Source organism: Vipera berus, assembly GCF_964194415.1.
Source record: "Vipera berus genome assembly, chromosome: 1".
Lineage (NCBI taxonomy): Eukaryota > Metazoa > Chordata > Lepidosauria > Squamata > Viperidae > Vipera > Vipera berus.
This window is the reverse complement of record NC_138202.1, coordinates 65,661,165-65,805,343: the sequence shown is the minus strand read 5'-3', so window position 1 is coordinate 65,805,343 and position 144,179 is coordinate 65,661,165. Positions and strand designations below refer to the sequence as shown.

General features: G+C 36.8%; 3 protein-coding genes across 6 annotated transcripts; 2 read left to right on the top strand and 1 right to left on the bottom strand.

The window, feature by feature from the left end:
• Positions 1-1,392: 1,392 nt before the first annotated feature.
• EIF2AK4 (eukaryotic translation initiation factor 2 alpha kinase 4) lies at positions 1,393-45,793 on the bottom strand. Of its 4 annotated transcripts, XM_081334869.1 has the most exons (39): positions 45,567-45,793; positions 43,245-43,360; positions 41,821-41,923; positions 39,266-39,439; positions 38,693-38,773; positions 37,306-37,454; positions 36,242-36,357; positions 35,318-35,475; positions 33,915-34,450; positions 31,757-31,866; positions 31,051-31,208; positions 29,854-30,278; positions 27,866-27,935; positions 27,441-27,524; positions 26,311-26,433; positions 24,510-24,614; positions 24,121-24,178; positions 23,049-23,128; positions 22,067-22,168; positions 21,269-21,319; positions 19,689-19,925; positions 18,442-18,517; positions 17,779-17,900; positions 17,369-17,418; positions 16,120-16,288; positions 15,128-15,244; positions 10,216-10,281; positions 8,615-8,785; positions 7,994-8,128; positions 7,803-7,910; positions 7,249-7,377; positions 5,729-5,815; positions 5,152-5,264; positions 4,525-4,583; positions 4,072-4,169; positions 3,254-3,322; positions 2,502-2,546; positions 2,120-2,232; positions 1,393-1,725 (listed from the first exon to the last, which is right to left on the bottom strand). In XM_081334869.1, the coding sequence occupies exons 1-39, from the start codon at positions 45,726-45,728 to the stop codon at positions 1,668-1,670; spliced, it is 4,983 nt and encodes a 1,660-aa protein (XP_081190995.1). In that variant the 5' UTR covers positions 45,729-45,793; the 3' UTR covers positions 1,393-1,667. The 4 variants fall into 4 exon arrangements, 3 of the variants coding, with proteins under 3 accessions (XP_081190995.1, XP_081190996.1, XP_081190997.1); XM_081334870.1 differs by lacking the exon at positions 1,393-1,725 and having other exon boundaries at positions 2,126-2,281; XR_014027366.1 differs by lacking the exons at positions 1,393-1,725; positions 2,120-2,232; positions 2,502-2,546; ... (2 more) ...; positions 4,525-4,583; positions 5,152-5,264 and having other exon boundaries at positions 7,771-7,910.
• Positions 45,794-49,914: 4,121 nt separating this feature from the next.
• GPR176 (G protein-coupled receptor 176) lies at positions 49,915-71,587 on the top strand (the record flags this gene model as incomplete). The annotated part of the gene is made up of 3 exons (XM_081313876.1): positions 49,915-50,134; positions 68,426-68,678; positions 70,483-71,587. 3 exons carry the CDS (start codon positions 49,915-49,917, stop codon positions 71,585-71,587), a joined length of 1,578 nt encoding a protein of 525 aa, XP_081170002.1.
• Positions 71,588-87,782: 16,195 nt separating this feature from the next.
• On the top strand, positions 87,783-137,525 carry FSIP1 (fibrous sheath interacting protein 1; the record flags this gene model as incomplete). Its single annotated transcript, XM_081334944.1, has 12 exons — positions 87,783-87,908; positions 88,170-88,329; positions 90,628-90,723; positions 92,564-92,742; positions 93,403-93,496; positions 94,097-94,192; positions 94,978-95,090; positions 96,950-97,057; positions 102,197-102,361; positions 106,126-106,257; positions 133,306-133,807; positions 137,491-137,525. 12 exons carry the CDS (start codon positions 87,783-87,785, stop codon positions 137,523-137,525), a joined length of 1,806 nt encoding a protein of 601 aa, XP_081191070.1.
• Positions 137,526-144,179: the final 6,654 nt, after the last annotated feature.

Here is a 144,179-nt window from a genome sequence, read left to right as displayed (position 1 = left end):
CTCCAGTGAGTCCTTCCTTCTCATTAGGATATGCATCATACAATCTCATATTTGCAGTGGATAGCTGAATTCATGCTGCATCAATTACACACATGGGTATATGTATATTCAGTCACAAACCACCACCCTACAAGTATTTATTCCTTAGGATTAAAGTTATTAAGCAAACTATAAAGAGGTGAGGTGAGAACTCATTCGATAATATTTCTGCAATCTGGATTTGAAGCAGGAAAGGTGTTTTGGAGAGAGTATGGGTGTGCTTGCTGGCCCTGCTGATGTCATTTTCCAGGGCTGTCATTGGAATTGTGTGGTCCAGGGAAGCCAGCTGTGAGTCCTGGAAAAGGAAGTGTCTTCTTAAAGAAGGCTGCAGGTGTATGTCCATTCCCCTCCAAAACATCTTGCACTTCAGCTATGCTGTACATTCTTGCCCTAGAGCAGTGGTGACGAACCTGTGGCACGCGTGCCAGAGGTGGCACTCAGAGCCCTCTCTGTTGGCAGGTGCACCACCGTCGCCAGCAGCAAGTCCATCAAGCTGCTACTGCTGCCTGGAGCAGGAGGCCTGCCCAGCACAAAGGAGGCAAAGCGGCTGACTAGCAAGCTCGAGTACAGGTGGTAGAGCAGAGGTCACCAACCATTGTCGATTGGTGGACTGGAAGAAAATGGAGGGGGAAGCATTTTACATGCGTGCATGAGCGCATGGGGCCATGAGCACGCACGCGCTGAAAATGGCGCAGGGGCAGGGCTAGGGCCTGCGTGATACTCGCCCTGCCCTGTTCTTGCATGGTGCAGCGCCTTGTATCTGCACCCCATGGCGGCATGGTGGCCATTTTTACGCCTTGCAGCACGGTGGCCCATTTTTGCACCCCCGGTTTTTGCGTGCTAGAGGCGGCACTCAGAGGCGCCTCCCAGAGGGCACCACAATGCTGATGCGGCCCTGGCACTTTGCGATAAATAAGTGGGTTTCGGGTTGCCGTTTGGGCACTCGGTCTCTAAAAGGTTCACCATCACTGCCCTAGAGACTTGAATTAGTCCATGCAAATTATTCACACTTGGATCTGAGGGTCTTCTCAGAAGGGGCAAAAGCAAAATTCTTTACAATAACATGTTAGAGAAGAAAAATAGATGTGAAAAAAACCAAATTTGCAAAAGTACAATAATCACCTCCCTTCTAAGAAAAACGGGGTCCTAGAGAAGGTCTTAGCTGATTCCACTGAAAAATACACCCAAGTGTCTCAGCCTCTTCCCTATAAATTCCTTTCGGTTCACAAAAGTGGGATGACTGGAGATCATTGCTTTTCTGCTTAGCCTTCCTTCCCAATTTCAAAAGATGTGGAAGGAGATTCATGGGATGAGCCATGAAAATTGCAGTTACTTGACTTTTTCATACCCAAATGCCACAATCTGCCAATTTTATTTTAAGCAAAAACAAGTACATCCTAAAGTACTAGAAGATTACTTTATTTTGAAAAGGATACTGTACAATATATTTTGAAAATATTTACACCTTTCGATGGCACATGAGCTCAACATAATACTTAAAGGCAGCGATTGTTCGAGGAACGCTTGAGGAATCGGCAAGAACAAAGTGCAAGTTTCCTTTACATGAATATAACTGGAAGCGCATATTTTGTCCCATTCATTATCCTCATGTTAATCCTGACTTATAACTAAAACAGGATTTTGTAGTAGTCATCTCTGTAACTGTAGAGAACAAGGACAGGCACTCTGCAAGAAATAAACAGAAAATTGAGAAAACATAGTCAATTTTGGTAAAAGATGTTATTGTATTTCAAATTTGTGTTAGGCTTCCTCATCAGGAGACCAAATAAATTTGTCCAACAGCTATTGGACAAATTTAATGTTGTTCCACAAGATCTTATATCCCAGTTGAAATCATAGGGCTTTATGGTTCAGGATTTCACATTATAATGGTTCCATATTGTAGCTCCTTTTAATGAATCTCGCAAAGAGAAAGTTCAGTGACTAGAGTCTAATGTCACTCTTTGATATTATAGAACTCTTGCAGTGTTTATACAATCACCTAAAATCTGCAAAATGATCTTCCAGATTCAGCACAAGAGACTTATACTGTATTGCTAGTATGTCTAGGAATACTTACTTTTTTTCGATTTTGATGGTATAGATTTCATCACAAACTTGTTTAATGTATCTTTGCTTCGGCAATCGAGACATCAATTGTTTCACAGTTGTATAGAAAGCTTGGTCATCAAACTGAGAAGATGGAAAATATTCAAACCAATATCTTAGTCTGAAACAGGGACTGTGAAAAAAGCAATGCTGAGAACATCAGGATTCCTTTTATTTTTGGGGGGGATATAAATAGAGATTATAATCTTTGATTTCTTGGAAAAGCAACATACAATAATGGGTATGTTGAATTTCCTCTATGCCAGGGATGAGATTTTGCTTATATTATGTATATAATCAATAGTTATTAATTAAACCCACCAGTAAAGGCCAGTAACAATTCATAGGTTTACCTCTAATGATAAGAAGTGTATTATAGTTTCCTTTGGTAAATCAACCTGTAAAAAAATAAAACACAAAATCATTATGATGACATCAACTATGAGATACAGTTACATTTGTTTCATTTAGACCATGTTAAATTGGGTCTTGCAGAAGGCTAAATCTATAAAGTATCCAAATTTTTGGACTGTTTACAAGCACAAAAATTAATTAGATTGAAATTCCTCAAGCACTGCAAGAACGATTAAAAGTATCAGAAGCCCTGATCTGTAGTCACATAGATTCATACAGTACTCATTCATACCAGGTTCTGATGACCAATAAATAAATACCCAAACCCCAACCAGAACAGGGCTTGAAATTCTGAACTCTGACATTACAGGAGTTCTAAAATAGGTTTCCCTTTTGGATTCCCATCAGAATATTCTGGCCTGGGCTTAGTTAGGGAATTAATAGGTCAATGAAGTCCCTAATACAAAGTACTATCACTCCTTTCCCATACTCAGTGCTCCACATGCCCATTATTACCTTTTGTTGCGGGCAAGTTATTAGAGGCAATCATTAAAAGGTTTTGGAAAGACTCAGGATAAAGAAAGTGATTTCAATGGATTTCATTGAACAGGAAATTTACCACTAATGAAACATTGATTCCTGGAAATTACATCTGTACCTCCGAAATGGCTTTAAATAGTTACTGGTTTCTTATCCAGTTAACAATTAGCTTGTTGTAAAAAAAAACAAAAAAAAAAACAAAGTAACTTACTGCTAAAATTTCAACTTCACTCAGCTTCAGCGGGAAATTAGTAAAGCAAGCTTGGAGTTTGGTTTGTACCTGGAAGTTACATTGGATTAAAATAATTAACAAACCCAGACACAAACACAGAATATTTTATTTTTATATTAAACAAGTATACCTGTTAACTGTTCTTAACTCAAAAGTGACATGCAGGGAATTATCTTCATATTTATAAACAGCAGGAGACGAGGGTGCATTCTCAGTTCCATTCTTGAAATCCCTACACTCCTGGATTTCCATCTTTCCATCTCCTTTTCCAGATTAATAACGGAAAGTCACACCTGGACTTTCTCCAGTATATCTTTCTGGAGTGATTTTCTTTTTTTCACACAAAGGCCACCTTATTCCTGGATTTAACCAAGAAATAGCTATTGAAAGCTATGGCAAAAGACAGTGTGTATCTAGGAAGGTCCAGAACTATCAGGAATTTGACTGCCTGTTCAGGGCACGCGTTCATCTCCCCATTGAAGTGATACCTATTTGTTTTTACTTGCCTAGACACATACTTTTGAACTGTTAGATAGAAGCTGAGGTAAGTGACAGGAGCTCATCTTACTACACAGTGCTAGGCCTCAAGCCGCTGGAGCTGAGATCATCTCCAGGTTCATTAAGCCACTGAGCCACAGCGCCTCATGAATAATGACCTAAAAGGACCAGAATTCTGCTTGCCTACTCACCATTTCTTGTATTTCTTTCTACTTCTATACAATCTTTGTGGTATAATTTCAAAACTACAAGTCATATTGCAATTTAATTATTGAGAGAAGCGGTACATCTTATAATACCTGAGCTTCATAACGTCGTCTGACACTTGCTGACAACTTTTCTGGTGGAATAATACACACATTTGGTATTACCACAGTTCCATGTGATTCAGACAAACCTGAAATGTATAACGATTTAGTTAAAAGTTCCACTTTTTCTCATAGAACAGGGACTATAAAAAGTTTTATTTGAAAGTTTGTCTGAAACCTCATTCAGATTTTGGATCCTGGACTACAGGTTTTATTATTAAAACTTTCCTTTTAAACTACCCCCATCCCTCCTCACATATCTTATATATGATAAACAGCCTCATTTGAATACTAATTTTCAAAATAATACAATTATAGATTCATTTATTTCCTGCATTCTTTTTAACCATCTTGGAGGGGACTGCTTTTCCATTTCAATCTCCACCCCTGCTACATAAATAACTACTAGATTTCTGAAAATACAACACACTAGTCATTGCATACCTGAATTACTGGAAAATGATCCTTTTAGATTTTGGGTTGTGACATTGTCAGAAATTTCTCTAAAATAGGATTCAAAAACCAAAGTTTGTAATTCAGTATTGATTTCAAAGTAACAGATTAGGACAGAAACTGATATTTTATTAATAACTGAAAGCATTATACATTTATTTGTGAATTACCAAGAACTGCTAGGTAGTGTAATATATATATAATACTTTTAAGCATATATTAATTAACTATCTTTGTAACATTCACAAAGTTGGATCCAGACTTAATCCTTTGTGGGATGAAGACATTTGTCAGCATTTTCCAGCCCTAGTACCAAATTGTTTCAAAAGACCTCTCTACTCTATGGAAGTCTGCAACCAATTCAGTGTATATTACATATAAATAATTTGAATTCCAACTGATATTTACACAGGGAAGATTCCTCCCCCCCAGGCCTACAGCCCCAACTTTTATAATATTTCAGTTCAATAAAGCCAAATCATCATATGGCGCATTGTTTATAATCTTTAAGGTGAATCACTGCAAAATCTATAGCACAACCACTTTGGTTTCTGGTATTTCATTTCCTGCTGCAAATAATCCTTGTCTTATTCTTCAAGTTAGGGTACTTGTTGCTACCTGCTATTTCTTTCGTCATAGAATTTGGTCCTCAGTTTCTGGGCCAGATGATCTACTACATCAGACTCCAAGATTCTTTTTTCGGTCTGCCTTTCCCTTTCAAATGATTTTACCTGCAAAATAGCCCCACAAAGTGTTAAAGCCTTTACACTGTTAAACCTAAAGAATGAACTATCAGATTTAAATGAGGAAATGGATGAGATGCAAGTAAATGACCCCTTAACAAAACAGCAGCCTGAAGGAACGAAAGTAGCATTGACCAATAAGACAAGTAAGGCCTTTGCAAGACCTTTCTTCATGCCTGTTATCTGCCCCAGTTATATTCAAAGAAAACTTTTAAATAGGCATGAAAGCTGGCTGGTTGACTTTGGGCCAGTCACTCTTTCTTGGCCCAACTTACCTCAAAGGATTTATGTTGTGGGGAAAATAAGAGGAGGAAGGAGAATTAGGTATGATCTTCTCCTTGGGTTATTTATAAAAATAATAAAGAGGGGATAAAGATCTAGTAAATAAATAAATGCATTGAGTGGACAGAGTTGAGAAAGGAAGTATGGAATGATGCCACCATCACATTTACCTTTACATGATTTCCTTCTTTATCATAAATGAGGGCCACATAGGTGATTCCAGAACATCTGCAATACTCCTGTAATTCTTCCTGGGACTAGCACATTATTAAAAAGGAATAAAATTATTTTTGTATTGCTAAAGAGTTTTTTCTCTTCCCCGAAGAAATTTGAGTAGTACTTGAGTAGTATTTAAACAGAAATAGATTTAAATCCCTTCCTTTTTAATAGCTTCCTTGAGGCCAGTCTTTATCTTACAGACTGACCTATCTTTTATTTATTTATCACATTTGTATACTATTATCTTTTATGACTGTAAGCTCCCCAGAGGTTACCCTGAGGTAAGATTGGGGACCAGTAAGTTTTGCAAATAAATAAAAATAAGTAAAATAAATTATAATCTCCAAAGACTCCAAATGACCTGCATTGAAACATTTAGCAGTAAAAAAGAATTCCAAATATTAAATAAGTACAGAATCACTTAACAACCTTCTTACTAACTGAACAACTGCAGTGATTCACTTAACAACTATGGCAAGAACGATCATAAAATGGGGCAAAACCCACTTAGCAACAGAAATTTTGGTTGTAAGTTGAGGACTAGTTGTAATATAAATATTAATATAACATCTTAAAGTAATTAAACTGGCCCATTTTAAAACAGCAATGAACAATAAAAATAAATTTTACATGAATGATATGGAAATAATTCCATGGAAAGAAAAGATTAAGAATGATGATCTATCTAATACTCTAACTAAGCCTTTTTAACACTCACACAATAATAATAAACTGCTTCGATTTCAACGTGAAAGATATGTGGAATCTCTTCTGAAAATAATAATGCTAGAAAATGTAGATCTTTACAATGAATTCAATAGATTCTACTAGTGCATCCAGTTTTATTAATAATATTTATGGAAAGCTACTTTAAAATGGTTACAGAAACCAGCCAGTGTCAGAATACAGCAGGCGTTTGCTTTATTTCAATGTACCACAGAGCAACGGGAAGTTGTAACAGCGAAACGGAGATGCTCTCCAGAGCCCCACAGCTTTCAACAGGAGGCAGGCTGATTACAGTCTTCTTCAGTGCTCTTTTAATGATCCTTTTACTCTAGGGCAGGGGTAGGCAACCTTGGCTCTTTTATGACTCTTGGACTTCAACTCCTGAGCCAGGCTCAGGAATTCTGGGAGTTGAAGTCCAAGAGTCATAAAAGAGCCAAGGTTGCCTACCCCTGTTCTAGGGTAAGTACTCAGAGTTTTGGTAAGCCTGAAGGATGCCATATGTAAAAAAAAAACACTTAAAACTCCTGACACCTTATAATAATAGACCAATCTGTGGTTGGTGGTTTTCAAAGGCAAGACAAATAATTCACAAGTGAATTTTCTGCTGGTAGTTGAAATTTTTCCTCCTTTAATGAAATCTTCTTTAACTTAGCTTTGCTTACCATTCTACTCCTGGTGCGCTTGGAAAAATGCATATAAGCTCAGAAACAACCATAATTAACAATTTTAATAATTGACAACTTACCTGGGACCAGTCATACATAATTTCAGCTGCAATTCCTGCAGCCCAGAGCTTCTGAACAACATTTATGGCTCTTTCCATTGACTTCTGGCCAACACTAACAACTAACAAATCACAAGAGCTCACTGTAAACTGGAAGAAAAGAGAAATGGAAACCAGAATGTTATTTACTTGGATGGATTGTTCTGAAATCATTTAAACTAGAAAGGCAGTCAATGTTATTCTAAAGTTAAGATATTCTTGGTCACTTAATACAATTCGTACTACAATTATGATCCATGTTTTTTGGGGTACACGAGACACCCTCCCCCCAAGACAACACCTTGGCTCTTCTGAAGAGATATACTAAGCAATTTGAAATTACCATTTTCTGCACTGTCTTCTTTTATTTGTAATTACAGTTAGGTACAATTACATACAATTAGGTAATGGAAATAGTAACGCCAATGTGACACTGAGTTATCTCATTTCATTATTTAGATTGCTTGAGGAAGATCTATATTTCCTACCCTTTATGGAGTCTACCTGAAATATGCAAAGTAGAAAGACAAACATACTGGCTCTTCCATATTCAAAACTGTGGAACTTATTCTGTCTACAGCAATGCTGACTCCAACAGCTGAAGGAATCAGACCAACTGCATCTGGGCCTCTGAACTGTGAAATCTGCAGAAACCAGAAAAAGAAATATGCTAGAAAATGAGCAGAGTCTTTTCGTATACCGTATAGGACAAATTTGTAACACTTACCATATGATCGTATCTACCTCCAGCAGCAAGAATGTCAGTAACTGTTCTTTGTCTCCGTTTAATATATGCAATAAACTGAAAAATAATTCCATTGTGCTGCTGTATTTTATAAACCAAGCCCAAATTTATGGATATCTGTAAGAGAAAACTCTTTATTTCATTATTTTAATCACATTTCAGCGGTGGGCAAGCCTCAAACTACATGTGAGCCGCAAGGCCCATTTTCAACCTCCTGAAATTCCTACAGTGAGCTAAGCTAAAAAATTTGGATACACCATTTGTTTTTCTGGAAAATTTCAGGCACCAATAGTAAGGTTGTGGCTACCATCTTGACTTTTTTGACTAGCCCCACCGTGAACACCCTTGTGAGGTAAACAAGTAACATCTCTTTTGCAATGATATATTACTCACACTTAAACAGAAACAAATAATGTAGTTAAATCTAGAACCTGCTTATTTTTTGTAAAATAATACTGCCTCCTTCAAGATTCCAAACTTACACCATGCAAAATTTTACACCCAGATCCCTCTTTCTCTATGATGTTTGAATATTCTTTACATAGTTGACTGACTTAAGCCTTTAAGAAATTCTAATGATACAATTGACTTTGTTTTACAAACCTGGAATTTTATGCCAAGTTTTTTTAACAGACCCAATGTTTCCTCCAGTTCTTTCATGCCAAGTTTCACCAACGAGGCAACTCCTGTCTTTTGCTTCACCATAGTATTCAACAACGGGGATATATCTTGCAGCTCCCCTTTTTGCTCGATAAATCTGTAGAGTCGAACAAGCTGAAGAGACACATGAATATGAACTGGAGTTCTGAACCAAAGGTGCAAAAGCCACTTTTATGTCCAACTTATCCTTTGTATTATTTAACTGCTTTGACCTCAGTTTTTCTTTAAAAAACTGTAAAATATACAGCTAGTCCTCAACTTACAACAGTTCATTTAGTGACCATTCAAAGTTACAATGGCCCTGAAAAAAGTGACTTATGACCAATTTTTACACTTATGACAGTTGCAAAATCCCGATGGTCATGTGATCAAAAGTCAGACACTTGGCAACTGACTTATATTTATGACGATTGCAGTCTCCCGGAGTCATGTGATCACCCTTTGCAATCTTCTGAAAAGCATTGCGGTTTAGCAGTTAACTAGATAACCCATGATTTGTTGGCCATTCTTTCAATGGGAAAGCCTGATTCACTTTACCAGCATGTCCTTAACTTTACAACTGCAGTGATTCACTTAACAACTGTGGCAAGAATGGTCAAAAAATAGGGCACAATTCACTTAATAAATGTCTCAGCAACAGAAATTTTGGGCTCAATTGTGGTTGCAAGTCAGAGATTACTTGTAATTCAAAGCAAACCATTGGAAAGACTCTTCTTTCCTCTTCATCCCTTTTTGTAAAATAACTGGCAGGAGAGGTGAGATGGTAAATCTATAAAATAAGCGTGTACACAATCTTGTACTAGCCTAATGAACTACTTGATTTATTTGTTCACACAAAACAGCTATGAATTATACCTGCACTCCACCCATTCAGCCATCTTAGCTGAGGCATCAGAAGTGCTGTGCCTCATCTGACGATGGAGAAAAATACAAAGAAAAGGTGAACTATGTTTTCAGACAAATAGGAATATTTGGCCAAGTTAACCTTTTGATACTGTATGAAAGATAAAAAAAATGAAAATGTTGGGTTTAGTAGTTAACTAGATAACCCATGTCATTCTTTCAGAGGTAATTCTTTGCCAGATTCCTCAATGCCTTCAACAAAAATAGAATTTCTAATATACTGCCTTCGTTGGAAATAGTGGGATACTTCAGAGATGTATCTGGGCCTTGAAAATAGTCCATGTTGAATTGTATAACACAATCATCAGCATAGGAAAAGTTTTAGGACTTTTTGTATTATGTCAAACTGTTTTATGATGATTTTAATGTTTATAATTATAAAATGTTTCACAAAACTCACCAAATTTGAATTCCGTGGGAGACATGGGTCCCAGATTTTGGACACACTCTATAAGTCAGCCCATTCGAGATACCTTGGTTTAAAAATTGTTACCCTATTATGCACCATTTTACCCGGTGCAAAGTTACGGGAATAAGTTTTAGTAATGTATTAGACTAATGAAAGAAAGTTTACAGGACTGATGAATGGAACATAAATAATGTATAAATAAAACAATCAAGTTAAATTTCAAATTACTTACATTGTTTGATGAAAGGGAAAGATTGCAGAACTTGGCCTCTACTTCTCTTTTAGTTAGCTTTTCAGTCTGAAATAACAGAAATAATTGTAATAGATTAATTGACATTTCCTTATCCCTCATTTAAAAAACTATCCTGCAAATGTTAAAAGTGGTTTCCATTCTAACAACTATCTCTTCAGCAATTGCAGGCTAATCATTAGCGAAATTATAAGTAAATATGGTTAGTGTTACTAATTACCATAAATTTCATTTCATGTAAGATCTCCCAACTTTATCTTGACTTTGGAGGAATGCCTAAATAAATACCATCACTTGATATTATTTGTCAATTATCATGCCACTTTAAAAATGTATATGTATATTTTTATGAGAATCAGTGTATGTTCAAACGTTCATTACAGTGAAAGAAACAAAGTCCAAATGAAAGCCACCTATGTTTGGCATCTGCTTAGCAGTGGATATGTCAAGATCTAGGAATCACCAAGAACAATGCCCTCTATAGGGCCAAACATAGTTCTGGATGTATCACCCTACTCCTGGTCCTTCTTTTATTCCCCCTATTTCCTCAACCTTCTCTATTATTCTTTCTGGCACCAAATCCACCTTATGAGATGGTGGCACTGACATGTCTTCCATCCTTTTTCTTTAACTCTTAAAGATTTTGAAAGCTACAGAACAAAGAAGTCACATGCAATATTTCCATTTCTCCTGTAGTAAAGAAAAAGGAGTGGATCTATACTCTTTTAAAACACAATCTCCAGCCGTTGCCAAGTTTAGCAGCACCATTGCTTTTTAATAGGCTCATGACGAGTAGAATGATTGCCTCATTGCCTAATTGCAATTGAAATATTTTACTCAGTATCCAACATGCTTGTTCTGATGCAACTTGAAGTCTTTTTCTTAGAATGCCCCATGAAACAATGGATGCATAGACCAGATTTTTCAAAGTTTGCCCTTCATTTATTTCCACCTTTTCATTTTGCTTTTTTTAAAATTCTCTTCCTTTGGTCTGAGCTACAAAACTCCAAACAAACAACAGATGATGATAAAGAGCTAGAAGTTTCTGTCTCTCTTTGCTGTCAACTAATGGGTATCCAGATTTTTCAGTCCAGTTGTAGGACAGGACTGCATCCAAGAATAAGACTGAGTAGGCTGTTCTTCAAAGAGTCTATGCACTGGTGAGGCTGAAAATCTGAGCAAGAAAGATGTGTTGTTGTTGTTAGCTGCGAAGTCGTGTCCGACCCATCGTGACCCTATGGACAACATTCCTCCAGGCCTTCCTGTCCTCTACCATCTTCTGGAGTCCATTTAAGCTCACGCCTACTGCTTCAGTGACTCCATCCAGCCACCTCATTCTCTGTCGTCCCCTTCTTCTATTGCCCTCGATCTTTCCCAGCATTAGGCTCTTCTCCAGTGAGTCCTTCCTTCTCATTAGGTGGCCAAAGTACTTGAGTTTTAGCTTCAGGATCTGGCCTTCTAAAGAGCAGTCAGGGTTGATCTCCTCTAGGACTGACCGGTTTGATCGCCTTGCAGTCCAAGGGACTCGCAGGAGTCTTCTCCAGCACCACAGTTCAAAGGCCTCAATTCTTTGGCGCTCAGCCTTTCTTATGGTCCAACTTTCACTGCCATACATTGCAACTGGGAAGACCATAGCCTTGACTATACGCACTTTTGTTGACAGGGTGATGTCTCTGCTTTTTAGTGTGCTGTCTAGATTTGCCATGGCTTTCCTCCCCAGGAGCAAGCGTCTTTTAATTTCTTGGCTACAGTCCCCATCTGCAGTGATCTTGGAGCCCAGGAAAATAAAATCTGTCACTACCTCCATTTCTTCCCCATCTATTTGCCAAGAATTGAGAGGGCCAGATGCCATGAACTTGGTTTTCTTAATGTTAAGTTTCAACCCAAGTTTTGCACTCTCCTTCTTCACCCGCAACAAGAGGCTCTTTAGTTCTTCTTCACTTTCTGCCATTAGAGTGGTATCATCTGCGTATCTTAGGTTGTTGATATTTCTTCCGGCAATCTTAATTCCAACTTTTGATTCATCTAGCCCTGCCTTTCTCATGATGTGCTCTGCATATAAGTTAAATAGGCAGGGCGACAGTATACAGCCTTGCCGGACTCCTTTCCCAATTTTGAACCAATCAGTGGTTCCGTGTCCAGTTCTCACTGTTGCTTCTTGATCCGCATATAGGTTTCTCAAGAGACAAATAAGATGGTCTGGTACTCCCATCTCTTTAAGAACTTGCCACAGTTTGTTATGATCCACACAATCAAAGGCTTTAGCATAGTCAATGAAGCAGAAGTAGATGTTTTTCTGGAACTCCCTAGCTTTCTCCATGATCCAGCGTATGTTGGCAATTTGATCTCTAGTTCCTCTGCCTCTTCGAAATCCTGCCTGCACTTCTGGTAGTTCTCGATCCACATACTGCTGAAGTCTAGCTTGTAGGATTTTAAGCATGACTTTACTAGCATGAGAAATGAGTGCAATGGTGCGATAGTTTGAACATTCTTTGGCACTGCCTTTCTTTGGAATTGGAATGTAAACTGATCTTTTCCAATCCTGTGGCCACTGTTGAGTTTTCCAAATTTGCTGGCAAATTGAGTGTAGCACTTTTACTGCACTGTCTTTTAAGATTTTGAATAGCTCAGCTGGAATACTGTCACCTCCACTAGCTTTGTTGTTGCTCAGCTTTTCTAAGGCCCACTTCACCTCACATTCTAGGATGTCTGGCTCGAGGTCAGTGACCACATCATTGTGATTATCTGGGACGTTAAGCTCATTCTTGTATAGTTCTTCTGTGTAATTTTGCCACCTCTTCTTAATCTCTTCTGCCTCTGTTAGGTCCCTGCCATTTTGGTCCTTTATCATGCCCATTTTTGCATTAAACGTTCCCTTCATTTCTCCAATTTTCTTGAAAAGATCTCTGGTCCTCCCTATTCTATTATTTTCTTCTATTTCTTTGCACTGTTCATTTAAGAAGGCATTCTTATCTCTTCTAGCTATTCTCTGGAATTCTGCATTCAATTGGGTGTATCTTTCTTTTTCTCCCTTGCCTTTCGCTTCCCTCCTTTCCTCAGCTATTTGCAAAGCTTCCTCAGACAGCCATTTTGCTTTCTTGCATTTCTTTTTCTTTGGGATGGTTTTGGTTGCTACCTGTTGTACAATGTCGCGAACCTCTGTCCATAGTTCTTCAGGCACTCTGTCTATCAGATCTAATTCCTTAAATCTATTTGTCACCTCTACTGTATATTCAACAGGGATATGATTTAATTCATACCTGAGTGGCCTAGTGCTTTTCCCTACTTTCTTCAGTTTAAGCCTAAACTTTGCAAGGAGAAGCTCATGGTCTGAGCCACAGTCAGCTCCTGGTCTTGTTTTTACTGACTGTATAGAGCTTCTCCATCTTTGGCTGCAGAGCATATAGTCAATCTGATTTCTGTGTTGACCATCTGGTGATGTCCATGTGTAGAGCCGTCTCTTGGGTTGTTGGAAAAGAGTGTTTGCTATGACCATCGTATTCTCTTGACAGAATTCTATCAGCCTGTGCCCTGCTTCATTTTGCACTCCAAGGCCAAACTTGCCTGTTATTCCAGTTATCTTTTGGCTTCCTACTTTAGCATTCCAATCCCCCATGATGATAAGAACATCTTTTTTTGGTGTTAGTTCTATAAGGTGCTGTAGTGCTTCATAGAACTGGTCAATTTCATCCTCTTCAGCACTGGTGGTTGGGGCATAGACCTGGACTACTGTGATATTGAATGGTTTGCCTTGGATTCGAACTGAGATCATTCTGTCATTTTGAGGATTGTATCCCAGTATTGCTTTTCCTACTCTTTTATTGACTATGAAGGCTACTCCATTTCTTCTTAAGGATTCTTGCCCACAGTAGTATACCTGATGGTCATCTGAATTAAATTCACCCATTCCTGTCCATTTTAGTTCGCTGATACCTAAGATGTCAATGTTCAGTCTTGTCATCTCTTGTTTGACCACGTCCAGTTTTCCTTGATTCATGGATCTTACATTCCAGGTTCCTATGGAGAAAAAATCTTTACAGCATCGGACTTTCCTTTCACCACCAGACATATCCACAGCTGAGCGTCCTTTCGGCTTTGGCCCAGTCGCTTCATTCTTTCTGGCGCTACTAGTACTAGCCCTCTGCTCTTCCCCAGTAGCATATTGGACGCCTTCCGACCTGAGGGGCTCATCTTCCAGCGTCATATCGTTTTGCCTTTTGGTACTGTCCATAGGGTTTTCATGGCAAAGATACTGGAGTGGTTTGCCATTTCCTTCTCCAGTGGATCACGTTTTGTCAGAACTCTCTGCTATGACCTTTCCGTCTTGGGTGGCCCTGCACGGCATAGCTCATAGCTTCATTGAATTACGCAAGCCCCTTCGCCACGACAAGGCACTAATCCATGAAGGGGAAGAAAGATGTAGATAAGGCAAAACAAATACTGCAGCTGCACCTTGAGGTAACTTTCCAAGCATTTTCCCTTTATTTACAGAGAAGCTAATGCTGTCATGACCGGCTAGTTTTTTTTTTTAAATCTGTGTATGTATGGGGAGGAAAAGAAATAGAAAAAGTTGTCTATATAGGTGAGAGAAAGTGTATGTGTATTTGGAGGGACAGTATGTATCAGTTTCGTTACTATTCATTTCTTATTGTTAATAGAGGCCTTTTAGTTCAGTTCATTGTAAAAGAAATAGAGCTTTGCTCTTTTTTGTCATAGCTTACTTTTTTGGTCACTGTCCTTCTAAAGGGTGTTTTAATGGCCATACATTTTTTTTTCTATGAGCCTAGTGAACGGCTACTCTTTCTGCTCCTTTTTAAACATCCTCCTTCAGTGACAGAGGTACCCTATAATCTATAACATAAAAGTGCAATTCAAAAACAACATAATGCCTTACCACAGCATCATACAAGATTGTGTAAACTTGATTGAGCTTATCTTCAGGGATCCCACAATGCAGAAGGATTGCTTTCAGCAAGGCAGTATGATTTAAGTAGATACTATAGTTTCTTTCCTAACAAACACAAATGAATTTCAGTTGAATTTCCATTAGTTTTTCATGACAGCTAAACTTAAAATTTCAGCATTCAGTATTTCTTCTCCTATCCCACCTCGTGTGTGTGTTATATCACTACTGAGGCTAAGAGAATCTTACTTGACAATGAATTTAATTCCTAAATGAAGAGTCTGAAGACCCATGAACCCACAGAGGCTCTTCTGGAATAGAAGCTTCCTTCTTAACAATATTCTGGGATAACACAAAGCTTCTGAATTGAATTTGATCAATGTATTAGATTTAATTCAATTTAACTGAATTTCATTAATGAATTAAGATTTAATCAAATTGCACTGGATTTCATTAATGAAAAATATCCTTAGTAATGGCCAGATACTGTAAGAATAATTAGGTCAAACATCTACTATATCAATAATTATAAGTCACCAATAAATCACTACTTTTTGGAGTAATACAGTATAATATTGTATTATATCAACATTGGAGCCTTTATTATACAATTATAGCATTCGCTCATCTTTTTTACTAGTCATATCAATGTGTTTTCTTTGTTTTTCCCCCTTGTTTTATTGTTTATTTTACTTTTGTTTAAACTTGCTTTTTATTTCTTCATTTTTTTAACACTTGTGAGCCACCTAGAGTAGCTCCATGGTGAGATAGGTGGCAAATAAATTTAATAATAGTAATAATGATGATGATGATTTGTTTGCACCTACTCAGAATAGGAACCGAGAAGGAACCTGCTCACATGTTTACTAGTCTTAGCAAGTAGGAGGAGTTAAATCCTGGATTCTCACACAGCAAGTGAAAAAAATAATATTCCCACCCTTGATCCTATGCCTTTGGAAAGCATATGGAAGAAAAAGACCTACTTGCAATACAGGAAATTCCTGGATTATTTCACAGATTGTGTAGATTGTTTCTGCAATAGGTAAAAAACTATTTCCAGCAGGTGTGATTATATCAAATGCACATTCTAAGAGTTCTCTTGGATGACAACGATCTAATTTCCGAGGCCTGAAAACTCTCTCAATGCAGTATCTAAAGAGATAAATGTTTTCAATTGGATATATATATATATATATATATATTCTGTGTATATATTCTGTGGTAGTATATAATATACATTAATCGATCTATCTGGTTTTATCTACTCCAATGATTTTCAAAAGCGTATTGTTTAAACTTGTTAAGCTACGCTCCCATAATTTCCCGTATATTTTGGGATATGATTTATCCATCAAACATGGCTACAGCTTAGCTCACAACAATTCTGGATGGTTTTACAAGAAGGATATTAACAATAACATCAATTTAAAAAGAAGATAAAAGGTAAGAATGAGAGAAAGGATGAGTACGAAGGGAGGGTTCTCACTCTCCCTCACAAAAAGCCTGGGCAAAGAGCGAGGTTTTCATGCCCCTTCTAAAGGGGGTCACCTGGATCTTGGAAGAACCTCATTCCAAAAGGCATGTGCTGCTACAGAGAAGGTGTGTTTCTGGGATCCCAACAGATGACATAGTTTAATTGAAGGAACCTGGAGCACACCAACCGTGTAAGATCAAATCAGTCAGATAGATATTATGGGAGATAGGTGGTCACTAAAGTAATCAGGTCCTATGCCATGTACATTATAGGTAATGTTCAGCATCTTGAACTATGCTCTGAAGCTAACAGGCAACTAGTGCAGCTTGCAAAGCAGAGGTTTTACATGGTCTTACTGAGGCACCTATCACTGCATGCAGTGTTAAAGTTTCTGGGTGATGCCTAAGGGCAGCCTCCAATAGACCATAATGTAGTAGTCAAGCCATGAGGTAACCAGGCATGAGTAACTACTGGTATCTGAAAGGCCCACAATGACAGTGAATGATGGGGATTGTGCTCCAACATACCTAAAGTGCATTATGTTGGGAATGGTTGCTTCGAGGCTCTAAATAAGGATATATTACTGGAGATCCCTTTTAACTATAGATGCCAAGAAGCTCCATTCAAAACATATGGTTTTCAGTAAATTTTGGTCCCTCTTCTAAGCCAGCTTTATTTTACAGAAGTACAATGCATAAACAATCCATCTTTGTCCAGTTTTATGAACAATAAAAATATACCTGGGAGATTTCCCTTACCTTTTCAAGTTTGTTATATTATTTCTAGCTACAAATCTTGCAAATGGAATCTGAAAAGAGGTATAAAAGCAGGTGATAAACTGAAATAAAGCAGTATAAAGCAAAATATAATTTTCATAGTTATGAGCAGCAATCTTTAAATAAAAATATAGTTTGTAATATAAAGAAATCAAGATGTTCTACTATGCATGTAAACTTATTTTCCTGTCAAACACAGAACTATACTGATATTTATTTTCTTTCTTCCCAATGCATCACCTTGTGCAAGCTCTTTAAATCAGTTTCTGATCCACAGTAGTTGATTTGGCCATACGGCCTGGGAACTGCAAAAGTTGTATTCCATGAAATCTGGAGGCCACCAGACTAGGCAAGGCTGGTCCAAGGTCCTTGAAGATGATAACCATACTCACTCTGAGATCATAAGGAAGCATCACCAGCATTCCACTGTGGTCCATCAAATATGAAGCTTCATTGTGCTCATAGAGTTTTCTATTCCTAGGCATCAGCAGGGGAGTGTTCATCTTGACAGCTCCTGTGCAAAAGTTTAAACTGTTATAATTCCACAGAACAAATAGAAAACAATGTTTAAAGAAACTGTTTCAGAAACCTATTGTTTAACATTTTCATCTTTCAAATAAAGTGATGTTTTTAGGACTTATTACAAAGAGAGAGAGATGGAGAGAGAGAAAGGGGGAGAGGGAGACAGAGATCTTGCTGATTTTGCTATTTTCTTGAGTTTATTCCTTGGCACTACCAATTTATTTAACTTTTTGGTGATTTTTACTTAATAATCTTTGTGCCATACATTTCCTGAAACAAGCCTTCTTATATAAAGTAGGGACATTGAACTTCTGTGCAGTGTTCGTTCATTCATTATTTCAATAAATCTAATTATCTGATAGCTGAAAACTCATATACTGTAAATGTAATACTGAATATGTCTGAAATTAATTCAAGAACAAGGTATGGAGAATACAGAAGTACAGTATCTATTTCTGCTGTCAGCATAATAATGCTGCCTCTTATCAAAATATCACAATCTAATTCAAAATTATTCAACAAAGCATACATACCATGTCTTTTAAAAATCCGGCTAATTGTCTCACATACATGTTGTTGAATCTTGGTTGACCAAACCGAAAAACTACCCTAAAATTAACAATGATCAGAATGTAAGCAATGCATTTTTTTCCTCTTCAGTTACAAAAATACAGAGTGCACCTAGACCATAAGCAGCAAATCTATATTCATTCAGCTTAACATACTGTATTAATTAGCAAAGATATTTTCAGTAAATATTTGCAGTTTCAAATTATCAAATTAGTTTTATATTCCCAAAAAGGGAGCATTAAGTAATGTTTATCTGTTACTTTCACTTCATTAGCCTTTGAGAGTTTTTATGCTTGAAATCTGGTTCTCATCTCTGCAACTTACTCCCACATTCCATCTCAGCTCACAAATTAATACAGGTGACTTTGAAAACAGTGTCTGATGCTTGTGTTTTATTTGAACATGTTGCAATGAGTTTGTCCTAGTAAACAGGAAATAGATCCTAGGATTTTTTTTTATTAATTTTTTGTTTTTTTTAATGTGATACATGTTTCTGCAATGAATATGCACCATGTCTTGATTGTTTAAAGCTATTATCAACAATAATGGGCAGTAGAATGTTTAAATACATCTCAGAAATTCTGCCTTGAAAGTACTCAGGAAGCACCATCTACTGTATGCGAGTTGGGCAGTATACAAATTTAATAAATTATTATTAAGCAATAATAGATCAAATTAGCCACAACTCTGTCAATCTTCTGTAAGACCTGGTTTGTCACTAGGCATAAGTTGGGGTTGAGCATTGGCTATGTTAAGTGTTATGGGTGGGTCTGTTTTTACTCTGGCTATTGTTGTTATGTGTGTTTCTTTCCTTTAGTATACTTTTAACATGGTTAGAGCTATTAATTTGGGATGGGCAGCCCTATAAATTGATTAATAAAATAAAATAATTATTGTGGCTTCAAAAGCAAATACCACTACCAATGAAAAGAGCTTATAAGACATAATGGGAAGCCACAAAATAGCAACCAAAACATTCACTAACACTTTCTTCCCCTGCCAATGTTCATACTTTGTGTATGAAAGTTCTACATTGGAAACATTAGAAGTAATCAAAGCAATATTTCCCAATACTTTCCACTTTTCTTCCCCGTTAGTTTTTTCCCTTTTTCTCTTCTGTTTGTTGTTTCTTGTCCTACTATTAAAAAAAAACAAGATTCCAATCATATCTAAGTTGCTGCTTCTTTTAAATGCAGACTTAAGAACACACCTTGAGGATATCACTGTCATAGGTATAATCTATTGCGGGAGAAATGCGCTGGGAGAATATGTGGCCCATCATGGTCCGGTATGCTTTTCCATCCACATTTGCTAAAGTATGATGAAGGACTTCATGAAGTTCAGACTCTTCCAACTGAGTAGGTGGAAGATGTTCACTTTTTAAGAGCTCCATAGCAGTTGGTCGTTTTGAAGGATCGTGGTTCAAGAGCCAAGCAATCACCAGTTTCTAGAAAGCCAAAATACATCGTGACATTAAAGAGTTTTCTAACTTCTATATTTAGATATGTCGTCCTGGTTAGACACCAGGAAGTGTGTAAATATATCACATTTACAGCTAATATCAGAAAATACAAAAACATTGAATAATAATAATTATAACAACAACAACAATAATAGAGTTGGAAGGAACCTTGGAGGTCTTCTAGTCCAACCCCCTGCTTAGGCAGGAAACCCTATACCATTTCAGACAAATAGTAGTCCAATCTCTTCTTAAAAACTTCCACTGTTGGAGCATTCACAACTTCTGGAGGCAGGTTGTCCCACTGATTAATTGTTCTAACTGTCAGGAAATTTATCCTTAGTTCTAGGTTGCTTCTCTCCTTGATTAGTCTCCATCCGTTGCTTCTTGTCCTGCCTCCAGGTGCTTTGGAGAATAGCTTGACTCCCTCTTCTTTGTGGCAGCCCCTGAGATATTGGAACACTGCTATCATGCCACCCCTCATCCTTCTCTTCATTAAACTAGACATACCCAATTCCAGCAACTGTTCCTTATATGTTTTAGCTTCCAGTCCCCCAATCATCTTTGTTGCTCTTCTCTGCATTCTTTCTACGAGTCTCAACATATTTTTTTTACATCGTGGTGACCAAAACTGGATGCAGTATTCCAAGTGTGGCCTTACCAAGGCATTATAAAGTGATATTAACACTTCATGTGATCTTGATTCTATCCTTCTGTTAATGCAGCCTAGAACTGTGTTGGCTTTTTTGGCAGCTGCAGCAAAATCTTTCAGCCGTGCTAATAATCTTTCACCCATGCTAATAGCATCTGTAAACTCTATAATATTTAAGTTATTTTTGAAAAATATTATTTCAATATTACTTTCTAAACATTAGTTTTGTTTCAAGGAACTAGATTACTTTGATACGTATTATTTAATCCTAATGGGGCAAAGAGATATTATGATTAATTACGAATAAAGGAGAATATTTGTAACTCAGGGTTGAAATGAGGATTCCTTGGTGCTCTCTGAGCTTAGTTGTTTTCTTGCAAATGCTTTATCACTCAAACTAGGTAACATCATCAGTGACTATCACTAATAATGTTACTTAGTTTGAGTAATGAAACCTCTGAAAGTAAATGACCAAGATCAGAGAGCACCAAGGACTGCTCATTATTATTATTTTCAGATTTAAGTAGGAAACAGACCTAATGAATCCCAATGGAGGAAACAAGATATCATCCAGTGTTGCTCTGATAGTGAGATGGGTGGTCTCTAAGTTTGATAAACAAATAAATTAAATTTTAAACACACAATGTAATAATTACTTTTTTTAAAAAAAAATGAATACCTGCTTTGCATTTTTCACTTCATCGAAGTCCTCTGGAAATTCAATAGATGGCTGAAAAATAAGACAGAATAAACAAAGATGATCTTAAAAGTTATGTGTTTCGTAGTGAAAATATGTTTACCATACTAGCTACACATTATGAAAGCTGAAATCCATTGTATCTAGAGGGTACCAGACTGGGTAAAATATGAGATACAGACCGATAACTATTTAAACCAATTCCTCACACCTGTCTTTCTACTGTTGCCATATCATACTTAACACCAGCAATTGTCTGGTGCAGATCCTGTATCTTTTTCTAAACCATTACTTTGTTAATGTAAGCTAGAAGTAAGCAAAGTGTTTGAAAGAAAGAAGTGTTTCACAAAGTACATTAGTGGAGACAAAGCATCTCTCTTCAGAGTGCTAAAGCAGCCACATCTTTCAGAAGGTTACCTTCTACAAGGTACTACAAGGTTCCATCTTAGGCCTAGTACTCTTCAATGTCTTCATAAATGACTTAGATGTTGCTATTCAACATTATTACCATGCCAGATTTTTTAAAAAATATCCTACAAAATAACAAATTCAAAATGCTCTAAAGATTTTGTACAGACTGTCCTGGGTATAAGTATTAAGCCAAATACAGTACTTATTTAGGCAGATGTGATCTAGATATTTATAATAAATGATGCTATTTATTGTTAGCAACTGAGTTAGTCTTAAATGACCTAGAACAATTGGCATGAATGTTTTTTTTTTTAAAAAATTGCTTTATCAGTTGTTGCTGAACAAATTATTACTGAAAACTATACGTACAAGCCTTAACTGACTGAGAACAAAGATTCTTTCCGATGCAGTAGTCATTGGATGATAGGACATCTCAAAGAATATTACACCCAAGCTGAAGAGGTCCACTTTCTAGAAAAAGAAGACTGGAAGTCAATATACTTGCAAGAAATAGAATTTAGAATCTAAATGGTCCAGATATCTTACTTAATCAGATTGCTTATCTTCCAATAGACACATTTAAAAAAATATTGTGAAGGAAAGTGCAAAGAACTTCTTGACTGCAAGCTGAATTCTAGGACAGTTGACAAAATAACAATGATACTGTACAATTGCTGCCATTATACTTTTATACAATACTAATGTTTGAAGTAAACAAAAAATAGTATCCAAATATCTCACTAGGCAAGAGGAAAGTGTGCCTACAAATGTAAACAGTCAATATGTAAAATCACTCCTCTCTTTTTGTCAAAGCTTCTATGTGATAGCAATTGCCATTCTAAAAGCTTTTTCCTATGAATAATGTTATGAATAATTGTTATTATTTCTTATAATGCTCCTTTTTTGCCTATAAATTAGTCTTTCTCAGCCTTAGCAACTTTAAGAGATGTGGATTTCAATGCCAAGAATTCTTAAGAGTTGATGTCCAGACTTCTTAGAATTGCCAAGATTGAGACACACTGCTATAGACCATGGGTGTCAAACTCGTGACATCACGTGACGTGTTGCAACGTATCGTGACTTTTTTCCCATTGCTGGTAATGGTGTGGGCATGGTTTTGGCGTGACGCATCTGGCCCGTGGGCCGGCGGTTTGACACCCCTGATATAGACAATGCAGGGATGTTCAATAAAACAAACCCAATTTACAAGAACTCTGTGCAGTAACAGAAGGAAATGGCAATTTTTGGATCTAAACAGGAAACGTGGATCCAAAAACTCCTCTGTGAATTTCACATGATGTCATTGAGGCAATTTCCCTAATAAGAATGTGAGTCTTACTGACATTTTTACCTGATTGTATGTAGACTTAGTACTTCCTTGGACTTCTGGACTAACATAAAGAGCAGTGCCAACCATTCCTGTTAAGGTTCCTATTAAAAAAACAAAGATTTAATTACTGAACTTTATTAATTAATTTAATATCTTCTGAATGCTTAGAAAGTAACTCACACATTTTGCACTGTTTTGTATAGTTTGAAAATGCAATTATTCTACAGTCAGTTTGCAAGTATGAATCCAAGTAATATTTGCCTAAACATTTTACTGAATCAGACTTTTTCTATCTCCTTCATAATAATAACAACAACAACAATAATAATAGAGTTGGAAGGGACCTTGGAGGTCTACTAGTCCAACCCCCTGCTCAGGCAGGAAACCCTATACCAGTTTAGACAAATGGTTGTCCAGTCTCTTCTTAAAAATTTCCAGTGTTGGAGCATTCACCGCTTCTGGAGGCAGGTTGTTCCACTGGTTAATTGTTCTAACTCTCAGGAAATTTCTCCTTAGTTCTAGGTTGCTTCTCTCTGTATAATCTCTTCTCTCTGTATAATCAGAACTGTGAATATGTATGTGTTCTTTTAAAATCCAAGTTTTCAGTATTTATTGAAACTCCAGGTATTCACTATATTTTTACCAATATTATGTACATTATTTTATGACCAGAATTCCTGCTTTCATTACAAAATGATTAGGGAAAAGTTGGAGAAAAGTCCTTGATCAGAAGCAGACTAAAAGCTAACAAGAAAAGGCAAGTGAGGTTTAAACTGCTGGTGAATTCAACTGAGCTGCTGTTGTTCACTACACAATGCTAGAAACACTTGTTAGAACAATGAATGTCATAAATATGAACATTTCTTTGTGTTCAAATATGAAAACTATTCATACAGGAAGTGGTAAGGCATTATTGGGAGTTGCCAGTGACCGACATAAAGTTGCTTAAAAACTAAGCTTGGTGAGCATTTGAAGGACAAATGCTATCCCTGATCTTGTAATTTGAAAGATATTAATTCATTTCAGTCTTGGAAATCTGCATTTCAAAGTTATATGTTTAAAAAAGCAGGAAAGCATGCTGCCTTATACCTACCCAATGGATCATTTTTAACATTTTGGGTGGAAATTTCTTCTCCAGGTTTAGAGTCTACCTGAAAAAGAAAACCCACCATATCTGTTTTTATATAGTCCACATTCTTAGATCTTTAATGGCTGAAAAGCAAAAAGCAGAGCTGTTTAAAAATGTATGCAAATGGCAATGCATTAGACTTCAATCCCTGTTCAGTTATGGAACTCATTAGCAGGAACTTGAGCTAGACAGTAAGATGATGTTGACAAGTATGTAAACCACAATATGATTACCCAGTGTAAGAATTAACATTTCTCCTCAATATTTATTAGCCATATAAGCTAAAATTAAAACATTGTCTTGTTCAATAAATAATAATATATCACAAATTATATATTACAGCATTCACTTACTGTATTTGCTGGATGATCTGTTGCCAAACCAAAATCACCAATTTTCACATGATCTTCTGAATCTAAAAAAATGTTGACAGGTTTCAGATCTCGGTGAATCATTCCCTTTAATAAAATCAAATAAAGTTTGATATGAAACAGTGTGTATATGAATCACACCTCAAATAGAACACCAAGATTGAACCCTCCAGTATGAGTTAGTTCAGCCTTTAACAGTAGCAGGGCAAACGTCTGTTTATATTTCTATGTTGGATGACGATTGTCAGAAGTCTACCAGGGTTTCCATCTTCATTTCGTTTGTTTGTGTTTGTGTATATGCGCATGTGTAGGATTGAAGTGGGGAGTGGCTGAGTTATTAATTAAAACATTCCATGTCTTTCATTCTGAAAATATTTTAGTCTTTTTAACTGACTTTTATTTTACCCAAGCCTTATATATTAGTGCAGTGTTTCTCAAGCTTGGCAACTTTTACTGTAAATTGTCAAGAGAGAAAAAACACTGTATTATTAGTGGGTTTATAACATATAGCCACAATTTTTGAAAACTGCCCAGAATATTATAGCATATGTTATACATATTCTTATTATTGTTAATGCTACTTGTGAGCCTCATTGGTAGGATCTGTACTCCAAAAGCAGGATATACTAATAAATGTGTTCCAATATCTCAAGAGGTTGCCACAAAAAAGAAAGTCAAGCTATTCTCCCAAACACCTGAGGGCAGGACAAGAAACAACGGATACAAACTAATCAAAGAGAGAAGCAACCTAGAACTAAGGAGAATTTTCCTGACAGTTAGAACAATTAACCAGTGGAACAACTTTCCTCCAGAAGTTGTGAATGCTCCAACATTGGAAGTTTTTAAATAGAAACTGGACAACCATTTGTCTGAGATGGTATAGGGTTTCCTGCCTGAGCAGGGGGTTGGACTAGAAGACCTCCAAAGTGTTGTGATTCAGGGTCAGCCTGTGGGTTCGGCAGTTGGGTCGGACGACTCAGAGGAGGAGGGGGGTGTTGAAGAGCTTGCTGAGGGGGTTGAAGATCTTGCTGATGAGAGCCCTCAGCCAGGCCCCTCCCACCTGGTCACGACGGAGACCCAGCTGTGTGAGCCTGACAGCGTGGATGAAGATGACCCACAGCTGGCCCTGTTCAAGGACGCCCAACGCAGGAGGCAATCAGGAGTAAACAGAGGAAGGCAATGGGGCACCTCGGAAGGAGGCAGAGAGAAGCCACGCCCTGAACTGTATAAAAGGGGAATGCGTGGGAGGGCTGGTTTGCTGAAGGCAACCGCTTGATTAGTTCCTGTTTCATAGCTCCTGTTTCAAGGTTGGTGTGTTGTTTTGCTCTGTTTTATGTTAATAAATTTGGCAGGCTTAATTCCAGCCTCTTGCCGTTTGTAAAGGGGTTGTCCCTGCCTTTTCTGCAGGGCCGGTAGCAGGCTGGTACAGAACACAAAGTTCCTTCCAAATCTGTTATTCTATATTCTAAATATAGTATATTTATTAGGATTTGTAAAATAGGATTTAAAGGTTACCTATCTCTGAGTAAGGGGATGGTTAGTCAGGTGGTTAGTCAGATGGTTATCTTGTTGGCAAAAGCAAGCATATATTGTTTTGGATTGTTTAAACAGATAAGGAGTTTTACTTAGGCTTAAAGCTGTGGGAAGCACAAATGAAAACTGGAGAGCAATGTAATAATTGAGACCTCCCCTGCCTTTATCAAGGACAGAATAACTTTTTGGTAAATAATTAACTAAAACCCAATAAAGTACAAGATATGTGGTTGACACAATAATCACTGACCTTTTCATGGATGTAAGCTAAACCATCCAAAATTTCCCGGAAAAGTCTCCAAAGACGATTTGTATCTTGGTATAAACCTTGATCAATAGTGTCTCGTAATGTGCTCTTTTCACAATATTCCATCTTTACATGCAAGATTAAGGAGAGAAAAAAAAGCTGAAAATATCTGGGAAGGTCATCACATGTATAACTGTTACTATTCTACAATTCAGATTTGGGGTGATTAATCATTCAAATATTGGAGGCTTCTCTTTTAAAAGAAATTTATTTGAAGAAATGTATTCTGACTGGCTAAATTTAATCCTTTTTTGAGGGCAGACAACAAAAGGAGACAAAGAAGGAAAACTATAGGTTTGTTTACCTGAATTATCTTTGCTTAGCTCCCTGACTGGAAAAATCAGTCCTTCAAAGAAATCAATGCATTTTCATCTTGTTATGCTAAGAGGAAGTTTGTATGATTCATAATAATGCTTCTGCATACTTATAATGTTTGGTAAATTCTAAGGCAGTATGACCAGTCATGGTAGCCATTACACTTTTCAAAGGTACACAGTATTTGATTAACTCAGGTACAGCAATTTTGAAAGTTTCATGCAATGGGATGAGGCAAATCTAATACAAAGTGGTTTATTTTAAAGATCCGCAAACATTTTTAGCACCTCCTTGTGGAATATTTCTCACATCAGATGCAACACATAGACATGTTCTCCCACAGCAGGTGGCAGTATCTGGCTGACCTTAAGAAGCTGACATGGAGCAGAGACCATTAAGAAATCCCAAAGCTTTAAGCTAAAATTAAATATCCCACAGCAATAAGGTACATATTGGTTAATCAAAGCACATCCCAGTACAACATCTCATGTCCTTATTGAAAACAGCACGCATGAATCCATGTAGTTATTAAAAACTCAGCTTGAGCTCAGAGATATTTTGCTATTTTAAGCAAGCTCTGAAAACAAATTGTTTGCTTCTAAAAATTGTAAGGCTGAAAAAAATCACTTCTCACTGATTTCTTAGATGGCTTCTGATTCTGTATACTGACTATAAGATTACTTCTATCTCAGAGACATAAAATGTTCATTTTATTCTGAATACATTTATTCTAGATGTACCAAATGATAATTTCCAACCTGAATATAAAGATGGTGCACCGTCTGAATCACTGATGTTTTGTTTTCTTCACTATGACTATCTTTTTCCTTGTAAACTTCATCCTAGATCACAGAAATACAGAAGTACAATATAAGCAAACCTAATTCTTCACTACATATATTTAATCAGTCCATAAATCTACTGATAACATTTCTTTCATTTGAAAACAACGTTCTTATGTGCTGAAATGCCAAATAAACCTGTTTTATTTGTAGTCTACCATCCATCATCATAACATGATGCTGGGTACAAATATTCTCTCAATAAGCAAATTGCAATGTTATTGTGCCTTTTAAATGCAAGCAGAATCATATAGTACATGCTATAGCTTTTGATTTTCAGACTAATAATCCACAGATTTGAAAGAGGAGGTTTAAAGATGTATTTTCAATAGAATATTTACCATCATATGATTTCTACTATTGTCTTCTTCATGATCAAAAATGATGTCACTTTCAGAATCTGCTGCTGGCCTAAATCAAGAAACAAGAGCTTTTAAATATCCAAATCTTTGCAGAAGGTGCAGAAGGTGGTTTTAAAATGTTTCCCTCACATGATCCACAGAGGTATGCTTAATGATAATTCCTTTAGGTTAAAAATTATTCCTGTGATACTTAATTCTAGCTTCAATTAATTAATTAATTAATTCTGTTGTTTTAATTACACTGTATACTAGAATAGATACGACCTATTTAATTAAATGCAATGTATAATCATATTAGACAGGCAAAAATCCTAAAAGATGGTTTATCTTCCATTTCAGATACTGTACACTGTTTAAACACTGCTAGTCAAAATGCATGTTTCAATGAATCTGTTAGTGAACAGAAGGTGGCACAACTTCTACATAACACAAACTTAACACAGCAGAGAGCCAGCATGGTATAGTGCAGGTGTCTTCAAACTTGGCCCTTTTATGACTTGGCCCTTTTATGACTTGTGGACTTCAACTCCCAGAATTCCTCAGCCAGCATGCCTGGCTGAGGAATTCTGGAAGTTGAAGTCCACAAGTCATAAAAGGGCCAAGTTTGAAGACCCCTGGTCTAGTGCTTAGAGTAACAGGCTACAAACCAGGAGACTGTGAGTTCTAGTCCCACCTTAGGCAGGAAAGCTGACCAGGTGACTTTGTGCCAATCACTCTCTCTCAGTCCAACTCACCTCTCAGGATGGTTGTTGTGGAGAAAGGAGTATTAGATATGTTAACCAACTTTGAGTTATTTATCAAAGATAATAAAGATGGGAAATAAACAAATAAATGAAAGTATCTTTCTGCAGATTTGAGCCTATATTTACTTTACAGATTTTACAGATTTCACAGATTCAATTAACAAAATAGTAAACACGGCAGGGACAAGAATTTGCAGTGATCCATTTTGCAGATGCAAGTAATCTGGGGCCATATTGTGTTTTTTCAAGCTGATTTAGTCAGTGAAGAAACTGAAGCTGAAAAGAGACTGCACATTTCAGCATGGCAGCAACATAAAACTTATAAACCATGAAGTACTTACAACAAAGAAAGATAAAGATTTCGGGGTGGATTTCAGAGAATCCATGCTGAATATTAGTGAAAATTTATGAGGAAATTGAATACATGCAGTGCATCCAAGGAGACATAAGAATATTTCTGAACTAGAACTGCAAGGAAGAGCAAGGGAAAAAAAATTCCAAACGCAAGAATAGAAAGTGTTACTTCTGCCAAAGGAAGTGCTACGAAATTTTAACTGAAAGGATGTCTAAACTTCTGCATCTGACACATTCTAGTTTTCTTACTCGGAGTTTGAACCTGCAAATATTTGTAAATAAATAATAAGTATACGTTCTTAAAGGGACACGGTGGCTCAGTGGGTTAGGACGCTGAGCTTGTCGATCAGAAGGTCGGCAGTTTGGCGGGTTGAATCCCAAGTGCCGCGTAACAGAGTGAGTGCCTGTTACTCATCCCAGCTTCTGCCAACCTAGCAGTTCGAAAGCACATAAAAATGCAAGTAGAAAAATAGGGACCACTACGGTGGGAAGGTAACAGCGTTCTGTACCCCTTTGGTGTCTAGTCATGCTGGCCACATGACCACGGAGACGTCCTCGGACAAATGCTGGCTCTTCGGCTTTGAAACGGAGAGTTCCTAGAGTTGGAAACAACTAACACACATGTGCGGGGGAACCTTTACTTTTTTATACGTTCTTATCTGCAGAAAGATGTTGCATTTAACTTTGTACCATGTAACCCCTGAAAAGTGGAAGGTTTCTGCAGGTAAAAAATCATCTTCCATTTTCACAGCTGCTTCTACTAGATTCCAAGCATCAAATAAGCCCATCCCTGAATGAACAACTCACAACCTAATCAATTGACAGTAAACAAGCAAAAGGAAAGCAGAGAAATTAATTGTTCCTACTTACAAGAAAGACTGCGAAAAGACTCCTTCCCCTTCATCATCGTCATCATCATCATCACTGGATTCCTGATCAGCTCCACTGAACCTGGCACTGGTTGACCTTTCACAGGAGGTGCTCCACTCCACCGAACTGGTCAGAATAGGAGGAGGGGCATTTGCTTCTATGTCATCCACAAACGCCTGCTCACCTTTCCCATTCTCAGCCAGCCTTTCAGCTACTTTCTTCTCTTCTGTGCTTTCTGATGTAGAATTAGTAAGTAGAGAACCCTCATATTTCTCTATCCAGGCATTGTAATATCGCACAATGTTCTCATGGTTTAGTCGTGACAAAAGCGTTACTTCCCCTTTGATTCTCCGAAACTGCTTGCTTGTGGGATTTATACGAATACACTTGACAGCATAACAGCAGCCATCTAGTTTGTTCTGGACCTGCCCATTGAAAAATGATATAAGACAGATGTGTCAACATCCAGCTCAAGAATCCAAATAAAACTCTGAGTTCATTCCGTCCCCAAAAATCTTACTGTTTATTGAATACACTGCATGGTAATGTTGAAGCAAAACTAACTCTGAGGATCCCAGACATCAGTTCATAAGACTTAAAAACAATAATTTTCCCAGCCAAACCCCAACGTCTTATGTAGTCCATATAAACAACTTCACTTTGTTATGGGAACTGTCTGCTTCAAATCCACACCTGTTATGATGTCCTTGAAAAGGTTTCAGGCTCTCACGGTCTTTAGCGGAATCGTAGAAGCTTCGTTTCTCCAACTAACCTACTCAAAAGTAATACCTCCCCCCTCTTACTCTAAAGCAGGGGTATCAAAATGCCAGCCGGTTGCATCATACGGAGGCCGTGCCCACCCCAGCTCCAGCAATGCAAAAAAAAAAGTCATGACACATTGTGACATGTCACATGATGCGGCGAGTTTGACACCCGTGCTCTAAAGGCAAGTTGAAAGGCAGAAGCATGGAGCTCTCAAAGTTTCATCCTTGACAAGATGCTTCAATGGAGATCATATAAAACAATTCCTTCTGGGCACCCACTCATTTCCTTTTATCCCAAATAAACTCTAAACTTTTTATTATCTGCAAAGCTGAATAAGGTCAACATTTATTACACAATCCCTGTTTTATTTACACACATACCTCAAAGAGATTCTACAGGGTAAAATCTGTTTCACACCGAACACTACTTTACCTTGATGACTGCTCCAAAGGCTCCTTTTCCAAGCAACTGTTGTTCTTCAAATTCATTGTAATAACGGGAAAGTTGCCTTTGTATTTCTGTGACATGAACATCACTAGCAATCTGACTGCTAGAAATAACAGTTTCAATATCGTCTATTGCTGATGAATCTGAAAATTGTAAAAAAAATATAATAGAAAGGGAAATGATTTGTATATAATCTGATATTTAAAACTAACAAAAGCTGGTGTGACCCTCAGCGTGGAAGACTAAAGCCTCTACTGGACTGGGTTTAAAGTGCTGATTACTACAACGTTTTATTGGCAGGTGTCTCAAAGTCACCCAGCCAGCTTTCAAGCCTAAGGAAAGCCGAGAACTCAAATGATGAGGACTATGTAAACATATTTACATCAAGAATATAAGATAGGACCATTTTGTAGTGATTCAGGCATAAATAATTCTGTAGAATTATTTTATTGCCTAAGGATTCCAACTGGTGTTAGAAATTATGATATTGCATATCTGAAATTCTCTCAAACAAAATATTTAAATAAACGTCTACCCAAAACTAGAAAATCACCTCATTGTTTTGACAGACATTTTATATTAAAATATGCAACTCTCTTAACATAATTTAAAGATGTATGCCACATGTTTTTAAAACACAGTTATATGTTTACCTAAAAGGTTAGCACATTAGAAACACTGAGATATTTACCATCTGGGCTTTCTTCCAATATGGGTGCTTTTACTAGTGGTGGATTTATAAAACTATGCTGTAGTAGTTGCTGAGGACTCCATCTTTCTTTATCTTCCAAGCAAACACACCTGTATGCAATCCAGAAAAATATAGGGTTAATGTTGCTATTTAGATTGTAACTACATGAATCTTTCACGTTTTTTCCCCACATGTTTGCAATTAAAGCTACAAAACTTAAGTATAGATAGTCCCTGACTTACAACAGTTCATTTAGTGTCCGTTCAAAGTTACAACAGCACTGGATAAAGTGACTTATTACCATTTTTCACATTGCAACTTTTGCAGCATCCCCATGGTCTTGTGTTCACAATTCAAATGCTTTGGCAACTGGTTCATATTTATGAGGGTTGCTGTGTCCCAGGGTCATGTGATCGCCTTTTACAACTTTCTGAAAAGCAAAGTCAATGGGGAAGCCAGATTCACTTAACAACGGGGTTACTAACTTAATAACTGCAGGGATTCACTTAACAACCATGGCAAGAAATGTGGTAAATTTGGGCAAAACTCAACAAAATGTCTCACTTAACAACAGAAACCTTGGGCTCAATTGTGGCCATAAGTTGAGGACTACCCATATAGCCTTTTATAGCCTTGTGCTCTTTAAGGGTTGAAATCTTGGGAGACAAGAATCTCAGATCTTTCTGGGAAAAATGGCTAAGTAAGAAGTGAAATGTTTTCCTTAATCAATGTCTTTTAATACAGAAGTACACAATTTATCACAAGAAAAATTAGGTAGCAACATCCTAAAATAATAAAGTTAGATAATAATGCCAAATCATGTAACTTTATTCAGATATTGTCCAAATCACATTTCAGCATTTCAAAAATCCCAGGTTTTATGTATACAGTAGTTTTCTATATAAATATAGATAAAATAATTCTCCTTCCAGAGCAGAATGTAAAGGATATGAGGAAATGGACAGAAATTACATATAATCCACAACATACATTGATTGCTATGAATTTACAGGCTGATCCTAATATTTATTTATTAAACTTCTATATCATGCATCTCAACTTAGTGGCAACTTTATGTGGCTTAACAATTAATAACAGCAATAATATGAAACATTAAAATAATCAGATATAGCTGATAAATACCATGCAGGAAAAAAGGATCACTATTTATTCTAGTAGTTGAGATGTGATCTTAAGTACCAATATTAAATGTATTAATCTATTTAAGTAAAGTTTAAGATACCAAAGCACAGTCTAAACCAAAAACCCTCTTACATTCAACTAAAATAGTGTATTATCACAAAGGATTTAAAAGCTGCACTATATCCTCCAAATTATACCGAAGCATATGTTTGCAATATTTTTTATCTACAAAAAAATTAGTGGTTAGTCTTCTGATCTAATAAAGGACTTAAAACTTGATTAAAAACCCCACTCATAATTATCTGATCCACAGTCAAAGTAAACATAAGCATGCATAACATCTGTGAAGTATTTCTTAAAATCCTTAGTACAGCCATAAAAGTTTAGGATTTACATTGTTCTATTTGGTAAGAGTCTACTTCCTCTGGGCCTGAGGCCTTTTATGTCCCACAAAAGTAACAGAAATATTATGTTCGGCTACAACTCAAAGTATAGAAGCACATATGCACAGCTTATATCTCCAAAAGAAAAGGGAAAAAATAGGGGAGAAATTATCCAACATAAACTCTTATAAAGAAATGTAAGCAAAGGAAATTAGATACATAACTAGACAGTAAAAAAAGAAGAAAAATCCAGATGAAAAAATTTAAGTGTAGAACCAAAACTAACAACAATCCACCCATCCCAAGTTAGCTAACACAGCATTATAAAATCAATAAAAGGTGTATATTACTTTTAATTATGTACCAACGTTTGATTTTAGAATGATGCATGCTTTTCATTGTCTTCAGCTAATAGGGAAAAACTTAAAACAAAAAGCCCCAATAACCTCATATTCCTGGATGCATACATTCTACTTGCACATCTAAATAATTATCTTGGTTTTTAATCCTTGAATCATGCTAAAATCACGAAGAGCAATTATTATTAAATTATTGTTAAAATTCCCACCTATATCCTAAATTATAATTATGTATATTCAATAATAGTTAAACATTACGGGCTATTTACATACTTTTTCAAAAAATCTTCAAAATCATCAGGCAAATCACTTGGAATTGTGACTGGATATTCGTTGGTTAGCCATCCTTGGCTGAGAGCAAGCAACATCAAACCCAATCTCCATATATCTCCTTTTTTCCCTGGTTTGTTGGGCAAGGCGTCCTCACTAAATCGGACTTTGGTTTGCTCAAAAACATCCTCCTTACAGATTTCTGCCAACCGTTTGGAAATACTGTAATCAGTCATCTTGATGTTTCCTTCAGTATCTACCAGAATGCTGGATGCACTCAAAACTTTGTGGACTACTGAATTACTATGTAAATAGTCAAGAGCTGACAAAAGCTGAGTTGCATAATGGCGCAACTTATCAATGGGAAGCGGGATCTCTCTGTCCAAGTACACGGAAAGGTTAGATCCATTGATGTGTTCCACCAATATGTGTACTACAATTGAGTCACTGTGCTCTTTAAAGGTCATAGATAGGTAACGAACTATGTTAGGATGGCTTAATTTCATCAGAGAACTGAATTCTGTTTCTGCTCCCTGTATCTGTTAAAAGGAAACAAACATTTCAATTAGTATTGAATTATGGAAGGAATATGATCACTCAAGATATTTTCCGTACAAGGCACTGAACAGGTCAACTGAACTCCATTGATTCAACTGAGGAAGCTAGATAAAAGACATTTGTAAGCTTTTAATCATGTGTACAACCTATTTTTTCTGTTTTTGCACAGGACGTTTCATTAATATCTGAATCATGGAAAGAAAGAATTATGGGGATGACCTTTAGGGCAGTGCAAGCTACCAAAATTATTCAGAGAAAGCAAGTATGGCATCTTTGAAAGGGTTGAATTAATGAATTGATTCCTTGAAGCATACTCACCTGGAAGCCAGAAGACAAACAGACTACTCTAATGAATCACAGAGAGATAGCATGCTCACACATTTGCATGAGTGCAAAACACTACTTTTGAATCATTTTCAAAGCATGCAAAATCCTAATGATTAATATAACACAGAATAGCCATGCTGTGTTCAAATGCTTACAGATTAGTACTGGAAATCTATGTTAACCTTGCTAAATCCAATGTCTTTCACTTATGCTTTGAATTCTCACAGAATCATGGCATCTATAGGACTGCAGAATTGATTTATCTTCCTTCATGCATTTGATAAATCCTTAATAGTTTCTACAAAAATATGTATGTATGTATTTATGTATGTATGTATGTACTGTATGTTCTGTTCCAAAGTACCCAGGGAGATTTTCAAATGCATTACTGATATTAATTCAGTTTTTTGTTATACAGCACATCTCGGATGCTTGATGTTCAGTTATAATTTTCAAGTAGCAATAATAAAAGGGGCCACTAATTTAAAAACTAAATAAAATACACACAAAAGAATGATTACCTGTTTTTTGCACTTTTCAACTTTTTCCTTTTCTTGAGTTGTGAGAAATTTTCCCATTTTCTTTTGCCACTGAAGCACCCATTCATTCACTTGGACAAAGTTGCCAGAACAGATATCTAAAGCATTGTAGATTGATTTACCAAGTTGTTCATCTTTGCCTTTAGATAAAGATAGATTAAGATATCAGTTATCAATGCAGATATTCCTATAGATCCCAGGTTCATAATAAATTAAATATTAGTTCCATTTGATATGTCCTTTTGTTGCTATTGTTTTAGACACACTGGGGTGAGGTAGGGTTGCATTCAAAATTAATAAAAAAACCTGTCAACAATTTTGGTGGACTTAACCTGGGGCATTTCGATCATCTCTCATATGGAAGGGGAAATAAAAAAATGTTACTATTTACAATTGCTCAAACAGACCACAGTACATGATAGAGAGACAATCATTTTCACAAATGTTGCTACCATAAAAGCCATCATATTATTAGTCAACTTCATAAGTGGCTTGTTGCTTCAGCAGAATGACCAGCGCAGCCTTAGCGACACGCTGGGGCTTTACTTGCAGAGGCATCTAATATCAGAGATTCCATGCCCAACAGAGATTCCATTTGGTGGGGAAAAAATCATAGCTTTTTTGGCCTAATTTGATGCAAACAATGGTAAAAGCATAATGTCAGAACTGGAAAGAATGTAATACTGTATTTGGCAGGTTTACCTTTTCTAACATTTAACAATGCTTAAAGATAAAAACTGAATAGATTGGATCCTTTGAACTGTCAAATAAACACCGGATCACAAAAAGGGGGGGGGGGTAGCTTTCCTCTTTCTCAAAGTACATATAGGATGTTTTTATCTTGAATCAAATGAACAAACACACAATATATTTTTTGCATTTCTAATATGTTTATGTTCAACTTACCTATACATTTTCCTTTGTGCACTTTAAGCTGACCATTTGCACTGCTATGAAAATTCAGAATTTCACACATTCCCTGAGATTCTTCATTGCTGCAGCTAGAGTACTGACGCTCTCTCCTATACAGCCAACATCAATATTATTTTCTTTGCAAAACACATTACACATACACACAAACACACACACACACATCCTTAGGTGTCCCATCCCCCCCTCTGTATATATGTAACAGTCATTCAATTCACTGAGAAGATGACCAGAATATTAGTTTAAGTGTGTGGTACTAATGGCAAATTAATGTATTTCCACAGAACTTGGTTCATCTCTAATTTCAGTTAAACTATTATAAAACAGAACTGTTCATTTGCAACAGCAGAAAGCAAGTCATTATCATGTTCTTTAGAAAATGTGTATCATTTTCAAAGAAAAAGATAACCAAGCAAGAATTTTTATATATGTTCCGATTATACCATACAATTCATTTATTTATATAGTACACCCTCAGCTTCATGGACTTCCTGTGAAGAGCAGGAGTCTATTATAGCTGAACATCTATGAACTCTACATAACTTTACATAATGAACTAAAAGTTAACTATATATAGCTTTTGCATAAAATATGAATCTTGTTCAGACTGATTTGCCAAATAATGGACCAGTCTATTGTTTGATGCTACTGTCTAAAATTAGATATTTTTTTTTGTTGCATCCAAAGTCCACTATAGGGGGACAGAAAATCAAAGTTTACTATATTTACCTAACTTATCTAAGTGGAAAATTAAACATATATAATGGTATAAGCAAATTTCTAAGATGTCTAAGTCTCCTGCAATAGAATACTTAATCAAACGAAGACAGATGGAAAACAAATATTTGTCCAACCTTACAAATGTTATTATTTTTGTAATTGTAATGCATGCAGTATTCATTATTTTTGTTTTTTGTTAATTTTCATACCATTTGTATACTGTTCTAATGACATGAATATCTACAAAAACCGAGAAGTTTCATGAGTGAAAGCAATTAATTCTCTTAAAATATCTTATCCCATTGTGATAAAATACATACTTTGAACGTCCTGTGGAATTTGCACGATATTTATTATTCCCTACATGATCTGTTGCACCAATTGTTATGCTGACAGTCGTTTTGCTCCCTGCAACTTCTTGAACAATAGAAGGATCCTGCTTTATCAGAGTGGCGTTAGCCAAGCGTTCCTGGAAAGATAGGCGGGGAAAGTGAATCACATTAGTGCACCAAAATCTTTTAAGTAACTACAAGTCCTGGACTTGTAACCAGAATTGGGGCCAGGAATCTGGTTGTAAATCATTACGATCATAATTTGAGACACTCAAATGAGAGGAAGTAATTTTGGGGCCTTTTTTGCAGTGGTTATTAAGTGAATGCTGTGGTCATTAAGCTAGTCCATTCATTTGAATGGGTATTTTTTTGCCAGAAACAAACAAAAAATTGCATTCAAGTGACCACAGAATGCCCTTACCAGTTGTAAAGCTGACCCACCCAACATGCAGTCATGTGATTGGGGGAGGAGGGTAGTACAATCATTTACGATGGCTGAGAATGCTTTACAGGCCATAAATCACCCATTCTGTGGCTTTCATAATAGTCGTAAAACAAGTCATAAGTCGAGGACTATTGCAGATGGGCTCCTGACTGGCGCTCCCTTCGAGGGAGGGCTTTAAGGATCATAAGTTCCTTCTTAACCGAAAATTATTGTCCTTGCTATTCAAAAAGTCAGTTTTCACAGCGTCAGCTTGCAACAGGCAGAGATATTTATTATATGGTGCTTTTGCATGCAAATCTCTATTGAGTACAAGTCCAAATGTAAACACTGGGGTAATCTAGGTCAAACATATTTGTAGCTTTTAGAAAAGGGGAGGAATACAGAATCTGCATTGGTAAAACCCATCATTCTATGTTTGGAATATATAAATTTATGGTAAGAATACTACACCAATCTTCTCTTGCTATCCTCAATCCCTTTTATTCCCCTCTGCTTATTCCCGTGTTATCTCAGAGAGAGATGAGCAGCAAATAAGTCTGTGACTCCCAAGTCCACAGAGAATCTAGATCAGTGTTTTTTCAAACTTGGCAACTTAGATGTGTGGACTTCAATGCTCGGAATTCCAGAGTCACCTTACTCCTAAACAAATCATGAGAGAAATTCCAATTCTCCTATCCAATTTTAAAATTCTTTGGGAGATGTTTTCAATTTGGGAGAATGAATAGCTTCACAAAAACCTTGGCAGGGCATAAGCAAAGAGAGGTCTGCCTACAAAATTTCTGAAGAATACTGATGATGTTTATGGCCTGCAGTCTCCAAACCTGAATCAAGACATTTTGAAGCAATTCATAAAGAATTCTAGAGAAGAAAAAAAGTGGCTGATATGCATATTTCTTATTCTTTGGCAATACAGATATATTTTTATAATACCTGTTTTGCTATTTCCTTCCTTTTTCTTTCTTCTCTCTTTTCTTCCTCTCTTTTCTGAATTTCATCAAGAATTTCACGTTGCTGAAATACATTCATTGATATGCCATGGAATAGTATCTTATTTTACTAAGCAAGAGTTTAGAAGATTAACACCAAACAATCAAGCAGAAAACAATACAGTAATCAAGGAATTACCAAGAAGGAAACCACACCCACATCAATATTGGCAGGGCAAGCTACTATATAAACACGAAGCAAATTCCACATTCATTAGCATTAATGATGTTACCTAGTTAGATAATAAAACATCTGCAAGCAAACAACCAAGCTGAGAGCATCAAGGACTCCATAGTTCAACCTTGAACCACATATATTCTTTTCTATTGGACAGACAGATTGACTGGTTGATTGATTTGTACAGTTCTTCGTCCTTTGCAAGAGTACTATAAAATATATTAGTATTACTCATATAGATGAGTAATACAGATTGTAGGCATGGTCTTTTTTTCTGCTGAGATGAACAGAAATTAAAGGGATAAGATGGTAAGGATAGAAATATGACAATGTTCTCACCATCTGTTCTTCTTTTTTCTTTAGGTCTTGAATTCGTTGTTGTTCTTCCTTGGCTAGTCTTTCTTGCTCCTTTTGTTGATTCTTTAGCATTTCTTCATGGAAAGATTTTGAAGGGGGTTTATTGTAATCACTAAGAAATGACTGTATGTATTCTGCCAGCTCAAATATCATCACCTAGGAATGAAAGACAAAACTATTCAAATGCTTGCACTGGTTGCACTTATATATACACAGCAGCACATCCTTCAATGAAACACAACTGATTTTTTTCTTTTTAGCTAAATAACTAAACCAGCATAAAACTCAACTAAACTTAACTTTAGAAGCTCCTGTCCCATCTCACTCAATAATGACTATTATAAGAGTTTCTAGTGAATGCATACCTTGGTGGTAAGGCATAGTGCATAATTTCTCAGCAGTGATTCAGATGAAACTATATATACATATTGAAAAGTCATTAGCAATCTGCACCTGACAGTATCTAGGAAATACATGTGGACACCAATAACATTATTCATTTAAAGATGATATCAATCATTTTTAACACTTACACTTAACAATAATCATAACAGTAAAAAAAGAACTTTGTATTGATCTGTCTCAATTTAACTCTCCAGTTCACCTTGATAAAATATGATTGCACATTCATATCCTTCTAAATATATCATTTCTGCTTTGAATAGATAATCAAAATATACCAAGTTCAAAATTAATGCCTCTACAGTCATAATTGCTGTAGAAATGTAGGCTTCATTCTTCTCAAACCTAAACTGCATTTGAAACTTCGGAAATTGACAATGGAATTTTGTTACATTTAATTGGCTGCAAAAAAGGGGGAGACTAATCACTCCATTTATTCATATCTATTTCTACTCTAGAGCCAAGTTGGAAATAGTGATTATGGAACCAAATGAGTTCAGTCTTAGGCACAAGCCAGCTGGGTGACCTTGGGCCAGTCATTCTCTCTCAACCCTAGGAAAAAGGCAATGACAAAGGACTTCCAAAATCTTGCCAAGAAAACTGAAGGGACTATGTCCAGGAATCAACAGTGACTCAAAGGCACATAAACACACACATTCCTGTTCTACTTTATTGGGCAGACTGTTACTGGAAAATCATATATAATATGTAAACTCCATCAAACAATAGAACAGGATTTTCTAGTTTGAGAAACAGGAACTATTCAAATAAAAGAAGTAGTAAATTACTTCAAAACACATACTAACAAATAAGTAACACTGGAAAGCAATCATTTAAGGCAAAGATGACATCACGTCGCTGCAATTAAGTCTCACTAGGAGCGTAAAAGTTATATTCTCCCCTGATAAAGAGGAGCAGGTAATAATAGCATGTAGTGCTAAAAGGCAGTCCATGCAGACAATCCTTAATTCTAAATAATTCTTTATTCTTAAAGAGAAGGCTTGCCCTCATCACTAATGTGATGTTTTCTTCCAAGACAAGCCTAGTTTCTGGTGACTTCACAGACATATATTTGTATATTTGGGGAAACACTATTTATGTGATGCACCACTGCTTCTTCTGGGATTTCCCCCCCCCCCCAACTTTCTGTGTAACCTAAAGCTTTGGTGGTTTGTGTGCCTGTGCACATGCCCATTAAATTTACCTCATTGAACTTACTAAAGGTAGCTAGACATTAGTATCTCTCTCAGCATTAATACACTGCCAACTCTAATGAGACCCTGTTAATGTTCTGTGACAACTTTATAATAAACACTCATATAGCTATCCCTTCTAAATAATGAAAACTCACAAAGTAATCAAAGAGATTTTTAAAACCCTCTAATCAAGCATGATAAAAAGTAATACAGGGAAATATAAAAAAGTAATGTATAAACTAATTAATAATTATAAAACGCCTCCTTCCATAGGTTGGCTCCTATACTAACTTCATTCCCCGGAGCTGTTAAAACAGAACTTTTATGTAAAGCTTTTTCAACTATAGGGCTGCTTTTGCTGCAATGGGTTTGATACCTGCGCTCATCTATTTTTACCTTTATTTTATGGATCTTCATTTCATTATGATTTTGTGTATTATCATAGTATTGCAATGGTATATTTCTTTGTATTTTCATTTACTGACGACCACTGAGAGGATTTTTTATTATTATCATAGCAGCACAGAAGTGCAATAAATAAATCAGTAAATAAAAATAAAATACACAGCACTAAAAGGGGCATTCTAGAAAGAATACACACATCTGGTAATGATTTACAGAAAGAAATGGAAAGGTCTGAAGATCACAGTATTACAGAAGTAGCTATTAGAAGCAGAACTGATCTTCAGATTGCTTAAAGAGTAAAGATAAATGTGTTAGTACACATGGTGTGAAGGAACTCCAGTATATAATCTGTGACATATATTATGAATGCTTCTGATACAATCTTTTCAGCTAATAGAAATTACAGGGGGGGAAATCTATTTTTGCTCAAAATTGATGATCACATTCACATAATACACATGTGCACACACAAACAATTTGCCATATTCTTTTGAAACCTCAAATATTATATCAACAATGTCGCTCAACACTTACCTCTCCACAACGCTCTTTTGCTAATACCTCTAGTTTGGATTTTAACAAGTTTATATTTTCATTTGATAAGCCTTTCACATTTTTAAGTTCGATTTCTGGAACACTAGAGGGAAGAAAAAGAAATCACTAGAACAGGAGTTTTACGAGGTGTTATCCATATTATACCACAGCACTATTTTCCAATAAATCATGAAAACATATTGAGTTATTTAAAAAATAGGCCACCTTTTATTGCAATGTCCTTTCCTAAACACAAGAGAACATAACTGTAATAAAAAATTAGAAAAATGTATTTATACATTTCAAAAGAACATGCACACAAATTAAACAGCTATTAATATAAAATATTTAAAAAATAATTTTAAATCAACAAAGTCTAGATAAATAGTTTCTAAAATCAACCATTTCTTGAGTCCTAAAAATATCAAGCAACATTGAGAAAGCACAGTTGCTGAGTTTTACCAGTAAATATTTTTAAAGTTGCCTTGCAGGTTTTTTAAGCCAGAAGTCCCAGGCAGAGTCATATAAATGCAGATGTTCTTACAGGCAAATTGGCACACAATGTTTAGCATTTTGAAAGCCATTAGAGCATCTACCCATATATTACAAAAACTCTGTCTGTTTCTAACTTTCAACCAGGTGAAATGGTGCATCATAAGGCAACAATTTGTGTATTAAGGTATCTGAAATAGGCTAACTTAAAGAATGCATCCAGAATCCAGGACCTATTAGTCCTATAACTGAAATTTCAAGGATCATTACATCAATTGTATTCACAAAGTTTTGCCTATTAGCTGCAATCAACTGATTGTGATTTTTGACTACCGGTATATTTTCAAGAAACTTGTAGGTTGTGTGATATAAGGAGAAATGTATTGCTGTCTTCATGCCCATTTCAATTGGCCACTTTGGAATTAGGCCAAAATCTATAATCTGTTAACGGCAGTAGATAATGAGGGAAGGATAATGTGGATGCCTGCTGGTGAGTAGGGCTGGCTGAGGTGGTTAATGTATAAAGTTTTTTCCTTCCCCAGAGGGAGAGGACTCCTTGGGAATAATTGAAGTGAAAACCTTCTCTTATTTGGATTGTAAATGGCTTAACTTGATAAAAGGTACTCTGAGGTATTAATACACATTGCATGCATACAACAAAGGCAATTTTCAGATAGAAGACATTTGGTTTGTCTAAATGTTTTGGACTCCAAGCCCATCAAGGCCAATTGTCTACGTGAACGATGAGCAAGGGCAGTGTTCCAAATTATTGGAAAGACACACAGCCTTTGCCCTGATTCAGTCTGCTTTCCATCCCAGTGCATGGTTCCTCAATTAAGTATCCTTTCACTCATCCATATCCGTTATGCTATTTTTCAGAAAAATTTTTCTTTTTTAAAATTTAGAAAACATGGATTATTTTTTTTACTCACATATCGGGATAGGTTTGAGGACATTTGACCCATAAATCAACTTTGGCATAGACTTCATGGTCACCAGTTAATCCCTGAGGTCTCAAGACTAGATTGATTTCAGGAGACTGTCGTATCTGCAACATTTTTTAAAAAAATTATGAATGTTAGTAAGAAACTGGGCTCAACAAATCCTGAAAGACTTTCTATCTGACCCACAAGAATGGATTCAAAGTTTTTATTTTTCTGATAAGTGGAATTTGTTCTCAAGGGAAATTACAAACTAAATAATATGTGAATGAGCTTTGAATAAGTAAACATTTATCAAGTGTCATATATAAATGTCTTGGGGAAAAGCATAGTCTTTGGGGAAGTAATAACCTTGCTAATTATGTTTAAGTAAAACATAATTACTTATTGTAAGTAAGTTGTTGATGGTTTTCACAACACATTTAAAAACAGCAGCAGCACTTGGGAAAAGAAAAAAGTATTCCCTTTCATTGCTCATTTTGATAAACATTCATATTAAGAAATAATCTGATACTCGTGTCTGAAATTCAAGAAAGAAAAGGGAAAGAAAATGAAATAAAGGCATACTAGGAAAAAAAGTCATCTTGTTGCGGATAATCTTACTCTCCCATTAAATTTCTCTAAGCTTAGCCCTGGGCTATGTAAAATCTAAAGTTAATTAATCTCAATTAATACTAGAGAAGAAAGCAGAAGGGGTGGATTTAATTATTTATTTGGTGACTATCATTGGCTGGACAAAGTCATACCATTATTGACAGCTGACTTGTTAAAAAAAACTGCCAAATATTTTGTAACACTGTTAAAAGGTATTAAGACATTAAACACAATTTCTTATGCTATTTTTTTAATTCAGGGAGTAGAACTAGGGTTGTATAATTTTTATACCTGTAACTACCAGAACACAAAATATATTCTCATCATTTATCTTAAATAATTGATGCATGGAGATGACATATTTATTCCATTAACATCCACTTTTTTCAGGGAGGTTCACATAGATAATATAGACTATAGAGGAAGATGTTGCCTAGTTTTATCCCCTTAAAACACGGGTGTCAAATTCGTTGCGTCACGTGTCGCGATGTATCACAACTTTTTTTTGCATTGCCGGAGCTGGGGTGGGCACGGCCTCCATATGATGCAACTGGCCCGTGGACCAGCAGTTTGACACCCCTGCCTTAAAACTACAGAAGTAGCCCGGGCCAAAGAGTTAAATGAGTTTAACCCACAAAACTAAGAGTTTTCTCTCTAATTTTCAACTAAGAATACGAAAGGATAAAGTAAATAAGTAGTGGGTTGGGTGTACATGTTCATCCTTCTAATTGTTAGTAGTTGCAATGATAAGACTTGTTATTAACAATTAATAACAGGTGTATGTATACAGTACAATGAATATATATTTTTAGGAATCCACAGAAATACATAACTGAGAAATTCTACAGTATAAATTCTTCATTTTTTCTCTGGCTGTGATGAATCCTTACTGAATTCTCAGTGATCCCATTTTATTTTTTTACAAAAATTACACATTGCATTTTAGATTATCTCAGTGAGGTTTCTAACAGTAACATGAATATTACTACAGCCATTAAAGCCATTAAAACTGTAAAGTTATACTGAAGACTTAAGTGAGGGACAGAAAACCACATCTTTCTGTTTGGCACTAATTATGTTTTAGTAATTGTTACCCTAACTATCAAGCTGTCTCCATTAAAATTAACTCTTGCATGTATATACATAAGTACATAGCTTGAAATTAAATCATGCTACTGAAGCATACTGTACCATGCTGTTAATTTTTAGGTAGCACATCCTGTTACAATTTACTTCCTTCGAATTGACATAGCCAATGCAAGTGCTAGATGGGTTTGTAGCAAACGATGCATGCTACTTGGATAACCAGATCCCTGCCACAGATACACAAGAATGAGGCACAGCTGCCATAGGACTCAAACTCCATGCTAATTCATGGGATAGGTGTTTCAGTGGATTACAGTCATTTTTAAAATAAGCATCCTGGATGTGGGCACAAAAGGTGTAGGTCGTTAATACGCCTTCAAATATTAAATGATTTCAAGCAGACAACCCTTAGGAAAGGACGGGCGAAAACAAGGATTGGGGCGGGTCAGGCAACCAAAACCAAAAAGTCCAGTCTCAAAAAAGGAACGTCTAGCCATCTTTAAATCCGTTTAATGCATAAATCAATAAATCAAAATCTACATGAGCTTCTGCGGCGATTCCCAATTTGCAACCACCAGGCATCGTCTGCACAACACCCACAAACAGGAAACCCGGCCAGCCTTTTCGTATTACCTCCCATGGCCGGTCAAGACGCAAGTCTTGAAAGTCCCGCCCGTAGATGGACTCCAGCACCTGCAGCTCGTTCTCTTGGCGAAGCTGGTAGCTCTCCGGTTGCTCCGCGGTCACTTCGGCCGTCTTGGCTCGCGGCTGCAAGACCCCGTTTAAATGAGCCATCTCAGCTCCAGCAATTAAAGCCCGGCGGGCAGAAGGCCGGCGCTCAAGCACCGGGCCCTTGCCTAGTCGCCACGGCTGAGATGCGGTGGGCGGGACTGCGCGGCTCTTCCGCCTTGCTCGGAGGCCCCGCCGAAGGTCGGTGCTGCCCCTTGCGACGGCGGGAAAGCAGGAATCCAGAGTGGAATTGGCGCCGCTTTGCAGGAATCCAGAGTGGAATTGGCGCCGCTTTGCCGATGAAGCTGTCTTTCTACCTTCCGCAATAGTATATGTAGTCTAGGTCCCCTCTTTAGCTTAATCCTCCCAACAGGGGCTGCTGGCCTGCACTTTCCAGATGTTCTACTTCCTAAATGAAGTTCAAGCTGTTTTCTAGTTTGAATGGTTGGGGTGCCGAGACTTGTGGATTTCATGAAACCAATTTGGGCCCCACCAGGCACTCCCCCCCCCCCCCCGCTTTCCCTGGTGGCAACTGTTGGCTTCAATTTGTTGTGCTCCCTGCCTTCTGGGATGTGCCTTGGCAAGCAGAAGAGAGACTCATTAAACAAAAATGAAACCTATCCACAGTGGTTTTGTAAACCACCATTTATGGCCCTGGCATTGTGTGAAGCCAGACTATGTATGTTACTAAAGTATAGTCAAACAAGCCAGGGGGTTGTGTGCTATGTGAAGATGTAAGCATGCAAACTATGCTTGTTGCTTGAAAATCTCTTATTTGCATACATGCAAGGTGTATCAATGGCTCAGAGTACCTTTTATCAAGTTAAGATGGTATTACAATCCAAATTAGAGAAGGTGATTTTTGCTTCAGTTATTCATAGACTATGTAGTTAACACAGATGCCTGAAGCTTCTAATACTGATGTGTATTATTTTTATTGCTGGTTGACTGCATTATTCTACTTTTACAGAGCTCCAGAATGTATCCTTATCTTTAAATACAGCAACTGCATCTGCGTCCTTCGGGAATAGGGCGGTATAAAAATTTAATTAAATAAAATAAATAAATAAAAATATTCTCATTAAAGTGATTCACAAAATGAAAGATTTTGAAACAACAATAACAATAGCAATAAGACTTATACACTGCCCCATGGTGCTTTTCAGAACTATAGAAACTGAGGTTTTGATGTTTATTTGCAATTTCCCTATGTTTGCCAGTTTTAGTTACTTTTTCCCTATCTCATAACTTAAATATTTTAATACTTTGCTTTGGCCAAAGACTATCAGCTTAAAATTGCTTTCAAATGTTAAAAACATTTAGATAATAAAAATGCATCATAAAACAGATATTACTCTAATAAAACATAACATAAAAGCAGTAGGAGACAAATTGGTGCAGCTGTTGAGGAACATGGATGAACTGTTTTATTGATAACTAACTCTCTCTCGCTCTCTCGCTCTCTTTTTGGTGCCCTTGAATCAGCGTTGTCTAGACAAGTCTGCATTTTTTTGGGCAAGCATTAGGAAATGGTTGTCATTGCCTGATTCCTAGGGCTGAGAGAGAATGACTGGCCTAATGTCACCCAGTTGGCTTCATGCCTAAGGCAGGACCAGAACTCACAGTCTCCCAATTTCTAGCCTGGTGCCTTAACTCAGCAGTCCCCAACCTTTCCAGCTTAGTGTCCTGTTGTGGGATGTGTGTGCCTCCATTCCCGAGTGGCGGATGTGTGTGCCTGCCGCTCGGGAATGGAGCTTCATGCAAATGAAACTTCATGCAAATGGAGCTTCATAATGTGAGTACAAGCACCCACTGTTCATGCAAGTTGAATTGTGCACACGTGCTTGCCTGCTGCTTGCACGTGTAGTTCCAAACAGGCTGCAGCCTGGGGGTTGGGGACCCCTGTCTTATCCAATAAAAATGTTCGACCTTATTAGTTTTAGCAGACTACCTGTCTACAAATAACAGGGTGAACAAGAATTTGTCTCAGAGTTTAGGCAAGTTGCTAATAGGATTATCAAAAGCTTGTGTAGATACCTACAGTATTTACAGTCAACCCTAAATTCTCTATCTATTCATTGTACTTCAGATACAACAGACAACATTTTAGTTCAGACTCTATTCCCCCACACAATGCACAAACTCCATTGCTTCTGAAGAACTGTTGACAATTGATGAAATGTATGTGATTTGTGCAATTATGTATAGAATCTGATGTTATTTGTATTAATTGGTTTTCTATTACATTATTTGAATATTTGGCCAGTATTCAATGAGTTCAACTTAGGCTCATCCATGCAAGCTAGCATCTTTATTAAAAGACTATCTTGCGAGCTGATATATTGTTGCCCAGATCCCACCAATTCAATGGTTCGCACAGTGTACTGACAGATTTTCTAAATGCCAATTGTTTGGGAATTAGGTGAAGAAGGCAACAAGGACCCTCCAAGGATAGTGAATTAAAGTGAAAATAAAGGTCCTAAAATGATTTGGGATGAAACTAAAATAAGGGTATTGTGGAAGAAGTGCAAAAGAAAGCCAGGCGCAACAACCTTGGAGCGGTCAATGAAGAAGTGGTAGATAGCTGTAGATACTGTCAACTGTCAACAGTAAAGGAGCAAGCAATTTAGAAAAAACCTGCCACAGCCTAGTATTTGGTTGACTAACATCAAAGGACTTGAGAAAAATATTCAGATTCTGTGATTTGTGTACACCTACAAAGTTCAGAATTGTGCAAGCCACCATATTCTCTGTGACATTTTGGGAAAGTGAAAGTTGGACTCTGAGGGAGCAGGGTAGGAAACATGTTGATACCATTGAATTTTGGTGTTGAAGAAGCCTCCTGAGTCCGTCATGGATAGTAAGAAAACAAACAGTTGGATTGCTAAACAAATTTTGAGTTCTCGCCCAAAGCACAAATGACCAGGCGCACATTATCCTATTTTGGACATAATATGTGAATACCTAATTCTCTGAAAAAGTCTACAGTGCTGGAAAAGGTGGATAGAATGAGAAGAAGAGGATGACCAGTAGCAAGGTGGATGGACTCAGGTATGGTGGCGATGGGTGCAACGTTGGCAAAATCTAGTGCCAATTTGGCCTTTACTGATATTTTGCATATAAATTTTAAAAGAAATTTGCAAATGTTTGCATACTCATTGAGAATCAGTGGCACCTACATTTAATAAACAACTTAACAGACAAAATGCTTTTAAAAGTTATTTGTGTAGTACAAATGGGAGGTCAAAAATGTATTAAATTATTGCAAGGCTTTCTAAATTGGAAAGTTCTTTGTCAATTAAAACTTCAGTAGGTTAAACTTGTATCTCCTCTAATATACATAAATACAGCCCCTTTTTCTGCAGTACAATAGCTTTCCACTTCCCCAAAGTGGTTTTATTCAGACCTTAAATTGACAGTCCAAAAGGCAAAATGGCTGCCACCTCCCCCAACCCAATATTTTAAAAAATAAAAACATAAAATCGGAGCCCACCCTCTGAGGGCCACCCGTCATGTGAATCGTACTTTCTTTCTAGGAAAACAATAAAGCTGCCTTTTGGTTCTCAAAAACCTTTGAACAGTTGATGATGCCAATCTGTAAAGTGAGTGGCAGAAGCGTCAAGCTCTTCAAATGCGATTGCTGGGGAAGCACACATCAAGCATAACCTAAAGCCTTGCTGATCGGAAACCACCCGAGGCTCGCAGAAGACTTGAAACGGCATCTGTGCTAGGAAAAGGGATAGGGGAGAAAGGCATTGCCTCGCCAAGATGTGCGAGCTTCGGTCCTCAGCTTCACCATGCCAGACACACCAGCACAGAAAAAGGGTTGTCAAGTGTCCCACTTGGAGACATGCTGGTTGCGCCTACTAGAGGGAAATGAGCAGGCGGCATGGGTCCTATCTAGGCTTTGTTTGTGGTTTTGGCTGTGCAAACGCGCTGAAAGGGGACGGGCGCGCAGTGGCATTGAAGCGAGGGGTGGGGGGGGGGAAGCAAGAAATATGGGACAACGGATTACCAGATGCAGGCAGCTTTCCCCCCGCCCCCATTTTGCCATGATGTGTGCCCCTCTGGAATGAGATGCAGACCTGAAACGTCAGACGGCTTCTCCGGAGTCCAGACATTTAGTGGAAACACAATGGAAACGGCTCCGCTTAGAAAAGCAGGTGCGAACTGCGTGCTTTGTGCGGCGAAGAGTGCTGGCTTCGTGCGGAGGTGACCGTTAAGTAAGAGGGAGGCAGCAAGACACCCCGCCATGGGCTACAATGCAAGCTGGGCTTCAGCCAACGCGAGCGAGCGCGGTCCCTTTCAGGCTGTCAAAAGCTTGGACGCATCCGGTGCTCCTCAAATCGTGGGAATCAACCGAAGCGCCCACGCGGTCGGGACGTCAGAATACGAGGCATATCGGGAAGAACAAACATATCGACATTTTACTACCGTTATGCAGGTTGTCATCTTAATAGGTTCTCTGCTAGGTAAGTAAACACAGTTGCAGGGTGGGTTTCCCCCCCCCCCTCCTCTGAAGTGGTCTTGTTTACAGGACTGACTGTTCCAAGGGCTATGGGCTGAGGTCTACAGGAGGTAACGCACAGAAGGAGGAGAAAGAAGATCATTTAGCAGATTTACACATAGCACAGTTCAATATGATGCTGCTTCCTAGATGACAATATGCTGTGCTTTGGCCATCAGAGGCTGCTATCTTCTGCACAGCTGGCCTATTTCTAATAAAGGCAAAGGAAATTACCCAGCTAAACTCTATGCAGGATGGTAACCTAAGTCTTTTTATTTCTGAATAGGGATGAGAGATAAGGGCTTGTCCATAGTTATTTAGAAAGCTTTATAAAGAGCTATAGGAGTTTGTTATAGGAGTTCCCTATCAATGCACTACTTCTGCTCCTTGTTCACATTCTATGCATCTGCAAAACTTTTCCAGTGGCAGGCCAGTTGCATAATGAGAGTCTTCCGCAGCATCCCATATTGTCATGATCACTTGTTCTAGACAGAGAAATCACAAACTCGAATTAGTTCTCTCCTTGGTTGAAGCCAACTCTGTGGATCACGTGTTCAGGATTGCTACCTTTCTGCAGAAATGATCTCTCTGAGTTTTTCTATTTGTGTGAATTATATTTAAGTCCCTGGAAAATCTATATGTAATTATATTCTATAATTCCCAATCCAATCTTCTTGTATGCAGATATGTGGGATGAACATCTGAAGAATTCTGTGGTGTTCATGTTTGGATGTTACTAACCTTTATGTTTACTTATTAGAAAGTAAGCATAATGAAAACATTCCAGCCAATCTTATTGTGAAATTAATTGAGGGATTATTCAAAAAGAAAAATAGTTGAGGATTTTACTGAATTTCTAATAGAAAACATAACCCAAAAGAAAGGCTGCGGGTTCTAGCTTGTTTTTTTTCTCAATTGGAGGTAGAAATGTTTGATATCTTAATATATGACTTTTAAAATATGCTTATTTGATACTAAAATTACTACACCAAGTTTAGTAAGAATCACTACTTATTGATTAGTTGATTGTTGTCTTAGATAACAAATGGTTTGGTCATTTAACCTCACGGAGGCTATTAATACAGATGATTCTTTTGTCAAAGTTCTTTCTAAGTAATTCCTTTTAATACTGTTTAATTTTTAAATTAAATGGCTAGGCATGTTTAGACAAAGAGTTCCTACCTGCATGCTTTTTGGAGATACCTGGAGTTTAGAGGAAAATCTGCTGTTTTCTTTGAGCATCTCTGAAGCTCAGGCAACTGCAGTTGTAATTCTCTGCTCATATCCAGTGCTTTCTTATTAGATCAAAAGATTGTGGCTTCTAGTATTATGGAAGTACATTTGTGAGTCATAGAGTTCCTAGTCGTATCACTATATTATTTTTATTTGTGTGTGATTTTTTTAAAAAAAACACCGTTAAGATATGTTTATCATAGTGTCACATTTTGTGTTTTATATAGTGTTATCTCTGTGTTTTCAAGAAAGATTTCTGCTTTGTGATGCTTCCAGGTTATTTTGCTTACTGAACTTTTACATATCTTATTGCCTCCTGTGGCTGGTATGCTTCGTCTCTGCTCTGAACTGGATCTAAGTTAATGTTACATGAGGTTCACTGGTATTTTATAAAAGGTAACTGCCCTGAATTATTCCTTGTTACACAAGATGTAGAAATATAATAAAACAATTCAACTTGCAACCATGATTAGAAATCAATTTGCAAACTGTAATGTGGACTAACTTTGCTGATGAACATATAACACTGTAATGAATCTCTATCAGTCATCAAGGTCATGGTTGTCCCAAGGTCATGGTTGTCCCATGGTTGTCCCAGTCATCAAGGTCATGGTTGTCCCAAAGGTGCTTTTCCAAAAGGCAACTGGATGTTATTTTTCTTAAAGACATTTTGCTTCTCATTCAGTTCTTTAGTCAGAACTGAAGAAGCTTCTTGGATGAGAAGCAAAACATCTTCAAGGGAAAAAAAAACAAAGTCCAGTTGCTTTTTGAAAAAGTACCTTTTGGACTGTAAAGAATCCAACCCTGTAATACTATGAATACCAAAATTTTTAAAAAAGAAGAAAAGGGGGATTGTTTGAATGAACAGGAATATGGAAGAATACATGAGTCCGTAGAAAATTTCTGGATTTAATTGTTTAAAAATATCTGGGTGATTGTGTAGCATTTTCTACCATAGGATGTTATGCATAAAAATATGTAATGCCATGTATTCTTCCAAAGGTGATTTTTCCCCCAAAAGGCAACTGGACTTTCTTGAGGTTCTTTTTTCCTTTCTTTGAAAACATTTCACTTCTCCTCTAGGAAGTTTCTTCAGTTTTGTTGCCTTTTGGAAAAGCACCTTTGGAAGAATACATGGCATTAAGTATGGTATTGTGGTTTGGTATGCTGGTCTGACAGCCGCGGACAGGAAAGTATTACAGAGGGTAGTGAGCACAGCACAAGACATTGTGGGCTGTTCCCTGACACCACTGGATGACATCGCCAGGGCTCGTTGCCTTGGAAGAGTGAGGAAGATTCTCAGGGATGACTCACACCCTGGACGGTATCTCTTTACTCTCTTACCATCCGGTAGGAGATATAGGAATATAGCCAGCCGTACCAACAGGCTGAAAAATAGCTTTTATCCGTGGGCTGTTAGGCTTTTAAATGGGACATAATCTTATGCAGAATTGACTTGGGAGGCCGGTGTGTGGTGTAGTTGGTTCACATGGTGTGGTAGGATGGAGGGTTTGTTGTCACTGTGTGTTGGGGGTAGAGAGCACGGGGGGGGGGAGGCTCAGCTAATCTCAATGTACACATGTTGTACTTTGACAATAAAGGTTTATTTATTTATTTATTTATTTATTTATTTATTTATTTATTACATGGCATTACATGATCTGGATGATTGAGAATCTCCGTAGACATCCTTGTATTCTTGCCTTTTGTCTGAAGTAAGGCAATTTTTTTGTGCTTTTAACTAGGTTTCCTATCTTTATACTCAAGTATAGATAGTGTTTGCCAATTATTATGGTAATCTATGATAATTGGGTAATCTGAGGCCTACGTGTTACCTCACCTCTCAGGAGGGCATTCAGATTTAAGACCTCTCTGCAACATTTACACCGAAGGAACTTTAAATAATGGCTGAAAAGGAATTTTGGGGAATTAAATACAAGTATCCTACATTCATCAGTCTTCCAGGTAATGCAAGCAGAATCAAAGAATCAGAGAGTTTCCTTTAGAATTAGCAACAAATTAATAATCTATAACGACTTGAGCTGGAGCAAATTAATAATTAAGTACAAAATACAGCATGAAGAATAAAATGCAAATCAAATGAAACCACAAATATAAATAAAAAGTAAAATGCAAGTCAAACTGATGCAGAATAGAAACAGACAGTGACATTTTTGGCACAGACAGTAATCGTCTATAAAGAGGAGCCATCCTTCTAAGACTATAAGCCATTTTGAGGCTGGATATGTTAAATCCATTCTGCAGCCCACATGAATGGCTGTGAGCATTGTTTACTGAGCTTTTGTATCATTTTGCCCAGTTGGTGTCTCCCCTACTCTGCACTAAAAGACTTGAAACTGTGTATTGATTTTGAGTTATATAAAGAAGTCTTGACTTGTAGATGAAGAGAGCATGAATAGTCAAATGGCCAGTTATCCATGAAGGGGCTCAGTTGATGCACTAGCTAGATCCGTGCAAAGGCCGTCTTGATCACAGCTGCCATCTCTTCTTCCAGTAAGAACTGAGAGTCCAAGAGAACCTCCAAACTGCACATCATTCTTAAATGAGGAAATTGAATAATCTGAGATAACTTCATCTTTGCATACCATTGAATAGCATCTATACAGAGCTGATGTTATTAGCAACGTACGAACAAGTTACATACTGAATTGACATAGATTAGCTGTGGATGGTTATAATGAAATATGGCTATCAATTATTGACGTGTGTGTATGTGTGTGCGTGTGCGAGAGAGAATGTATCTGTCCTATATGTTGTTTCTTATTTTAGTTGGTTTCTTTTTCTTTCTCCATAATTTGTACTGTATATTGCTTATTTTTGTTTGGCTTTATATTGAATTAATAAAGCAAAATAAACTGGAAAGGATAAATAGGATACAGTGAATGTACAAAGGAATTAATTTATAAAAATAATTAAATGGGGTTAGGATAAATGTGGTCTTTATTCAAAACATGGCCATTTTTTTCCTTTGACCATACACAAATGGAAAATGGCTATATATAACTCTGAAAAGATATTCAGAGCATTTTTTTATATCAAATCAGATTATATATATATATATATATATATATATATTTATATATATATATATATATATATACATATATATATATATACATATATATATATACATATATATATATATATACATATATATATATACATATATATACATATACATATACATATACATATATATACATTACATATACATATATATACATATATATACATGTTTTCGTAGATTCTCGCGGGTGTCTGTATGTGTAGGTCTAGAGTCTCGGGTGTCTTCATCTGAAGATGAAAGGAACGCGGGAAGAAACCCGAGACTCTAGACCTACATATATATACATATATATACATATACATATACATATATATACATATATATACATATATATACATATATATATATATATATATATATATATATATATATATATATATGTATATATGTATATATGTATATATGTATATATGTATATATGTGTATATATATATGTATATATATATGTATATATATGTATATATATATATATCAGGTTTTGAAGCCCAGGTCAGGATTAAACAATCTTTTTGAGGGGTAACCTTCCATTGCCCTACCCATTCTTTGCTGATAATAAGATTGGTATAGGTTAAAACATGTTTTATGCTGAGTATTGAAAATATGCTTCTGCTGGAGGAGGGGGGGGATGCAGTTTGTGGATTGTAGTGTGTCTAGAGAGGCATGAGCTGAATGTTTGCAGCCCTTTGGGTTCTGAGATCAGTTTTAGTTGCAAAATAGCTAATTACAGCATATTTAATGCTTAGCATACCTATTTTGCATCATTTTGTGGATTGATCCATCCCAAATTGGTCATTTTCCACAATTTATAAATTGAAAAAATTATCACGAGGTCTACAGGGACTAAAGAAAGTAAGCCACGTGTAAGCAGCTGAGTTTCTGACAAAAGCGATATGCTCAAAGTCAAACAGAAAGAAGAAACAATTTAAATTTGAACTAATAAAAAGAATTCTGCAGAATTTTAGGTTGCTTGATTACCTTGAGATCCGTTTAACCAAAAATAGACTGCAGGGGGAAAATGGAGAGTGACATCACGGGGAATAATAATAGTGTTCATCTGAACATAAAGAGGCAATAATGACTCTGAATGCACTTAGTTTTTCCATCTTGTATTATGCATTTACTGACAGGATAGAAACTGGCAGTCACTGGCCGATGCTGGTACTTTTTGGGGTTGTTGTTGTTTTTTTGCCAATAACGGCTTTTCATTGAATCAGCCAATGATTGGATGAAGGTACATGAACAATCACGGTCCTGTCTATAAAACATCTATTGACTTTCATTCTCAGGGTATCTTAGTTGTTGCTAGAAGCTTTCAGGTCTTTTTGTGCACTTCCTAGAGTAAAAAATAAGCTGCAAGCTGGGACATCTGAGTAACTGTCAAGGGAAAACAGGAGACATCAATGGTCAGGGATTCAGCATGGTTGGGTTCTTCCATAACAAGTTTCTAGGAGATAAAGCAGCTGTAGAACATGACCTGTGAAATCCCACTTTTTAAACTTAAAATTTCTATCTCTAGAACAAAACTGTCTATTTTAAGTTCAGCCATATCATTTTTATGGCTATGGTTAGAAAGTTGCATATATAGTGTGACTTTAATCACACTAAATAATATTGATCATTTTTCATCAAAAGACACTTCATAAGCAGAATCCAAACATATATGGTAATACTTTTCTAAAGTCTATCCATGTACTTTACCCATGTATAAGCCCATCTGCAGATAAATAGACCCTTGACTTTTTAACCAAAATAATAGGACAATGCACCACCTTTGGATAAGCAATTGTGAAGATTAAAACATGAAAATAAACTGCAAATTTTTAAGAGCCCTCTTTATGATATCCAAATGCATATCCAGTGAGGCATTAAACTAAGAAGCTGGCTCCCCAGAATACAAGCCAAAATCTGGCAAGCAATATTAATGGTCTGGCTGAGGGTCAACTTGGTGACCATGGGATTGCTCCCACTAATAGCAGTGGACAGTCATAGATCATTGAACCCAGTGTTTCTTAGCCTTGGCAACTTTAAGATGTATGGACATCAACTCTCAGTATTCCCCAGCCAGCCCCCGAGAACCGCAGAAAAGTTTTTTTTTTTCTCTTTTGCTTTATGAATTGGGATTAATTCTTGTTCCCCCAGTGCAAATTTCCTAATCTAGGTGGTCTCCCTCATGATATACAAGATATGAAATATGTGTATTTACATAGTATCTTAACTTCTCCCTACAGGATAAGTATCAGTTTGGTTTGTGACAACTGCTGGCTTAAATCAAGAAAATTTTACAGCAAAAGAATTGTCTTCCTTTGATTTTATTTATTTATTTATTTATTTATTTATTTATTTATTTATTTATTTATTTATTTATTTATGGGACTTATATCCCGCCCTATCTCCCGAAGGACTCAGGACGGCTAACAACAATAACATATAATAAATACAGATTGCTGAAGCTATCTCACGTCCTCATGCATTTGAGTGTGTTTGTTTGTTTTAAAGAGAAGTGTTAATCAGACTTCTCCAGCATCATCTTTGGGTTATCTAACTGAGGTTTCACACAAATGCAAGGCACTTAACTGGTGCCTTCCTTGTTAACTGGCACATTGCCTTCAAATGGTCATTTACTACTCAGTCCTACTGCCATTTCTCATTCACCTTTAATTTGCTGAGCAGCAGGCATTACAGTTTGTTCCAGGCTTGGAATTCAGATTAATTGCCTTTTCAGATTTCCAAAGGCATTGTAGGCAGCTATCCAAACTTACAAAGCTGTGAAGAAGTGTGAAATAAAATATAAAACAACATCTACAGCTTCACAAGGAACAGCATGCTGATCCTCAGTTTTCTTTTAATCTTAAGGACTTTTTGTTCTCTTTTCTAGGGCCTCCTGAGCGCAGTACGTTATGTTTTGTGAGTTTCACAGGTATAATATCAAGACCTTGCAGATGGCAGGCAACAACCATTGGTACTCCTTTTGGGGTAGATCAATTTTAAATTAGATTTCTGAAAATAGAGCATCGAGCAGAGTAACATAACAAAAACATTATAGACTGACCTCACTATGTACAAAAGGTTGCCCATTATGATATCTTTAATTCTGTCTCACAGAAATTGGGCTTTGCTAGAAGCTGATTGTAGATTCCCCATTTATTTTCAGAATTTAGACATCTGAATAGAGAGGATGAACTAGATGTATTTTACTCCCTCCTTCCTCTTTGTAAGGACCCAAGTATACTTCAAAACACTCCTGTTCTACCAGGCTGACCTGGACTGACAGGCATTTTAATTAATTATATTTAGAATTTTTAATTTTTTTTAAATCTTTAATTTTAATTTATTGCACAGATGATTTCAATTTTATTTTCATCTTGATTTCTGTACTTATTATATGTTTTGTTGTTAGCCGCCCTGAGTCCTTCGGGAGATAGGGTGGGATATAAATCCCATCAATCAATCAATCAATCAATCAATCAATCAATAAATAAATAAATAAATAAATAAATAAATAAATAAATGTATTACAATTGCATGTCATCAAGGATCAAGAGGGTTACATTTGATCACGTTATTTGGTAGTGGGAGAAAAACCGTCTTCTTTTATCCTTTTCTTCACATCATGCCAATCCTGTACCTGTTTCATTTTTACTCCTTCAATAGGTCCACTGAGATTCAAAAGACGGTCTATCCACATTTCCAGCACACTTGGTGAGCTGAGGTGTTCAAACACATCATACGTACACAGCACAAAGCCCCAACAAAATATATTGCAACAGTTATCGGGAAACTTTACAGGCGCTGCATGACAGACTATAGGTTTTGAAGTGGCATGTCAATAAAATCTAAAACATCTGGTAAATTCGGGCTTGGAGGCCTAAATAAACTGAATTCATAGTTTGTATTCTAAAAAGCCTATTTAATAGCACACCAAACATATAGGGACAGAGTACTGTAGGGAGAGTGTTAAAAGAGCTAAAACTCAAGAATGAATTGATACTAGAATCAACATATAAGTCCTTAGAGAATAGAATTAGAATACCAGATTTTCAGTGAAATTAAAGTGTTTAATGGGTAACAAAGAAAAGATAGAGCTAATCTATTCCTGTTTCAGATAACTTTTTATTCCAAGGAAAGGTAATGTGTCCCAGATTATGAGGAACAGAATGAAGAAATACCTTTTAAAACTTGAAATTAACAAAAGCATAGTTAGGGAATGTTTTGAATTATTTTGAAACTCAAGATCCAGATCAGTAGCATTTTAGGGTTTTGAAGGAACTGGCAATTGGTTTGGCTAAAACCTTATGTGTTAATTTTGAGAACCCCAGAAGAATGGATTAAATGCCAGATGTCTAGAGAACAGCATATGTTAACCTTATTTTTAAAAAGTTGAAAAATTGAGGGAATTAGCAAACTGGTATGTCTGACATTAATATGCTGGAGAGCACTGTAGCAGGATTATAAATGGAGTGATTTGTAAGCACTTTAAAAACTATTTAGTGATTACTAGAAATCACCAAATTGTCAAGAGAAAACTATTATTAGACTATACTGATGGTTTTTTTTATTGTTATCTATTTACATAGTAAATTATGGGATGCTTTAAAAGCAATATATCCTGATTTCAGGAAACAATTTGACAAGGTATGTCATAACATTCTAATTCAGTGTAGATTGGACATGATAATTACATGGATAAATAGGTGCTCAACATGCATGCTTAAAGAGTTTTTAGCAATATCTCCCTATCAGGTTGGACTGCAATAATGCATTGGATATGACAATGTTCAGTTTTTATTTTTATTAATGGTTAGAATGAAGAAGAAGGTTAGAATGCTTATCAGTTTAATGGGGGGATGCTCAGTGAAGTGGGAGAAAGTAACACCCCCCCAATTGTTCCACCCAATCCTTCTTCTATGGCTGTAAATTTCCTAACCTAGACTGGAACCTCTGTTTAAAAATACAGTAGCTCAAGTACCTAAGACCTATCAGCAGACAATGACAGCAGGTGCTATTCTTGCTATTGTGATTATTCATAGATGGATAGGTATATTCACAAGAAGGGGTGATATTCTGGTGATCATTTGGAAGATGCCTTCTCTAAATTGCACAATAGGTTGGGTGCAGAAAAGTAGCTGCAGAAAAAAACACAAAGATAAATGCAGCAATTTGCTTGAGCTGATGGGCCCTATACATGTCTGAAGCCTCCCTGGCTTGTCACATGGGGAGCAGCCAAGACCTCCAAGGCTGTAGCAGGTTTCTATGCGCTGGGGCCCTGTAGCCTTCAACAGGCCTTCCAGTGCCTCCCCCATCCCCATGAGCTACCCTCACAATCCTTATCACAGACTTCGTCTGCTTAACAAAGTGCCAGGATTGCAGTCATTGAGCAAAGTGGTTACATGATGTCTTCGACTGCTTTGCTCAGTGACCAAGATTCCAGACCCAACTGTGGTCATAAACTGAGGCCTACCTATAGTCTATCTATACATTATTATATGAGCAACAACTGGAACGGTCACGAGTTTGCTTTGCTTTCTTTAGGGAAATGTTTTATAATTGCTAAGAAACATATTTTTCAATGGAGATATGGTATCCTTTTTATGGGATTTCCTCACCAGAGTAGCTTACCCAGGTCCTAAGAGCGTTATGATTTTAGTGTACAAATAATAATGTGTTTACTTGTAATCTGTTCTATTTTTATAAGCTTTCCTGGGATTAATAGAGCAAGACCACACCTGGAATACTGCAACCAAGATGTTGTGACTTTGGGAAAACTTCAGAGAAGAGCAATTAAAATGCTCAAAGGCCTGGAGACTAAAACATATGAAGAACGGCTTCAGGACTTGGGTTTGGCTAGTCTAAATAAAAGAAGAAACAGGGGCAACATGATAGCAGTATTCCAGTATTTGAGGGGCTGCCACAAAAAAGAAGGGGTCACATTATTCACCAAAGCTCCAGAGGACAGGACAATCGTTGGAAACTGACCAAAGAGAGAAGCAACCTGAAATTAAGGAGAAACTTCCTAACAATGAGGACAATTAACCAGTGGAACAGCTTGCCTTCAGAAATTGTGGGTGCTCTATCACTGGAGGTTTTAAGAAGAAACCAGACAGTCACTTGTCTGAGATGGTATAGCTTCTCCTGCTTGAGCAAGGGGCTGGACTAGAAGACCTCCAAGGTCCCTTCCAGATCTATTCCAACTAATTTTATTCTAAACTTTTTAATGTGGATGCTCAACAGAAATATCAGCTGGTAATGTTGATAAAATTCATTACTCAAATCAGTAGATAGGAAGGTGAACTAAAAGGATATAATATTCTGAATGTACAGGCAGGTGAACAGTTGTTCATATCTACATTATTGCCCCAATAAATCCATCAAACTAATCTTTTACTCATAAATTTAATTCAAATTAAGCATGTATTCAAGCACACTCACAAGAAGGATAACATTAGAAAGAGCAGGTGAGAGATGTCAAAACAGAAGATGAATTATAAGAAGTTTTTGGGGCTATGTATGCTAGACATAGAAAAATAATTGTTATTACATTGTGATACTGCTGAGCCCATAAATATCAACATCTTCTGCCTGGTAGCTCTGTCTCTTACAATAGCCAAGTCTTTCTATACCTCTCTATCTTCTGATGCTCTGTCTTCAGAAGGCAGCGCTTTCAAAAACTAGGTGAAAGAAAACATTTGATCTACATCAAACTCTGCTGGTTGTTCAAGTGACATTGCTGAGGTTCAGGATTCATGGAACATGTTATGTATGGGGGTTTAAGAGATACAGCAAGCCGCAGCATAGCTGATACCACCAGGTGGCGCTGTACCGAAACTGCTGTGGCCGGTTAGTTTTCGGCGGGAAACTAAGGTTTAAACTGATTGGCTGAGAGCGTACCTGGCCAGGTATATAAAGGTACAGGTAACCCCTATTTCCCCAGTATAGTTTCTACCACCAATAAAGAACCCCTATGCTGTACTCATCGGCCTGGTGTTTTTCCTGCGTTCCAGAACCCACTACACAATAGAACACCTCCTCTTAATTATCTTCCTTGGTCAGTATACCACTACCAATAAAATAAAATACCAATTACTATATTCCTTTATTGATTGTAGGCAGGTGTTCAAGGGAACTATCCTCTTTCTGGAGATCCCCTGAGTATCTCCTTCAATGGTTTTATTGAAATATTATTTAAAATATTTAAAAAGCATTAGAGACAAAATAGAGCCCAGAGGGATATCATATGAGCCATTTCAGGGGATAGGTTTGCCTACAAGATACATTTGAATACATAAGAGATAAAGACTAATTACAAAGCCATTCCCAAATTGCTTAGGTGATCTAACTGGTATCTTGCTCAATGGCTTCAAAAGTCATGAGAATCAAGGAAAAAAAACAGAAGCATGCTCCTTAGTCAGCCCCTTGTATAGATGGATCAATCAATCAATCAATCAGAATAGAGCTGGAAGGGACCTTGGTGGTCTTCTAATCCAACCATCTGCTCAAGCAGGAGACCTGATACCATTTCAGACAAATGACTGTCCAGTCTCTTCTTAAAAACCTCCAGTGATGAAGCACCCACAACATATAAAAGCAAGCTATTCCACTGGTTAATTGTTCTCACTGTTAGGAAGTTTCTCCTTAATTTCAGGTTGCTAGATCAGCTATCAGATTTACCAAGGTTTTGTTTCCTGAAATCAGCTTGACATGGATCAAAAAAATCTGTTTCTTCTAGTTTGCCTAAAGCTAAGACATTATTCACTCTCAATCACATTATCCAATTATTCAAGGTTATAGACTGGCCTATTATTTTGTATCTCTGATGAATCCAGATTAGGCTTATTAAGAAGAGGTCTAAACATTAGCTTTTATGAGAGCTAAATAAAAACATAATTCTCTCATTACACTTGCTGTAGAATATTCACCAAATTAAATAAAGCAAAGATATTGGAAGCACAGTGAAGGACTAATAAAATTACTTGCATCTTAGCAGTAACAGCTGCAACAATCTAAGAACACTCAGGGTAATGCACATAATGAATCTAATTAAATAAATCTATATATTTTATTTTTATTCTTGACCTGTATAATAGTGGGTAAAATGAAACCAAGGAAGAAGTTATTCAATTTTTATGAAACTTCTTAGCTGCAATCTTTTCTTGAACAAATTATAGATATTAAATCTACAAGAACAGAAAAGCTCCTGCTTCAGGTAGATATTCCACTTAGTAGCTATATATTGAATTCTTTGCCCCAGTGTTATTAGAGATCAGTAATGATGCATTTTAAAATATTTTCTTGGTGCCAAGCTTAATGCCATTTTTTTTTGCATTTATACTTTGCAGTACAAAAAAACTGGCTATCAACAGGATATTTACTTCAAAATCACAGTGGCTGACTGCAAAGTATCACCCAATTTCCTTGTAAAATATTAATACAAAAATTTTGACAGTGAATCTTGCACAGAGATAACTGATATTACCCTGGTAGTGCAGTGGTTAGAATGCAGTACTGCAGGCTACTTCTGCTGCCTGCTGCAGTTCGGCAGTTCGATTCTCATCGACTCAAGGTTGACTCAGCCTTCCATCCTTCTGAGGTCGGTAAAATGAGAACCCAGATTGTTGGGGGCACTATGCTGACTGTAAACTGCTTAGAGAGGGCTGTGAAGCGGTGTATAAGTCTAGTTGTCAAGTTTCCGACATGGGCTTTTCAAGTGACTCTGAGGCATTGTTTACCTTAAAAGTCCTTTATTAGCCTAATACACTGGCAAACGCTTGCTCGATATTGCTATTATCCCATTATGCTTCCAGCACAGCTTTGGTATGTCACCAGAGAAATTGTCTAGAATGTATAAGGGCACTTCAAATTCATATTGGAAGTGTGAACAAAAGAAGGGACAATTTATCATGTTTGGTGGATGTGTAAAAAACCCTGAAAAACTCATATATACTGATTCAGTGGATTTTGAAGATTAATATACAATTGAGATTAGAGGTTTTTCTTTGGAGATTGATGGATAAATAGTTGGAAAAAAGTTTGATTTTGTACATGATAGTTGCAGTGAGATTATTGTATAAACTAAGATGGAAAGATTCAGTACTACCCACAATGGAGGAATGGTTGGTGAAGGTGATGGAAGTTGTTGAGATGGCTAAATTGATTTTTTTGATCAGAGAAAAGACAGCAGCTACATTTATTGTTGATTGGAAACCCCTTATGAACTTTTTGCATTAAAATGAAAAATAATAATAATGTGATTTATGGTTTTGATGATGGATATAAGAGAGTCATGATGTAATTTTAGAGGAGGAGATAAATTTATATTTGTACTTACTGCTGTGAAGAAGATTGGAAGCTAATTCTTTGTATCTTTTTCTTTTCTACTTTACTTTTTTCCCCTTTCTCTTTAATTTCTTTCTTTTTCTTATGTTATATTTGTTTAGACTATATTTTATCTTCCTTCCTTAAAACCCTTTAATGAAAATTATATAAGTAGATAATTATACCATGGTTCTGGCACAAATTGGTTTTATAGAAAGTCACAAATCTTCTGATGATATTAGATTACTCACTGAGATTCTGGGTACAGGAAAAAGATGGTACCTGCAGTGATGGTCCTTTTGGTTGAGGAATATGTGTATATATTCCAGTAGAGATTTTTTAAAATCCAGTTTTATTTAAAATAGATTTTTTACTACTTGGATTAATATATGATTCTCCACTTTATTTGTTGGTCTTAATAAAAATTGAATTATTTCTTCAACCATCATATTGTCTTGTGAAACTCATCAAGAACGTTCTTTATTTCCTCTTGTTTTTTTTATTTGGCACTGGAATAATTGACATGATTTATTAGACATATGGAAGATATTTTCAACACAACAGAAATTAGAACTATTATTACATGCTGATGACGTTTTAAAATTTCATTTGTAACAATGAATTTCAAACTTTTGTATGGGGCCTGATTCTATAAACCAGTGGTTCTTAAACTGTTTGACCCAATTTCTCCACTGTTGAGTAACTTTATTATCACTCCTTCCCACACACACAGACTTTGTTATACATTAGCATCTTGGCAGTCCCATAGTAGATCTCTGATTCACAAACAAGCAATTAGAAATTGCTTATTCCCTGTTTCGGAACCACTAAATTAAACTTCCCTCCCTTTGACTCTGTCTATATACTGTTGGATTACCTAGAACCTTAGATTGAAAACTCCAGATCAGTCGGCTTCCATAAATTGCATAATTTCTACCAATATACACGAATTAGTATCTCTTGCCCAGTATTTTTCAAACTTGGCAACTTTAAGATAACTTTAACTTCAGTTCCCAGAATTCCCCCACCAACATTACTAAATTTAAAAAATACTACTTTAGACCAAATGTGCACACAGTCTGGATCTCTTGATTTCCATTTAGTGATCCAAAACAGACAATGATCCCCAATAAGCTTTCATACATTTCTGAGAAATCGTTTATGCTTAGGATTTGGAAACACTCTTGACACAAAGGCAACAGGTAATGAGTATTTAATCAGGTCTGATTATTTCTATGCTGGGGAAGAGATGGGGAACTTTTTTTTCCTATTTAGTATTCTTCCATCAAGGACTACTCTACTAGTCTCAGGGAAGAAGTAAACATGCCCACATTCTTTACTTTCAAGCAATCTTCATGTACAACTAAATTTAACTAAATAATCTTAAACTACCTGTCAAGGTCAATAAACAACATAGCGTGTATTTGTGAATATGTCGGAGTTCTTTGGTTCAAATAAGGGGGGGAAAATCCCTGAACAAGTCACGTTGCTTCAGAACTGGTACTAGGTTCTCATTTGTCATGCTAGACATAAAGCCAAAATGATTGAGTCATAGTTAACGATTTAGCCAAAGAAAATGATTTTAGCTTCACGAGATTATTGTTGCTATGGTAACCGTAGAGTAGCCTATGTTGTTTGCTCCCCTTTGAAGCTGTTGCTAATAGGCGAGTACCATAAACTTAATGGGCAGAGTGAGCTGGGGAGAAAATAATATATTGGCAGAGCTTGCTTTAATCATTCAGAAGATCTCTCCAGAGTTAAGCATTTTAAGGCTGCAGTCTTCTGCGCACTTATATGAGAATAAGTCGCTGAGCATAGGAAAGATTTAATTATGAATTAGCAAACATCTGCTTGTACTTCCTTTGTCTCCTGCTGAAATCTGTGAGGTTTTAATGAGCTTAGCTTTCCTGACTCTTGTGACCAGCTTTTTAAAATAATGTGATCTTTGTAGGGAAGAGCCCAAATGAAAAGGGGGAAAAATACCCCTTGGTTTTGTAAAATATCTATGTGACAACTTGGACACTTAAGAGAACTCATTGACTTAAGAGAAACTTCACTTCATATAAACCTTTGCTAAAGCTTTTTTTACCATATTGTGTTTCAGTCTCTTGTACTTCCCCCAAATTAGCGCTGTTGTATTAGGATTGTTTTCCTTACCTGTACTAACAGTGCTTTGCCCTAATGCCAAGCAATTTCAAATATTTATACTTATCATGAAGAACAGTGCAAGGAGGCAAAAAAGCAGCAACCCCAAAATAACCCATAATATATTTCCACTGTGAAATTCTTTAAAAAATCTTCATTAATACACAAGTATTTCAAAATTTTATCAAATCATTTTTGCATGCTTTGTAACATTACATTTAGGAAAAAAATCATTTTGGTTTAATATTCCTTTGGAACCATGTTTATTTGAGATAGTAAAGTTCTACTGAATTATCCAAAATCCTGCTTTCACATTGGTCCCATTTGTCTAAAAGAAAAATAAATCATAACTACCAATTATCGCCATCAAAAATGCTCCTCTAACATGATAATAATTTCCAAAGTTTTTTAGGCCAATAATCTCATATATAGCAGTTATTTTTATGAAAAAGGATAGGTAAAATGACTATTCAAGAATGTTTTCCCATGTTATCTAAAGGTATGATTCAGCCTAAAATGAGCATATTATTGGATAGAATAAATCTAATAAGGTAAACCTTTACAGACAATTCAATCAAGAAGACCACAGCTGATGTAATATAATGTAATACACAAATGATCCAGAGAAAATAACTGCTGCATCTCTCACACACACATGCACACGCACGCGCTCGCGCGCTCGCACACACACACACAGAGAGATGCCAATCTCACATATGGAGACTCTGGGTCACTTGCAGCATTAAAAATCCACAACATACAACTCCACTCCCCCCACCCCCCATTTGAATAAATTGAAAAAATATAGCACATATTGAAAAGAAAAACTCATAAATGATTTGACAACAAGATAATAAAATGCAAAGAAAAATAGATACATAATTTAACTGGCTCCTAATAAGCCATGATTTGAAATGTATAGTGGTGATTTGTCTTTTTCTTTTTTCTTTTTACCCAGGGCATGGCCAGATCACTGCATTAAAGTATTTTCTTCTTGTCAATGAGACAGCAGAAAAAAACAGGCTAGAATAAACCAAACTGCCTCCTTACTGGTCCTTACTCTGCCTCAGTATTCAGACCAACAGTGGATATACTTTATGGTTTTAATATGGAACAGCTAAAGGAAAGCAATCAGTGAATTTCGGTCTTCATTTCTCTTCCAATCAAGTGTTGCCTGCCAGCAGGAAAAGCAGCCACAAATGGCTCTCCATTAAAGTGTGGTGGGTTTGGGATGGGTGCATAAAACAACTGGTTTATCCACCTGAAAAAAATGTTTGAGTTCCTGGGCACAGGGGTCCTAGGAGAAAGTGCCAATCTATGTCAAAAAAAGCCTGGCTGTAGTGCAAAGGGTGGGTTGTAAAGTGAGGTGAGAGGAAGCAAGGACTCACAAGGGAACTCCATTCTTATTGGGCAGATAATCTGATAGGGTTCCATCCACTCTGGCTTCCAAGAGTTAAACCATGCCATCTTTCTGGATCATGGAAATGCACCTTCTCTGGAATGAGGATCCTCCTGAAATTCAAACAGCCCCCAACCCTTCTGGTGTTTTGGAGGGCTTTAGGCCTGTAAAGGTAAAGGTAAAGTTTTCCCCGCACATGCGTGCTAGTCGTTTCCAACTCTAGGGGCCGGTGCTCATCTCCGTTTCAAAGCCGAAGAGCCAGCGCTTGTCCAAGGACGTCTCCATGGTCATGTGGCTGGCATGACTAGACGCCAAAGGTGCACGGAACGCTTTTACCTTCCCATCGTAGTGGTCCCTATTTTTCTACTTGCATTTTTATGTGCTTTCGAACTGCTAGGTTGGCAGAAGCTGGGACAAGTAACAGGCGCTCACTCTGTTACGCAGCACTCGGGATTCAACCCGCCAAACTGCCGACCTTCTGATCGACAAGCTCAGTGTCCTAACCCACTGAGCCACCGCGTGTAGTGAGCATAATTGAAGCCTCACTCCCCCCGCCTCTTTTTTTTGTTTGTTTGTTTCTACCTGGGTCTGTTGTCTCTGCCATCCTTGTTCTTTTCTGTTTTATGCTATTTCTTGTTTTCATTTTTTTTAACAATTTGTAAGATGTTGAAAGATGCTGAGAGCCAGGTCGCATACACATTAATTAAATAGGAATGTATGGAATGAGATGCACCAAGTACAGTTAATATTAAACTGATCTATGTGTTACATTAACTGCCACTTTATCCAGAAATTAGGACATTTATGGAACATATTTTTATTGAAATTATAACTCAGGCTGCAATCCTATATTCCTACTAGGAAACATCATTACTCCTAGGGTGAGCAATGAGCAGTGCTTAATTCTGGGTAAATATCTACAGGATTAAACGTGATCCTATTCTGAGAAAGATAGCAAGGTATACAATTATGTCTGAATTAAACTGTAGTGCTGCTTGCTGAATAAAATGAAAGAATTAACTGGATCATTACACATGCCTTTCTTAATTTTCATAGTTTGATTTTTGTTTCTGTTCATCCAGGAAATGTGGTGGTCTTGTGGTCGACATGCAGGACATCAGTTTTTAAGTCAGTAACTAATCGATTTATTAAGAACCTGGCCTGTTCTGGGATCTGTGCCAGCCTTGTCTGTGTGCCTTTTGACATTGTTCTCAGTACCAGTCCACACTGCTGTGGATGGGTCTACACCATGATCTTCTGTAAAGTCATCAAATTCTTGCATAAGGTCTTCTGCTCAGTGACCATTCTCAGCTTTCCTGTCATTGCTCTGGATCGGTAAGACACTATGATTACTCACAGGTTATCTTTGAAGTTTAACATGGACAAATCTGTTAAATTACCTTTCCTCTGTTGTATTTTTCTGTTTTTAGTTTGTCTTATTTCCCTCTCAACTTAATATTTTTTAAAAAACAAAATTAAAAATAAAAATATTGCATACACAATTTTTAAATCCTTGCTAATTTAACCTGACTGGCTCTTTTCTCATATTCCTGATCCACTAATCTATCTATCACCCACAGAAGAAAGGAAGATAATCACACTTCTTTTTAAAGTACTTAGCAAAACATATTATGGATTCTAGGACTCAATCTTACTGTCTTGGAATCTCTAATAATATTGAAGGACACGACAGAAGTTCTGTATTGTTTTTTCACTAGCTAAATAATACTGGTTTTATCTATTCATTAGCTCCTATTACTAGCAAAGCTGATGCTGGATAGGTTGTCTTCTAATAATTTATTGAATAAGTCACAGCTAGCTAAGCTAAGGTTAAATCATACTCCATCGGTCAGACATGTCAAACACAAGGCCCGGGGGCCAGATCAGGCCCGTGAAGTGGTTTCATGTGGCCCGCGAAGCCATCCTGGAAACAGTGAGGGAACGGCCCCCACTGCCTTGGCCCTGGCCCAGAGACCCTCAGATCTGTCCCACTCCTGCCCAGGGCCCCATAGGCACCCTTGATGCGAACAATGTAGAGCTGGCCATGCCCACCCAGTAGGCCATACGCATTCTAGCCACGGCCACCCAGTAGGCCATGCCCACCCGGCCCTTGAGGGCAACCGCAATGCTGATGCGGCCCTCAATGAAATTGAGTTTGACACCCCTGCCATCGGTTATAAATAACAATGGTCTTATGCTAAGACCAAAGGAAGAAACTGTATTATGTCTTAATGTAACCTGTGAACTGAGTTATTGAGTACCATAGTGGAATTTTCAGCTCACATGCTATGTTTAGGTATTTTAGCAAATCTACTCTTTTTCTAATGTAGCAATCTTTCACTTGCATTAATGAATTGTGCAGTTTGGCTGGAACTGCTACATACTAAGAAACATGGTTAATCCAATTCTATTTACAAACCAGTTTGGAACAAAGAGATTATGAGATAATATAGAAAAATAGGAGTTTCAGGGTAAATTCTAATCCCATTTTTGATACAAATTAATATAAGCTGCATTTGTCATTATTTTATATAGGGTTAAATTAGGGGCTAAAAAGTGTATACAGTATAACTCCTTGACTTACAACCTTTAGTTTAGTGGCCACTCAAAGTTATGACAGCACTGAGAAAAATGACTGTTGCAGCATTCCCATGGTCACATTTGGATGCTTGGCAATTGGTTTGTATTTATGGTGGTTGTAGTGTCCTGAGGTCATGTGATCAGCTTTTGCAACTTTCAGACTTAGCAAAGCCAAGGGGGAAGTCAGATTCACTGAAGTCTGATTCACTTAATAACTGAGTTACTAACTTAACAACTGCAATAATTGACTTAATAACTGTGACAAGAAAAGTTGTAAAACGGGGCAAAACTCACTTAACAAATGTCTCGTTTAGCAACATAAATTTTGAACTCTATTGTGGTCGTAAGTCGAGGACTATCTGTACTAGATCTAACATTGAAACATCTTAAATCCTAGCATCTCTGATAATAGTTCAAGTTTAATCTACATAATAGGATAAGGAATAGTATTCTGTATATTTAACTATTGGGAGATGGAGTCTATTTGATAGAATAAGAAGGAATGGCATTTCTGTATCCCTTATAGATATTTCTGCTCTCTCCTCTGTTTTTTGGATAGGTACTATGCAGTCTTATACCCACTGCAAAGAAAGATATCAGATGCCAAATCACGAGATCTGGTGATCTATATTTGGGCTCATGCGGTGGTGGCCAGCATTCCAGTCTTTGCTGTGACCCATGTGTCAGACATATATGCTATATCTACGTGTACCGGGCCCTGGAGTTACTCTGTCGGCCATTTAGCATATGTTATCACTTACAACCTTACCACTGTGGTTTTACCAGTGACTGTGGTATTTCTCTTTATGATCCTCATCCGCAAGGCACTGAGCGCCAGCCAGAAGAAAAAAGTCATTATAGCTGCCTTAAGAACCCCTCAAAATACAATCTCTATTCCTTATGCCTCCCAGAGAGAATCTGAACTTCATGTCATGCTGCTCTCTATGGTTATGATTTTCATTTTCTGCAGTATTCCCTATATGACTATGGTGGTTTATCATGCTGTCCTGGATTCTTCTGATACCTCTGTATACTTGCTTCTCACTGCTATCTGGTTGCCTAAAATATCACTGCTGGCCAACCCACTCCTCTTCCTGACCATTAACAAATCTGTACGGAAATGTTTAGTAGGGACGATACTGCAATTACACCGAAGGTATAGTCGGAGGAACATAATCAGTTCTGGGGGTGCTGGGGAGGCCAATCTGGAAACTCATGCTCGTTCTGGCAGCCAACTCCTAGAAATGTTTCACATTGGGCAGCAGCAAATTTTCAAGCCCACAGAGGATGAAAATGAATCTAAATCTGTGGACCCCAATGAATACCAACAGGAGGAGATGCCCACAACCAGCTTAGATGTAGGACAAGCCCAAATCCAGAGGTCTGTTTGTCCCACAGTTGCAGATTCTGCTGCACAAATAGCACCAGCTTTCTCTACAGAAGCCGAATTGGCCAAAGAAAAGTATTCTACGCAACTGGGCTTTGGACCTTTTGAGTTGCCACCACAGTGGCTATCTGAAAACCGGAATGGTAAGAAACGACTTCTGCCTCCTTTAGGAAATACACCAGAGGAGCTGATCCAGACAAAGCAACCCAAGGGTAAATCAGAACGAAAAGTGAGCAGAAACAATAAAGTCAGCATCTTCCCCAAAATGGATTTCTAGTCAAAGAAGTTCAATATGATGAGAGAAGACTGCCTTTTTGCATATATGTGATCCTATGGATCTGTGCTAAACTGAAATTAAAGGGTTATTTTTGTGCCAGCTTATGTAAAAACTAAAACTTAAGTGTTCCTTATACACGGGTTTTGTTATGAACACGTATTTCCTTATTTCACAATACCCATTTTCCCCATTATATATAGGACAAATGGACTATTTTCCAAAGAGGTATGTTTGGTTCATTCTTGCCCTACAGACTGCTCCCTGTACTGTGATGTATAACAGGGCTTTTCAACCGGTGATACTCATACCACTTGTGGTACATTAGCATGTGGCAGGTGATACGCGGCCCTGCCCACCAAGTGTAGTGGGGGAGGGAACGAGCCAGTACAGGGCAGGACTTACTGTCAGAGAGTCCTCCGGAGCTGCACAGTGACTGGGGCGAGGCAAAGGCCCCAGGCTCACTTCCGGCTCACCTGAATGAGAAAGGAGAAGGAGGGGGCAAAGACAGGAGAGGTTATAAAAGGAGACAGTTTGGGTGGGAGAGGGAGAGAGAAAAGAGGTAGCCTTGGGGGGAGGTGGAGTCAGCTGTAGCTGCACCGAAGGGAAAGAAGAAGGAGGAGAGTGGGGGGAGAGGAGAGGAGATCAAGCAAGCCGATCTACAACTTCTGTGGCAGCCATCCATGCTGGCAGCAACAAACAGGCAAGAAATGCAACAGGGGAGGGGTCACCCTCCATGAGGAATGAAGAAAGGCAGCAATGAAGAAAGGCAACATCAGCTGGAGGCAAGGCACAGAGGGAGGGAGATGGAGAGTGGAAGGATTCTTATGTGCTTTTGTGACTTTGAAGTTCTGGGATTTGTGCAATGTGGGCTTTGTGTTCTTAAGGAGTGTTTGGCAATTTCTATTTGCCTGATGGCTGATGTCCCGTGTTAGCTTCTATTGCTCTGCTCTTAGCTTTAAGTTTTGCTGCAAGGGATTTTGAAGTATTTTTCTCCTGAATGGATTTTGCCTGTAGCATTCCTTTACTTATGAATAGAGCCATTTGGGGAGGCTACTTTTTTTTTTCTCCCTTCAGTGCTGGCTGCCGGCTCCTTAACTTTCCTTTGTAGCCAGTAGCTAATTCTTAAAGGGGAATGTGCCTTTTCAAGCTAGTTCCCTCAGCGGCTTGTCTTTTCTGTCTCTGGAGTCTTTTCTTTGTTTGATGAATATATGGAAGAGGGAAAATATGGGGGGAGGGGGTTCAAATTCTTCCTTCAGAAGGAGATGGGAATGAGAAAGAGAGAGCAGGGAAGGAGGGAGGGAGGGAACGAAGTCCCACCTCAGCACTTGGCCACCAGCAGCCCTGCCATTGACGTTGCTTGTCAAAAGGTTGCAGAAGGGGATCACATGATCCTGGGACAATGTGACTATCATAAATATGAATCAGTTGCCAAGCATCCAAATATAAATCACATGACCCTAGGTATGCTGCAATGGTCATAAGTGTGAAAAATGGTCATAAATCATTTCAGTGCAATTGAAACTTTGAACAGGTGTTTTGTTTGGTCATCAAGTTTTGGACACCTTCCTAGGTGGTACTTGAATATTGCCATATCCTAAAAGTGGTGTAATCGGTGAAAAGGTTGAAAAGCCCTGATCTATAAGATAAGCACAGCAAGTCTGTATAATTAGGGCTAACAAATCTGGTCTGAAAAGATTAGGATGAACACTAGAGGACAGCAAGGCAGCACAGAAAATCTAGAACCTTTGCTGACATTTAGTGGTGATTTGGAGTTTTGCTATACTTCATGCATGCATGTGCGCATGCATACACAAGATGTAGCATTTCAATTATAGAATTCCAGGGAAAGGAATTCAGTGAATATCTAGGAATGTCCATTCCTTGGGACTCCATGCTTTTATTCTCACATAAAAATCAAACAGAATCTTTTAGGAGCATTATATGACTTGGCGATTTGGGATGTCTTTTAGCAATTAAAAAGACCTTTAACATTCCAATTATATTTTATAAACTACTAAGCATTTTATCCATTTACTTTGGACTCTTTATTTTTAAGTATGTTTGGCAGGTTCCTGCTGTTGCAGTAAGCATCTGCTAAATTCATGCATATGATTTTAGATTTCCTTTAAGGACTGATTTTTAGTAGTCTGAGTCCTGCAAGCTTTTCATCAGTGAAGCTGCAGGAACCTGACTGAGAAGAACAAATACATTTGATGATGCTACTACCTAAAATGGACATAGCAAATGTTGAATACAGATAGTTCTTGAATTGATGATAATTCATTTAGCAACCGTTCAGAATTACAATGGTGCTGAAAAAGCACCTTATGATTGGTTCTCACACTTATGACTCTTGCAGCATCCCTGTGGTCACCTGATTGTGATTTGAGTGTGCTTGGTAACCAGCAGGTATTTATGATGGTGGCAGCATCCCAAGATTATATTATTGCCAGCTGGCTTCCAAGAAACTAAGTCAATGGGGAAGCCAGCAGGAGGTTGAAAGTCATGGACATGTGATACGCACCACTAAACAACAAATGTTCTGGTCCCAATTGTGGTCCCAAATCAAGGACTATCTATATAGATACATTTAATAATTACCATTATGACATTTAATTATTACCCAAATCAATCTCTCTCTCGCGCACCTTCTCTCTCTCTCTTGTATTCAATCTTTTCTCAGATTCTCTTGATAATGTATTCACCTCTATGGTGAAAAGACATCTTTTCAAGATGGTTGTTGCTGTTTGTCTGATATGGAGACAAAAACTGAAGTAGGAACCAATGTGTTACTGTTAGCCTTAATTCTGCACTCTACACACTCGCACATTCCAAGAGTATAATGTATACACCAGTATGATAGTAAAAATCTTATAACATACAGCCTTTTTTTCTCATTCCTACCTTGTTTTTTTAATTACATTTTAATTAAATAGTACTATCTAATCATTTTGCCTTTGATTCTTCATCCTTTTATTTGCTGAGGGTGACTTCAGAACAACAGAATAACAGAGTTGGAAGGGATCTTGGAGGTCTTCTAGTCTAACCCACTGCTCAGGCAGGAAACCCTATACCATTTCAGACAAATGGTTGTCCATTTCTTCTTAAAAACTGCCAGCGTTGGAGCACCCACAATTTCTGGAGGCAAGTCATTCCATGATTATTTGTTCTAACTGCCAGGAAATTAACTTCAGTTTATTTGGTTTGCTGCAAGAAAAGAAAGACTTTAGATTTGTTGATTTTTGTGCGATTCCAAGGGATATCTTAGTACTGATTTGTAATACAGTAACTGAAGAGATGCAAGAACTGATCACAGCTAATTCATTGTGATACTATTTGGAACCAAGTTGCATAAATGCCATGATAAAGACAACATTACAGGAGGGTTAGGAGAACTGAACCTCAGATACTGGAACTTCAAATCCTATACACTAAAACCATTTTCTAGGAATTTTGTGAGTTACTTCAACAGTTAAAGGAGGACTATTTTTTCCCCTTTTGGTATATGCATATAAAAGTGTAGCATGTTCTGAATAGTTCCCATCTTGGTAATCTCTGAGCAAGATGGGAGGGGGGCTAGAAATAGGAAATATAAACAAACAAACAAATAAATATTTGAAAATCCTTACTATCTAATGTAGTGGGCAACTCTTCAGTATTATACACTGTAGAAGTCAAAAGTCTATTGCAATAACAATCATCTTAAGTGTATCCAGACACTTCACTCTCGTCTGTTTGCCCCTCTTATTTATCGTGACTGTGGCTTATTATTTATTCCATTGTAAACCAATCTGGAAGATCCTTTGTCTCCTCCATTTATTAGTTTGCAAGCAATCTCCTTCCTTGTCCCCATCCCTCTGTTGAAAAAATGATTACTGCAATTCATTCCCAAAGTCCTAAACTGATTTTATAAACTTACACACTCCTGCTTTCAAATACTATAGATAGCGTGTGCTTCTGAACCACTGAATATAATAGGATTCTGGATTTTAACTATTAGTAAAATATTTTTACGTTTAACGTATCATTTCCTGAAATAACTGCTATGTTTGTAACAATCATATTTAAATAGCACCATATTTAATATTGTGGGGGGAGGGGAAACAGCGTAAGCAGAGCTTATAAGACAAAGGTGTACTTCCTTAATTATTTCTGAAATATCAAAGGGGTCTACAGTTTCTAAGAAATCTAAGAATTATTTCTATGTGTTACCAACAGTAAACTTTGCAATAAATTTTATAAATAATAAAGTAAATAAATAATTTACTACCATTGGACCAAGTTTTTCTCTGTCTTTGCATCGCAACGTTTCGCGATAAAAATGGTTTTTTGTTGATTTTGCTTTAAATTAAATCCTTAGTTCTTGAAAATATTTAGTTGTTGCTAAATGGCATGACAACTATCTGGATACATAGCTAGTTCAAAAACTACTCTGCTCATTTGTGGTTCCTCAGCAAACTGGAGAATGGTATCAAGTGTGATGCTGCAGAGTTTGATCCTGAATACTATTCAAGATTTGTATGAATGACACTCATGACCAGGTAAAAGATTGCTTGCCAAATTTGTATACAGTATGTAACAAAGATGCTTTGGACATATAGTACTATAGAACATGGCTGGGCTTCTTAGAATACCTGCATCAGGTTCCCTATTGTGTGGTTTCCTGCCATTGGAAAAGATATTAGCAATATTGGGGAGGGGGGGGTTGTGCTTTCAAAAAGTGCTGATTTCTGGCAATTGTCTGGACTAGTCCTTAAAGTTTTCTTGGAAAGTTTTCAGAAGTGGTTTGCCATTGCCTCATACTTCCTAGGACTGAAATAGAGTGATTTGCCCAGGTCCAACCAGCTGGCTTTATATCTAAAGTAGAACTAGAACTCATAGTATCCCAGTTTCTAACCTGGCGCTTTAGCCACTAGACCAAATTGCCTTTCTAAGCAATACAATATGAAGATCCCTTAAATAGGCTTACATAAAAGGACTCATGTGCAAAATCATGTATCTTGGATTTGGTAGATTTGCCTCTATAGCTCCTTTGAGTACAGGTCCCTGAGGGTGTCTTCCACAATTAGTACTACACTCACACACAGGGAAAGTGTATATTTTCAGTAATGTCTGACACCAGAAGATATTCCATAGGAGAATATCCTCTCTAGTGTTAAATTATACATAATACATAAAGTGGTGACTCTTCAGTACAGTATCCTTATGCATTAACCAGGCAAGAAAATGCTTGTCTTTTCTAAACAAACCCTTGTGATTTAATAAGAATACAAGTCTTTTTTGGGGTATAGTAAAGTTAAACAACTGAGGAAAAAAGTAAAAGAAAATAACAATGACTTCTAATTCCAGCTGTTGCTCCTTCAATTAGCAACTGGCTATACACCCTCAGAACAAAGATAAAACAAGTAATAAAATGTAACAAAGAAGCCATAGCTCAAAACATTTTCCTTAAAAAATACCCCATATTATAATCTGCATTCAATTCCTGACATTTCAGAGAGACTCTTGTGACAGGAAGGCCAGATTAAGGCCAACTGATGCCCCTCAATGGTGCCCCTCCTCGACCCATCCATTGCTTAACTGACAAGATATTAAGACTCAAACTCTGAAACTTTAGCCATTCATCATGGCAAAGAAAATATTTTAACAATGCAGGTTAAAGTTGAACATGGCAGATAAGGACAATTACAAAAAATTCAACTAAAGTCAAGTGTGGCAGTGAAAGAGTGAAGGGCATGACAGCTAAAGAAAAAAAAAACCACAACCCTGTATGATGCTATCTGCTTCTTGTGCTAAATGGCTAATTCAGGGCACTTTTTCAAAGCCCATTAAAAGAGAATTTCCTGCTTTAAATTGACTTTTCAGTATTAATTTTTCATGGGGTTCCAATGTTTCTGCCTTTTTACATGGACTAGAAAATCAGGTTGCCAGTGTCTAAACTTCTTGGAATAGAAGTTCTTCCCATTTGCAGTAACTTAAAATAATTCATAAGACAGAAGGATCAATTTCGCCACAAAAAATTTGGATACCTCCCCCCCAAAAAACCCTCTAGTTTGCTTCATTATACAGTATCATCTACTGCAACCCATGGGTCTTTAAAAATGCCAAGTCAAGCCCCAGAAATCAGTAATGTTCTCCATGCTCAAGAAGATAATACATAAAAATCATTTTGAATTTTATTTCTAAATTTCATTCTCAATAGAATGAAATTTAAAAGTGATAAAGGCAAAATTCTTCACACTGGAAACAAAAGATACATAAATGGGACAAGGGATACTCAAATTGGAAAGTATTTTGGATGTACTGTATAGACTTCATTACAATAGACTTCCGTGTAAGTTATTTGCATAGCGTGAACCAGTTTTCTATGAACATTCATCTTATTTGCACAATGACACCATAAATTTGCATAATTTGCATTAATCCCCACAATGTCCAATTCTCCAATTCAGTGAGCTTGTTCTGTACCAGCCTACTACCGGCCCTGCAGAAAAGGCAGGGACAACCCCTTTACAAGAAGGCAAGAGGCTGGAACTAAGCCTGCCAAATTTATGGACACAAAAGCAAACAGAGCAAAACAAAACACGAACCATGAAACAGGAGCTATTCAAACGGTTGCCTTCAGCAAACCAGCCCTCCCACACATTCCCCTTTTAAACAGTTCAAGGCATGGCTTCTCTCTGCCTCCTTCCGAGGTGCCCCATTGCCTTCCTCTGTTTACTCCTGCTTGACTGCCTCCTGCATCGGGCGTCCTTGAACAGGGCCAGCTGTGGGTCATCTTCATCCACGCTGTCAGGCTCACACAGCATGCATCGTAACCTGCATCGTAACCAGATGGGAGGGGCCTGGCTGAGGGCTCTGCGGAGCCCCAAGGCTATCCTCAGCAAGCTCTCCAACACCCCCCTCCTCCTTCTCTGAATCGTCCGACCCAACTGCCGAACCCACAGGCTGACCCTGAATCACAACAGAGCTTTCCTCAACAACAGAAACACCTCCTCCCTATTAGATTGTTAATGCAAATGTTTTTTTTGTGTATGTCTGCAGGGGGGTTGTTTGTTTTTAAACATGACTCAGCATGTACATGGCAATAAAAAGGTAATTGCAATTCTAGGCTGCATTAAGACTCTAGGCTGCATTAGGCTTTTTTTCTTGGCTGGAAAAAGATAAAACTGAAGGAAGATAGCAGAAAGATGAGGGACAGGCAAGTACCGGTAGTCTGAAGGTGAATGGTACACTTGAATTCAAGTATGGTTAAGGGCAAGTAAGATAGTAGAAAAATCGATGGGCAGATCACATGCAGGACCGGAGAGAGGTGATGAAATTCTGAGCCACAATGTGTTTATTTTGTCAATGTACAAAATACATTTTCTGCTTTGTGCATACCCTTACCAGTGAGAAACCTAAAAGGACTGGCATTTATTATTTGCCTAACAAAACATGTGCTAAACATCCTTGCAAAATAAATTCAATGTTTTGTAAATTTGTTTAAAATAATGTCATGAAATAAGCATAAAAAGTCCCCCAAAATGTAAATCAATTTTTGGAGTTAAATTTTAATATATCCCAATACAATGGTATCAAGTTTCTTTTACAAGGTAAGCAGACAGGTTTCCAAACACATATTCCACATTAATTGATATTAGGACTAGAGTTTTCTGGTTTATTCATAAACATAGGATATTGTCAGCATATAAGTAACATCTCACACTCTCAAGATTCTGTACTTTATCCCTAAAAGTCGTTTTTGAAATCTATGTGATTCTTGCTTCCACAGTGAACACTGTGGTATAGAGCTTGAAGCTATATGGCCGTCATACAACACTGTTTGGGCTTGTTAAACTATCATTTATCCTTTTAATAATTGTGTTACAATGTTATAATTTTGTGCTTCTTTTATATATGTAAGCCAGCCAGTCTTATAAAATAGCATATACATTTGTAAAATAAATAAATGCAACTTATGGTTGAATACATGACGTCACTAAAATATGTAAAATTTTCAAGAAACCCAAAATAAGTAAAAGCATTCTTATATTTTTAATATAAATATATATTTGGAGGCACTCCAAAACCAAAGTATGTACATATTTCTGAAGTGATACACTATATTTGTACCAATCAGTTTTCGCTGGCCATGGATAACAACATACTTATTTTAAAAATAAACCCTGTTATGTTGTCTGGTGCTTTAATAAACAGTAGTTGATGACTTTGGTTTTATATAACCACAATAGTTCTGCATTTATTCATTCAGTAATCCTGGAATCAGAAAGAGGCAATACCAATGTATTAGCAAGAGAAATCCTTAATAACTGTTGAATAATACATTGAACAGGAATACTTCAAGAGTATATAAAAAGACTTTTGAAAAACAAATTAAAATTTCATAGGAGAGAACACAGATGATAAACATAAATTTTTGGGGGGTAGTATTAGAGGACAGCTCTACCACATGAGATAAAATTTATTTCAATATAATAGAATATGTGATTAGTGTACTGAATAGAAGTGCATATGTGCCATAAATCAACAACTATATAAATTTAACTGATTTGACCTGCTTGCTGTATGAATAAACAAACTAATTAATCATGATTTGCATAATTCAGTTAATCTGGAGCTAAATAAAGAAGAGTTTTTGGAACACTTGCTCCCAGTAATAACAATGTGGTGCTTCTGCTGATTCAAGAACATATTAATAAGGTCACTTATTAAAATAAGTTTAAAGTTATTAAATAAAGTTAAAATAATCTGCAATGAATGAACTGATGAGTTTATAACTTCAGCAACACGGCTGAGTTCATAGGGTAAAGATTGGAGGTGTCATACCAACTTTTCTAAAAGTCCTCTGAGTAGACCTATTGTACCTTAATTCTTCCTCCTACCCTGGTGTACTGGCTGGATAGTGCCTGTGCTGCTTTTCTGACAAATTAAAAGAGGAAAATGGGAAAACTGAAATTAATTCTAGAATGCCATCTCCTAGCCATGTAGTATGGAGATACGTGCCTACAGAAACAGTCTTTTCACCACCTTTTTTGTGGGTGTATGGGGGGGAGACAGACCACTCTCAGAGAAGATAAACCAAATCAACCTTTTTTGTAATAAAAAAATAAAAGTGCAAAACTCTTTTTTAGCATTAAATATTATCCTGAAAGAATATTTAATGGTAGAGAAAATAAAAATATAGTAAAAGATAAGGGTTCCCCCGCACATGCATGCTAGTCGTTTCCAATTCTAGAGGCCGGTGCTCAACTCTGTTTCAAAGCCGAAGAGCCAGCGCTTGTCCGAGGACGTCTCCGTGGTCATGTGGCCGGCATGACTAGATGCCAAAGGCGCACAGAATACTGTTACCTTCCCACCGTAGTGGTCCCTATTTTTCTACTTGCATTTTTACGTGCTTTCAAACTGCTAGGTTGGCAGAAGCTGGGACGAGTAACAGGCGCTCACTCTGTTATGCGGCACTTGGGATTCGACCCGCCAAACTGCCGACCTTTTGATCAACAAGCTCAGCGTCCTAACCCACTGATAGAACTGTTCAAAATATAGACAGCAATTTAAAAGTGATCTCCAGAAGAAAAATATAAAGAAAAATATACAAATTTGGATAAACCATAATATGATGATGGTTTGATTCTTAGAGGAATTTGTGTTGAAAAGAAAATCCAACAATTGACATAAAAACAATTACTGAACTAGTACAGAGAAACTGCATGTCCCTTCAGACACGGAGAAAAAAAATAAAATCTAACACAATTTTCTGCCTAGATATGTTCATAGATTCTTCTGGGAATCCTGAAACTTTTTGTTTGCTTTCCTGGATTTTTGCTTATATTTTTTCCCCTTTTTATCAGAAGGATAAAGAGTTTACTTTCCTTTTGCCAACTTCATTGTGTAACTTTTTGCCAAAATTTTAAATTCACAAAAGTATTTCTTCGCCTAGTGGGGAGAGATTGGGGTGATCTGCATGCATGTCACTCATATTATGTCTGAGACAAGGTGAATTGAAACGCCCAGGACTGGCTGTCATTGAATGGGACATGAGGCCTTGCCTGTCCAGTCATTAAAATAACAGCATTGGAAAAGCAAATGGTTTTCTTTACTTTGGGTTGGATCCAAAGGAGATTCCTGCCATTTTAGTTCCATTGAAATCAATGTAGCTAAATGTAAGGTATGGTAATTGATAAATATAGCTCTGAATTTAAATATGGCTATGTTTGATGGTAACTCTGTTAATAACACCACCAATATCAATACTAGCATGGAGCTGGTAGCCGAGATGTTCATATGACAAATGAGGAATTGTATTCTAATTTGTCCCTTATAGTATTTACATAGCAATGTTTTTAAGTCTTGATCTCCTTCCTGTCTATATGAATATAGCACTGAATAAAGAACACTGAATTCCACTTGTACTGTTTGCTGACAGAAATTAGTACTAGTAGAACAAGAAACGCTAAAAGCCTTGAGCACACTTTGATATATTTTCAAAGCAGAATCCATTTTTAGAAGAGAATTCTACTCTGGAAGTAGAAACAGAGCTAGCTATGATAAAACAGTATTGAGAGGGAGTAAAAAAGAGTTAATACTTATTGAGTGTAAGCTATGATGCAAGGAAGGGTCCATAAACTGTATGCTCGTGGTTTTAAATAGCTAAGAAAATTTATACTTGATTAGTATATAGAATGAAAAACTAAGGAAATAGTAAGACCAGAATTCACAAACACATCCCACTGAGTAATCAGTTGCAAGAGAAAAACATAAAATCATCAGGAGGAAGAGTATCTAGGCAGAAAGGGGGAGAAGGGCTATTAAGAGAAAGTCAACATTGAAGTCATTACTGCATGATTGAAGCCTGGCCCCCTCTTTTACAGGGCTTTGATCACTTGGTTACAGCTGCCATCTTGACTTTTTTTTTTGATCCAACCTGATGGATGCCTCTCACTAGGAGCTGACCTTGATTACAATAAGATTAATCTTTAACAGAACCAGGAGCAGGAAGGGAAATAGTTCAACATTTGCAAAAATCAAATAAAAATGTTTGCATTTTAGCAGTACCTATCCTGGTAGATGCAAAGGCTCAAGATGAGTTTTGTGAACAGTCTCTTTTGAGAATCCCCCAAAATCAACACTACCACTAACAGCCTTATTGAATTCTGCTTGTAATAAGAGTGCAGCAGCAGGAATAAATGTAGTTATTAATGTTTTTATAGTCACCTTGTTAGGCAGCTCCTTTACAGAGAGTTCTATTTACAAATTGTTGAGCCTTGGAAATCCCCAGAGAATGGGAAATAGTGAATATAAACCTTTGCTGAGTGCACATAGATTCTGCATGGAATAGGCACCTCTGATGTTCTTATATGCAATAAAATCAGCTGGTGAATAAGTAATCCATATGTTCAATTGCAACATGCTTCTAAGAAGAAAGCTGCTTACAAAATCCAGTGCAATCAGTGTTGGATTTTGAAAGAAAGAACATATAAATTTAAACACGCACACATGCACACACTCGACAGACACATAGAAAGGATCTTAACTAAAAAGAAGAGAAAGGGAAAGCAGGGCCATGTTTCCCACTCACTTGTATTATTTAAAGCTTTAATACTAGAACCCCTTCCACAATATATGTCACAGATTAGAAAAGTTATCTTCAGTTCAAAGGATGTGTTTGCATGAAATGTGTTAATTGCAAGAAAGAAAATGATCAGGAAGTGCCATTGATAAGGATAGCACGCCAATCCCCATTGCTCCGGCCAGGCACTTGTGTGGCCCAATTCCAAATAGGCCACAGCCTGGTAGTGAGCTGCAGCCTAGGATTTGGGGATCCCTTCTCTAATATCATCTGAAGATTGTGAATCACAGTCTTAGTTAATATTCTGAAAGTGCAGCTAGGCATCCCAACTTTCCTAGGAAACGTTCATGGATAAATGATGCCAGATCTGAAGTAGGACTTTGCCACTGCCAGCTTTTCTGAGGCTCTGTTCTCTTCTAGTTCTTCATCCTGATGACATCAACGTCAATATGTAAGCCATGTTTACATCTCTTGCCCACAGCCTCCAGGTATTTAGCATCACTAAATAGCATTCCATTGATTGCCAGTGCTTAATTCCCTCTCTTTCAAGTTCATTGCTTGTTTACATATGAGACACTGAACCACAAATTAGTCAACTTAGGGTACTGGGCAAACTCACCCTACGCAGCTACTTTATATTTCAATGTATTATGCAAACTAATAAGCAAAACATGGTTAGATTACCATAAGTAAATAGTTCATGCAAATGCAGCCTTTGTGTGGGTCAGTCATATAGTCAGCTTTCACTTGTATTTGCTATCCTGAAGAAAATCAAGACAAGAAAGAACTCTAAAAAGTCAATTATGGTATCAATGTATGTTTGCACGTGTCAAAAAAGCGAAGCAGAAGCAACATCATGATGCATGCCCTGTTCCTTTTGTACATGCAGAAGGTGTAGGGCTTGCATTGTGACACTACTTTCACTACCTTGTCCCTTTTGAAATAACTCCGCAGGTGTTAACTCCAAGTCAAACTCAATTCCTAATGATATGTGTACATGTTTAAGTTGTTTTGTTGACAACACAGTAGAAGTGATTTGCCATTTGCCTTTGTGCTGGATTTTTTCAATTTCTCAGTCTAGTCTGGACCCCTCTATTGCCTAGCTTCCCATGTAAAGGTTTAGTGGAAAGGAAGTGGAATGAATTTGACATAGCAAATCTATGTTTCACAGAATGTAAAGAAAATCAAAGTTTGCATACCCTTTTTTAGTTAAACATTATTGATTGTGCTGATATTATAAGCCAATTACTCATAGGTTTCAGGAAAAATGGAGTAATAGAATGCAAGTTGAAGGACTCCACCTGGTGGGCAAAGAAGAATTTCTTCATCAAAGAATTTCAGGCTCTGTCTAGACCAGGGGTAGGCAACCATGGCTCTTTTATGACTCTTGGACTTCAACTCCCAGAATTCCTGAGCCAGCAGCTGGCTCAGGAATTCTGGGAGTTGAAGTCCACGAGTCATAAAAGAGCCAAGGTTGCCTACCCCTCTAGACTCTACACATAAAGCTAAACCGTTCATTCACTGCTATTCATGTCCTCTTTTAGACTTCTTATTCACATATAAAGGATCAACAGACATGCCTCTGCTTTTATTCTCAAGCAAAGCAGTTTCTTTTCAAAATTCTAAATCCAGAGGAATAGATATATTAGAAAGACCTATAGTTATCATGTGTATATCATGCATTCAGGGGATGACTCCTGATAAGACTACATTAAAGCAATATAAAATAAAACTCCTGCAACAATCAAAAATAATGAACCCATTTAAAAAAAAATATGCTTGTTTGATCATACCGAGTGAAAGTTCTTAGAATCGTTTATTATCTTCATTATTCATCCACCCCCAAGAAATGCTGTTTTTAAAAGGCCCACTTAACACCCAAATCCCACTTCCCTAAACTGGCTGGGGAAAACGCTGGCTGGGGAATCCTGGAAGTTAAAAGTCCAAGTTGCTGAGGTTGAGGGAAAAAAAATCCTTTAAGAATAAGACTGGACAATGGAAAACCAACAGAAGGCAAAGATACTGATGCAAAGAAAATTACGTGGATGTTTCTATAAACTCGCCAGGGCTCTGTAAAAGAGACCTATGTAAATAAAGCCACGAGATTCGGAGTGCAAAAATCCGGAACCCCCCCCCCCCGCAGGCGAACTCATTTTGCTCTCGTGTCTGTCCAGTTTGCTCCAACTCATTTTTTGGTAACGAGCTCGTGCCTTCTTCCGTGTAGCGACCATGCCAACTAAACCGTTGAGCGTCACCTGCAAAGCGTCAAAAAGCCAGCGTTTTAACTTCCGCCCTTAGAGGCTGCCCTACTTCCGGGTTTTGCGCTCTCTCTCTCTCTCTCTCTCTCTCTCTCTCTCTCTCTCCCCCCCCCGCCGTGGGTTGTCATAGCAACACAGAAGCTGGGCCGCTAGTTGCTGTTTCTTTATGGAGATTGTTGCTTGTTTTGTCTGCCTCTGGAGGTGCATTTCTAATGTTCTTTCGGGTTATAGCTAGACAGTGTCGAATGTAGCCTATCTTTCCCCTCTTTTTTTGATCTGGTGTGTGTGTGTGGGGGAAATTATCTTTGTCAGTGATCGTTATGATGAACCTTTTGCGTTCATGATCACGTTGGATAGCAGTACAATAGCAGGAAGCTATCAATATCAGTCTTGTGTGTTTTGTTTTGTATTTGTCTGTATCCAGTACCAGAATTAATTCCTTTTCGTCCACTGGGGCTTACTCCCAAAGGAATAAACACGGGCTTCAAAAGATGTCTCTCCCCCCCCCCCCCCGCATCCATTTTGAGACATATTATTTATAGTTAACTTCGGGCTCTTGCTCAAATTTTATTGATCTGGATCTTTTCTTATAGCTTATTTGTGCAGACAATAGATGTAATAATACATTGGGATTGAAAGTGAAAGATGGAAGAAAAAAACCTCTGATAATTTACCACTTTTCTATAGAGTCTAAACATTGGGACAAAGTGTACTGTACTGTACAGTCAATAGCAGGTTAACATGTAATAAAATTATGTAAAAATAGATGATATAAATAAAATACATCTACACTGTGTAAAATATAAATACAAACCAGATCTATTAGTTCTTGACTGCAATGATTTGAAGCAGTTTATTTATTTATTAGATTTTTATCCTTCCTCCGTTACCTTATAAATAGCTCAAGGCAGTGAATATTTTATTTATTTATTTATTTATTTTAATTCTATTTATATCCCGCCCTTCTCCGAAGACTCAGGGCGGCTTACAAGCTTAGCAGTAGCCTTCATTCTATGTATATGCCTGCTTATTAGGGCTTTCACACACACCCCAAGCGGCATTATTACAAAGTCAGCTTATTGCCCCCAACAATCTGGGTCCTCATTTTACCTACCTCGGAAGGATGGAAGGCTGAGTCAACCATGAGCCTGGTGGGATGTGAACCTGCACTAATTGCAGGCAGCTGGTGTTACTTAAGGAGGCATTAGCCCACTGCTCCACCTAATACTCCTTGCTCCTTCTATTTTCCCCGATAACAACAATGCTTCACGGCTGGACTGTTGTAGCAATTTACTGGCTGAACTTCCTGCTTCTGTTCATGCCTGAATACAAAACAATGCAATGATGGTTGTTTTGGACCAAAAAAATCACAGAAATAATAATGTCTACATTTTAGTTCATTATCCTATGACTGTCCCAATGAACCACACAATGATAGTAAAGCAATCAGTATTTTATTTTGCAATGGCAAATATGGTGCCTAACATCAAATAGTGAAGTACCCCTACCATAAAGTAACCTAAACACATATGTAAAAAACCTGCAAATACAATTGTGTCATGGTTTCTATGATGAAATCAGGCTACCTCCAAAAATAACATTTTTTACTATTGATGTTTGGCTTTCAAGACTACCCCTGTCTGTCACAAACCTACTTAATATATATTTTTTAACCTAGAGATTGTCTGATACTGTCTCTGTATTCTCTAACAAGGGCTATTGTTGGATCTGTTTGTAGTGGCAATGTGGGAAAGTCACTGTTGTACAAGGAGTTAGTGACATATTTTGATTTATCCTTCATATCCAGAAAAGTGTAGAACAGGGGTCCCTAACCTCTGGTCCATGGACCAGCACCGGGCTGCTGCTGCATAAACAATCAAAGCCCCATCAATGGGATGCAGGCAACAAACAAAACCACACCCCCTCTGGTCCGTGGAAAAACCTCTTTCCACAGAACCGGTCCCTGGTGCCCAAAAGTTTGGGGGTCTCTGATATAGAAGTTTAGAACTCATTATGAGCTAGCCTATTGGATTTTTTTTCTTGCTTGCTGAACAAAGGAGAAGGGGAAAAATCTTCACGTAGCTTCAATGCTGTGAAAATCTCACACTTTTGATTCCCATCCAAAAGTTATGTGCCAGCCAGTCAAGGTCAAGTCTTGCAGTCTCCTGACCATAGCAGGGCCATTGGTTTTGTAAACAGAGTATAAAATAATACCCATTCATTTCTTTTGTCTATGAAACTAAATCACAGATATAAACTGCAAAATTAAGAAGATAATTGAAATTCATCACTGAAAATGAAGCCTGCAGAATTTTTAAAATAGATTCCATATAATTAAGTTCTCCTTTTCTAATCATTTAAGGCTACAATGGATATTACAAGAGGAAGTCTGGATGGAATTTCAAGACCAGCCTCTAACTCAAAAAATAATCATGGAAGCAAAATTTTAAGTTCATCTCTGGAGATTTTAACACCAGAACCCGACCAGTCTAAGGTAGTTACACTTTCTGCTCTGTTACTTGTTCTGCTGTCTACAGACTTTTCAATGTTTTGCACAGAATTTCAGATGTTTACCACAAGCCAGTGGGTAAGTGAATAATTACATGCTTTATTTAATTCTTTTGTAAAAAGAATGTACAAAGTCAAATTTGAGGATTTTACCCAAGGATGTTAGGTTATGACAATAAATCAGGACCATTGTATAAAAAGTTTGATATGCTTGTTAAAATTTTCCATTTTGTGCTATCATTTCTAGGTTGATTTTTTCAATAATCACATAGGGGAGAAGTCAAAAGAAAATTATGATAAAAATGGGGGCGAATATGAAACTCAACAAATGAGTTTCTCAGAACAAATAACTGAAGAAAAAACTGGTGATTTTCAACTGATGGTACAGCATACAAATCAGGTGGCAGGTATGGCAAACACTATATGATCAGTGTAACCTTATTCATATTTATGTAGCGTAATTGTATAATAAAACCTATTCTATCAGAAATATATTTAAGGTCATAATATAATGATATAACTATATAAATATCTTGTTTATTGTGGTTCAAAAGTGACTTCCAGGGAAAGAATGCAAACTAAATATGTCTCCAACAAAGATGAGCTGAGCTGAGAGACGTAAGAATCAGCCATCATGCTCACATCTATAGTAAAGCCTTTCAAAGGACATTGAGTTTGCAATCTTCACTTTTTAATTATTTTTTGAAATTGCTTACTTACTATTATAAGACTGTTGGAGATCTCCGAATGACAAGCTGAAAAGCCACCTAGTGAGTTTACTTCTCTTCTTCAGCAAAAGAAAAATTAACTGTAAGTGTAAGAATTTAAAGAATTGGAAAGAAATGGCAAAAAGCTAAATAAGATTTTGATCTAAGAAAGTTATAAATGAATTAAGGGTCCAGACAGCTTTAGAACATTGAGACATTTACTATAAAATTTTGGAAATACAGTAATTAAATAAACAGCATTTCACATTTAGACAGAATGTTTTGTCTGCCTTAAATCAAAAGAGAAATTAAAAACTTTATGATTTCTGAAATTGGACATGAGAAGGGATTAAAAATTCCAGGCAGCAAAGGAAAAGAGGGGGAAAACACCTGGAATAAAATCAGAACATTTTGTGGGATTTACAAAATGGTACAAAATGCTACCAAAAATGGTTCAGGGGATTTTCAAAGAATGGGACCATACATCAATAGCTACAATATCAGAAATAAAGTCTGCATCTATGGGTAGGCTATGTCCAAAGGATATTAAACCTCATGCAAACATTCTATAACCAGATATAATGTGCAGTGTATGCCTCCCAGCATGCACAAAGGACAGCACAGCAGGAGGCTGATGGTGCAGATCAGCAGAGGGGCTGGACAGCTCTGGGCGATAACTGCTCACTCAGGATAAGCCTAATGAGTTAAGCTGTTGACAGCCCCAGGCATGGTCAGCCTGGTGGGAAGCCAGGATCTACACCCAATATCATCTGCACTGGCAGGAAGCCCAGGTTTGAACTGATTGGATGCCATCCACCTGGGCAGGTACAAATAGACGCCAGGCTTCCCTGTTTCCCCAGTTCGTTCTGTTCAGAATAAACTCATCTCTACCCCAGCTCTGTGTCCATCTCTATGTGAAGCACGCGACTTTACATAATGGATAATAAAGAAGTGTGGATTATAATATAGAGAAGGGAGTTACAAATGAAAAGGCAAGAGAATAATTCTAATAAGAATTTCTAACAGGATATATAAAAGAAATAGATGGAAGCTTTGAAAATCAAAGTGGAAATATAAATGACTAACCAAGACAATGACATGTATGACTTTACTGGATTTACAAAAGAGATTTCTTAAAGCCTTGAAGAAACCTCTGCAGAAAATCCAAATTCCACAACAATATATGAATTAAAGATCAGGATTATTAGAACCAAAAGAAAAGGAGTATACAGTTGATTGGTTTGATCAAGATTAAAATAAGACATATTTTTTAAAAGTCTGGTAAGCTTTATAAAAAGACTTCCTGCTGACACCAGGGCTGAAAAGTTGATGATTTATAGATTTGCTAATAGATATGGGATGGGTTATAGGAACAAGGGATACTTACTTGTTTGTAACTATATGGTGTGAAGAGTAACCAAGTTTGTTATGATGTTGATAGGAAATTAATATTTTATATATTTCCTTTTCTTTACCTTACCTTCTTCACTTTCTTTAGTTTTCTTTTTTGCACTTTTTATTTTGATTTCTATTTTGATTTCTTTTGCTAAGTTTAGTTTATGTTGTTTCTTTACTACTGTAATTAAGAACTTTAATAAAAAATGAGGTTTGGGTGAATTACATGACTATAAAAAAGAATAAAGTAAATTTAACTGGCTAAATTAGTGCTTATGTCTAGGGCTTGACTGGGGCGTTGAAAGTTGTATAGTTCTTACTATAGCAGTTACATAATTTCAGATTCAACTGTTCTTGAATCTTTATAAAACATTAGGACAATGTGGAAAAATAACGGACAATTAATATAGAAATATAAGTGTTAAACTCATTGAAGAACATTATATAGATATTTGAGAAGATTAAGGTCAGTGGACTGAACATAAGATTAAATAGTTTGTTCCAGATTGCAACCACCTTGGAGTGATTCTCTTTTACAGTTGGTTTGATTCTTTAATAACAGTTTTAAATAGCATTTCTATGCACTGTTTCTCTTTTTTTCAGAATATTCAAGTTCAGTGGATTCTGAAGATGACTTTGCTGAAAATAAACTCTCTTGCAGCAGTGCTTCACAGAATAAGCCAGCTGAATCACAAAAAGGTGTTTATCTTTTATACTCTTTCTTATAGTTAGGGTTACAAAGCTAGCTTAGTTTACAAGCATTAATAATTATAATGAGAAGGAAACGCAAGTTATTAAATAGTGTTAAGTACAAGTCTTGCCGTTTTTTAATGTGTGTCATGATGGTGCACACTTGTACAAAAGGAATGGAGATTGCATTATGATGCTAGGATGCTGTTTTTGTCATTTCGAAGAAAGCTTCAGATTCTATGGGCATATCTGAGCTTTCTATTTTCCTGCGTACCCTGATATTGTTAATTTGGTTTGGATACTTGAATGCCAATTCCCTTGTGCTTGTTAATGACTGCAATAAAGTTCTCTGTTTCTGAGCTTTCTGTCAGGATGATAATCTGAATGATTATACCCATATAAAATGGGAAGATGGAGGAAATTCTAGCATTTATTTATTTATGTATTTATTTATTTAAAACATTTATATAGCCACCCATCTTTCAGACAACTCTGGGCAGTTCTCAATAAAATCATTTAAAAACTGTACAACACACTATTTAAAATTTAATTTTAAAAATTAAAACATAAAACATTAACAAACAATACAAATAAAAACCTGTCACCAATCCAAACAAATATAACACTGTCTAATCTCCCAACACTTGGGGGAAAACTGGGTCTTTAAGGCTTTACAGAAGGCTAAAAGGCGGGTGGTCTGCTGAATTTCAGGGGGCAAGATGTTCCATGGGGCAGAGACTGCCATGGAAAAGGCATGCTTCCCATTAGATGACAATATTTGGGGGAGGGAAAGAGGAGTGTGCCCACCTTATCTGGCATGGCCTTAAGGAATAGGTAGATGGGTAGAAATTCTTAAGGAAAGATGGTCTTTCAGGTGGCCTGGCCCTATGCCATATAGAACTTTAAAAGTGATGGCCACCACCTTGAGTTGCAACCAGGAAGAAAATGGAAGCCTGTATAGACCTAGGCGCCCCTATTACTGTGTGTATTGCCTCGTTCTGGATCAGTTAAAGTTTCTGGGTGATCTTCAAGAACAGCCCCATGTAGAATGCATTGCAGCATAAATAAATGCTAGAATTTCCTCCATCTTCCTTTGTTATACAGTATGTATGTGTAATCAACTGGGAGATGGCCAAGGCATGGTTGACTGTGAACAAAGACTTCCAGACCAGGAAAATGTGTGATTGGTGCATTAGACGAATCTCTGTAAAGGCTCCTGGCCTCAGCTGTCACCTGCTCCTCAAGCAGGAGCAGGGGTCTAGAAGGAACCCCCAAATTATACACCAATTCACACACTCCCAGGAAGTACCACTCTGTCCAGAGTCAAAAATAGGAGAATCATCTGGTCTTGTGGGGGAGGGGGGAAGCCACTTAGTCTTGCCAGAATTGACTGAAGCTGGTTGCTCCCCATGCAGACCCTTATAGCCTCCAGGCACTTGGCCAGCATTGCTACCACACCACATCTGGTTCTGGATGGACATCAGTTTATTTCATAAATGTCTGTATTAAGAATAATTGTTTTGAAACAATTTTGAGATTCATTAAGAGCAATATTTTCTTTAAAATATTATAGCATTGACGTATTCCTAGTGGCAGGGCTTTTTTTCTCATAGAACGCTCAGAACGGAGTTCCGGCATCTTTTTTGGATGGAACCTTGAAGGGTAGACAAGGCGGGTTGTATGATGTGTGAGTTCCGGCACCTTTTTCTTTTACAAAAAAGCACTGCCTAGTGGATTACTGAATAATATTCTTCATTTGATGACATTTTAGTACATCAACTTGAAATGCTATTCAGAATATTTTTGATGGAAAGATGATTTGATTTTAACTGTCACTTTTATATTTAAGAGACATTCAGGTCTGCAAACCTGGATGATTCTAAGGAGAAAGGTGTAGATCTTCTCATCCTGAAAGCAATAAAGAAGATGAAAAAGTTGGACCAGATATTGGCAAATAAACAATCCCAGGAAAGAGCAGTCAAAAAGCAAGGCAGAGAATTGAGAGTAAAACTATGGGAAGAATTTCAGGTTAGAAATATAAAACCAATTTCAGAATACTTCTATGAACCATCATTTATATAAACATAACTTGATGATGAATTGCTGATTGTTTACATTGGAATTGCTTTTTGGCATATAAAAACCAGTTATCTAGTACAGATGTATTTGCCTTGTATGCTGATTTTCTACTCAATTAAGCTGGCTGTTGATTTATTTAGTACGTCTGTAGACATGGCCTGGTAGAAGTTCATCTAGTTTGATAAACTATTGATACTTTTCATGAATTGCTACAGAGCAATTTACACAATGTATACAAATCTCTTAGTATAACATTTTTGTGCTAAATTTATATGAATTTACTATGTTGTAGAGTTCCTATGACATACATATATCATGAAGTATTTTCTGAAAATATTCTGCTCTCCTTGCTTATAACTTTTGTAATCTGTTGCAAAAAGTTGCAGTTACCAAAGAAATTTTGGTGGCTACATAGCCCAATGATAAAAACATATACTTTAACTAAAAAGTGTGTGTAAATCACGTGGGGACAAAAATCAAGTGGTAAAACTTGCAGTTGCGTGTGGAAGCTCTTTAGAAACGTAAGGAAACGTTTAGCTGTATGCATAAATATTTTGGGATGTTCATTTATCCTTATATGTACATATGTATTTCATAACCTGAACACAGTCTATGACATCCCGAAGTTCTTCAATAATTACTGAAGAGGAGGAAAACACTAGCCAGTTTTTAGCTTTGAACTCACCATTATCAGGAACACCTGGTAAGAATTAAAAAAAATATTTTTTTGGTATTAATTCTAGTATGGGACTAGCAACCTGCAGCCTTTGAACCCTTCATAACAACTTTCAGAACCTTCTCTGAAAGTGATTGATGAAAATTGGTGGCTTTCTGACTTTCCATTTAGGTTAGAAAACATTACATTTGTAGCATATGTTCTTTACATATTTTTTAAAAAAACATCAGATCCATCAAGTTTGCATTGTTGCATTATCACTGTGGTTCATAGCATCGCCCAAACGTTGAGTGCAGCTTTTTGTTGTCAAAAGGTTGTTCACCCCTCTTATTTGATATATAGTAGCAAAAAGGTAATTTGTCCTCTAATTCCAAACTCCTGCATTTCATATCGGTTGGGACTGGATGTTGTACCAGAACATATGCTTTCCTGACCAAGTATGTCTTTTATCTTTAAATGCACCTTGAAAATACAGGGAAAGTAATGATTGTAGCTAATTTGGTTCAGCCTAACAAAGTTGCTAAAGATCCCAATCCAGCAGCCTCTTTGGATCAGTTTAGATTCAAATTTATCCCTCACTTCCTGGATAGAAATTTTCTTATTTCACAGTATATGCTTCATTCACAGATCTTTCTGCTTGCCAAGATAATACAACATTTAACATATTTGAAACTCAGCTTCCTCCAGAAAATTATGAGACTAACGGGAGACAAACAAAGCGAGGTACAATACATTTTTGTTCTCCAGATACAATTTTAAAGGAACAACAAATGTGTGAAAACATGCCTTTTGATTATATTGATTATTATTATTTTATTATTATTATATCGGCTACATAAAATGGAAGCATTTCTTTTGCCTAAATATTGGGCCAGCAATTAAGACGTAATACTGTAAAAACTATGTTTTCCTATTGCAAGAATTGTTTTATATGAGCCTTCCCTCACATTTTATTACATTTGATGTGAGATCAAAAGTTTCAATTTCATGTTTACTTCTATTTACAGAAAAATGCATTTTGGATTCAAGAATGGTTAGTTTGGCTTTGCATTTCACAATGGTTTTCTTTGTCTGCAATTTGTGCTTGCTATTGCAATCACTAGCACAGTGGTTAGAATGCGGTACTGCAGGCTAACTCACTGCCCATTGCCAGCAGTTCGATTCTCAACGGCTCAAGGTTGACTTAGCCTTCCATCCTTCCGAGGTCGGTAAAATGAGGATCCAGATTGTTAGGAGCAATATGCTGACTCTGTAAACCGCTTAGAGAGGGCTGTAAAGCACTATGAAGCAGTATATAAGTCTGCTATTGCTATCAGTGAGTTTGCAGTAAAGCTGTAATATTTCGTTAGGGATAGTACTGAAAACATAGTTTACAATCTATAATATAGTAGTGAAATAAAGAATTTTACATAAAATAGTGAAATGCAATTCAGAAATTTAATTGAGATGGATATTTTTTTCTATATTATTTGTTTCCTTCAATACTTTTTCTGTTTCAGTACCTGAAGGTGATTCAACTGATAGTGTAACAAGAAGTTCAGTGAAGAAAATGGAAAACACTTGGCCAAAAAGTGCAGCAAGCTTTAAAAAACCCCCAAACTTTGTTAAAAAGAACATAGAGGTATGTATTTAAAGCCCTTTGTTACAAAACATAGGATTAGAATTCTTTGTTAAGCTTTATCTTGTTACTCATTTAGAACATCACCTTATTATAAATTTCTCTACAGTTTATCTGAAATATATGAGAGATTAATGATTGGATTCTAATTGTTTTCAGTACCAGGTTTTGCTGGAAAAGTAGATTTCTTTAAACCACTATGTAATTATATCTACATAATGGAATGCCCTTTCTTAATTGCACATCCTATTTAAAGTTGTTCTTATGCTATGTGACATTTATTGATAAGAATGTTTACAGAGTTCATTATAACTAAAAGTTATGAATGATGTGGTGGAAGCCATGCTGCCAAAAGATTTCTATGGAATTTATGTAGCATCTGGCACAGGTAGTGCCAACTTAAGTGTAAAGGTAGTCCAGCTTATCGACTACTCATTCAGCAATCATTCAAAGTTACAACAGTGCTAAAAATAAATTTATGAACAATTTATGAACATTTATGACATTCTCAGCCTCCCCTAGTCATGTGAACTCTGTTACAATTAATATATATTGTCTTGCGTCTGACCTGTTGTTGTTTTTTTTACCTTTGCAAAATGGGGAGATTGGAGAAGAAGAGATTAGAAGAGAGTAAACAGGCACACAATGGGGAATAGACATGAAAAATAATGTGCTGATAAAACTCTCAGAAACATTGAGGTATTCAGCAGCCATTGTATGCCTGTTTATTCTCTTCTAACCCTGAGCTCCATCATGGTGCAGCGCCCATTGGGAAAGTAATTGATGGCCACCAATATACCTTGTATTTAGCTCTGGGAAGTCGGGGGGGGAGGGGGGGAGGGGGGAGAGGTAGGGGGGGAGGGAGAAGGGAGGGGGAGGGGGGGTTTTAAAGGAAAATTGTATGTTAAAACTTTTCAATAATAAAAAAAAATCATTCCAGTGCTTTTCTGCCCTCCTTCTCTTCCCATGTACCAAATGTAACCCCTTTTCTCCCCTCACTGTCCTTGGAAAAAAATGACCCTGCCAAGTAATTTCTGGGGGCAATCTCTCCTCTGCCCCCCATCCTCCAGCAGAACAGAGAGATTGCAGTTGAAGGGATTAGAGGAGAGTACAGTAAAGAGGCATACAATGGTGAATACACAGGCAGTTTGCCAACTGACTGCTGACATCAGTGCATTGCTTTTGATGTGATTACTCTTTTCTAATCTCTTTCTCTCCAGTGATTGTGAATACAAATATTAATTTCCTTCTTGTTTATTATCAGGCACTGCATTGAGCGTTTTATAGGGCAGGAGATCAGTTAGGAGGCCAACAAAAGCTGATGGTATGAAACTGGTTACTCTTGTCAGCTTCGACAGAAAGCTCAGTTATGATCATGTGATTTTCCACTTAGCAGCTGCTTCACTTAGTGATCAATTTGGAAGTCCCAAATGTGGCTGATAATCTAGGACTACATGTATTTTACATGCATAGCTAGTCCTCTTCCTTCTTTATTCAGAATGTGCTTGGTTCAAAAATGATTTGGAAGAAATGCTTTGGAGCCTATCAAGGGCAGCACCTCTACAATATTCATTTACTGTATGTAGCCATTTTTTCCACAGTTCCTTATCAATCTGAAAAAAAAGATGCTACTGTTTAAGGAATCACCCCTTAAAGTTGCAGCCTCTTTCTTCTGTCTTGGTCAGAAATCCGAAAAAAGCCTGTTGCTTTATTGAATTAGCAGAGAGATGTGCAAGATCGAAAGCACATCTTTTATCCATATCCATGAAGCATGCACAACTCTAATCCTTACTGATTTTCAAAAGAGTATTATTGATGTCACAAAACTTATCAATTTCCAAATTGCTTTCCTCTTTATGCAGCTGGCCAAAGATTCATCAAGTGAAGTTGTTATGCTAGATGAAGAAAGACAGAGACTATCCGAATTACTGAAAGATACAGAAAATGATAGTAATCAACTTCAAGCTGAGGTATGAACTAATAATATTGATTCAAAGCTCTGTGCAAGCCAAATAATTCACTGTAGTGCCATCTTCTTGGGCTTCTGCTGCCAAAATGAAAAAAACTAATATGGTATTGTGGAGAAGGTATTAGCCCAGGATTGGTGATCCACATTCAGGTCTTCAATTGATCATGAAATTCTCTATATGATTTAGGGCCATTTATGGTACCTCAGGAGATTATAGGAGTTAAAGAAAATGGAAACATATTTTATTTTACGTTTGGAGCAAAGTGCTTTGCAGTGAATGTTCCAAATCTGCTGTGTTGCAAAGGAATAAAACTTTAATTTGTTTTCCTTCTTCTGTCAGAATGAAAATCAAAATGTGCTCCAACCTTTGGAAACAATGGAAATTTTCTTCACTTTTAAAGGCATCCGGAAGTTTAACATCAGCAAGATACAAAAGCATGCATACATTGCATTTACAAACACAACAAATTTATTTATTTATTTTATTAGACTTATATACCGCCCTTCTCCCGTAGGACTCAGGGCGGTTCACAAGGGCGGTTCAGCTCAAATCAGCATTATATTGGTACCCTTTAAATATCATGCTCATAGTATCCAGTGCCTATACACAGACCTCAGCAATATGCATGTAATCATGTACCTTTGCGTTTACCTGCCTTATGTAGTTCTATTCAGATAACATCCAATTTTCCTGTAACAAGCAAGTATCCTAGCTTCTGAGTTCATGTGGGAAATGGCATGAAGCAGAGAAGAGTCCTCTCTACACCTAAACTTTTGTCATCCAGGCATCATCTTCATCTATGTAGAGGCCTACTTAGAGTCTCAGAGCCAGGAGGAAAGAACCTACTAACTATTATTGGTGGAGCAGTGGGCTAATGCCTCCTTAAGTAACACCAGCTGCCTGCAATTATTGCAGGTTCGCATCCCACCAGGCTCAAGGTTGACTCAGCCTTCCATCCTTCCGAGGTAGGTAAAATGAGGACCCAGATTGTTGGGGGCAATAAGCTGACTTTGTAATAATGCCGCTTGGTGTGTGTGTGTGAAAACCCTAATAAGCAGGCATATACATAGAATGAAGGCTACTGCTAAGCTTGTAAGCCGCCCTGAGTCTTTGGAGAAGGGCGGGATATAAATGGAATTAAAATAAATAAATAACATAAAAATAAATTATTGTTGGTTATGAGAATGGAGCTAAGGGTGGGTGATAACTGACCTTCATTACAACTTACCGTATTTTCCGGCGTATAAGGCGACCCGGCGTATAAGACGACCCCCTACTTTTCATGTTAAATTATAGGGTTTGGGCTAATAACTCAATATTTCACTTCCTGGCACACAATCTGCATATTAACAACTCGTTAATAAATAAAAGAGGTAAACTTCGTGACCCTCCCAGCCCGTGCATAAAACAGAAATGAAAAGGCTTAAGCCTTTCCGTTCCCAAATACCAAGGTTTGCCCCGAGTTTTGCGCGGTTAAACAAACGGCATTTGCGTATTAATGTTTCTCCACGGAGCACAAAATTCGCCCGAATTAAGGAAAGTGGGGAGCTAAAGAATGTGGGGCTACAGGGAATACCTCTGGCACAACAGGCAACCCTGGGAAACACGAGGACTGTAGCGGCACGCTCAGTTTGCACAATCCGATCCAGAAAGCACCCGGAGGCTCCTTCGTTACTTCTAACTGCAGAACGTCTCCACGTCCTGCCCGCCTTGCCTTTTAAACCCTGCCCCCTTTTCCCCTGTAATGTTTCTCTGCTCCGCCTGCTCTGTGATTTGCCCAGCTTTGCTCCTTCCCCGCCAAATGGGCGCCTCGCCTTCTTTTCTCTGAGCTCTCTCGCCTGGTGCGCTGCTGCTCTCAGTTCCGGGCAAGGGGCTGCAGACAAGAGGCGCTCCATCTCTCTTTCCCCCCACCCTCCCGCCGCCCAAAACCCGAAGATTGATTGGCAGACTCACCACGCTGGCGGCGGCAAGGGACTCAAGAAAACTTCCTGTCGGGGCAGGCCGGGAAGCGCCGGGCGGGAATGGCGGGGCTGGAGCTGCTGTCCGAGCAGGGCTACCGCGTGGACGGGCGGCGCACCGGCGAGCTCCGGCAGATCCGCGCCCGTATGGGCGTCTTCGTGCAGGCCGACGGCTCCGCCTACCTGGAGCAGGGCAACACCAAGGCACTGGCCGTTGTCTACGGGCCCCACGAGGTGCGCGGCTTTTGGGGCAAGGCGCCGCCGGACTACGTCTGCGCCAGTTCCGCGGGCTTCATGGAGGACAGCCCGCTGGCCGACCTGAACTACATCGAGGAGGCGGCCGGGGGCCCACAGCTGGCGCTGGTGCTGCTGCCCAAGGCCGACCAGATCGCCCTGCTGGAGATGAACAGCCGGCTGCACGAGGACCACCTGGAGCGCCTGGCCGAGGCCGCCCGCAAGGCCTGCAGGGACGTCCACGCCGTGCTGGACCAGGTGGTGCGCGAGCACCTGCGCGAAGGAGCGGCTCTCCCGGGGAACTGAAGCCGAGGGGCTCCCCTGGACTGCGGCCCGCCCCGCCGCCTCGCCTCGGGCCGCTTCGGACCGCCCGGGGCTTTGTATGCCTGTCTCGAACACGTGCCTTCAAATAAACATCTGGAATGAAGAAAACTTCCTGTCGCTGGGGAAGGACGACAAAGTCACCCCCGGCAGCAGCTGCCCGAGACGACGGGCGCGGGCTAGTCCCGCTCCTCTCATCAGGGACCTGTCAGCCAGCATTGGAGGCGCTAGCACGGCCAGTCCTAGAGAAAGCAACGGCAGCAGCTGCAGTAGCCGCCCCAGAAGCTGACGAGAGTTTGCCCTCCATCACCCGTTCGCCGTTCGCCGTCGGCCGCTTAACCACGGGTCGCCATCGCCTGCCTCCATTCACCCAGCGATCCCACCGCCCAGCAGAAAAAAGATCCGAAGGTGTTTTTTTTTCCGGCGTATAAGACGACCCGGCGTATAAGACGACCCCCCAAATTTTGAGGTGATTTTCAGGGGTTCAAAAGTTGTCTTATACGCCGGAAAATACGGTAAGTGAATCTGGGATTGGTACGCATCTTTCATGGGACATAAGCCAGAGACTCATTCTAGTACAACTTGCTCAGATAAATCAATCATTGATTATGAGTGTGATCCAGTGGGGGATAGAAGTTCTAGTCAGTGGATATATCTGTGGCAGAATGTACACACAGGAGGAAAGGGCCCTTTCCTAGAAAGCAGAAATAGAAAAGCTTGGAGTGTTTGATACGCAGGAAAAGGACGAAGGTAGACCCTCCCTAGTTATTCACAAAGTATATCTAGTAGTTATGCAGATTGTTGTCTTGAGTCTGGCAAGATTAATGTAAGGCCAAAGGAACCAACACTGACATGTGGAGTTACTTTATTGTGTTCACCTATTGATCGAACATTATCAAAAAAGTTATACAGCTTGTTCTGTATACATAATTGCCTGAATGCTCTTGTGGCAGATGTGATATTTGATTTCTACATGACATTGATGGTCCAAACATCTCTTTTAAGATCATCACTTCAACAATTTAGATTTGTGAAGAAGCAACCGCTGTTCCCAGCTGAAGACATGTAGAATTTCCTGAGTAATCTGGGTCATTCTATGTATGCTATGTATTTATATGCCAGTAGGGGGTGCGCTTGTAATTTGGAAATGCAGCATTGGAGACTTTTTTGTTAATATTTTAAAAAGTCCCAAGAACTCATTAGAGGACATAACAGTCTTCCACTTTTCCAAAACTACAATTCATTTAAAGTGCATATGACTTTAATACATAATGGAAATGCATGCTCTGATTTATCAGAGTATGGATTGTCAACAGAAATACATATTCATTTTCATATCACTTTATTAAAAATTTGAAGGAAAAAGATAAACGCTAACAAGAACTAATGTTTAGAAGAAAGAGAAGAAAAAAAAGAGATAGGAAAAAGACAAAGCTAAATGTGCAAGAAAAACAAAAAAGGAGAAAAAAGTATAAAGAAATAACTTCTGATTTTCTTATATAGCAGTTATACATATAAAAGTACATTAACCTCCTACTCTAGGTACAGCATGACATGCATTTTTATATAATTATTTTTCTAATAATCGTAACCAAATATAATTTTATTAATTTCTATTTTCTACAAAAAGTCAATAAGGAGTTTCCAGTCACAATTCAATTTAAACAGTGTCCTTTCTGTAATCAGTTTTGCCATCTCAGCAAGTTCTGTCATCTTCACTGTCAATTCTTCCACTGTGGATAACATCAGATCTCTCAATCTTTGTGCATATAATAATGTCAGTAGAGTTATCATATATAAAAACAAAATTCCCATGGTTCTTTTTAGTTATTTGTTCATCAAACACAAAAGAAAAACTTCTGGTTTCAGTTGTATATTAATCTTTCAAATCTTCAGTATTTGAGTCCAATATTTTCTGGCTTTTTGTATATTCACCAATTATACTAAATTTCTTCTCGTTTATATTTCCAACATAAATTTGAAGTACCTTGATACATTCTAGATATTTTTTCCAGTGATTATATCAATGATACATCATTTTATAGAAATTCTCTAAGTTTATAACAGATGAATTTCAGTCTTTTGAACCACATGTTCTTGCACTGTTACATTTGTATGTTGCAACCAAACATTTTATCCCATTTTATCAAGGAAAAAATCATTTTTTTTCATAGACAGGGTAAGATCAGTTACTAATAAAAGAGAATATTAAACATAATGAAGAGTCTGCAAGTAAATAACCAAATTAAGGGAAAGAAGACTCCAAAGATCAGTTAGGACTTATCAATCCCTTCCCTAAAATATTTCAATTATTTATCCTACTATTAGAACATATTATGCATTTGTCTGGAAATCAATGTACTAAAGTTACGAATTTAGTCATTTGCTTGAGAAAGTGATTTTCTGAACATTGCACTTACCCTTTGTGTATTATTGGTAATCAGTCCTAGCTGTGAAACTGGTGCTTTAATATGTATACAGGATTGGTTCTGATTCTGCACTTTTTTCCTAAAGACAATATTTCCCTTGTAATATATCATATATTCTATTCTTAAGTTAGAAGTTATTTTTTGTCTTAGTTCTGTAATTTGAGGGGGAAAATAATTATTTCATTTTATTTTAATAGGAAGAAACAACTGAAATATTAGTACCAGGTGAAGGATATACACCCGAACCAATGGAATATCATCACCTTGCGGAAATCGATGCTAAACTCAAAATAATAATATCTGATGGAGATTTGTCTGTATTTCATGGTTCCTGTTCAAAAGCTTCCAGTAAAATTTATCAGGTACAGAATAGCTAGAGGATGCCTTGCTGTGACAATATTATACTTTTAAAAATTATTATTCTTTTGACAATATTGGCATTTAATCTCTTTTAATTGATATACATTCTGTAATAGATTCAATCAGACAGGAAAGTATGTTTCTCATAAAGAGTTATATTAAGGAAATGAGGTTGTGGACTGGGAAGTCTGAGATTTGTACTCTTCAACCACTTTCATCTGGTCCTTAAAAGAAACTCCTAATATAACTCAGCAGACATCAATAATCTTTCTTAGTTCTCCCCCCCCAAGGCACTTCATTTCTAATAATTGGGGGAATCCTTCCTTGTTTTTCTTCAGTTCTCCTCCTCCAGATTTATTTATTAATTCTGAGCCAGTCCAAAATAGAGATCTTTTCCCAGCTGCTGTGAATATTTTGATTCCTTCCTCCCATTCCCTGAATAAATTTCTCTCTCTAGTATGGACGTTTGCTGCTTTATCTTCTTAGATCACTTTTATTTTGCCGTGCCATTATGCCAATATCCCAGAAGCCCAGAAAAATACAGATTTCTTCTCGATACTCTGTATTTCCTAATGAACCCAAGAGTATAGGTCACTTACAGAATTAGGATTGGTGAAATCCAGCAAAATCAGCAAAAGGTGGAAGCAAGTAGTTTGGGGATGTGGGAATATTCCAGTCTGTTCCTTAAAAGATTTCAGGTGTTTGTAATGTTTTTCTTTTTTTTTGGTGAAGCATTATGTTCTACGTTTTCAAACCATGGACCAAGACCCCCTGGTTTTATACAATCTCAAAAGTTCATAAGCTTTGTAAGGAAAGGATTTAATTAACAATTTAACATGTAGGATTATATATTTCTGTAATACTATGGACTACTCATCATAATATAGGAAATATACAGAAGACAGTGTTCTATGAACTTAATATTCAATACCATTTTGTGCTTAAAGAACTTGCATTGTGATAGTACAACACTCCTTTTGTTATTTGCCCCTGCTCCTTACCTCCTGCGGATACCTCTGAGGACTGCTCTGATTTGAGTCCGAACCTGTTTATAAGATGAGTAATGAGTTATGTTGGGTGAATCCATCTGTTTGTGATTTATTTAACAAAACTAGGTCCAACAAATCATGGCTTCATATGATATGTACTGTAAATGCATTCATTATTTCAACAAGCTAATAACGGTAAACCTAGACAGTTGGAAAAACATTGGTTTCACTGGCATATCTGTTGACTCTGTTCTAGAAATGCTACTAACAATTTTTCTGTGGTTCATCAACTCTAAATAGTTTAAATTCTATTCAGTGGTTTGGCTTAAACTGCACAATATTGAAAGAAAAGTATGCCTTATGTAATAAATGTACAGTTTTAGTTAAGATTTAAATTGTGGGGGTTTTTTGGCAAATTTTGAAAAGCCATCCAGCTTCCAACTTTGATCATTCATATTTGCCGAATACTGACTGAAGATATAAAAGATGTCATAGCATCAAGTGAGAAGATGTAAAGAAAGTAAAAAGCTGAACTTTGTTGAAACTTTCATTCTAATGATGCAGAATATTCTTCTTGTCTCTTGTTCAGTTTTCTAATCCTGATAATCAACAGATAAGAATAGGTTCATGTCACACACTTTTTGAAGTGTAGGGCAAATGAAGAGATTATTGCATATGTATACATAGTTCAGAGCTTGTATTAATTCTGAATGCACATATGTAATAATTCTTACAAATGTTATGGGAAACACTGATTACAGAATAACTCCTCAATGAAATTCGAAGTAAACCTGCTAAGTTTTTCTTTTTTGAGGGTGAAGTTTCGTTCTCTGAGCTTGTGGGTTGGTTTCTGAACGTTTGGTTTCTGGCTAGGTAATGTCTTCAACGGAGTTTAGGCGATATCAGTATCAATGTTCTTCTGTTTATAAGGGCTTTGTGTGGTCAGTAAGTCTTGTGGTAGTGAGGTCACATCAGGTCAAGGTCTTGTGATGGGTCAGGTATGGGTGTGTCAAGTGAGAGTCTTGTGATAGGTCTTGTGATGGGGAGATTACATCAGGTGAGGGTCATTGGGAGATGAAGTGCTGGTTTGGGGGGGCTTGCATGGGTTGGTTGAGGGTCGGTGCTGTCTCTGGTTGGCTGTGTGGTTGATTTGGATTCTGAGGGGTTCATAGGCTAGTTGTAGGTCAATGTGTCTGTTGATGCAGTTGCTTCTGGCATGCCAGGCTTTGATGAACTACAAGTGTGGCAGGTAGTAGCATGGCTGATGATTTTTGTGTTGCTCCAATTGAACTGGTGCTGTTTGGTGTCAGTGTGGGTAGAAATTAAGGATTTGGGATCGTGGAGTTTGACTGTCAGCTGGTATTCGTGGATCCTGGTTTTTTTAATTTATGTGATGTTTGTCCCATGTAGAATCGGTTGCAATTGTTACCGTTGATTTTGTAAATTACACTGTTTCTTTCATCCTTCTGTATCTTGTCTTTGGTTCTGGATAGTTCCTGGCGAAGTGTGGCTATGGGTTTGTGGGCTATTGCTATTCCTAGAGATTGGAGAATTCTGGCTGTCATTTCTGGATTTTATTTTTTATTTGAGCTTGTACTTGAAAAATAGTCTTCCAGCTTTTATTTATTTTATTTATTTTATTTTAATTCCATTTATATCCCGCCCTTCTCCGAAGACTCAGGGCGGCTTACAAGCTTAGCAGTAGCCTTCATTCTATGTATATGCCTGCTTATTAGGGATTTCACACACACCCCAAGCGGCATTATTACAAAGTCAGCTTAATTGTCCCCAACAATCTGGGTCCTCATTTTACCTACCTCGGAAGGATGGAAGGCTGAGTCAACCTTGAGCCTCGTGGGATGCGAACCTGCACTAATTGCAGGCAGCTGGTGTAAAGGAATCCATTTGTTGGACTGATGTCTTCCATTTTCCACTTACCAAAGGACCTTAGTGTTTTTCCTGTAAAATACATTTAATAGATTGATTTTCTCATTAAAATCTTGATTTTCTAATTCAAAAGTTTACACTTTTAAAATAAGGACTAGCTTCTGTTTCTTTATAGGCTAATGTTTGGTAGGGACCTTGGTTCAACTACACTATCAATGTAGTTTGAAACACACAAACTGAGAAGCTTGATTTCACAGAGTTGCTGTAGGTAGGATCTTATTTTTGGAAACAGGAAAGGATAGGTAACCCTTTCAGTACATACTTTGCATGATACTGTTAGCAAAAGGGGTTAGTTTAGCTTCCTACTACTGTGGAATTATTTGGGGATAAAGTCTGGCTATTGGGGGTTGGTTGTTGTGAGTAATTTGTTATAATAGATTGCTTACATGACACAATTAATACCATCCCCCCTGCCCCAGTTCAGTGTGTCAATAGATTTTGAAATTTTTTTGAAAATCTGATTTATGCATAGGTTCCTAATTTTGCCAAGAAAAGTTAATACTTTAATTGGGAGTTTAGAAAAGATCATACTCTAATTAGCGGTTTAAATTATTTTATCATTGCTGGCATGACTAATTTTGCTTTTTATTTTGGAATAGAAATGGGACAACTTTACATTTTCTATAGCACTATATATACTCTAATTATATTGTAATGCCAGACTTACAAATGAATTTTACTTAGCACACAGAACTGAACTGGAACTCAGGCTAATCTGTAGAAGGCATTTAATGTATGGTGACCATGCTTCAGTAACAAGGGGTTGGTCGAGATTGCTTCCTTTTCCTTTAAAAATTCAGTACTTTTTATTATTATTTCTTTTTGTAAAGGAATCCTTGGCTTATGCAAATAGAAAGCTGAAAATTCCAGGTGAAAAGATCTTAAGAGACACTAAAGAAGAACGTGATCAACAAAACAGGCTTAAAGAAATCAATCAACAGCTTAAAAACCTAGAAGAAAGTGTAAGTCTCCTAAAGTTTATAATTTTTAAAAATACTATATACGAAGCATAAGTGAAAATTGCATATACTAATTAGATCAGATATGTCAAACTCGTGATGTCATGTGACATCGCGCAACGTATCGGGAGAGTTTTGCCATTGCCGGCAATGGGGTGGGCACGGCTTTTGGATGACGTGTCCGGCCCATGGGCCGGCAGTTTGACACCCCTGGATTAGATTAATCAGTAATTGTTTTGTTGCAATACTCCTGTGATCTAAGCATTAGATAAATTATAACAAAGTGTCTACGTAGATTAGAAATAAATGTGTATTCTGCTTATTTATAACTATAACATGTCAAGATAAAATGAAACAGATTAGATTGTATGATCAATTACAATTTATTACTAAAAACAGCTTTCTAAAGATATTTAAAAAAATCTTTTCTTTTTATTTCCTATCTTCACACTGTATGCAGCTAAAACTATATTATATTGATTTATGCATCTTCAGGTTGAAGTCAACTTTTAGTGACCACATAGATTGATTTTCTTCACAATCTTTTGCTCCTAACCTGATCCTTCAGGTCTTCCAATGTACCCATCACTAATATAGTTGAATCCATCCACCTTGCTTCTGGTCATTATCTTCTCTTTCTTTCCACTTTTCCCAGCACTAGAGCCTTCTCCAGAGAGCGAAGTCTTTCCATAATGTACCTGAAATAGGATAATTTGAGCCTGGTCATTTGCACCCCAGAACTCTGGACTGATTTTTTTGATGATCCATTTGTTTGTTTTCTGGACTGTTCATGGTATTCTCAGAAATCTTCTCTAACACCAAATTTCAGAAGTGTCAATATTTTTTCTGTGCTGCTTCTTCAACTTCATATTGGAAGACCAATAAACCAATAGAAAGGCTAAAAAACAACAATAATTTCTTAGTGTATGTCCCTGCTTTAAAAACTGAAGGGAGTAGAAGGGGGAGGAAGACTCAAAAATGTCTTGAAAAGATGCTACATCCCTGTATTAACGATTTCCATGGAGCATTCTTATTCAGCAAGAGCCTTCAGTTAATGCAAAGAACAGTGAGATTTTTTTGTAAGAAAAAAAAAGCTTTATCTTATTTAAAGTAGGGTAAGAAAAGCCAAAGTGAAAATAAGAGACATTGATTGAATGAATCAATGTTTACCTGTCATTGTTTTCACTTTTTACATTTACATCTACTTTCACTTTTTATATTTGAGAGGTAGATTGCTAGCCTAAGATGACCTTGCATTTTAACATAAATTAATCTCATAACATGGGATTTGCCCTGGTGCAAACAAAGAGCAAGGTACCATTTCATCAAAATTTATGGTTAAAAATTTCCTTGTTAGAATGGCAATACAGTAGCTTATATCGGTTTTGTAATGTCAGTTTAGTGAGTAGCCAAGCCTCCAAACAAAACTAATTCAGGCTTGTAATTTCTTTTTTGCTGTTGACCTTTGCTCCCTTTCTCCCACTCGGTCACCGAGCCTTGCTATTTATGGAATATAAGTCTGGACATTGGTGGCTTAGTCTGCAATAACCAATGCTTTGGAATGCTTCGGGCTACTGATTCATTAAAATACAATGAATGTTCACAGGTCAGTTTCAAGGTCTGATTAGTATAACATTGTTCCTTGGAATTTGCTTAGCAGGTACTTACCACTCCTTCACTGCATACCAGACATTTTTTCCTGACTTGAGAGAATGCCCATAAGACATTCAGGAGGAAGAAACTATTCTTCACTTATTAAATTATAAACATATAAACCACCTGCATTGTTGCATAACCTAGAGCCAGGTTGGCATTTCTTTATACTGTGAAAACTCTTTAGTACTTTTGACCCTCATTTTCAAAGGAGATATGTGAGGTAGTGGAACAGTTTATATACAAGAAAAAAGTTGTATTATGGTTAGAAAAACAATGATGCTTATTTAGTGGCAGGTTTACCAGTGTAGTGTAGATGAAAATGGAGAGATGCTTGAGATATCTGTGATACTAAGGACCATGCCTTCTTCAGTCTCCTTTCCTCATATGCACATATCAGCATTATATACATTCTGCAAGTTTTGCAATTGCTTTTTGCATTTAGTTTTGAGTTATTTTACTTTATTACTCATTTCATTTAATAGCTTTTTGCAAGACCTTTTTGAGGGATCATCTGCCGGGAGGACAAGAGAAGGCAAAGATGCATTATTTCATTATGCAAATTCTATACCTTGTTTATTTGCTGCAGACATCAAGGCACAAATATAAAATGACAGCATTGGCACATACTGTACACATGTAAATCATTGCATTTGCTAAGAATGGCTTCTTGAGCTCATTATTAAAACTCAACTAAGAAAGTATTTTTTATAATGAGCAGAGAAATTGACATCTGCAAGGGGTGGGGTCGGGGAAAGCATGGAAGGATTCAAGGCCAAAGACAGGAGGACAAAATATAGATGTTATTATATCAGGTTTGAGGCTTGCAAATCTACAGTGACTCTGGGTTGCTTTCAGTTAAAATAGACATTATTAATAAAAAATAATACAGCTGACCAGAAGAAAAAAACAACAAAAATAATAGGGACTTAACCACCATCGTAACCCAAATAATTATGCTTTAAATCAATGAAAGAAAAGCAACATCCTTATCAAGTCTTAATCTACCCTTGATTGTTTTGAGCTCAATTCATTTCCTCTTCTCTGGGACTGTTATTCTTTTTTCTATGTTCTTTCACCTTACAGTTCCTGCCAGTGGGAAGCTGTCCCATCCTGTAGCACAAAAAGAAATATTGTGAAAATATTGTCAGAGTATATTCTTTGAGCAGAAGCCAAATTCATTAACTTGCAGAGTTAATTTGATTCATTTTCTTAGTCCATAGAAATCCCATGGTGCCATGAGGTTATGTAAGGTCAGCAGTGGCCCTCATGTTTTTTTTCTTTTATAAAGAATATGCAGCAGAAAACAGTTATTAGCCAACAAATTATTTTAATCTCATTTTTGAAGTTATTTTACAGTCAGATTTTGCATATAGATCTTCTGTAGCTATAATAACTGCTCTTTCTGTTGCTCTTTTTACATGCAACAGGAGGTTCTGTTATTGGTTAGGAACAAATTGTTTAGTGCAGAGGTCCCCAACCTTTTGGGCACCAGGGACTGGTTCTGTGGAGAAAGGTTTTTCCACGGACCGGAGGGGGTGTCGTTTCATGTAGTGCCTGCATACTGCGGATGGAGCTTTGCTTGTTTGCGCGGAATGGTTTCTGGCATGCCGCGGCCCAGTACTGGTAAACGGACTGGGGGCTTTTGAGACCCTGGTTTAGTGCAACTAAGGTTAAGTGCTAATTCACTGGTCATAAATTAAGGAATCAGAAAATTAAGCCACAAGATACCCCAATTTGTTCAAAAAGTAAGCATTATTATCCATAATCAGGTAGAATAAATTGAATTTTACAGCTAATCAAAGATAAAATAAATCCAAATCTTGTTTTAAATGATAGTATTTAGGGCCAAAATTATTCCATTATTTTTTTTAAACGGCAGTAGTTACTCATAATGGAATGACAGACATAGTTCACTCTATAGATGTTGTTACCTAGTTTGGTAATGAAACATCTGCAAGCAAACAACAAAGCTCAGTTAAACAATTGTATTTGGGACTTGTTCACAAATGTGCCTATAATAAGGTAAAGGTAAAGGTTCCCCCGCACATGGGTGCTAGTCGTTTCCAACTCTAGGGGCCGGTGCTCATCTCTGTTTCAAAGCCAAAGAGCCAGCGCTTGTCCGAGGACGTCTCCGTGGTCATGTGGCCGGCATGACTAGACGCCAAAGGCGCACAGAACGCTGTTACCTTCCTACCGTAGTGGTCCCTATTTTTCTACTTGCATTTTTACGTGCTTTCGAACTCCTAGGTTGGCAGAAGCTGGGACAAGTAACGCGCTCACTCTGTTACGTGGCACTCGGGATTCGACCTGCCAAACTGCCGACCATCTGATTGACAAGCTCAGCATCCTAACCCACTGAGCCACCGCGTCCCTTGTGCCTATAATATCCTTGCCTAAAAATGAGAGAGAGAGAGAGAGAGAGAGAGAGAGAGAGAGAGAGAGAGAGAGAGAGACTGTAAATTAAATAAGAAAACAATATATATGTACATGAACGAATATTAAGACCACTAACTTTGATCCTTCCCCACACTCAATCTGTTCATTTTGTTGTTGGAGACTGCAAGCAGTAATATAGTAATTAATCAAATTCCCTGTAATTTGATAGTTTTACTTTTACACATGTTATCAAATTACAGGAAATTTGATTAATCTATTATAAGGCTACACTCCTGTTGTGGAAAGGAAAGAAGTGAAGTGGAAACCCTTGTCCGTAGGCATTCCACTATGTATTTAGGTCTCAAAGCTGTTGCCTTTGCAAGAATAATAGATTGAAGCAAATTTATTCACAAAGACTAAGTCACTGAGCAAATTCTTTTCATTATATCATAAATATTCACTATATCTTGTTCATCAAATAAATCAAATGCAAATCTATATCATTTGTTTCTACCAATGTTTTCCCGCTTTTGTTATGGATGTAGTCGGGTATTCTGAAGGTCAGATGGAGCCAGCAGACCATAAAATCTAGCCAGTGAGAGAACTGGAACTAAGGAAATCTCAAGGGTTTTATTAAATGATGTGAAACTCTGTTCTTTTACCCATGTGTTACATAATTGCTGTCTATGCACTGCTATTAAAATTCCACACTAGTCCTAACAGGAACTAGTGTTTTTATAGCTGGAAGAAGAGATAAATAAATTTTTAGTTAGCATTTCAGCAACATTATAACACACTTCAATTTTTATTATTGCGGCATCTTGAGTTTGGAAGAATCGACTTTGAATATACTGTGCTAATTACCATATAAATTAAGCCGTTAAATAACCTTAATACAGAATTATCCTTTATGCCAGTAACCAGATTCTGCATAGTAAAATACGCATAATTCAGGCTAATTATGTTTAGAATGCCAGAGTTTGAAGTGTTGTCCCTTTCTTTCCATTCATTCTGGTCAAAAGTAAATTGAAGTTATTTAGCTACAGTGCAAACAGAAAGGTCATTACTTCTTTACAACATGCACTCAGTAATAACATTCCAAGAATGAGTTTAATCCATCCAAAGTTAATTCATAGCAGTTCATTGTATTGTAGCTTGCATTTGTAAGATTTAAACCTTATGTATTCTTACCAGGGTAAATTTTAATTAATTCTTAAAATCTGATGGGTAGGGCAAATCTGTACTTTTTCATTCTTTTAATGAGTTTATTCTAGTATTTAACACAAAGAAAACTTTTGTTTCAAATTAAGATTGATAAGGGTTATATAGTCATCACTTGCAATGAGTTTGGTAATGTACTGAGCAAAGGCTTTATTTTATTTATTATTATATTTATTATTTGTTTTATTTATTTATTTTATTTACTATTTATTTTATTTGCTATTTATTTTATTTATTATTTTATTTATTTAACAAATTTATATTGCTATCCAACTCATACATAAGTGACTCCGGATGACTTACAACATTTAAAAAATCCATTACCTAATAAAATCATTAAAAACCCTACCCCACCCCACATGGTTGCAACAATACAACGATTATTTATTATTAGAATTAATAATAATTTTGGAATTAACCTGGCTTTTCTGCGGCTTGCATAGGTTATGCGTCTGCTATTCAAATAATTGTTTAAAATAAATTCTGTGAAATAGTAAAATAAAAGGACTTAACTGTATGTGTTTTTTAATGTTATTTCCCTTTCTTGTATAAGCTAGATGCCATAAAATTTTTACTTGAAGACCACATTTGCTATTGAGAAACATTTCTGTATCTCAAGGGGCAAGAGACAAGTGGCTATGATCAATATACTGTATTTTTAGCGCGTACTTGAATATATTTAAACTATCTAGCTTCCTATGTATCCATATTTGAAGAATTGCCCCCCTCCCATATATCAAGTTAATTTTGTTGACTGGCTAATGATTCTTAAGTTCTGACTGCAGAAGCCAGAGCATTTGCCCGTCAATACTTTAATATCCACAGTCAGGGTCAGTGGTGTCTGCAAAGGGGTGGGCAGGTCAAAACGAGGAAAACAGCTGCCTTTGCACCCTACTCCTTTTCTGCATGCATTGTGCTGATAGCAACAAAGTTTATGGTGTGACGCCATGTGCAAAATCAGCAGGTGTTAACTCCTCCTTCAGTTTACTTCTTTCTTCAAACACCCGTTTCTTCCTTCAAAACCTCACCACCATACACAAAGCCTTTGTGCGTGATTGTGGATTTTCAGCTCTTTTATAACCAAGATCAAATGTGTAACTGAACGTTATCCCGACTCTAAGACATCCTGGGTTACAAAGCTCACTTCAGATATTGTTGCTTTCAAATGTATACTCATATATCCCATTAAGATTTATAGGCAGTGTCTTAAAGACAAGCTAAGATAGTTATTAAACATTTCTGTAAGCCTTGTATTACTTTTAACATAGTTTTTTTTATTGTTAAAAATAGTTTGTGTCCTATAGTCTTGAAAAGTTTGAGAAATGTTAGTTTAAACAATAGAAGAAAATAAAACAATCTCTTCTGTTCCAATTTGGTGTCTTGCTGAACTTGTTTAGCTTACAAGTTAATTATTGGAACAAAGTAATCTAGCTACCAATTGCGACAAGAGCTACTGTATTTTAAAATATAATTTAATTAATCATTTACAGAAACAAGGCAAATTAAATGCCCCCTGCAATGAGTTAATTTAGTCTACATAAGCCACAAACTGTCAAATAAACATTTCCACTGAAATTCTGTGCATATGTTTGACTTATTGTTTTACCCTCCAAAATAAATATTCAGTCTTCATCAGTCCTTTTTGAAATTTAAATTTAAATATTTCTATTTAAATTTTATATGATAAATGCTGCCTTTTGCAATATTTTAATAAATGTAGCTGAAAACAATGACAGAGAATTTCCTGGTAAAGTTTTTTTTATAAAGCAATGAAGCATATTGTCTACTGTGAAGTTGTACCATGTATGATATTAGACTAAGAGTTGAAGCTGCAATAAAAAGGAGTGTATTAAGCAGACAGTGCTAAACGTACTTTACATACAAAGTTGGTGTTATCTTATTTTTACCATCCCTACAAAATTGTAAATTATAAAGTAAAAATTCCAAAGTATAAATGTCTGGAGTTACATGAATAGGTCTGGACTAAATTCACTTTTTTCCTCTTCCATTTTTAAAGCATCAGCATTAATTCTAATCTTTCATTTATTTATTTTTTTGCTCTCTGTCTCTGGATATTTCAAATGGCACAATGTCTTTTCAGACCGATTAAAAACAGACAAAGCAGGCATTTTAAAGTATTCCCACCTGTTTTGATAAGTGATTCTGATTCTGAGAGGCATTTGCACATGGCCAGCATATTTCACCACAGGGTATTTTTACAAGTGACATCATGCAGACTCCTGATAAGTACAATCTGTGACTTTTGTCACTTTGAGCTAAGGTACAGATTGGAAAACTGAATATATAGAAACTAGTCTAGAGATAAATATATCTTTCTCTGACCTAATTCTTTTCAACTATAAGAATTATGTATGGTTTTCAGATGCCTTCACAAGAAAAAATGGGATCCCTACTATGTTGTTCTCCCCAAGGAAATATAGGATATCTGCTTTCTTTCTGCTGTATATTAAATTAGTCGTCATGTGTAGATTTAGTTGTTTTGCCAGCAAAGGGTAATATGCTGGTAATCCATTAGCTTTCAAAGAAAACATGCAATAAAACAAATGCATAGCATTTATCCTTGGCAATCCTGACTGAATCCTAGATACAATCTAGGATTCGAAATTTGAATCTGGCATTTTCTGCTGTTTTACCAATGATTTCAAACAGATACTTTAGAAATTGTGTATCTTGAAGTTTGATGGTTGGCTTTAACTGAAGCTGTGCAAACATCAGTGCTAAGAAACCTATCAAATTAAAAGTTTTGGCCTTCTAATTATGTATTTTAATATACCAAATGCTCTATTTTATTTTTTTAAAAGAAAGTTATAATAGGTGGCAGAAGCAAAGGGCTATTTTGTCCAATGTATAAGAAGAGGGTGCTGTGTGGCTACACAGGCCATCAGTATTAAATGCTGTCAAGATGTGTCTGATAGAATTTTGTCAGCAAAAACAGGCAGTACAAACCAGTGATGTAGGTTGACCTGAGAGAGAAAAAAATCAACCATTGAGTATCCATGATTGAAGATGGAGTTGAACCTCGGATTCCATGATCTTATACCTAATGAGACAACCAGTTGGGTCATCCTTTGTGGAAAAGATGAATTTGATGTTACCAGAATGAACATTAAAATTTAAGCGGATTTTTTTTTAACCCCAATATTGGATGGTCCATAATCATAGCGCTAGCAATAGCACTTAGACTTATATACCACTTCATGGTGCTCTACAGCCTTCTCTAAGCAGTTTACAGAGTCCATCATCTAAAAATAGATATTGTACATAGAAAAATAATGGTAGTGGCAAACCAACTTCAATAATAAGTTAATATTTACTTATCTAAACAGAATCACAGACAAACAAAAAACCTCAGAGTGACTACTGACTTCTTGCTAGCTTTCCCACTGACTTTGCTTGGGGAAATTCAAGAAATCATGATCTACAGTGAATGCAGAGACACTGCAACAGCTGCAATTTTGTGAACAAAACTAATTTGAACTTTGCAGAAATTTCAATTCCACGGGAGTAATGGGTCCCAGTTTTTGACAGATTCTTTAGGTTAGTGAATTTTATATAACTTGATTCAAAAATGTTTGGTGTAATGGACTATTTGGGCTAACCTGAGGGGGCAAACAGACAAACAGATAAACACAACAAGAATTTTGGTTCATCTCCCCATTCTAACCTTTTTTTAAATTATAAATTTTCAATTGCACATTACAGTTGAATATTTCATTATATTGCTCCTTTGAAGACAAGGGACGTATATGTTAAGGGGAGTTTATTTTAGGCTTTTTTTTTGAGATATTTCACATTTGTGTGAATGGAATCTGCTTTGTGCGAGAACATTTAAATCATCCCAATCAATCATGTACAGATTGTAGAAGTACTGTTCAGGAAAAGCGTTATGTTCACTTCCTCTCTTGATTTACTTTGCCTGAGTATCTACAGACATTTTCTTTCTTTCTTTCTTTCTTTCTTTCTTTCTTTCTTTCTTTCTTTCTTTCTTTCTTTCTTTCTTTCTTTCTTTCTTTCTTTCTTTCTTTCTTTCTCTTTCTTTCTTTCTTTTTTCACAGACATAATCACATGCTTTTTATAATTTTACTGTCTGGATACAGTATGGAATATCAATATAGAAACTTTCATACAATGTGCACAACACTCCCATATGTTCTACTTAATTCCTATAAAATGCAAGTATGTGTTGAGGCTCAGGGAATGTCGACTGGTGGCACCCAGGGGGAGGGCCTTTTCTTTCTTTCTTTCTTTCTTTCTTTCTTTCTTTCTTTCTTTCTTTCTTTCTTTCTTTCTTTCTTTCTTTCTTTCTCTTTCTTTCTTTCTTTTTTCACAGACATAATCACATGCTTTTTATAATTTTACTGTCTGGATACAGTATGGAATATCAATATAGAAACTTTCATACAATGTGCACAACACTCCCATATGTTCTACTTAATTCCTATAAAATGCAAGTATGTGTTGAGGCTCAGGGAATGTCGACTGGTGGCACCCAGGGGGAGGGCCTTCTCTGTGGGAGCTCCGGTGCTATGGAACCAACTGCCGGTTGAGCTCCGGATGGCATCGGACCTTCGCTCCTTCCGGCGCGGTCTGAAGACCCACTTATTTGAACTAGCTGGTCTGGCCTGATGGGGAACGTTAGGGTTTTTAATGGGTCTTTTATTGTTATTGTAATTTTTAATTGGGCACTTGTTTAATTCCTTTTTAATTTTTGTATTGTTATTTATATATGCCCTGTTAACCGCCCTGAGTCCTTCGGGAGAAGGGCGGTATACAAATTTAATAAAAGTAAAGTAAAGTAAAAGTAAATATTGGCACCTCAGTTTAGTTTTTTGAATAAGATCATGGTGGCATCTAGCATGCTTTCCCCTTTCAAATCTCAGAGATCTTTCTTAGCACTGTTGCTGTTAGTGATCTTTAAAACTGATAGAGGGTAATCTTCAGAAATTTTGAAAGAAAAGAATGTGCTCCATATGAGAGATAATTAAAGCTTCTTCTTCTAGTACATTTAAAAATCTTTGACTTTGTTTTCTAAATATTTTACAGTGTTCTTAGTATTTGGCATTAGTGAAGGTTGTTACTTACTTTGGATAAGATTGCTAATATGCTTGAAAAGTAAAATAAATAGCTAGCTTGCTGTGAATATTGAGTTTATTTAAATAAACCACTGTAATAGGTTTGGGCTGGGTTCCAAAGAAAGGGTGTGTATACATGGCAGATAACCATGCATGTACTCAGAGTTTTTTTGGCTGATTTTACAGTACTAAGCTAAAACAAATTATATCTTCTTTTTAGTTTCTTCTTGCTGGATATTTACGCTACTGAAGACAAGTTGTGTATATGCTACCTGAAACAGATTGTCACATAACAATGAAACTTCCTCTGCAAATTTGTCACTTCTGTTTATCAAGTAGGGAGTCATACTCTCTAAACTATATAAAATATAGTATTTTGACTCATTCAGATTAAAAAAATAAAAAGATGCCAGGAACCTTCAATGATATTCGATATCTTCTCTTTAATAAAAAGTTTTATTTGTTTGTTTATTTATTTATTTATTTATTTATTTATTTAAAATATTTCTATTTCCACCCATCTTATAACCAACGTCTGGATGCCCAGCAGTAAAACCATATATATAAAACTAACCCAAAGCAATAAAACCAAAGAAGAGAAAAGCAGAAAAACCTGGTATCGTAACCACCTATTCTACTATGATCTCACCCTATCCCAGGGCCTGGGGGAAGAACCAGGTCTTGATGCTCTCTAGATTAAAAGTATGTGGGCTTGTTGGATCCCAAGGACTGGATAATTCCATTGGACAAGGGGCTGCAATGGGAAAGGCACCAATCGAGCAAAGGAGAACTGGGGATTTTCAGCTAAGAGAAGATAAGAAATATACATGTTTAAATATTGTTGAATATACGGCTTAAAGAAGTCTTCAGTCATGTATTTCCTTTTCCTTGCTCATAATGCTAGAGCTCAGCCACCAGTGGAATTAACTAAATTGTTTCTCATTCAAACTAAAAAGAAACCATTCATATACAACATGATAAACTCAAGAATGTTACTAGCACAAATAGCATAGCTTTAAAAGATTTTATGATGGACAGTTTATTATTAAATGGAATCCAAAGACGGCATACTTTGAATACCAGGTGCAGCCAGCAAACAGAAGAGGAAGGCTTTTTCATGGATTGCATGCCTTGCTTATAGACTTCTGAGGGAGACCAGCTAAATGTTGAGCTTTATTTGTTGTATTTAAAGCAAAAGATATGGCCATGTGTTATGCCCGCCATTGGATCTTATACCAGTGAAAATGCCAAAATAAAAATACAGCTTCAATAGAATGCAGTGGAGGCAATACAGATAAAAGTAGTCAGCACTCAGAATGGAGTGAGCTTCATTAGCTGGTAGAAAGTTCAGGAAAGGCATTCAGATGAATTTTGTGGCCCAAATGGTCCTAGAACTTGGATTCTAAAACAGACAAGATCTGTTTTCTAATCACTGTCATTTATATAAATTGAAGAGAGGGAAAAGCCTCTTTATCAGATATTAGGCATAATTGTTTGCAACAATACCATAAATAGGAACGTATCATTTGGAAAAATCCTATCAAAATTTGTCTTATCAAAATTAACAATGTAATTAGACACAATTCTCTTGCATTCCCTTGTTCTAACATTACTAATATCAATTTGAATTGGTAATTCTATATGTGATTTTTTTTTCTTTCATAGATTTAATACCCCAAGTACAAGTAAGTCTGACTGACTGGCACTATAAAAGAAACCAGAACAAGAAAAATATTTTCAGCACTGTCCTGATCTAATATCAGGTCTCAATTGCTGTCATAACCTGAGAGCTATGTGTAATATAAACGTAGATTAGAATGAGGATGAGGATGATTTTATTATATGTGTAAACCACTTAGGTTTCTTAGGATTTAAGCTGATATATCACCCCATAGACCTTTACAGCACACTCTGGGCAGTTTACAATGTAGAAGCATTATTTGCATATTGCCCGAGAGACTGGCTCCTCATTTTACTGACCTTGGAAGGATGGAAGGCTGAGTCAATCTTGAACTCTGTCAGAATCAAACTCCAGGCTGTGGGCAGAGTTCGCCTACAATACTGTACTTTAACCACTGCACAACCATGGCCACTATAGTTTTGCTTGAGAAATATTAGTAATAATTTTCCACAAGAGGCCTTTGTTATGAAACAAAGCAATCCTTTGTTAAGTCCTCAGAAGACCTGTTCCAAAAATCTGACACATACATTGCCTGATTTAGTAACAGTTTCAATAAAAATTCCTATTGAAATTGAAATAACTTGGTGGTCCAAATTATGAAAAAACAATTCAAAATGAAAGTACAATTTTTTGGCACAGTGTGATTTGTCAACCTGCTGTTTCAAGAATCTGTTTTTTTCATATCTTATCAGTAGCATTCAATTTAATTCTTATTTATTCATCCTTTTTATTTATTAAAATGTATACCAGGATTTCAGTGTAATGCATCCCAGATGGTTAGCAACTATAGCTATCTAGTATGAGTGACCTCTTCATCCCTCCATCTTCTTACAAGAACAAGGTACTGCTCATTAGATATAACTGGCAGGACTGCGTTAGCTGCAGAAGAATCTGAGCACAGCAAGGAGGATTGTCTGGACAGGAGAGCAGGAATGCAGAATATGCAAACTTGCAACAGACTTCAACAGATGAGACTTGGGGACATGAAAAAAGGAAGGCTGACCTCTCTGGAGAAGGAGACATGGGAAAAAAGCAGGCTGGATTTAAAGGACTGCTATAAATTCTATATCATGTTTTCTGCTCCTCAGAAACGTATCAGTGGCAGAGAATAAAGAATAAACAATTCCTAAATTGATAGCTGACCAGCTATCCCAATATTTGAAGTAGAAGTCTGACAAATAAAAATACAACTATTTGTAAGTTTTACTACATATATTGGAAGAGATATTAGTAAACCATAACTAGTAGCTACCAAATTTGAGTCATGTATAAGGCAGATCCATGTTCAAATCCTATAATGTTTTCTTCTGTCTACATATTGTAATGGGTTATTTATTTTTTGGCTGGAGGAGTGTTTGAGGCTTGCACATTATTATTATTATGGATCAATCCATTCTCAGGTTTTTTGTTCCTTGCCTAGTTTAGCTCTCATATCTAGAAGTATTTGTCCAAGGCTTTGGTGAGTCACAGCCTTGTTCATGCTTGTACTGGTGAACACCTAACAGTGATGCCTGGATAGTATTGTATCTAGACCTCCATTCCAGTTTCCCAAGCATATCCTGCCAGGAGTATAGGTAGAATTGTACAGCGGAATCTGGATATTACATTTCAAGGCAACATTTGAAAACAATCTTGGGATGGTGACTTAGTGATTGGTGACATTGAACTGGGTGATTTTGGTCGCCCAGTCACTCTCAGCTCAATTCACTGGGGAAAATAGGAGGAGGAAGGAGTATTATGTTAGCTGCCTTGAGTTATTTATAGAGTAATAAAGGTAGGATAAAACTCTAATAAATAAATATTAAAGAAACAAACAAATTCTCTAATAGTATTTTGACAAAAGAAATGATAGGAGGAAGAGAACCTTTTTACAAATCTCTCCTAAAAGGCCCATCTTCTTTTAAAATTAATTTTTCCTAGGCATTTTTTTTAAAAAAATTATTTCCCACTGAATAGTCTCAAACTGGCAATAAGATCTTAAAAGGGGAGAAAGAGACTGGGGATCATTTGAAAGAGATGGGAAGGATTAAGCAATCTCTCTTTTTGTCCATTTGGGTCTTACATTCACATTCCTCCAGCAAGTTAAGGTTACTTAAAAATCAAGGAACCTGTTCTACCACATTCCTTTTATCTAAAAAGTTCACATCATTATTTATACCACGGTATAGCACTTCAGGTAGAGTTGGAGTTTAACTCCCATTCTGAAGTATAACATTGGCCATTCCCCAGCTGATTCCCATGCTCTGGTTTCTATCTGACTTTTAGCTGATTAGTTCTTTCCTCTTGGAAAAATAAATTGCTTACAAGTGATTGGCAGCTTGAAGTACCAACAGTTTTTGACTGCTGAAACATACTTTCCCACCTTAGACTAAGAGGTGCACTTCATATTTACAATTCTAGGGTGCATAAAGATAAAAATCATCTGTCTCACAAGAGCTGTACACTTCTCTGTATTTCTCCATAGATTTGCCTCCTGATTAAGGAGCAAACAAAAGCAGAGCAGCAACCTCTACCTCAATTGAGCAAGCATTAAGTGCTGCTGAAGCATTCAGTCACTTCTGATTTAAAGACAAAGCAGTGTTGTTTATTCCCAGAGGCCAAGCTGGCAGAGGTATTCTTATTGCAATTGTTCACTCAGAGACATTTCAGCAGATTCTTTCTTAGGGGCTATTTTGTGATTCACAGGAGCTGTATATTAACTAGAGTTTCTCTCAACACCGTTGTAGTTATTGGAAGATGGATAATGTTCTACACAAGAGTTCAGTTGAATTAATGTCTGGTTTAAACAATCCAGAAATTAGGCAACTCATCCACTTGAAATAGTGCAAGAATTTAGGCAACCGGTGGTGTGCTGTATCAGTTTAACAGCAAGCAGAAATGGTTTAAGGGAACATTTGTGATACTATTAAATGTTGAAAAATCAAAAGCAATGAGCAAAGCAATATAAGAAAAGAGCTAAATGTTATTGAATTCCCATAAATAAATATAAACTATAGGGAATAAAAGAAAAAAAGGAAAACACTGAACAGTCTTACTTTTATAATAGGCTATCGTATTAATTGCTGTCTTGTGTCAATTAAATGCATATGTCATTTCCTTTGTGCCTTTTTAAAGAAGGACTATTTTAAAAATAACATTTCCCTTTATGGAAAACTTAGCTTAGAGAGTCAGTTTAGGTTAAAGCATCAGGCTAGAAACCATGAGACTATCAGTTCTAGCCCTGCCTTAGTCCCAAAACCAGCTGGGTGACCTTGGGTCAGTCAATTTCTCTCAGCCCTAGGAAGGAGGCAATGGCAAAGTTCTTTTGCAAAACTTTGCCAAGAAAACTGCATGGATTTGTCAGGCAATCTCCCAAAATCAGACACGAGTGAATGAAATTTAATAAAAAGCCTACATTAGGGAATCAGCATTTTCAGCCTATTCTAAGTCCCATAACCTAGCAGCTGTCAATCTTCTGATCTCCATACCCTGCTACTGTTGTCCATCATTTCTGTGGCTTCTTATTCCCCTCTGCATTGTTATGATCTGACCACTAGAAAGAAAATCAGGAGTGGTCTTCCTTCCAGGTATCGGGTAAATCAGATCCCAAAGGAAAAGGAAACACAAATGGACAGCAGCAGTATTGATGGTGAGAGTACAATGCTTTTTAAAATCTGATGATTTATGTAACAACAAAAGCACCTGGAAAAAACACGCTGTTAAGATGATGCTGAGGTGGCATTTGTAAGTGTACCTATTTTGGTGCCTTATGTCTTGCTTGAAAATTATCCAAAATTTTGCTTCAAAACTTTTTTTCTTCTGAATTATGTAGACTAACTGGGAAATACTGCCAGAGCTGCCAGCCTTTGATTACTTTTATCATATAGTTTCATTGCAGATTGAATTAAGAAGAAATGCATGTATTTTTTTCTTTAATTAAACTGAGGAGCACAGATTCAACATTGCATATTTACTTAAAATCTTTGGAAAACCCACAAGAGGGACTCTTAAATTGACCTTTACTGAAATCAGTTGGGAAAAATGAACTAATCATCAACCAAGTCACAATCACAATCTCAGTCACATAGGGTAACATTCTACTATTGCAATGGTTTTCATTTGTTAGAGGAATCAAATAACTTTCTTTTTTTTATTACATCTCTTATTTTTGTTCTGAGTTATTCTGACTCATCCTGAGCCTAATTCAAAATCATGAACTCCTTTGAAAGCCTTGCTGGAGAATCTATGTCGGTCTGTCTGTCTGTCTGTCTGTCTGTCTGTCTGTCTGTCTAATTTATGTATTCACCTATTGCACAAACACACAACAAGGCAGCATACAACACAATACAACACTTTAAATATCCATAACAGTCTAAAGACAAAAGGGAAATAAAATAAACATATAAATAAACAAATACCAAGAAAACGGGAGAACAAACATCACTTAATCTCATTTAGCCAGCTTTCTGTGGGATTTCCAAGGGATTTCCATTGATACACACTCATATGAATTCACATAGCCATCAGAAAGTGGCTTTTATTAATAACACACAAATATTGATAGAAGAGAATATTTGTAGCTCAGGGTTGAACGGTGGGGTCCTTCGTGCTCTCTGAACTTGGTTCTTTTCTTGCAGATGTTTCATTACCAAAGTAGGTAACATCATCAGTGCAACTCAGTGCAAGGTTGGAGAGCACCAAGGATCTCACACACAAATACAGTTTATCTATATAAAGTTCTGCAGTATCCATGATACTGCAGGACAAGAAGCAACAGATAGAAACTAGTCAAGGAGAGAAGCAACCTAGAACTAAGGAGAAACTTCCTGACAGTTAGAACAATTAACCAGTGGAACAACCTGCCTCCAGAAGTGGTGAATGCTCCAACACTGGAAGTTTTTAAGAAGAGACTGGACAGCCATTTGTCTGAAATGGTGTAGGGTTTCCTGCCTGAGCAGGGGTTTGGACTAGATGACCTCCAAGGTCCCTTCCAACATCATCATCATCATCATCATCATCATCATCATTATTATTATTATTATTAGTAGTAGTAGTAGTAGTAGTAGTAGTAGTAGTAGTAGTAGTATTTCTTACACCATGTACTTTATTTTTCTTGCCCTAAGAAGAGTCATGCTATCATGTGGGTCCCTGTGTATTGCTTCATAATTACACAAAGAATCATCATTGTCATCATCATTATCATATTAAATTTATATGTCACCTGACTCTGATTGACTCTGGGCAGTTTACAAATTATTTGAAACTTGAAAAAAAATGATAAAACAAAGAAAACAAAACAAAACCCCAAAGGATTGTGATGGCAGACTAACAATCTGGGTAGAATCATAGGTTGAATGGAATTCTGAGTAGCAACATTGACTAATAGCATGTATCTTAGCTTAATTAGCTAAGCAGGTATATAATGCCTACATAATAGCCTGTAGGAGATAAACCATGATAATTTATGGTGGCAAATGATCAGCAGCCTGATAGCCGCAGTTCCAACTAATACATTTTACTGAAAAGCAAAAATTTTCATAAATGAGCTTAAGGGTCCCCACCTCCCCTTTTCTGGCTTTTCATGTCCTGGTCTGTGATGGAAGATAAATAAATTAATGCAAGACAATCCTAAATGGTTTACACTAAAGAATGTGTTGAGAATATGGTAACGAAATAGTTGACTCTTTAAAGCCAGTTATGTGCTGTTGGCAATGATTATTTGTACATCTGGGATTAATTAAGAATGGGCAGTGCAATGGTCAATGGCCTTTTTTCCCTGTCAAATTAATGGCAGTAATACTGTATTTAAGCTAACTCTGTCAAACTATTTCTCAAAATGCAGTCATATAAATATATATCTGGGAGGAAGTGCCATCAAATGTAGTGACATCCATTTCTTTAAAAGTGTGACTGTACCATTTGTCTATTCTTTTCTGCAGTATTTTTTTTTTAAAAATATTTTAGTTCATTTAAATTTTCTTTGAATAGTGAATGGCTTTAGTGCTCCCTGTTCTTACTAGGAAAATAGGACTGGGCTTTTGCGAATTTTTCCCAACCCACTGAAACATATTTCCATAGAGTTTGGAGGAACAAAGAAATGCAAAAGGCTTCTTCTCTTGAACGAATTCATCCTGTTATTCTTTCTGTAATTCATCTGAAAGTGCCCTTTAAGAATAAAGGTAGCTGTTAAAAAGGCATTTGGTGAGCTGAAATAACTGTTTGAATAAACAGATTAGTTATTGCTCAAAAATCTTTCTTATCATACAAAGCATCATTAAATACTCTTTAAAACTGTACAAAAATAATAAACGTTATTCCTAAATTTTTCTAACATCTTCAGTATAAATTTTCAGATGGTGAGCACTGAGATCACTTGATATCTAAGTGGAAAATAAAAGCATACTAGAAAATTATGTGGCTTTTTATCGTTGAAAAGAGCCAAAACCACACTGAAATATTTTTTGGCTTAAAGAGATGCTTTAACTGAAAGTCAAAGTTAAGGACTATGGGATGAAACAAGATTCATATTTTTCTTTTAAAAAATTTGCTGGCATACAACATGGAATTATTAAATACTGTGTATGCATGCACATGCCTATATCTCAGCAAGCTAAATCGGATTGTCAAATAGTATACTGAAAGGTTTCTTTGTGAGGCTCAAACAGCTTATGGCAGTAACTGATTTGTCTCCTAACCTCAGGTCTCCCTAGTGATTTTGGAAAAGGCAACGTTTTAAGGTTTGATTTAAGAGCATAAGCAATGTTTTAAGTGGGGAGCTAGATCCTCTTTAAGGATTGCCTCTGTATTGTAGTTAGATTTTTCTGTTTTTTTTTTCTCTCAGTTAACCCATTTTAGTATAAAGAATTATGTAAAACATCAGTATTTGTATACAGAAATGAAAAATACTAAGCCATAGTTTATTAAAATGCCAGATTTAGGTTTAGGTTTAGGTTTATTCAATTTCTATACCGCCCTTCTCCCGAGGGACTCAGGGCGGTTCACAGGGCATATATAAATAAATAACAGTAAAAAAATTAAAAAGAGATTAAACCAATGCCCAATTAAAATACAATGACAATAAAATAATAAAAACCCGTTAAAAAGACCCTCCCCATCAGGCCAGACCAGCTAGTTCAAAGAAGTGGGTCTTCAGCCCGCGGCGGAAGGAGCGGAGGTCCGGTGCTATCCGGAGCTCAACCGGCAGTTGGTTCCATAGTGCCGGAGCACCCACAGAGAAGGCCCTCCCCCTGGGGGCCACCAGTCGACATTCCCTGACCGGAGGCACCCTGAGGAGACCCTCTCTGTGGGCACGCACAGGGCGGAGGGGAGTTGACGCCGGCAGCAGGTGGTCCTCGAGGTATCCCGGACCCATGCCATGTAAGGACTTGAAGATCATAACCAAAACCTTGAACCTCACCCGGAAGACAACTGGTAACCAATGCAGCTCGTGGAGCAAAGGTGTAACATGGGAGTACCGGGAAATTTATAAGATGTATAAGAGCCGTGGTGGCATAGTGGTTAGAATGCAGTATTGCAGGCTAATTCTGCCGACTGCCAACAGTTCGATCCTGACTGGCTCAAGGTTGACTCAGCCTTCCATCCTTCTGAGGTCGGTAAAATGAGCTCAGTCATGGTCATTAGTCAAGGTTACCTGTAATGGAAATGTTTCAGTGTAATTTGCTGCTGTAAGTATTTATGTGGTATGCATGCAAGAGAGAGGGTGGAGGGAGGGAGACAGACAGACAGACAGACAGAGAGACAGACAGACGTCCCTGGAGCAGGGGATACTCATATTTCTAGTGCCATTTTCCTGGTTAAAAATACTGTACACCGAATCCTACTTCTCCATTAGCAAAAATATACAAGAGGGGTCTGTATATTTTTATACTTTCCCTTCTAGTGCTCAGCTGTCACTATATAACATGATTTCAGAATTGTGCCAAAAGAAAATCTCAAGGTGTTTCTATGATTCACAGCTATTACACATCCCCATGTAATAATTTGATCGTTTGACAATATTGTCAAATACAGTCATTATTCATTAATGCAAAGGACATTTAATTTTTAAACACTAAAATGCCAACACCTTTTCTTACCATTTATTCTACTTTCTTATCTAAATTATTTTCTCCCACTGTCTACCTGCAGAAAGCTTAGGGTATTGGTTGGTATAAAATGTTAATAAATAAGAAATAAAAGTACTGTAATTATTTATGGGCTTAGGTCAGATATTACCATTCACCCTAGGACTTGGGCTTGTGTTTTGTCTCTGGTGAGCAAAACTATGGGCAGAGGTGGTGGTGGAGTCATTTGGATCTACAGAGTCCCTTCGTTTGCAGGGACCTGGATCATAATGCTGCAGGTGACCCATGTCAGGGAAATCTTACTGTTCAATGCTACCATTTTATGTACTTCTGAAAGAAATGTTGTTTTCATGTAACGAAGGATTTTTAGTAATACGTAAAGATTGCAGCACACTTTGCTCTAATGCCCTCATCATTATAGGTATATTTTTTTGTAGTTCTGAATAATATATTTTAGAGAAGTACACTTTTTAAAATACGCGTACTGTTCCTCTTGTTTTCTAGAATGCATGTGTGAGAAATCCATAGGAAAAGCCAACTGAGCTACATTCTTTTCTTTCTCTGAGCGCTGTTTGAAATTAGATTTGAAACTTATTTAAAGAGCATAGGTAGAACCGTAAAAAGTAACATCCCCATTGTTGTGCTGTCACAAAAAAACAGCTAGAAAACTTTGAACTAGAAACCCTGGATTCCCAAGAGGATTTGTGCACAAGGTGATTATGAATGGACATTCCTACCACATGCAGAGGACTTGTCCTATAGATTGGATTTATCCTATATCCTCATACAACTGAGGAATGTAGCTAAGCTCAAAAACTGTCAGGTGGAAAACGGCATCTTGGGTCAGGAGAGCCAGGCTAGTAGCCTCTCTCTCTAGCTTACATAAAGAGAGCTGGCAGGAAGATTCTTTAGAGGGCATCCAGCATGACTGAATATGGAGCAGCCCCCATTCTCCATTTTTTGCAATGAAAGCTATAGTCTGCGTAGACACAGCACCTGATTCAAAAATTAAGAAAAATAAGGAGGCCCTTACTTACTGCAATTCTATCTGAACTGCACAGCAATATTCATTTTTCTTTAAATGTGGCTTGCAGATATGTCAGTTGAAATCCATATCTAAATAATTAACCTTTAAATATATTCACTTTAGCTATCAAATATTAATTTAAATGTTTTAAATATTGAAAGACTGTAGAAGTCTTGTGAATTCCAGAGGGCTTCCAGTTTGCAGTAAAAAGCCAGAGCAAGGATGGTGAAATACATTAAGGAAAGGCAAGGTTTACAGTCATACATTGCCCAAACTGTAATGTGATTTAGTTACTTTTGGTTTAGCTATTTATATGAATCTAGCCTTGTGGTTATAAATAGTGGCTTATGATTTAGCAAAGCAGATTGTCAATTGTGGTTTATTAAAAATTGCAAAATATTGTAAAATGCTAAATTTCCCTCTAGTCTACTAACAGAAGACCAAGAATGTTTATAGATTGAGGCAGATATTTATCTGAAGAAATAGGAATAATTTCCACATAATTATTATGGCAATACTGCAAACACCTTGTACCCCAATACTCCTTGTTCACCTTACATATCTTCCTGTTCTTCCTGCTTCAAGAAGTAAGAACTTGCTAATCACAAAAGTTCAACTGGACCAGAGAAGCCAGGTCTTAGTGATTTCAGGGAGAGATTTGATTTAATAATAATAATAAGTTGGAAGGGACCTTGGAGGTCATCTAGTCCAACCCCCTGCTAAGGCAGGAAACCCTATACCATTTCGGACAAATGGCTGTCCAGTCTCTTCTTAAAAACTTCCAGTGTTGGAGCATTCACCACTTCTGGAGGCAGGTTGTTCCACTGGTTAGTTGTCTAACTGTGAGGAAGTTTCTCCTTAGTTCTAGGTTGCTTCTCTCCTTGACTAGTTTCCACCCATTGCTTCTTGTCCTGCTTTCAGGTGCTTTGGAGAACAGCCTGGCTCCCTCTTCTTTGTGGCAGCCCCTGAGATATTGGAACACTGCTATCATGTCACCCCTCACCCTTCTCTTTGTTAAACTACAGATACCCAATTCCAGCAACCGTTCCCTATATGTTTTAGCCTCCAGTCCCCCAATCATCTTTGTTGCTCTTCTCTGTACTCTTTCTAGAGTCTCGACATCTTTTTTACATCGTGGTGACCAAAACTGGATGCAGTTTTTCCCACTTAATTCTCCTATTAAATTTCAGAAAGCTGTCTTTGGCCAGATTTTGCCCTTTTCATCACTGTATTATTGTATTAATAACATACAATTAAGGCGTTGCATTTTACCTTTGACAAGAGAAAATTAAGATATGAGATGGGATTTCTGCCAGAGTTTTGTTGGGTTCCATTGAACATAGATGTCTCCTCTGGTATTTTACAGGCTTAATAATTTTAGTGTAATTATGTACAGTATGACTACCAAGTCTTTAAGCAGAAAACTAGATGGGTTCATAGATGTAACCCAATCTTTTAATTATTTATACAAATGTCAGGCCATGTGCTGATTGTCTCAGATGATTCGTCAAGAACTATTTGTATAAGGAGGCCAACAAGAAACATGAGAAGAAAGGAACCCCCTTCTCTAAGGAACTTCCCCCTAGAGAAAATTGGAAGAGTGATTTTAATGTTACATCTACTGAATAGGCAATTGTTCCTGGATACAGGAAAAAAAAGAGAAAATTATATGCAAAATCTAAACTCATTTTGATTTTGTACAACAAAACTTTAACATTCTACTGAATGGTTAATAATTGAATGTCCTTACAAAATCCCCATATTAATTCCTTTCAAGATAAATATAATATGTAACGTTCAGAAAAGAAACAAAGAAACACAAACCAAATAAAGACATGAAATAAGCAAGCTAAGGGAAATATAGTCAAATCTAATTCGTATAATATCATTCACTATAACTCTCATTCCCGATCTATTCTTGAAACCATTTTTGCCTCCTCCATCCTAACGCAGCCTAATATACTGCCTTTTATGCTTTTAACTCCTCATCTTTATCTTTTATAGCATCTCATCAAAGTTATCCAACCATGACCATGTAGTTTCAAGACCCCACCAGCCAAAACCTTTAAGCTCCATTAATTTTCATGTTGTCGTTCAGTATACATATAAATATTTCCCACTGAACCCAAGGTTGATTGAATGAATTGAAATGATTGGCTGAATTGAACCCAATATTGATTCACTGAAAGAATTGGTTATATTCCTAAAACACTCAGTGTGCTGATTAGATAAGTGGAAGATAAAATTTCTCAGGAGTATAAATGGAATATCTTATAGATAATGCCTGGCCATCCCAAACAAGGCTTTGTCTGTTTGGTGATTACATGAGGAAATAGCTTACTTGGGGAAATCAGCCCATTCAATCTCTTTAGCAGGAATTTAGTAGCCATCACTTTCATCTAATTTTTCAATGTTGCTATACTACATACTGAATTTTTAACTGATTTATATGTGTAATTGATTTAGTTGTTTCTGAACTGTTAACGTGTTTTATTTTAACTGTTAGTGTTTATTATGTAAACATTTTAGTTATATACTTTGATTTTTCATTAAGACATGCCATTCATTTTATGCATTTTGTATCTGTCTTTTGATTCTTTGTTTAGAAAAATGTGGTAGCTACTTTCAATATAACTAATAAAATTTTGGTAGAAATGTTTAATTGAATAGAAGGTCAATCAAAACACAGTGGGCTTAATCATTTTTTAAGTAGCCATCTGAAAGGATGGCAGAACTGAACTGGGTTTTTTCATTCCTAGCATTTCTCCTTATTAATAAAATTGTACTTTTGTCCTAGACTACTCTTAATACCCCTCGATGCAGACAGTTTACTATGTAACTCCCTTACAATGAATTGGGTTCATATTAGCGTTTGTGAGAAACAGAGCTCACAGTCCTGCTACATTTTGTTCTGGACCCAAAGCTGCACTAAGGATCTTTGGAGATCATACAAAAGGAATCTTTTAGATTACATGAAGAAATTTTAAAAATATAATAATCGGCAGACACATTTTTTTAAAGAAAATCTGTAACTATTGAAACTAGTTCTAGTAATCTCTGCTTAAGTAATACTAGTCTCCTGATTCCTTTATGTGTTTAGATAAGTTGATCTGATAGTTTATATTTTACAGAAGTACCATTATATATTGTTTTCTGTACAGTCTATAAAATGTGACTCAGTGAGCCATTGTCAGAGTTTTTTTTTTATCACTGGTGAGGTTATAACAAACCGCAACAAAATGCACTACTGATTATTCAGCATGATACAAACTGCATAGTTATTAAATAAAATGAACAGGAAAAGAAACTATGTTAATATATAAAATCCATATAATATCAATTTGGGATTTATTCATCTTTCATCTTATCACTAAATCTAGACCATATAGAGTTGCTCCACCTTCTAGGTTTTGGACTATAAAAATATTTAAAAATAGATAATAAATATCTGGAATCGATTCCTTAAAATCAAGAGGGTCAGGTTTTTTTCTTTTTTATTTATGTAAGAGTATTTTGCTGAGTACCACATTTGATAAAGCCGAATGGCTCATAAAATGACAAATTCTGCCTTTTAGGAATATAATTTAACATGCGGGTTTGCTGTAAAATTTTGAAATAACAATAATTTAACAATAATTTAAATCTGCATATTGAAATGTCTTATTTGAAGATTTAAACTGGTATTAAATTTAGGCAGTGTTAGAATTAGGTTTTTGTTAATAACTGTGACCAATATTACTTATATACATTACAAAATGAAGTAAAAGAATTACAGTAATTTCTGACTAATCTAGAAAATTTTGCAAGATTAAAAAATTGAATATAAGGTCAGGAAAACTCAAAGTTCAGATGTAGTAACTAAGATGTGGTCAGAGATGTGATAATTAATCTTCAACAAAGATTGTAGTTGAAAAATTGTTTCCATATTTAATCCATTGTTAAATTCTAGATCAGGTATGTTTTTGGGGTATGAGGTAAGTTTTAATATTGATGTATGTTGCCATAACTTAATTTGCCACTCTTCTGCGGAAGGGATTGTTCATAATTTCCAATGAGAAGCATGGGGAATCCTAGCAGTTGTTATCATGTACAAAGTCAGCTATGTATATCTTGTAAGAATAAACACAAAGCAGTATTTGCTGATGCAATAGCTTCATTCTTAAATCTATTTTAATTTTATTTAATATATAAAATACAAAGAAATAGGAGATTAAAGGAAGGAAAAGGATAGGGAAAGAGAAGGTATCAGGTATAAGGGGAAAAAAAAGAAGAAAAAGGCATTGACTTCTAACTCTTTTTAACACAGTACAAGATAAAAACACTCCAGCCTCAACGTTTTGCTTTTACACATTAATATATAACTAGCTGTTTCTATAATGACAAATCTATCTAATCCACAAAACTAAAGTTAAAGTTTCATTTTTTTTCATCACAAGTAAAAAATCCAGAAGTGGTATCCAAATGAAAAACATACGCAAATATATTCTCCTTGATAATACATTGATTTTCCAAATTGGATAGTCCAATTCTTCATTTTACACTTCTGATAGATAATTAATGCTAACCTTCATCTTGTTTCTTTAACTGCAAGTAAAACTGAATGGTTGGTTTCATTTCCAGCACTGGTTCTTGCAGTAGAAGGAAAGTTGCCAAGGCATAGGGATCATATCTTGTACATTCATTTTCATTTATATAGATTGCCCAGCAGGGCCTATAGGTATCATAGCAGAATATCATATCTCAAAATTTTTAAAACAACCATTATACATCAACTAATTTAAAGTATTTTTCCATGTTTGACCCAGGCTTTCCAATGAAATATCTTTGCTGCTATCTTCACATTTGGATTATACCACAGCTTCAGTTTCTCCTGCAATTTTGGGACCAACTGCTTACCTATTAATAACTAACATGTCTAACAGCTTTCAAGCTGGAAAAAGGACATCCCCTTTTACTAAACTTTGGTGCTCAAAGTTGCCAATTTTTCAAATACATGGAAGTTGGATCCAATAAGAGAGCAATTGGAAGATAATATTTAGACATGTTTTCAGTCCCTAGAAATATAGGTGTTAGAATATAAGCACAATGGTTAGAGTTAAAAATCTGGTAGATTAAAGCCACTATCATAAAGCAGTCTAAATATGAGCTATTTAGGGATTTTGGCTTGCCAGGAACATTTGTACAAACAGCTAAAGGTAAAGGTAAAGGTTTCCCTGTCCATTCGTGTCTGACTCTAGGACGTGGTGCTCATTTCGGTTTCTTAGCTGAGGGAGCCAGCATTGTCCAAGGACATTTTCCGTGGTCATGTGGCCAGCGTGACTATGCACCAAAGGCACACGGAATGCTGTTACCTTCCCACCAAAGTGGTACCTATTAACCTACTCTCATTTGTATGCTTTAAAACTGCTAGGTAGGCAAGAGCTGGGGCAAGGAACAGAAGCTCACCCAATTCCGTGGTGTTCGGACAATCTCAGGGTCTTTAACCACTGAGCCATTGCCCACCCCCCATAAAATATCTATTAGGAATTAACATTTGAATCCTTCTTAAAATATACATTAGCCTTAAGATAGCATTCATTTGAATTATATTGATAGTTCAGTGAAAAAAAGAGTTAAAATCTAAATTAATAATGAGATCTCATATTGTCAATAGGATATCTTGTGCGGCATTTCTCAGGAGCACACCATTTCATCGTTCTAGCAAGTTGTGGATGATTTGTTAAAAAAAATTCAAAGGTGACAAGTATATTTCTAATAACAGATCACACTGAAAAAGCCTTGATTCATTATCTGGCCATTTTCATTTCTTTCGGATCTTAATTTATGACCTTTAGCATCAGGAATCAATGCTACCATTATTTTTCTGTGCTGTTTTATGATGAAATTATTTGTAGCTTCATTTTGATGGGGGGAACTTTTCCCTTATTTTCGCAGCCAGATGTACCTCCTTGCCTCACAGAAGAGCAACTTAATGCCCTTCTTGAAGACTGTATGCAGAGCCTAAGAAGAGGATGCAATCTTAATCTGACCAAATGTCAGGAAAATTCTGTCGAGAGGATGAGCCCTTGTAACACCTTGGAAGAAAACATGCCAGACTCTGGGAATGAAGTGTTAGATGATATTCAACCACTAGCAAATGAGGAAACGCTTGGAGATGAGTATAAAGATATATTTTCAATGGAAAATATAGACTCCTGCTGTAATCCCAGCAAGACATTTTTTGAATTTCCCATGTCAGAGAAAAAGGGTAATGAAGAAGACCAAGAGGAGGCAACAGACGCTGCCAATAGCTCTGAAGATGTCTCCATGTCAAAGGTTCTCAGTACAGACAAGATGAAAAAGCCTTTTTTGGGTGAACCTTTTTATTGTGTCAGCATGAACAATGAGCTTTCCACAGATGCCAGCATTCCTAGCATACCACTAAAAACCAGAGGAGGTGATGCTGCTAATAAACTTTTAGACTAAGCATTTGATTATGATTTTAAAAGCCCGAACAAGTCAAGCAGGATTTCATCAAACATATGCACTAATGTTTGATGGTTATGCTGATGGGGTGCAAAAGCACGGAATGATGTTGAGAATAGCAGAACATTTCAAAATACTTTCTGACATTTTTTAACTGACATAAATAGCAACAATACTACTTCTACATTTAAAAAGTACCAAAAATTATGTTTTTGTCAGTTAATGGTAAGGTGGGATAGGCATATGTTATGATTTAATAGGCAAGTATGCTCCTTCTGTTTTTTATTTTGATAAATTGTACAAAAATATCAGCTGATAATATTTTTAATATAAAAAGCTCAAAATCATAGAGAAGAGAATGTGTAACTGTTAACTTTACCTGGCAATAGTATTATGATAGATATATTTCCTGTTACAAACCAAAATAGTCTGGCAATCTTTCTTAATTATATAACCAAAACAATGCTGCTGTGACACAGAATTCTTAAATTTCAACCTACATAAAGATATGAATAACAGAATAAAAGAGTTGGAAGGGACCTTGGAGGTCTTCTAGTCCAACCCCCTGCTCAGGCAGGAAACCCTATACCATTTCAGACAAATGGCTGTCCAGTCTCTTCTTAAAAACTTCCAATGTTGGAGCATTCACACCTTCTGGAGGCAGGTTGTTCCACTGATTAATTGTTCTAACAGTCAGGAAATTTCTCCTTAGTTCTAGGTTTGCTTCTCTCCTTGATTAGTTTCCATCCATTGCTTCTTATCTAGCCTTCAGATGCTTTGCAGAATAGCTTGACACCCTCTTCTTTGTGGCAGCTCCTGAGATATTGGAACACTGCTATCATGGTCACCCCTAGATCTTCTTTTCATTAAATTGACATACACAATTCCAACAACCGTTCTTTATATGTTTTAGCCTCCAGTCTCCTGATCATCTTTGTTGCTCTTCTAGAGTCTCAACATCTTTTATACATCATGACGACCAAAACTGGATGCACTATTCCAAGTGTGGCCTTACGAAGGCATTATAAAGTGGTATTAACTCGTCACGTGATACTATTGAGCCACATACCATCTGTACCTGTGCATTTGGTTTTTCTTGCTTAAATGTAGAACCTTACTTTTTCCCACCACTGAATTTCATTTTGTTAAAATAATGACAAATTATTTTAAACATGCTACCAAGATTTTCATTTTTCTCTTCAAATACAGGCTTCTCATCTGCATCAGTTGCATTAATTGGAAGATTAGATTAGTCTGAATTTAATTTGAATACTAATATTTAATAGTGTTCTTAAACTTTGCTTAAGTGTATTCTTTTATCACACAACAATATTTCTTCTGCTCCTTGCTGGTCAATAAATAATTAATGTTGCTGTTGAAATAAGATGCTCTCTCTGAATCTGTTGCAACATCTGGTTGCTTTTTTGCTTGTAATATTTTGAAGTTAAATAACATTGGTACTGCATGAAGGAATTTAAATCAAATAAAAAATCAGAATATACTCATTTATCCATTTCAGTGGTAAATAGCAATATCTTTCTTACATTGCTGCTTTCCTTCCTTGCAGAACTTAGGTTGTATTTAGTGTTCACTAAATTCCACCTCATATTTTGCTAACATTTCATGACAAAATTTAGAATATAATGTCTATGGAGATTCTCAGCCATCAGATCATGGTTATCCCGAAGGTCCTTTTCAAAAGGCAACTGGATTTTCTTGGCTTTTTTCCTTGAAAATGTTTTGCTTTGTTAATATACTCTTCTTTCACCATTTCTTTTCTTTTTTTAAAATGTCAGTATGATTGGATTGTGGCTGGTCCATTGATTAAAATTGTGATTAAAATTAATGGATTAAATGCCACTAAACAAGGTGGTTTCTCTGAAACAATGCAGTTGTTGAAAAAAAGAATTGTATAAGATGGGGAAAAAAGTGTCATGGGATGGGAAGGGAGGGAGGGAGGTACATGGATAACAAAATAGTCTTAGTTGGCTCAGTCCATGTCTTCCTTGGTACTACTAATGTTAACTATGCCTCTTTGCCCTAATAAATACACTGGTCTCTATCTGTACCAAAATGGAGCCTAGAGTTATCCACAAAACGAAATTCAGTGGTGAAAAAAGGAAGGTTTTACATTTAGGCAAGAAAAACTAAATGTACAGGTATAGTATAGGTGGTATCTTGCTCAATTGTAGCAACTGTGAGAGGGATCTGGAGTCCTAGTGGACAATCACTTAAATATGAGCCAGGGGTGTGCTGCAGCTGCCAAAAAAGCCAACTCAGTGTTAGGCTGCATTACCAGAGGGATAGAATCAAGTTAACGTGAAGTATTAATACCACTTTACAATGCCTTGGTAAGGCCACACTTGGAATACTGCATCCAGTTTTGGTCACCACAATGTAAAAAAGACGTCGAGACTCTAGAAAGAGTACAGAGAAGAGCAACAAAGATGATTAGAGGACTGGAGGCTAAAATATATAAAGGTTGCTGGAATTGGGTATGTGTAGTTTAATGAAGAGAAGGATGAGGGCGGACATGATAGCAGTGTTCCAATATCTCAGGGGCTGCCTCAAAGCAGAGGGAGTCAAGCTATTCTCCAAAGCACCTGAAGGCAGGACAAGATGCAACGTATGGACACTAATCAAGGAGAGAAGCAACCACTCAGATCTATGGATTAAATACAAATTCTACCTGTGAACAGCAAGACTCATTCTTTCTATTCTTGAATGTAGATCTAATGGACGAGATTGATTTTAACTAATTCTTCACTTCCTTGGGAGCAGATTGAGCCATTGAAACTTTATTTATTTGGAAAATTAAGAATATTGTTAGGCTCACTGAGAGTTTTCAGCTTTCACTGAATTAAATAAAATTAAATATTTTTGTCTGGGTCTTGCATATTTTTTAAAGTAAGATTTCCAGCATGGTATGTAATAACCCTTAAATACCCAGTTAATAACAAATTATTAAGTGGTATTTAAGGGTTATTACAGACCATGCTGGAAATCTTACTTTAAAAAAATATGCAAGACCCAGACAAAAATATTTAATTTTATTAAGTGATAACAAATCAAATAATTTATTGTGTGAACAGATTTGCAATTAATCTCTCTGGGAAAAAGATTAAGAATGGAGGTCATTGCAATGTAATTTATGAAATGGGTCAAAGTACTTCTGGCTCCTGCAATATTGAATAGAGATCATATGAAAAGGAGTGATCTTACTAATGTCAGTATTGACTGCCAGAGGTTAAATAAGGTAGGTAGGTAGGTAAACTTTATTATGGTCTTTCATAGCACATGTACAAATATGCATATGTAGATAAAATTCCATACACAGTAGAATTGTGTAGCCCAGGGGAAGGCAACCTCGGCTCTTTTATGACTCATGGACTTCAACTCCCAGAATTCCTGAGCCAGCATGGCTCAGCTTGGAAACTTCTCCCTTTCCCCTCAGCATGGCTGACTCAGGAATTCTGTGAGTTGAACTCCATGAGTCATAAAAGAGCCGAGGTTGCCTACCCCTGGTGTAGCCTAACAAAATGTTGAGGTGGTAATGATGAGAGTTCTTGTGGGCAACAAAATTCAAAATTTATTCTTTCAAGCTGAATACTGAAGACCTTTCAATAATTCAAGAATGGTTTTATTTCTGTGCAGATGAGCTGAAAGATGAAGATGTGAATGAAGAGTAGTGTGCTATCAACCTAAACAATGTCGGTAAAATCTATTTCATTAATTCTTTGTGTATTGTTTCAGGAAAATTTGTCTCATAATTAATGTTTTTGTCTTCTTTTCATGTTGCAATAGGATTTCTAAATAAAGATCTCCTGATTAACTGCTTTCTGGGGATGACTTCTGTACATACAAATGTTTTACAGATCTAAAATTGCTAAGCTCCTCTATCTGCACATATATATCCCAGTTAGCTGTTAAGCTCCTCTATCTGCACATACATCAATATTTATATTGTTCAGCAAATTTATGTAAGCGACAATAATAGCACTTTCCTAACCATAAACTATATTTACAGTAAATATAACTAGAACTATTTTTATGCTTGTTCTATGCATTATGCTCTCATATTAAGGGCTCATATTGAACTCGGTGCATGTATCGTCATATGTTTGCCAGCATTTCTCCTGAATGTGCAATAATTTGTAAACATAAGTATCATTTGAATAAACATTTTGGGAGGTAGATGATTATCTGAAGCATTCAACAGTGAACACTCTGGATTTTTGCAAACAAAGCAAACATGCAAAGAATAATGTGAATATCATGCACAAACTATTGGCAGTTATTAATTTGTTTTTCTACATTTGGCTGTCTGATAACAATCATGTGGTCATCTATCCATTAGCAAACTGTTTTTCCTTAAAATCTGTAGCAAATGGAGATATCCAGTATCAATAAAGCGCAGGCATGTTATGGTTGTCTACAGAAATAGGTTGACATTTCCTTTTAATTTTGTTCTTTTGTGATTTTAACCAGTGTGAAACTTCTGATTCTAAAAATTACTGTGACTTTTCAACTTTGTTTTGAAAATGCATTGAAGTACATGGGAAGGGGTCTCAGTCACTGCCTAACAAACCAGGTTGGCCCAATAAACATAGTCATAGAGGAGAGCTGGGTGCAAGAGCTGCTAGCACATCCATCAAAAGGAAAACAATAAGCCAGATTTAGATTTGCTGGTATCACATGTCTTAAGAACATGGAGAGATTTTGGCAGATAGGAGAAGAGTACATGACTGTTTGCCTGAGTAGGAAATCAAGAAGCATAAACAAACTTGACTTTTTTCATTTGTACAAATAGATTACAGCAATGAGTTTAGCAATGGAATGTCCTAGGATGGTGCTGTGCTATTTTAATGGCAATAAATAATGAAGCAGACAAATGTTGATTATAATTCAGCTAAATTAGTACAATTGTTCAAGATAAGCTACAGTAATCAGGTCTCTCTGTCCTGGTTGGAACAACATGGAGGAAGGGCCTAGCAATTTGATGTCCACTTCTCTGGCAGTTCAGGTAAGTTTTTATGCAACATAGATCTTTCTTTTTACATATTTGCAAAGTTCTAAAAAAGCAGTAATAAATTAGATACAAGTCACTGTATTCTGATATTAGTTTGACAAAACATGTCATCTTATTAGCTAATATAGCTTTACTTTGTTTAGCAATGTATGCAAGGCATTACTCATAAACACCAGACATTCTGTTCTTAACCACAAATATTCCACAATTCAGACTTTTCTTATTAACCAGCTCACCATGCCAGGTTCCTGTTTTCTCAATTTTAGCGTCAGAATTCAATTCTTCTGAAAGAATTCAGTTTATAAATAAAAAATGTACCATTTGTGTTAATTAAATTAATTAATTAATGTAATTCAATAATTTGATTTATAATTTAGTTAAAGCAATTAAAATCTTAAAATTTAATATTAAAATATTTTAAAGTAACTTTTTGAGGCAGACCTGCCTTCATCCTCACCACTGAACCTATTCTGGATCAAGCTGATGTATTGTGATTAATCCCCTTGTTAAGACCTCTGCACTTGCTCTGTATAAACAGATGCTCTCACTGTTAACAGCCCTTTTCCAGATAGCAGAACTTGTGGAAACACCTTTTATCATCTAGAAATACCTTAATTTGCATGTAGAGTAGATTACAGCAGATGAGGTGCGTTAAGATGATATTTGGACAGTATTCCCAAGGTCAGAAGACGGTAATTACTCACAGCGTCTGCACGTGTGTCTGCCAGTTATGAAGGAGCACATGTGTGTCTCCAGGGAGCAAGAAGGAGGAAGTCCATCCCAGAAAAGGGGAGGGAAGAGGAAATACATCATAGGGTAGGAGGGGTCTGGCTGCCCACATTGTACTTTCCCCAAAATGGCCACGTGGTGGCAGCACAGAACCCTACAGCCTATGTTGTTGTTGTTAGTTGCAAAGTCGTGTCCGACCCATCGCGACCCCATGGACAACATTCCTCCAGGTCTTCCTGTCCTCTACAGCCTATAGTGTTCCCTATATTAATCAGGCCAATCTCAATGTGCATGTGTTCTTCTTCTACCCATGCTGGTCAGCTAAAAAATGTACAAGTCATTTTCATATCATCTGCAGCATATAGGTTGTTTGTTTGACCTGGGCTTGATACTAAGCCTCTCCTCAAATATCCACTAAGAGGACTCTGATTTTGAAATTTAATAAATTGAATAAAAGCATAAGTATTTCATCTTTTTTATTGAATCAGTCAAATAATGAAAAGGATACATATAACAAATTAGGATCAAAATGCTATGTAATATGCAAAACAATAAATCAATAAAATGTACACCAAGCTGCAATTTAAGGAAAAATTGATACAAGTGTTCTATAGGCTAAAAATGCTGAAAAGGGAAACTCCATCCAAAAAATTCTGTAAATAAAATTTGAATTAATATATTTAATATGTAATATATTTATTAGATATGATTCCAGAGGATTAAATTAAAAGCCCCACAATTTATTAAAGTATATTCAAACAATGATAAGAATCAATGGGGCACACCACCAGTTAAGGGAAACTTTGCCTTCAACACAGGATTGGGGGACTAATGTTGGAGAATACGTGGATACTGAAAAATTGACTGTATATATTCAGAGCAGAAGTCTAATCAATTCAAGCAGGAATTGTTCATTGAAAAGCAGCATATATGCAAGAACAAAACAAGTCCAGACCCACAGAATATGTTTTTTTTAAAGAAAAGGATAAATAGATTTTAAAAAAAATAATTAAAATGACCCAAATATTGCAGAAATGAGTAGTAATTGCAGGTGATTAAAGTGTAATAGAATTTAACATAGTTGTGCAGGCCATTTTGTAGAGGATCCTTGCCTTTGTACTCCCATTTTTGCCATAACATTTTTGCCATGTTGTTTCATTTTTCCCCCCAAGATTTCCCAATACATGTGCTGATGTAGCATCAAGATCAGCAGTAAAGCGAAGAAACACAGACTTTACTTTTGTGCATCATGCACCATAAAAGCATTGCAATTGCACATTTCAGTTTGCCTAGCATCATCAATACCAACCAGAGGTCATGATAGAACACTGAGTTCATGTTCATTTCACTTTTTGTGTCTGACAAATGTATGAGCCCACCCACATTTCTGGTCTGCGTGTTTTTCTTGCAGTGTACAGCAGCCTCTAGGCCAAAATGCTTATACTGATATATAAAGGCTTATATAACTAGGATATCTAGTCACTTTATCATTTTTATACCTGCCCAGCAATTAAAGTACAGCAGGGCCCTTCCTTTGGATGTGCTGCACTAGTTACATTTTGGCATTTGGCAATCTGAGAGGATACTTTTGAAACCCTTCCTATCCTGTTGCAAGAAGCACTGAATCTTTATAACTTTTGGCATTAACTAAACACCTCTGTTCATCAAGGCCTTTCTCTAACTCTACGGCATTATATCTTGCCATTATTTTATATTTTTTATTGTTTGAATAATTATAAAGTTTTGCTTTATTGTACCCACTTTGGAGTTAATTTGATAGAAATTAGGCTGCTTTAAAACTTTCTCTTAAGTTCTTGAAAAATCTTCTACATTTCACTTATAACCTGTATATTCACATGTAACCTTTATAACACATATAAAGAGATTCTAGTTGTGATTTGATTATCTTATGGTCTGAGCAGAGCAGCAGTTATTGATCCTATGACTCACAATCTCTTGCCGCATGACAGGAGTGCATTTTACAGCCCCAGAGACCCCAAAATCTGAGTGTGGTTTTTGAAGCCCTTCCAATGGCTGCCAACAAATTGTAAATTTTAATGTGATACAAAGGGAATATTATTACTCTTATGTTTATATAATTTCATTAGCATATTACTTTTAATTTACAACGGAGTTACAGATTTTTATACTGGTCATATTACTTCATTAAATATCTGAGAACTGCCTTGGTAAGAAAATGTTTAGGTATTCCTGCTATAATCCTGTATCTCTATTCCAGCCCAAAAGATGCTAGGTAGCATCAATCAATCCATTAATGAAATGGTCAAAGTGAATGACTTGCTTTGTTCCTGGAAATGCAGTGATGGGTAGTTCCATTTTATAATTAATGTGCTATTTTTCATGCTAGTTCTTGGATCTTTAAAAATTATACAAGTGTGCTATAGCCTTTAGGAGAGATCCAAATAAAAACAACTTTTGTTTTCTGTACTGTTGCACAGTTGCTAAATAAATAGGAATTATCAAGCAGTTTAAATTAAAAATACCATTCCAGCCTCAGTTTGCCATTATATTTAATTAATTCAGTTATTCTGCCCCTGGCCAGAAACATGTGCCATCACTTCAAACTCCTGTCTGCTCTCCTCTCAATAGTTTTAGGATTAGAACTGAAGATAGTTGCTCAGCAAATAAAGAGTAGTACAATTGCCCTTTCATCATCTTTGTTCTGCTGCTCATGTCTGCTAGCTGATAATTGCAATTACCCATCTTTCTAGTGTTCTTAATACTAAATGATATCAACAGCTTTTTCTTAATGCTAAATATTATCAACAGCTTTTTTCTTAATTCTAAATGAAATAAAAACAGGTTATTCAGAAGTTTTCAAATTCAAAAGGAACACAATCAGAATGAAACACAACATCTGGAGATAGATAGATAGATAGATAGATAGATAGATAGATAGATAGATAGATAGATAGATAGTAGATAGATAGATAGTAGATAGATAGATAGATAGATAGATAGATAGATAGATAGATAGATAGATAGATAGATAGATAGACAGAGACAGACAGACAGACAGACAGACGAAGGCAGAGAGAAAAGGTTGGACAGAAGTTGGAGAATGAACGGTAGAGGGCAAGTGTTTGTTCCTCAGCAGAGAAGAACAGACCAGGATGGCTTCCCTAGAAGTCCAGAGGCATGATAGCTCCACCCAAGACCCAAGATATTGAAGAGCTAGGAGATATCCAACTATTACCCAAACTAGGACTAGCACTAGCACTGATGTTACCTAGTTGAGATAATGAAATGTCTGCAAGAAAACAACCACTATTAGATGTGTGGATAAAAATTAAAACATTTAATTATATAGAAATCCCCAATCAGCTATCCCACAGGTCTGCAACCCGCGGCTCCGGAGCCTCATGCGGCTCTTTCAGCCGTCTCTTGCGGCTCCCAGTCCTCTGCCATGTGCAGTCCAAAAAAAAAAGTGGGACTAAAAAAGTTCAACCAATCAATTCAAATATGCAGGGTAGGTGCCTATCTCGCCTTGGCTCCACTCTTCAGTCAAACCCTGTTCTGCGCATGCACGCATGTACGCGCATGTGCACACATTTTTTGCGACTCCCAGTTTTTCCTTTTGTGAGGCAACCGGTTCCGAGTGGCTCTTTCACTGTTTCAGGTTGCTGACCCCTGGGCTATCCATATTAGAGATTTTCATGCACCCCAAATTCCTAAATTTAGGAAGTGTAATCACATATAAAGATCTCTTAGACGAAAATGGAGACCTGAAAACAAGAAAAAGACTATTAGAAGATGGTACAGAGTTGGAATGGTGGGCATACTTACAAATACAGTCACGATACAGAATAGACAAAAAAGAACCAGGGATAAAATTAGAGCATACACAATTAGATAAAATTCTTCTAGGAACAGAAGACCAAATGATAAAAAGATATATCAATATTTATTAGAACAGGATTTGTTAGAAGAACAGGTAGAAGAAACAATCTTAATCTGGAGTAAAAATTTTGGTTACAGTATTGACCTAGATAATTGGCAATCACTATGGGAAAGAAATAGGAGGTTAACGCTAGCCACCTCCTTTAAAGAGAATTTGTACAAGATATTTTATAGATGGCACCTTCCCCTTACAAGGTTAGTAAAAATAGATTTAAAAAATCTCACTGACATGCTGGAAATGCAGAAGGCTTCCAGGGACTTACTATCATATATGGTGGGAATGTTCAAAAGCGCAAAATTTTTGGCAGCGGATAAAAAATTGGTTGGAAGAAATATTACTACAAAAAATTGATTTAAAACCAGAAACCTTCTTATTAGGGATTATTAATGATAAACTCAGCAAAGCATCTTTCTACTTATTAGTGCATATTTTAACTGCAGCAAGATTGGCATATGCCCAAAAATGGAAAAGAAAGGAAACACCCACTGAAGAAGAAATAATAGATAAAATTTTATCCTGTGCCGAAATGGACAGGTTAACCCTAGAGATCAAAAATAAGAATGAAACAGAGAATTATGAAATTTGGCAAAATTTGTACAATTGGTTACAGATAAGGAGGATCACTGAGTTGACTATTGTTTGATTAGTTGATAATGTAAGGAT

What these genes read in the sequence shown, in the direction of transcription:
- EIF2AK4 (XM_081334869.1), bottom strand. Translation starts at nt 45,728, where the DNA reads ATGGCTCATTTAAACGGGGTCTTGCAGCCGCGAGCCAAGACGGCCGAA. An exon ending in TAGCTTACATCCATGAAAAG is followed by an intron (nt 24,615 to 26,310) that starts GTCAGTGATTAT and finishes ATTTTATTAAAG; the next exon opens with GGAATGATTCACCGAGATCT. An exon ending in AAGTGAAAAATGCAAAGCAG is followed by an intron (nt 19,926 to 21,268) that starts GTATTCATTTTT and finishes TTGGCTTTCTAG; the next exon opens with AAACTGGTGATTGCTTGGCT.